A 144,179-nucleotide genomic window follows, 5' to 3' on the forward strand; every position below is an offset into this window, starting at 1 on the left:
CTTGTGTATTGTGATTTTAGCATGAAGCACCCTTTTCTTATTCTTATCTAAAGGCTGTTCCAATTCATATCTTCGAGATTTATTTATGTACTCTACAAAGACCACTGTAATTATTTGTGTATCATTTTCTGTGTGTGACTGTTCACTATGAGAATTTCATTTCTTTTAAAGGATGTCAAAATTTTATTCCCTACTTTTATAGGAGTATTTTAACGAATTCTAATCTATTAATATATACCAGTTTAGAGTAAACCGGGCATGTAGTTGCTGTTAGCACATTGTATCAAAATAATTCTAAAGCTGGGTTCTTTGGGAAAATGATCACATCTACGCATGACACGGGGTATTATTTCGAAGCTTGTGTTTTAAAAAATGCAAACTTCTGACATGTTGATAGGTCTACTAACAAGAATTGCATGGATATGCTTTGCAAGTGGGTGTTATTTATATGAATATTTATATTTTAACATTGTTTATAAAATTTAAATTAACAATATTTTATTTGTCTGCTTCCTGATCTAGTTGCACAAAAATAAAACAAAATAAATCACCATATTAAATAGTACTATAACTATTAGGAAAATGATACTTATTAGTTATTTAGCAAGGTATTTATAAAGAGAAAAATACAAAAATGTGACCAACAATGCAATAAAAAAAATTAGAGAAATAAAGAAGGGAACAAGATGTGTAGAAACCCTAGTCTGAAAAAACAGATGAAATTATCAAGCTTCTTTCCCTATGTTATTTTCTTTTGTATCTCATCGGTGAAGTACATTTTCAACCCAAAAGAACCACTGGATGAACTTCCATCCATTACTGATACCAAAAATATTAATTCAAGCAACTAGCAAACTATCTTATTCAGCAACACGACAAACTTCCTCGTACAAATCTCGAATTTCACTGCAGAGTTCTCTGCAATTAGAATTTTGTTTACCTTTCTGATATTGTTGTAGCATCTTCGCTTGTACTATTTTCACTTTCACTGTTAGTTGTAGGAGTACCGCGAACTGGGATACAAAACGCATCAACAAAGAGAGATCCAAAGTTTTTATTTTCCAAGGCCTTCAACGCATCTGCAAATCCACACACAGTCTGAATGAAAGTGAAGTAAAGTGCCAACAACGCGCCAATAGTCGAAACCCCCACCACCCAGCTAGTTAAATAATGATGCACCAAAGAAGCTCTTTTTCTCGCATAGAAGGAACCAAAGTACGAATTCGCTTTATTCACCACTTTGTACAAGTAGGACTCATTTTTGTCGCGAACGATTTCTTTGGTAATGTTGTTGATCAATTCAGACACGGTGTTGTCGTTGCCGAGAGAATGGTTAAGCACCCCTTTGTAGTGAAGAAGAGAGACGTCATCAGAAGAGTTAATTAGTCCATTGAAGAAGAACAAGTAGGTTGTTACATCCGGGTTGCAATCCTTGTGACAATTCTCGAACGCGACTATGTTACGAAACACGGTTCCTCTGTGATCATTGATGTACAAAGGAGGAATAGTGAGTTCCCTCATTAGAAAACCGTACTTTTTCCCAAAGCTTATGTCAAGCAATTGTTTACTCTCATCTGCTTTGATCTTCACACCAGCCTCCATAAGTTCTGTTACAGAGCGAATCATGTGATGTTGAGGTTTTCTCAGGTTTTCTCCTAGTTTCGGCCTAATGCTTGACCTAAGAAGATCGAGAAAGTGAAGCCCTCTTAGCTCCTCAACTTTCTCACATTCTGGAAAGTTGTTTGAATCTACTTGTAACAAAGGGTAAAAGAACCGAAGAGCGAGCTCTTTGAGACTCGAGGGAGGATCATCAGTACTAGTCAGCTCGAACAGCTTGCTCAATAAAAACATAGGAAGCTGGTTTTCAAGCATGATCATCTCACGCCGAATAATGGGAAGCATCCATGTGCTGCTGAGATGAGGGATGTGTCCGAATTTGAACGCGGATAGATCCCTCAAGAGCTGAACGACGAAAGAGGAATCGACTAACATCATTTGTAGAAACTCATCGCTGCTCAATTTGATGTCCTCCATGTAACATCCTCGTACCTCGGATTCTTGCTCCTCAAGGAACTTAAAAGCCTCATCTAGTTTGGCTCCATTTTCATCGTTGGTCGGATCAAAGAGGCGGCGATAAAACCTTTTCTTGAGATCTACCATGTTTTCTAAATGCGGTGCTCCGTGGTGACAAGGACCGATCGAGATGTTGTTGGGTCTGTAGGCTTTCGGTTCGACCTGGCGCATGTTTGATGGAACCCTGTATATGCAAACAGGGTGAGGGTGGTGGAGATGACTTTCTTCTCGTTTTGCACTGTTTCCACTTTGTAACTCTTTCTTCATAAGATGTCTCCAATTTGAGCTCATTCTGTTGGCAGTGTCATGAAATTTTCTTGTGATGAACCTTTGATAAGCAAATTTGATGAGTTTTGGCCACGCCATTGTGTTGATGGATAAGAGAATGACCTTGTTTTGTTGTCCTGAACTGAAGACTTGATCCTTTTTCACTTGCAACAGGTCAACTTTTTGTATTCAAGTCCACTTTTTAAATTAAATAAATAAGATTCTTGAGAACTGAGAAACAATTTAGCTTCAATAAATTATTGAGAGGATGGAAAACTCAATTAAAAAGAAAAGAGACAAGGCCATAGCATAAAGAATAAAAGAAAAGAGAAAATCAAGTGGAAACGTGTGGAAAGAAAATAAAGAAGGTCCTTGGCCCGTGAAACAAGCAACTAGAGAAAAAAGAGAGACAGATTGGAGAGAACATACAAAAAGTGACGGTAAGAAAGAAGGAGTTTTGAAAGATAATAAGCTTGTGAAGAGTAAGGGCGTGTTTGTTTAATGTTTTTAAAAACAGTTTTCTGTTTTCTAAAATTTAAAAAAAATAAACAAACTTGTTATGTTAGGTAAGCTTTTTTATAAAATCTGTTTCTACTGTTTTATAATTGTTTTTTTAAAAAAAAATTGAAAATAGGTTATAATTGTATTCATTCTCAATTTCTGTTTTCTGTGCTGAAAACGAAAATTGGATAAAATGTTGTAAATAAGCTAAACGTACCAAATACTACGTTTTGTTCCACTAATAGGTTCCCAATCGATGCTTCTAGCTTTTTTGTATAACCATTTGGGAGAGCTAAAATACGTTAGGAGGAGGGTGTTCTTTTGTTACTTTTGGATTAAAAGTAATTTTAGGAGTATTGAAATGGTGATCCAAATATAGGTTGTCATTAGAGAAGTCGGTGCTCCGTTTTTAGAGGAATCACTATCATACACTTGCACCCAGTGTTGTTAATTTATAACTACAATTTCTTATTTTTAAATAATACTACTGATGAATATTTAACATGTTTTCAATTTTTTATAAGTTTTAATTTATGTAAATATGTTTTAATCAAATGAAAACTGCAAATTATTATTATTATTATTTTTCTCCGCCTACTTTTTCAATCTATTTTTGGTTTTAAACTATTATATCATGTGTTATATATTATTGTAATAACATTATATATATATATATATATATATATATATATATATATATATATATATATATAACATTACTATTATAATTATCATAATAATATAATTGTCTAAATTATAATTAAATATTTTAAATATTTATATATTTTTAAGGCTTAAATATATTTTTATCCTTAATAAATATTTGATTTTTGTATTTTCTTCCTAATAAATTTTGGTTTTGTGTTAAATCCCTAATAAAACGACAATTTTATTTTTGATTTTTGACACTTTTCTTTAATCGTGATAAATTAGTGAACTTTGTATTGGTTCTTTGATAAATTTTTTTCATTTTAATTAATCGGGACTAAAACAAAATTCATAGGAACTAAAATAAAATTCGTTAATTTATGAGAAAAAAATATCAAGAACAAAAAATAAAATTATTATTTTATAAGAAACTCAACACAAAACAAAAATTTATTAAAGATCAAATATAAAAATTAAATATTTATTAAGAATAAAAACATACTTAAATGTATTTTTAATTATAACTATGTAAGCAATCTGTACTTTGTAAAGTGAAAGAGAAGAGAGAAAATAAAAGCAAAAAGGTCAAAATGAAGGGACAACATGTAGGGTCATTGTATTTTCTTAATTGGTTGTTTAAATGATTTAATTGAATTGTAAAAGTAATTAAATTTATATTTGAGTGTCTATATATAATTAATTAATGATTGATGTGATGGTGTTTTACTATTATTCGTATGTGTTTAGTAAGTTTTTGGTGAGTTTAGATCCCAAAAGAAATAGTTTTGTGATGGTTAGTGAAAAAAATGAGTTTAACAAATACTTAGGTGTGGGAAGGAAAAACTTTTTTTACTCATATCTGCATAAAACTCTCTTTTTGTGCTGAAACACTCTCCTCCTCACAATTGTCTTTTTTCCAAAAAAAAAAAAACAAATCACCATTGGATAACCTTGAACTTTAGAATTGTGCAAAACGGGAATGACTATTGGCCAATTATACGATAATTATTTAAATTTGTAATTCTACTTGCACACTTTAAAATCTTGACATTTATTTCATTAAACAAAATAATGTCTTTGTTACTTGAGGTAAATTAATGATTGTCATATTGAATTAGTATATAATAACTTCACTGCACTTTATGGGGCCTAAGACAATCGCCAACTTCACCTTCCGACTTTGGTGGAAGGGATGGTTTTATAGAACTTTTAGTCGAGTAGAGGTACAATACAGGATTAAATTTCTTATTGACACGGATAAATAAACTGATGTGATAATATATGATTTCGCATCTAAGATTTATTTATTATAAATAGATTAATGTGCATAATAGTAACATGAAATATTATTATAATGATCACACCCATGGGCGAAAGTGCACAATGATAGCAATTGATAAATTGAACAAAAACACAGATCGAAACTTGACCTAGTTTAGCTCACGAATGTATCCATTATTAAAATCAAAAGAACATACAATAATTAACAATCAGGTCCTAAATCATATAAAATTAAATCTGACATCAAATGTAAGATAAATTATTTATCAAGAATGACATAATTTATATGAATTTAAAATACCAATAAACTGATAAAATATATTTGTTAAAGACAATTGGATGTATAACAGTCATGCATAAAAGAGATCTAGTCTCTATTTATTAAACTTAGGCATCTTTCATCTAGTTATTAAACTCATTATTTTTCACACGAATCAGAATTAGATATCAAATCTCTTAAATAATTAATCACATTATTAGTTGACTTACGTATCATCAAATATATCATGATATTAGTTCATTTTTTGACGGAACAAAATATTATAATTAATTACCGCCCTCATAAATTCATAGGAAATAAGCCTCACGAAAAGGGTACTACACTACAAGAGTCATCATATTCCATAAGCAGTATGGATGGCTACAATTTGGTCTCTTTGGCTCCCTAGGAATGAAGTAATCTTCAAAGGGACAACCGTGACGGATGATGTGGTTTTAGATCCTGGTCCTGGATTCATGCCAAGGCTACTCATTCACATTATTAGTTTTTTGAATGACATCGAATCTGATGTCGTGCCTTCAAGCCTCATCGTGATTGGTTTCCAGTTGGGAAATAATTTGCTGGGCTATGGTCCTTGGGTGAGGGGTTTTGTACTGAAAGGCTATTTGCGTCATGTGTGATTTTAGCTTTCCTGCAGCAATACTTTGGTTGTAATACTTTCTATAAGGAGTTCGATTTGTAACAGTATCGACCTCTTTTATTGGTGTATTTTAGCTGTTTTCATCTCACTACTTGTGATTTGATTATCAACTGTTTTATATTAATATATTATCTTTGCCTTCCAAAAAAAAAATCCACAAGAACAAATCTCTTTACAAAACAAATATAGGAAATTAAAAAACTTGCTAAGGTTCTTTAAAAGATTCACAAAAAAATACAAGAGAAATCATAGTCAAAAACAAATCCAAAAAAATAACTCGCAAATATTAATTTAATAAAAAGATGTATGTCCAGCCTGTGTCTGGGCTGCATTACCACTGTGTCAATTTTTTTTTCTTTTAAAAAGTGGACATTGCAAATGTGTTGGACACCTCGACACATCCTTCAGCTGTTGTGTCCGTGCTTTATAGGTCCTTACACCTAAGTCATGCCGCGTTGGCATGTGTGTACAAGTTGGAGCAGTTTCAGCGAAATTGGTTTTTCATCGTCATTGTAAATTTGTGGTACTTTCAACGAAATTGCTTCTTAAACCTCACGGTAGTCAAGATAATGCTCCAATAGAAATGAGCAAGAATTGACTTAGAATTTAGCAACCAAAGTATCACTTAGCAATATAATTTTGGAGGCCAATCACCGCTTTGTTGTCATCTCTCCTTCCTTTATTTGTCTTTTTCTAAAGAAAACGAAGAAAAGCTATATAATATTGGATGCCAATCACGGCTTTATTGTCATCTCCGTAGTTTATTTGTATTTTGCCAAAGAAAAGGAAGAAAAGAAAGAAAAGAGGAACTGAGAGGCTTAATTTGCAAGCTTGCTAATCTGGGATTCAGGTATTTGTCATATGACATCCTCCCTCCTTCCTCAATTTGAACTTGTAGATATCCAGTTTCTGTTTTTTAAACTAGATGATTTTCCCACTTCATTTCTAACTTTCTTTTTCTTTCGACTTCAGGTGTGTAGAGACAAAGAAAGATCCAGTCTGCACTTGTTCCAACCTAACACCATACTTTGTCTCTGACATATTTTAGAAATCAAATATATTGTATTTCATTGTCTATTATTGTTTATTTCTTTGTGCGTTGTTTTCCTTGTCACTTGATTAATTCGATAACTAAAGGGGTTTAGAGGGAAAACCAATGTCAGACAACAACTCTCCTGAAACAAAGTATGATGTTTTTGTTAGCTTCAGGGGCAAGGACATCCGTGACGGGTTTCTTAGCCATTTGACTGACACTTTTCTAAGGAAGAAAATAAATGTCTTTGTAGATGAGACAAATCTTAAAAAGGGAGATGAAATATGGCCATCACTTGCCGTAGCAATTGAAGTATCATCCATTTCATTGATCATATTCTCACAAGACTATGCTTCTTCGCGTTGGTGTTTAGAAGAACTTGTGAAAATACTCGAATGCAGAGAGAAATATGGACGAATTGTAATACCTATTTTCTACCACGTACAACCCAAAAATGTACGACATCAGTTGGGGAGTTACGAAAATATATTTGCTCAGCGTGGAAGAAAATACAAGACCAAGGTGCAAATCTGGAAAGATGCGTTGAACATATCCGCTGATTTATCTGGAGTTGAATCATCAAGATTTCAGTAAGCTCTTTTTTCTCCATTGATATTCAGTATTTTCTAGCTGTTATATCTGGTTTATATGCATATTATCGTAACGTAGTTGGTTAAATTACAAAGTAAAATAATATTTGGTTTTAAATTGTTTTCAGCAGAATATATTTATTAATTAATACTTCTGCATGTATAATTTTAGTCAATTCCGGTGTCCTGAAATTCTGACGGGACCAAGCATGATTTGTTGGTCCATTGAATTTAGTGGTTAAATTAAAACCAAGTAGTGCATTTAAATATGTTTCAATTTCTAAATGACAATTGTTTTTAAAAGATTTCTTGATACATCTTGCAAAACCCCTGGCCTTAATTTATTTTTTAGTACTTGATCTTTTAAGGAATCCCCACCAAGAAGAAAGGAAAAAATGTAGGAAATTTTTCATCATGCATGCTGAACCCCCTTCCCCCAACAAACTTCCAAATTAATTTAGTTAATAACATTGATTTTAACACAAACTTTCTCCCTCTCTTTGTGTGTGTCATATAGAAATGATGCTGGTTAAATTACAAAGTAAAGTAATATTTGGTTTTAAATTGTTTTCAGCAGAATATATTTATTAATTAATACTTCTGCATGTATAATTTTAGTCAATTCCGGTGTCCTGAAATTCTGACGGGACCAAGCATGATTTGTTGGTCCATTGAATTTAGTGGTTAAATTAAAACCAAGTAATGCATTTAAATATGTTTCAATTTCTAAATGACAATTGTTTTTAAAAGATTTCTTGACACATCTTGCAAAACCCCTGGCCTTAATTTATTATTTAGTACTTGATCTTTTAAGGAATCCCCACCAAGAAGAAAGGAAAAAATGTAGGAAATTTTTCATCATGCATGTTGAACCCCCTTCCCCCAACAAACTTCCAAATTAATTGAGTTAATAACATTGATTTTAACACAAACTTTCTCCCTCTCTTTGTGTGTGTCATATAGAAATGATGCTGAGCTGATTCAAGAAATTGTCAATGTTGTGCTAAACAAGTTGGCGAAACCATCAGTTAATTCAAAAGGAATTGTGGGAATTGATGAAGAAATTGCAAATGTAGAATTATTGATAAGCAAAGAGCCAAAAAAAACCCGTCTTATTGGAATTTGGGGTATGGGCGGTATCGGGAAGTCAACCCTCGCAGAAAAAGTACTTAATAAATTACGGTCTGGATTCGAAGGCTGTTATTTTTTAGCCAATGAAAGAGAACAATCAAACAGGCATGGATTGATTTCTTTGAAGGAAAAAATATTTTCTGAACTATTAGGATATGATGTAAAAATTGACACTCTGTATTCGTTGCCTGAAGATATTGTCAGAAGAATTAGTTGTATGAAGGTTCTTCTTATTCTTGATGATGTAAATGATTTAGATCACCTTGAAAAATTACTAGGAACTCTTGACAATTTTGGCTCAGGGAGTAGAATAATTGTCACAACTAGAGATGAGCAGGTACTTAAAGCCAACAAAGTTGATGAGATTTACCGGCTTAGAGAATTCAATCATGATAAAGCACTGGAATTTTTCAACTTGAATACCTTTAACCAAAGTGATGATCAAAGGGAGTATAGTACACTATCAGAAAAGGTTGTTGATTATGCCCGAGGCATTCCATTAGTTCTTAAAGTTCTAGCTCATCTTCTGCGAGGGAGAAAAAAGGAAATATGGGAAAGTGAGCTAGACAAGCTTAGAAGGATGCCTCCTACCACTGTTTATGATGCAATGAAGCTGAGTTATGATGATCTAGATCGTAAAGAGCAACAACTTTTTCTAGATCTAGCATGTTTCTTTCTTAGATCACATATAATAGTAAACGTGAGCAATGTAAAATCTTTATTGAAAGATGGTGAAAGTGATAATTCAGTGGTTGTTGGGTTGGAAAGGTTGAAAGATAAAGCTCTTATAACTATCTCCGAGGATAATTGTATATCTATGCATGATTGTTTACAAGAAATGGCCTGGGAGATTGTTCGTCGCGAAGACCCTGAAAGTCGTAGTTGGTTGTGGGATCCAAATGATGACATTTATGAAGCATTGGAAAATGACAAGGTTAAATACCAGCTACATATAACAATTTTTGAATCACGTTAGAATTTGTTTTTTGCAAGAAATTTGGCTTTTGATGATTAATATTTTGCTTCTACATTGATGCAGTGTACTGAGGCCATTAGAAGCATACGAATTCACTTGCCAACATTTAAGAAGCATAAGTTATGCCGTCACATATTTGCAAAGATGAGAAGACTACAGTTTTTGGAAACTTCTGGGGAATATAGATATAATTTCGATTGCTTCGATCAACATGATATTCTTGCTGAAGGACTTCAATTTTTGGCAACTGAACTAAAATTTCTTTGTTGGTACTATTACCCTCTAAAATTGTTGCCAGAGAATTTTTCTCCCGAGAAACTTGTTATATTGAATATGCCAGGGGGCAGAATTGAAAAACTTTGGCATGGAGTTAAGGTAAATATATGTGTCTGGCTGTTATAATTTTCTATTAACTAATTTAGCTTGTGTGATGCCTTCATTTTGTTTCATTTTATAACAGAATTTGGTGAATTTAAAACAACTTGACCTCGGTTGGTCCCAGATGTTAAAGGAGCTGCCAGATTTATCAAAAGCCAGAAATCTTGAAGTACTGCTTCTGGGGGGTTGTTCTATGTTGAGTAGTGTGCATCCGTCTATTTTCTCTCTGCCCAAACTTGAGAAATTAGACCTTTGGAATTGCCGGTCCCTCACCAGACTTGCAAGTGATTGTCACTTATGCAGCCTCTGTTATCTCAACCTTGATTATTGCAAGAATCTTACAGAATTCTCTCTGATTTCAGAGAATATGAAAGAATTGGGATTACGATTTACAAAGGTCAAAGCACTTCCCTCAACCTTTGGATGTCAAAGCAAGCTTAAATCGCTACATCTAAAAGGAAGTGCCATTGAGAGATTACCTGCATCTATCAACAATCTTACACAACTGCTACATCTAGAGGTAAGTCGTTGCAGGAAGCTTCAAACAATAGCAGAGCTTCCCATGTTCCTTGAAACTCTAGATGTCTATTTTTGCACTTCACTTCGGACTCTACAAGAGCTTCCCCCTTTCCTTAAAACTCTAAATGTCAAAGATTGCAAATCACTTCAGACTCTAGCAGAGCTACCCCTTTCCCTTAAAACTCTAAATGTCAAAGAATGCAAATCACTTCAGACACTACCCAAGCTTCCCCCGCTCCTTGAAACTCTATATGTCCGAAAATGCACATCACTTCAGACTCTGCCAGAGCTTCCCTGTTTCGTTAAAACTTTATATGCCATATACTGCACATCATTGAAGACTGTATTGTTCCCTTCAACTGCTGTTGAACAATTAAAGGAAAACAGGACACGGGTTCTGTTCTTGAATTGCTTGAAGTTGGATGAACATTCTCTAGAGGCTATTGGGTTGACTGCGCAAATCAATGTGATGAAATTTGCAAACCAGCACCTATCTACACCAAATCACGATCATGTTGAAAATTACAATGATTACGATTATGGTGATAATCATCATTCTTATCAAGCTGTATACCTATATCCAGGAAGCAGTGTTCCAGAGTGGATGGAGTACAAGACAACCAAGGATTATATAAATATTGATCTCTCTTCTGCACCATATTCCCCCCTGCTCAGCTTCATTTTCTGCTTCGTCCTTGATAAGTACCGGGACACAGCACTGATTGAAAGATTTTATGTTAACATCACTGTAAATGATGGTGAGGGTGAACGTAAAAAGGACAGTGTCAGAATGCACATAGGTTATTTGGATTCAACAATTGAATCAAATCATGTGTGTGTGATGTATGACCAAAGATGTTCTCACTTCCTAAATAGCAGAGCCAAAAATCAAACAAGGCTTAGAATTGAGGTTTCAATGGGGGTACGAATCTTCTATTATGAAACTTATAAACCACTGCAGCGGGTGTTGAAAGGATTTGGGGTCAGTCTAATCAGCAGCTGAGCATATAACGGATTCATTCAACAAATTGAATTGTGAGACTCAATGTCTAAGTCTCATTAAACAAATGGAATTGGGCCGTGCTTTGTTTCATCCCAGGTATGTCCCTTCCAATCCTCTGTGTCTTGAAGGATTTCCTGTCTCTGAAGCAAGAAAACTATGTTTAGAAGTCTTTAAATAGTTACTCATACCAGCAACTAAACAAAACTTTGAGAATTTCTTACCCTGTCCTCCTATAAATAATTGAAAATGTCTTTTAAGTAAAAAGAATAATACCATTCTTAAGATGGTTTAAATCAAACGAAGGAAAAGCAAGTTGAAACAACAACAACAAGCATATTGAGCTGTTTATACGTTGAGATCAAATCATAAGAAAACAACTGACCCAGAAACTGCATCAGCCATATGTTCTTTTCAGAGTTTGCTGCTGAAGAAGCATATAGTTTTTAGTTCCTGGTTTTGTGTGGGTTTAGCACTGTGGTCTTAGTTTAGCTGTTTAATATGCAATTTGCTGACAATGTCATCGATAGAGGGACCAAGTAACAGCTCGACGAGCAGAAGGGTAATGTAATATCAAGGCTGCAATTTCTCTTTTTGTGGCTTTCTATCTATATTAAGCCCTAGGTAGAGAGTTCTTCCTCACACTCATTTGTAATGGCCGCAGCAGCACATCCTCTTGTCATCGTGCAGGATCTGGCACCACTGGCACAGGAAAATCAACGTGAACCAAAAGCTCTATGAATATTTAAAATTTTATAACTCAATCCCTAAAAACTAACTGTTTAATTTCGTTAAGTATTAGTTATATGGCATTTAATATATAAATAAATATTTACATTAGAGTTTAATAGCTTGAAAGTTAATTAATTATGATTGTTATTTAATTATTTTCAATGCTGCATAACTAATTCATGTAATGTATGCACTTTATCTAGGGAGAAGAAGGTTGTCTGGCCTTTTCATGTATTTTCTCGTAGTTAGTTATGCCAGATTGCCAGACAACCACAAGAATGAAAGAAAACATAGCAAATGCACCAAGGTGAAGCTGATTGAATTGTCAAACATGGTTTGGTTCTCTGACTCCCTCATCATATGGATGAACCTAAATCAAGGGAACGGTACTGCAGGTGCCACTAGATGCATTCATAATTAGAAATGTGGTTTAATGGCACGCAAATCTGAAATCTCACACCTCAATGTATTTCAATTTATGGCTTCTATTGTGGGTATTTTCACGCATTCTTGCAAGCTTCTAGCTATTATGTTGTGGCAGCCATACTGACGTGCATATGCATGTTGTTTTCTATATTTTGCTGATACTGATTCAAAATTCTGGATTTGTTAAGAGATTTAGATAAATTAATATTCCTTAGCAGAGTAAAAAGCAATAGGCTTGGTATGTCTTCCCGTAAAGTAATTCAATGTTTTTTCCTTGAGTTATTTGTTTGAATTTCTTAGAGAGAAAGGTTAAAAAATCTGAATGGTGTATTTCATATTTTCCACCTTGATATAAACTGAATACAAAAGGGAGCATTTATAGTAGCTGCCCTCATCAATACAGCTGGCAAAGGCTGAAAGCAAAAGAATATTCTGCTGTTGTAATAGAATGAAAAGAAAAAACAGAATGAAAAATGAAAAACAAATATTTTTTATAATGTATCCTAATACCCCCCCCCCCCCCCCCCCTCAAACTCAAGGTGGAGGGTTGCTAGAGAAATGCTGCACATTGAGTTTGCTTCTTAGCAACTCAAATCTAGCTGAGGAGAGAGGCTTGGTTAGTATATCAGTCCATTGATCCAAGGCTGGAATATGATAAATGAGAAGCTGTTTGGACATGGCCTTTTCTCTGACAAAGAAGACATCAATCTCCGTATGCTTAGTTTTACTATGAAAAACAGGATTGTGAGCAATAGCTACTGCACTCTAATTGTCATAGAGCAGTATAGGAGTAGAGAAGGAACTTGGAGTTCCTGTAACAGAGCTTGAACCCAAGTTAACTCAGCTGAGGTTTGAGCTATACTGCGATATTCAGCCTCAGTATTGGATCTGGCTGTAACTTGTTGTTTTCTTGACCACCAAGAGATCAAATTAGGACCTAAGAAAATAGCAGAGCCAAAGGTTGACCTTCTGTCATCAACATCAGGAGTCCAATCAGCATCGCACATGGCTGTAATTGATAAAGGTTTCCCAACAGCAGCAGGTTTCATGAGAAGACCATGGGAGAGGGTGCCCTTAAGATACCTTAGGATTCTCTTGACTGCCCCCCAATGAGTGTCTAAGGGATTTTCCATGAATTGGCAAACTTTATTAACAGCAAAGGCAATTTTTGGTCTTGTTAGAGTAGCATACTGCAAAGCACCAACTACAGATCTGTAGAGAGTAGGATCCTGAAATAAATCACCACCAGTTTTAGACAGTTTGCAAGAAGAGGTCATAGGAGAAGAAATAGAATGAGCTTCAGCCATGTGAGTCCTGTGAAGGAGGTCTCTAATGTACTTGCTTTGAGTCATGAGAAGAGACCTATCAAGTAGATACTTGATCTCAATACCCAAGAAATAGTCCAATTGACCTAGCTGTTTAAGAGAGAATGCAAAATGAAGTTGAGTTGTAATCTGTTGGATGAGAGAAGATGAGCTGTCGGTGAAGATAATATCATCCACATATACTAGAAGAAAAATAGTGTGAGCTTGACGCTTATATATGAACAAGGATGGATCACACTTGCTAGCTTGAAACCCAAACTGAATCAAAGTAATTTTTAGTCGGTCAAACCACTGCCTTGGTGCTTGTTTCAGCCTATAAAGGGCCTTGTTAAGCTTGCAAACAAGGGATTTGTCTTCAACTTCAAATCCTGGAGGTTGCACCATGTAAACTGTTTCATCTAAAAGGCCATTGAGGAAAGCATTATTCACATCCAACTAAAATAACTCCCAATTATTAGTAAGGGTAAGAGTAATGATAAGCCTAATAGTGATAGGTTTAACAACAGGAGAAAACGTCTCATGAAAGTCAAAACCATGGACTTGGTGAATGCCCTTGGCCACTAACCGAGCTTTGTACTTGTTGATGGACCCATCCGCATTTTCTTTGATCCGAAAAACCCATTCACACCCTACTGCCCTTCTATTAGAGGGCAAGGGAACTAAATCCCAGGTGTGATTCTTTAGTAAGGCAGCATATTCAAGTTGCATGGCAGAAAGCCAATTTGGATCAGTGAGAGCCTGTTTAACACCTTTTGGTTCACTATGAGCCAAAAATAATGAATGATGAATTCGAGGAGTATATATCCCTGATTTAGACCTGGTTTGCATAGGATGAGCATTGGTAGTTCTAGAAACAAGTTCACCATGTTCAAGGGATTCACTAGGGGATGAGGAATCAAATTTAGGCTGTGACACAAATGTAGGACTGGTTTCATTATTATGGAGACTGTTATTTGAGGACAAACTAGGTTGCTATGAGGGGACATCAACAGAGATGGGAGAGGAAATAGAAAGCTTATGTGTAGGGGTTGGAGAGTTCAAAGGGGAGTTATGACAAGGTGGAGACAAGTTAGGATTAAGTGAAAATATTGAGAGAAAGAGGTAGCCTGAGTAGGACTTTGCTTGAAAAGATCACAATATGGATATCACATTTCATTAAAAATGATATCTTTGGAAATGTAAATCTTGCTGGAAGCATATAAACATTTATAGCCTTTGTGGGAAGACGAATAGCCTAGAAATACACATTATTATGATTTGAAATCAAGTTTGTGAGTATTGTAAGGTCTCAAGAAAGGGAAACAAGCACATCCAAAAGTTCTTAGAAATTTGTAGTCTGGTGATATGTTAAACAGGACTATGAAAGGGATGTTAAAATTTAAAGATGTAGTAGGTAGTCTATTAATTAGATATACTGCAGTAGTGAAAGCAAAGTCCTAAAAAGCAAGAGGCAAAAAAGGATGATGAAGGAGTGTAAGACCAAGTTCAACAATGTGTCTATGCTTTCTTTCAACCACACCATTTTGATGGTGTGTGTGGGGGCAAATCAATCTATGAGTGATGCCATGATTAGACAAAAAAGTAGTGAAAGGTTTGTATTCTCCCCCCAATCAAATTGGACATTTTTTATTTTGTGGTTTAGTTGAAGTTCCACCATAGTCTTGAATTGTTGAAAAACAAAAAGCGTCTCAGATTTTGATTTCAAAGGATATATCCATGTAAATTTAGAATAAGCATCAATAAAGGAAACATAGTAAGCATAACCAGAGTGGGAGGTAATATGAGAGGGTCCCTACAAATCAATAAAAATTAATTCCAAGGGAGTAGAGTAAACAGTCTCAAAAAACAGATGAAGGAAGTTTATGTGACTTTCCTACACAACAAGAAGAACAAAACTCAGAGACATTTTTATTGAATGGAGCAATATTACAATGATTAAGGACAAGTTTAAGAACATGAGCATTAGGATGACCAAGCCTAGTGTGCCACAAAGTGTGAGAACTAGGGGTCAAAGAAACATTTGAAACTTTATTTACATCACTAGAATTAAAAACAACCCTAGATCTAGATGACAAATCAGCAGAACTTGAAGGTGATTTAGCTGCAGAGGACAACAACATAGATGACTCTTGAAGCTTTAGGTTGGGAAAGGAATACAGGGCATCAACACCAACAACACCTTGAAGCAAAGTTTCATGTGTCCCCTGAGATTTGACAAGACAATGATGAGGGTGAAACTCAAAGAAAACATAATTGTCCTTGGCAAATTTGCTCACACTTAACAAATTTTTGGTAATAGATGGGACATGAAGTAAGTTGTTTAGTCTAAAACAAACATGTGAGTTAATAGGAGACAAAAAGGAAGAAGAACCAGAACCATTAATATGCAAACCTTGACAGTTTCCAATGAAAATTTGGTTTGGACCCTCAAAGTGACCTAGCTTATGGATGTTCTAAGGCTCATCGGTGACATGAAATGATGCATCTGAGTCAGGGATCCATGCAGAATGGGCAGCACCTGTAGAAGAGACATTGACAAGCATGGCACTAGGAGTAGCTAAGGTGACATTAATATCCTGATTGGAGTTTTTCAAATTGGGATTCACCCAAGTGTTGGAAGTTCTGTTGTTGGATTGAGAAGGATTAATTTGCATAGGTTGTAGAGTCTGGGGATCATAGAGCACAAGAGACTAATGAGGATGATAATTTGAATCAGCCATGTAAAAACAAATGTTGGCAGTGTGACCATATGTCAAGCAAATTTGGCATTGGAAGTTCGCAAAACGTACTCCACGACCCTTCCCATTACCGATGCCACGACGACCACCATTGTTGCCACGACCTCCACCGTTGTGGCCATATCCACCACTAGAATTATTGTGAGTGCTAGTATCATTTGAGTTAGGGAGCACATACCCTTTAGTGTAATTGATAGAGGGAGAAAATGATTGTTTATGAAATCTGTTGGCTCGAGATTCATGTGCAAGAAGGAGAGCCTCAACTTCAACAACAGGAGGAGTCTCGAACTTGCTTTCAATAACAGAGATCACTGGTGCATAATCATGTGGTAGGCCTTCAAGAATGGCATCGACGTGTTCTTCATGAGGTACCGGATTGTCAACGCCTGTGAGTTTGTCAACAATTTTCTTGATCTGCGATAAGAACTCACGCATCGTCTTGCCGTCAAGGGAGGTGGAGCGAAGGTTAGTGCAAAGTTGGCGGGCACGCGCCTTCGTCTGCATATGGAAGTACTTATGAATTTTATCCCAGACTTGATACGAGTGAATCGAGCCAATGACTCGAGAGAGAACCGATTTCGACAATGTTGATTGAAGCCATGTGAGGAGCATTTGGTCTTGGACTTCCCAAGCCTCATACGCGGGATTCACTTTGTTCGCAACGCGATCTTCATCAATGAGATATCGCTGAGGAATTGAAGGGTTAATGGCAAATCGTTGAAGTTTGTGCGATTTGATGACAAGTTCAATTTGTTGTTTCCAGTGTAGATAATTAGAGTCATCAAGTTTCTCAGCTATTAAGTTAGGAAAAGATTGAGGCGCGAAAGGGGAAGGATTCGAGGTAGACAAACTTTAGCGATTTGTTGTTAACCCTTCAATTCCTCAACGATATCTCACTGATGAAGATCGCGTTGCGAACAAAGTGAATCCCGCGTATGAGGCTTGGGAAGTCCAAGACCAAACGCTCCTCACATGGCTTCAATCAACATTGTCGAAATCAGTTCTCTCTCGAGTCATTGGCTCGATTCACTCGCATCAAGTCTGGGATAAAATTCATGAGTACTTCCATGTGCAGAAGAAGGCGCGTGCCCAGTCATCATCCAATAAGAACGTGACACGTGACAGTCAACATCACTTGTTAACGGTCAATGTCAAATTGTGGCTTGGGGGACTAACATTGCACGATTTTAGAAAATAGGATAACCAAATTTATGAATTAAATTACTGGGGGACCAAATCCGAAATTGGAGATAAACTAGGAAACCAAAAATGCAATTTTGCCTTATATTTTTTTTCTAATGCACTTTACAAAACGGAAACATATTTTGTTGTTTAGCTGCACAATGAAAGTGTGTTTCCATTGTTATATTCTTTGTCTATCATAATTCACTTGTTAAAGACCTCATCAAATGATTTGCAACACAATATGCATGACTAACAACAATTAGCAAACTTTGTATTTCACACTAACTAAATAAAAACATTAGCTAGAAGAGTTAACTGAAACAAGTGTCAAATGAAACATATTGACACACCGAGTGTCAAATGAATACACATAACAATACTTAATACAAGATGAGTTAACTAAAATAATTAATCCTGAGTGATGTCGACTACATATTGATATCCTACAGTTGAATGGAACATCAATGAGTTGAATTCTTCTGAGTTACAGGTATGGTCGATCTCTGCCATGAACGAGTTTCACGAGTGTAGTATGTACTCCATTGTGGTGCAATAGGAGACAGGGGACAACCATCCTTCAAAAACATCCATATTATCATAAAAATCCAATTTTGGAGCATAGATAAGGAAACCAAGATAACATTATACCGACTAGCAATGATATAACTCATGTTAGGATGTTCATCCACTTGTCAATGAATGTTACTGGGTCGGGCTAGACATACAAAGAATCTAATAATTAAATCAGTTTGTATTGTATACCAAACAACTCAATATATTGACAATTCCATATTTGAAGTTCCCAAATCAAGTCTTATCGAACTGGATCCCATGATTCCTCACCCTAACTTAGTAAAGTTGTAAATGTCCTGTAACCGCATTTTTCATTGGGTCTCACATCAACAACTTTTATGATGAATTGTTGCAATAGGGTCCATATAAGGTGTTTTTTGTTTGTTTTTTGTTACTAACATCTTTGCGAGCCACACTTGGAGTTCTCGAAGTATCAATCATCATGTTCATTTCATCAACTCGCTCCCACATTAAAGGTGCACATTTAGTAGATTTCATAGACTTCAATGGACCCTTTGTTTTTACTTTCTATGGAGGGGGACACATTGAAGTGATATCCAAAAATGCAAGTTCATGGATCTTATTCTTTAATGTCATTTTCTTACCCATGTCAAGCTATGAAAATCTCTTTAACAATGCATCGACCTCATTTGTGAGAGTTAGTCACCCCAAGAAACACCTATGTCATCTATACCGCTAATGGATAACATCTTCCAACACATGAAGGGACAACAAGGGTATTGAGCCACTAATTTGGCTAAACCTAGCATGTTCACATGCACCCAATAAACCATGAGTAGTTCTAAGTGTTCAACCACAAGAAGAACTGTCAACACCAACGGTTGTAGAGTGCTTCAACTCATCAAAGATTAAACTTTATGCTTGTGTTGAAACAAATCCCCGTAGTCTCTTGTAAAACGGTGTATTGAACTTATGGTCAACCACATTGATGCTTTTCTGAAACGACACCTTAAATTCAGTATAAGCATGTTATTTATTGCATCCAAACAAGTACAATGCTATCACAAAACAATCTCTTTAGTCTTGCATGTGAACCTTCAACCATGTAAAGTAGTTTAGTGTAATGTCAACAAAAGATACATAACAAACAAAATGTGAAACAATTAGGTAATTACAAAAGTGCACTTATTAGTTTTTGTGTTTCCAAGATGCATAACACGATCGGTCCATGCTTGTACAAACATCTCCATATGAAGCAACAACCACGTATAATAAACATACTCTTGAAAAAGTCAGATAACGTGCACAAATGTTTGTAAAGCTTTTCAACTGTTGCTCATATATTTTCTCATTAGTAAAATTCATCAAGCCTTTCCAAGCATCCATTACAGCCTCACAATCTTTTGCCTTTGTCACGAGTATCTTGCATTTTGCTCTGACACTCTTAGAAATGTAAAACTCACATAAAAAGTTGGTTGCAAAAGGGAAGACAACCTCCAGTGCATTCATCAAGAAAAGATCTCTCTCAGTGAAAATCACCTGAGGTAGTACATCATCCTTCACAAACAATCCTTTGACCTTATTTAACGCGTGACACCCTTTACCCTCACAAATATAAATAAATAATAAAAGGAATTAAAATCATACAAAATTTATTTAAAAGTTTTTAAACACATAATAATAAAAGGAAAGAAAACCATGCGGAATTAATTATTTTTTTAAAAAAACACATTTAATTTAAATCAATTCAAAAGGGTAAAAGGTTCACATTCACTTAGTGAAATCATAGTAGAAATTGTTCGAATAAAGGATAAAGTTATCTCGGCTCAAAACAAGGCCGTCAATTTTGAATAAATATAAAAAAAACTAAAACAAAAAACATAACACAATTATATCATTCACGGAATTATAACATATGAAGTAAAATCCTATGCCCCGATGTCACACTTATCAGAGCATATTCCTATCACAGGCTAAGTTTCTCCATCTCCAGCATGGAGCTCATCATATGCTAACTCACCTGAAACAAAATGGCAATCTACCCAAATACAAACACACACCGGGAGTAAGTTATCACATTTCTAAATAAAATACGGATAAATAAAAGCATAAGCAAAAATACATTATACAACTATTTATAACGCAACTCAACTTAATTCAATTCACGTTGTTTCAACACTTTATCATTTAAATATCATATTTCAATCACCCATCTCATGACCCATGAATCACACACTCAATCAAGGCATAACAACACTCACCGATTTCATAATAAACAATTCACAGGCGTTATGCAACAATTATACTAAGACTCAAGCCTATATACAATGTGATACCATGTCAGTGAAAAATCACACTAGGGAGCTTAAGAGTACATAACAAGACACACCACACAATGGATATGTCAGGTCACTACTCTCACTAAGTAAAATCATAAGGTGACTAGTTAGGGTTACTCTATTTTGCGAGAATGCTCCAATCACATGGAATCAACATAGGCTTAAAAGAGCACTCAAACCGAGTTTCTTTACCCCTAAGCACTTAAAGAATCTGTTTGGGTCTCACCTTCTTGAATCATGTCCAACTCCCAAAACAATTTTTTTTGTATGCAGACACTGTTCATGAATTATACAATACTCACGACCTCACACTTATACTTCAAACATATTTAACAAGTTGCGCTACAGTTTAACCCTTCAAGATCCTAATTAGGATTCGTACACTTTTCCTTTAAAATTACGCATAAAAATTTTCTCGAGATAAACACTGGTCGGGTTATTGTATAACTCATAACTCACAAGACAAGTAATATCACTACAAGTATTAATCACACACTCATTCACAACCATGTCTTATGTCTACAATTTAACATTTCACAATTTAACTAATTACAAAGTATACTCAACAATTAGATAAAAATGTATAATAATAATAACATAACACATCTAACTTCAAGACTTATAAACAAATATATATGACATATCACTATACAATTACATGTAATACTATATATATATATATATATATATATATATATATATATATATATATATATATATATATATATATATATATATATATATATATATATATATATATATAAAAAAAAGTACATACAAAGGATTGAACATATTAAATATATATGGAAATAATTAAATGTATTACAAACATTAATATATATATATATATATATATATATATATATATGTGAGTAATTAATATACTAAAAACATTTACATAAATATATTAAAACATTCACATAAGCATTAAAAACATTAACATAATTATATTAAACATTGACATAAAACATTAAACATAATCATATTAAAACATATATATAAATATATTATATTCAATATATATTAATGTAAACATACGTTAACGTAAATATATTAAAATTTTAATATAAACTTTTTAATAATATATACATATATATATATATATATATTAATTTAAACATTAAGCTTATTATTATTATTATTATTATCATCATTATTATTATATATTAATTTAAACGTTGAACATATATATATATATATAATTATAAGCATAAGAACATGTTAAATATATTTATATTAAAAAAAATAACAATAAATATAAATATATCCTTAGATAAAAAAATATATGTATAATATATATATATATATATATATATATATATAACAACCAAAAGTTTATAAAAATTTATATGTATATCCTAAATGCATTATTTCAACAAAGTCATAGAAATCCAACAATGAGAAACAACACCTTGATTCTAAGTATTGCACCATCATCATGAAAAATTAATCACAATTTTCTTTTTAGAATTATTTCAGTAGTAAAATACAATCTAATAGAATTTATCATTGGCAAGGAGGGATAAAAGGTGATAAGCATCTAAAGAAAATCATACAGTAGAGGAATGAAAAGAACACACTTCTCTTATAGTAAATTCTTCCTTGCTTAATCATCAACTAGAAATGTACCCAATTTTTTAAGGATTTCTACTCAACATAGAAACACATAAATTTTATAAAACACAATCAATCCGTCAAACACCATCAATCTGTCAAACACCATCAATCCGCAATTTAAAACTTAAGAACATAATTATATTTCATAAAACAACCCAAAATGATCCAAAAATTGATTCTCTAGATATTCTTACACATGTTCATTCTAATCCCCAAGCGTGAGTAACTCATCTCTTACCTCAAGGTAGTCACTCAAGCGTTCTCCGTTAGTAATGATAGCATTTCTGGTGCTCTATAGAGCTCCTCCTTCGGTTACTCTATTAGGGTTTTTGTGCGTCAGAAGAAGAAGAAAAACAGAATGTGTTTTTGTAAAAGTTATTCTGGGTTAAAAGTTAATTTATATAGTGAGTGAATTGATGACCTAATCATATTTTATTTATTTATTTAAAGGAAGTAAAGGGACGTGTGTTACATAACATCCATTCCAAATTGTCCATCCTCTCATATTGTAAATAAGCAAATGCAAATGAAAAGTCATTTCTGTTGAAGTCATACCAACATCTCCAACAGTGGAAGACGAAATTTTTTCGTCTTATAAGTAGTATGACAAATCAACACTATTGGGAATGAATTTAATAGTTTGATGGAATCTGGATGAGACCACATTATATCTTTGACAACATCTTGAGTGTTCACTTTTCTGAACCAATATACATATTGATCACGTTCTATCAACTTTAGTATATGTTGTACCTCCGATCCTGGACCCCTTTATTCGAATCGATATCTTTGTCATTCAGTGTATACAGTCTTGATGGTGGTGATAATTTATTTTATCTTGATCTTTAGTTCAACAAAATTTGACTAGGCTTCACCATGTTTTTGGTCATTTGATTAAGCAAAATTTTTTCTTCACTGCATAAATGATCAGCATACACATGCCCGATCAATGCTTCATTAACTTAGTGGTTAGGAACCCGACAAATTACAAAATTTTGCAATCAACCTCTTTGACAAACTTTCCCTTTAATTTAAACAAACAATCACATTTTCTAGTTTCAGTACTCTTGCAGCTAACTAGTCCTTGTATTGTTTGTACATTCTTCCATTTTCAAAACCCACTACAACATAAATTTTCCTCCCCTTTTCTGACCAATGGATGACAATAACAAATCAAAGACTCTTCCCCAAATCTCGAACTCAGTGTAACAAATCATCTCGATTTTCAAAAACTTAAAAACAAAATATTTTTCTTCACTTAAGTAACATACACATTCACAAATATAAACTCAATTGCTAACTAATCAACATACCTCTTCAGTCGTGAAATGATTGGAAAAGTTAGGATAATCAAATTGATCTACAAAATCTTCAGACATTTTTTCTTTAGCTATTTTAGCTTATTGATTGGGGTGATAAAAATCATTTTGACTATTATCAAGCATGTTTCTAAAATCATGAGGCTTTGTAACTTCATCGGAAAAACAATATTTTTTAATCCTTGTATTCACTACAAAGAATCATTCATCAAAAATAAAAAATGACACAAAAATATTCCAGTAAGAAAAAAAAAAGAAACAATACATAACATAATAATCATGATTTTGTTGTTGTCTGGAATTTGACACAATGAAATTATGTTGTTGTGTGTCAAATTCCAAACAACAACGGAATCATGGTTCCGTTGTGTATCAAATTCCAGACACATAAGGGAATCATGATTTCGTTGTATGTTGAATTCCATACAACAATAGAATCATAATTTCATTGTATTCTAAAAATTTCCAATAAAATACAAAACCATGATTCTTCGCCGAATGATGATTCCCTTATGTAAAAAAAAAATCCGTAACAGATTGGGTGGTCTGAGGGAGACGAGAGAGAAGAGAAGAGGATGAGAAGCGATGGAGAGATGAGAGAGGAAGGGAGAAGGGTTGAGGTGTAGGGAAAAGGGAGAAGGATAAAAGTGTTGCAACTAGCATGCATGATGAAGCAGTGTTCTTCAGCCACTTCTCTCCTTTGGCTAAACCCTTGTGTTCCTCAGTAAATAACATTTGAGGTGTCCTACCTTCAGAATCCTTAATCTCCTTGAATAGAGGTTGTATGATCTTTTCCACCTCCTGCAAATTCAAGAAATAAAATGTGTCAAAACAACATTAGATACTCAATGAGAAAGTAAACTGAGAAAGCTGACAACAGAATAATAATTGAGCAATGACCTTGAACCACAATAATTCCCTTTGCATCTGCAGGGCTGCACCAGATACAACATGAAATTGATCTGAAGGGGCCAATTTTCCAGCCAAATGCAGTATGTTGTGATTGTTATTGTCTCTGTAAGAAGTTATAAGATCCTTATGCGCCTCTATGTCATAAATCAGGTTAAATATTTTTTCTCCTGACGATAAATGATTGCAATGTGAAAAGGACTCCTATTTTGGCTGTCAAAGTAGATCTGGATGAGTAAAGAAGCTCAATTACAATCTCAGGTATCCCAGATTCAGCAGCAATAAATAGGGGCCGTGACAAAGTGCTTTTAATTAAGTCTCCATGTTGTATTTCATCTGAAGACACTATTAGTTCCCGAAGACATTGCACTAACTTTAAAGCTTGTGCATTCAATGTCTTTTTCTTCTGAACTGCTTCAAATCCTGGCACTCTAAGTACATCAAGTTAGTCCAAGACACAATCAATGCTAGTGAGAACATTAAGTTGGCAGCATACCAAGATATTTTACAGCCTGACAGAGTTCGGAAACCAACAGGTTATCTGCAACTTCATCAATTCAATGCATTGTTAAATAATAAATCACATGACAAATATTCTGATTCATAGACATAATAGAGAAGCAATAGCTCATTTATGTTTAATATTCAAATCTGTTACTGACCTTGGAAAAGTGATTGTTAATGTTTTTTATATTGACCAGTATTAAGAGTTCGTGAATAGTTGTGTTGAGTTATCATTCTAATGATGTATCGTTAATGTGTGAAAGATTCATGAAGTCTAAAGCTTATAGTGAATGTAAAAGCTCATTTGTTTATGTATGTTGCTCCAAATATTTTCCAGCTGAAAAAATATAGCATACCTTGAAAAGTCGAAGGTACCTGGGATTGGGAGATGTTAGACTGGCATCTGTAGTCAGTTGCTAGTTTGACTCGGATCCCTTCAAAAATAAATTTCACCATGCCATTCCTTTTAGAGAACATAACTTCTATTTGTCTCATTTTCATTTATAGGTCTTGACACTTCAATTCAATGTATAGTGCTTGAATTATATATAGAGTGAGCTTAAAGCAAACAATCTATCTACATATGGACCTTATAAAGATGGCATTCAAAAGCATAACATAAGATATCATTAAAGTAACCATTTTACAATTCCGTGGTGTGTTACCCACATGGATAGATGCATCTTTCCCAGATTCCTAGATGAATGCCACTGGTGAATGATGAAGGTTTTTATGCCAACACGTGTAAAGCAGTCTCCCCATTCAAACCATGATAAGTTGCTAATTGTGGTTGACACTCAAGTACATGTAAGGCAAAATCTGAGAACAAAGTTCATGTATAAATTATTACAACTTCTAAGTCACTTAAATGGAGTTATAACTCATTTTCGAAAATTACCATATAAATCTGTAGATATAGCAGCAATCAATAGGCTAAAGTAGTCTTCTGTTTTTAGAACCTCATGATTGGTCACCCAATAGAGATACCAAACCATGTATGTCCCTTTGGCCCAGTAATGTAGCTATATAAAGTGGTGTCACCCCTTCACTACCTCGTATTCCAGGTAAGTTTATATTCCTTTCCACCATCAGCTTTGCTATTTTGGTAACCCCAAATGCAACACCAAAACAAAGTGCAGTATTGTTGTCTTTATTTTGAATTTCCAAGTCTGTTGTTTTCATTCTTTTGACCAACTCCTCCACAAATTTGGTGCATCGAGCCCCAGCTGAAATATGAAGAGCTGTTTCCCACCCTCTTGAAGTCCTGGCATTCTCCGCACCAGGATGCAAATTTAGGAACTCATTGGCCTTCTCCCAATCACCTCTCAATGCAACTCTATATAAGGGTAAATACATGTGAAGATTCATTGGTAATTTATCTCCTGTCATGCAAACATTGAATATCAACACACATTTTAACTACTAATTCCATACCACACCAGGCTGAGAGCTATACTATACTTAAAAATCTAGGGACCTATACTAGAAACAATGAGTGCCTAAGATGCTAAGGTAATGGATCATGGAGTAACAAAGTTTTAAATAATGTACAATCAGAACATTAGACTTACTGAAGGCCAGAAATGTACTTGAGGGGGGTTCAGAAGGATTAATGTGTTCAATATCCATTTGATCATTAACTTGAAGAGGTGAAATCGCAGAAGTACTTGGCCGATCAACTGGTTGATATATTGATACAGCATGTTCGATGGAATTGGAAGGAAAAGAAGATATGGAATTTCTGGGGTAGGAGTCCCATGTTCTAACATAAGTGGTTTTGAACTATAGCATTGATGGATTCTGCTTTCTGGTGTATCACATTGATGGTTGATGAACTGAGCAGAACATGTGTCACATCCGTTGCTTTCCTCAATATTTTTGGGCGGAAATAGCTGCCGAAAACTTGGTGCTCGATCAAATTTTTTACTTGAGATTTGCTTTGTCATGATCTCCTTCAATATCCAGGTAAGCTACAGAGCTAACACAAATATAAAATAATATCATAGTAAGATTGTATTTTCCTTGATTACAAACAATAGTATATTATTGCTTAACATGTGTGTGTGCTCCCATGCTAATTCTTGGGGAAAAGTGGGCTAGAAATAGTTGAAGTTGATGCAAAACTTAAGAACACAATTTCCAAAGAAGATATATGAATGGATAAGAAAATTATTTCATTTTCATACTTTTTACAGAACAACTCAAACATAACTCTAATATCAAAAGTTAAGAACACAATTGCAAAAGAAGATACATGAATGGATAAGAAAATTATTTAGTTTTCATACTTACAGAACAACTCAAACACAAGTCTAATATCAATTCACAAAAAGAAAATCAATTCTAAAACTTTGCAGTGCTAATATTCAGGAAATATGGAAATGATTAATAGCTAGTAATGAGGCTGGCTACACAGGACATTTTTGCTCCTTCTACTGCCATTTACCATGTGTTTGTGTTGGGAAGGTCAAAATGGAAGGAGTATTTTTTTTTTTGGTTGAATGTTAAGAGGGTTTTCCACTTGATGCTTAGTAGAGAAGGTGCTAAATTCTTTTGTTTAAACTATTTATAATGCAATTTCAATTGATTTTAATCTCAAATTAGACATGGAAACAGTAAGGATGGATTGAAATGTTGATGATTCCATTTTCATTCCTTGCTTTCTAACTTTCTTTATCTTTCTAATCAATTATTTGAATTTCTAATATTCAACCCATCCTGGCTTTCATTTCTACCAAGCACAACCCTTAGTTCACAGGAAGAAGCTATAATCTATTCCATGGTGGTTGTTCCAACAAAAACTGTGGGAAAAATTTTCAGTTGATCCAAAGGCGGAAAAGGGGTTGACAAGTCAAGGTAAAAATGTATAGTCTTTAGCTTCAAAAATACTTAAGGCCTCAAAATTGTTTGAACCGTTTGAATGAAAAGAAGACAACAATTTTCACCCTCAAATTGTGAGTTAACGAGGACTAGCATCAATTCTGTCTGATAAACAAGTTCCAATAGCAGTAGCAGAGTCCCATTGATTGGAATATGCTCATGAATACACTTAGTAAAGTTAGTTGATGTACTACTCTTCAAGGAAAACGAAAAGGTTAAGGTACTAATAGGCTGATAAGTCTTTCCAGTAATAGTTTTGTTCTCTTCATAATTGGTTAATGTACTAAAAAATATGAAAGCTAAGTTTCTAATTATGCTTATCCAATAATTCATAACTATTACTTTAATGCAAGCAATGAATCATATTTAAATAATAAAAATAAAAAGTAATTTTCCTGCAACAATGTAGAGTCGAACGAGATGTGTTCAAACATATGCAGAAAGGATTTAGGAAACTTACATGACCAAGTATCACAAAGAAAAATCTTGGGCCAGGGAGCAAACAAACTTGCCAAATTCTGAAGTGCAGATACCCTTCTTTCGTGATCCAAATTATGGCAAATGTTGCCAAAGATCGTTTGTAAGGACTCTGAGTTTCTAATTAAGTAGAAAATAAAAATATAGGATCTTTATTTCTAGCAAATGGGAAAATGAAAATTGCATTTGCAAGTAAGTTATGCTTCAGGTTGAAAAATATCCTAAGTCATCATGGTCTGAGGATGCTAATGATTTTAGTGAACAAACAGAAGATTCTAGGCGTTTCTGGAGAAACCTCTTGTAGGTATATAGGAACTTTTTTGATGTAGAAGTGGTAAAAGTAAATGAATGATTGGTCAACAAGTCCAAAAGTTAAATAATAGTATGACAAGGAAAGGGGAAACTGCCTGAGCAGGTTGCAAAAGTTAGACAAATTTGCATGTGGCCAAAAGCAGCAGTGTTGCGTATGCCTCTAATCTTAGTTTTCTTTTTTTTTAACAAAACTTAGATCTCATGTGATTTGTTCTCTAATTAAAAATGGAATTTCCTATCGATAATTCACATAATAAAAAATTATATTAAAGATCAACATAGAAATCAACAAGAATTTTGTTGGGAAATCAACGCTCTCACTAACAAAATTACTCACACCCACAAAGAATTGTGAGAACACAACAAAGATTACACCGTAGAAAAATAACAACAAATACAAGAATTTAACATGGTTCGACACATCTTGTCTACGTCCACGGAACTATCTCAAAAAGTATTTCAAAATAGTGTATCACTCTACAAACCTGAGTATCTCACTCAATGGTTACAATAAATGATAACACTCTCACACAAAGACACTTTTCTCTCAACAAAATGACTTTGTTTCACAATCTCTCTTGTCACACGTTCTTTCTTCATGTGTTGTGTTTCTCCACTAAATCTCTTCTTTATTTATAATGAAGATTGTCATCAACTATAATAAATAAGTTCTCTTGGAAGTTAAAACAAAAACAACTCTCAATGCATCCATTCAATTAAGGTTCATCTAGTAAAATGCAATCTTCCACTTTGCATTTAAACCATCTAAACCTTAGTGATAAAAATCTAATTCTCAATATGCATGCAGCTTATCTTTTGGCTTGGAACTCTACAAATTTAGATCTAGTAGAAGAGGTTAATTTCTAATAACACAGTGAATTAAGATTTGAATTTTTACTATCGGAAGTATCAACATTGACGTCCTATAATATCTCAAACAAAATTATCTCCATAACATTTGAGAAAAAAAAAAAAAGACCACCATAGATTACTGAAATAAAACTTCAAATACACATTTATTACTTATCCTTATATTGCCAAAAATCACCATTGACTTGAATATTAAAGTATCTTTTGTAATTACCCGACTCGTCTCTGTCATGTTTCAGCCATATCAGCCATATCAAAAGGAAGACCACTATCAGTTCATCTCTAACCTTGATCAAAATCAACCTTAGACCTCAGTTAGATTTAACATTCATACACCTCATACATCATGGCAAAACTTAAAAGCAATTTTTTGAAATATTTTTACTATTATCCAATCAAAATTAGAATTTTATCTCTATAACTTATCTTGGTTTAATATATAAATGATTATTGCATAACCTATGGAGATAAAACTAATTTTAATAGAAGAACAATAGTAGTAGCAAGTATAATTAAGTTTTTTCCTTCGTCGAGGTGGAAGATCGTTTACTCAGCCGGGTCGGATAAAAGGGCCTAATTGATCTAAAATCAACTTTTTTTTTAGGGTATTGCTATTGCCCATACCCACATGGATGACTTTTCGTGGTATTCTAGAATTTCCCCTTAGCATTCCATTTTGCAAATGGGGTGAAAAAAGTTTAACAATAGAATCATAGTAAATGTGTTTCCATTGCTAAATTCTTTTTCACCCCATTTGTATAATGGAAACATTTCAATTATACATTGATAGTTACATGACGGAAGCATGTTTCTGTTGTGCTATTTTTTTTGTCACTCCCATTTGCAAAATGCAAACATACTTTTGTTACATAACATGTTTCCGTTGTTATATTTTTTCTAATGCACTTTACAAAATGAAAACATGATTCCATTGTATATCTCCACAACATGTTTCTGTTTTTTAAATTTTTGTGAAAAAAAAAACCAACAACAAAAACATATTTTCATTGTTATTTTTTGTCTATCAACCATAATCCACTTGTTAAGGACCTCATTAAATGACTTGCAACACAATATGCATGACTTACAACAATTAGCAAACTTTATATTTCACACTAACCGAATAAAAACATTAGCTAGAGGTTTAGCAAGTGTCAAATGAATACACATAACAGTATTTAATATAAGAGGAGTTAACTAAAACAACTAACCCAAAGTGATGTCTACCTCATATTGGGATCCTACATTTGAATGAAATATCAATGAGTTGAATTTTTCTATGCATCACAAGTATGGCCTATGCTATGAACGAACTTCACTGTGCAGTATATACTCCATTGTAGTGTAATAGGAGGCAAGAGACAACCATCCTTCAAAAACATGTATATTGTCACAGAAAAATGATATAGTTGAGTTAGTTAATCAATGTCCTATGAATGACAAGAGCAAATCCACGACTCTTCCTCAAATGTCAAACCAAGTGCAACAAATCGTCTTAATTTTCAAAAACCTAAAAACAAAATATTTTTCTTCACTTAAGCAACATACACATATGCAAATATAAAATCAATCACAAACTAATTAACATATCTCATTAGTTGTGAAACAATTGAAAAAGTCAGGGTAATCAGGTTGATCTGCAGGATCTTCAGGCATTTTATCTAATTGATTTGCAAGCATTTCATCTTATTGATTGGATGATAAAATTCACTTTGGCTATTATCAAGCATGTTTTCAAAACCGTGAGGAATTGTAACTTTATTAGGAAAAAAATGTACTTCAATCCATGTATTTACTGCAAAAAACCATTCATCAAAAATGAAAATATATTTTGATACGGAAAAATAAAAAAAAATAATACACAATGGAATCGTGATTTTGTTGTGTTTTGAAAAATTAAAAAAAAAATTGGAAATCATGTAACACGGCAAAATCATGATTCCGTTATGTAAAAAAAATATACCAAGTTGGGTAGGCTAACAGAGAGAAGGAGAAGAGAAGAGATGGATAAGTAATGGAGAAATGAGAGAGGAAGGGAGAAGGATTCGGTATAATGTGAAAGAATAAGGGGAAAGTGAGAGAAGAAAGGAGAAGGGTTGGAGGTGTAGGAAAAAGAAAGAAGGATAAAATAGTCAAATTATTATGACTGATGTGTGAATAGCAATTTAGGTTTTGGGAATAGTTGGTCCCTTTTTTTACCACCAATCAAAATTCAAACACACACCATCCACATCTAGATAGGACTGTTCATCCGAGAGACACTCAAACCATTGGAGTCAAACATCCATCACTGAGTCAACGAAAATATGAAAAGTAAAGTCACTCAGCGCGTTAGATTTTAGTAGAATCAAATTTGACAAAATTAATGATAAAGAGTTGATTTTCCATAAGAGAAAAAAAAAAAAAAAGATGGCAGCTTGCTAGTGAAGTTATTCCAAGAATTGATTTTAATTTTTAATACTATTGATGTTGAAAGAATTGAAGTAAAAAAGATATTGCTTGGAAATGATATTTTAAATAGTAAATTGAGAATAATTAGTTTTATATTTTACTCTACATTATTTTTAAATTATATTTTTTTAGTTTTTTATATTTATTAATTTTGTATGGTTTTTAGAAATATGTAAATTTGGTCTTTATGTTAATTTTCTATTATTTAAACCCGTCAACTTTTATGTTTTTAATTTAAAATCTTTACAAATTAAATAAAATATTTTAAACGTTTTTTATACAGTTACGGATCAAAACATCAAATTACACACAAAAAGCATTTCACCCTTTCTATTTAATCATAGATAAGCTCCCAATGAATAATCATATAACCAAACTAAAGGATCAGTTGTTGCAAGATTATTTATATGTAGGTCTCAAAATTACAACTCTTGATGAAGAAATATCCATGAGAGATTCATCAGAAAATAGGCAGTTAAAATTTAAAAAGTAATAGTCAACCTTCAACCAGGTGGCCAATTCATCTGTCTGCCACCTAATACATGCAAGTGCAGATGATACACAGATTGACCTAATCAAAATAAAGAGTATAAGATAAAGTTTGTGGGTAGTGGCAGCACTATAAGCAAGTGAAAAAGATCCAGATAAATTGTTAACAAGAAACAGGGGCTTACAGGCACTGGGACCATTGTTGATGACGACACGGAATCCATCATCAATACCTTCTTTCTCAGCTACAATTTTGGCAGCATACAGAAGTTGACCCAATATTTCCCCATGCCTACTATCAGCCTGTGAAAGGAGATTTTATATATCTCAAAAATAACCCTTTTTATGTGATATAAACACTTCAAGATCTTTTAAACTATCAGATATAGAAACACCCCAGTGTAATGTTGCTATCCAATGAGACATCCAAATAACTCAAAGATCAAAGTTAACCAAAAATCTGATAACCGGATTGAAAATAATTATTAAATAAAGATTGACAATAAAACAAAAATAAAATAATTATTAAATAAAGATTGACAATAAAACAAAAATTAAAATCAGAAAGTACATTCAAAATTAGACTACCAGCAGACATATAGGAAAATAATGTAATCTGCAGATTGTGGATGAGAAACATCACAAATTCAAAACAAACATTAGAGTTTTAAAATTAAACATATTCAGAGTAGCTAAAAGTAACAATTTTTTCAATTTAAATTCATATTAGTTTTCCTCTTACAAGCATGTGAGATTCACTGAACTTCAATTCAATTCACCAAGACTTATCACCCTAGGGGCCTCACTTATAAGTTATAAATTATATATCAGTTATTTCCAATGATGCTTCTTATCTTCCATTTGCATGTCTTCACCTAACATCTTCATAGTCCATACTTACAATTTCAGTGAACTAATTTTCATGTAAAAATAGACTTTTTCCCAAAAATCACTTCCCTAAAATATTATACAGGAAGTTCTATATAAATCATTGTTCTTTTTCATGAACTCAGTAGCCAGTGTGGAGGTAAAAGCAAAAGAATCACTAAACAGAAAAATCATGTAAAACTTTTTGTCAGTGTACACATAGAAAAAGGGTGATGATTAGTGACCTTCCCAAGTTGTGTTAATCCATCTCTTAATTTTGGAATGACTAGGACATGAACCGGAGCCTGTGGATTAATGTCACGAAATGCAAGAACCTTTTCATCCTCATATACAATGCTCGAAGGGATTTCCTTATTTATGATCTTATCAAATCTGAAATGAAAACAGAAGTTACAAAATTACACAAATAAAGAAAAGAAACACAATAAAATGATTAAGCCATTATAAGTCTTCATGCATCTATGCATGTATGAGTCAGTTTGTTTTTTTTTTATCAGCAAAGTGAAAATATTGTATTTCTAAGGGTATAAGTGATACCCTCAATGTACATACCTCAAGTTAGAGAACCCGAAAGACAAATGGTCCAGTAACCCAAGACAGGTTCAAATTACATGAGGAAAAAATTTGGAACAGAGCCATGATACCCCAACATACATCTGTTCCCCCACCAATGTTCTAGACATCAAAAAAGACTAACCACCCCCCAGCAAAACAAGTATTATTCGTGCATGTATGAGTCAGTGTGTGTACAACTATCAAGAAATACAGATCTTGCTCACAGCATGGAGTCCAAAAGGGTTCAAGCCATAATTCTCCATAATTATATTTACCAGTCCCTGAAATTCAAATTAACTGTCACAGTCATCATTTGAGTGGGAAACCTAGCAGAACTGAGGTTTAAAATCTTCACATCCCAGTGAACCCTTTAAATTTAAAATCAATGCTATCTTTAACATCATTCTTAGAGGGAGATGGAAGCAGAGAAGTTAAATATTGGTGGAATCTTTTGGAAAATTGGTATCATGCAAAGAGATTTGCACTCCCTTGTATTTGAGTAATTGAGGTTAATCAATAATCATGACACAATAACTATACTTCCATGAATAAGAAGAAAACCATGATAAAATAAATTAAAAAAAATGATGCTAGAAGTGAAAGGGCTGCTACATTGTTGGAGCTTCACTATCAAAATTAACAGCTGCTGTTTTTGCTGCAGCCTCTTCATTGTTCACAGCACAGGTACTAGAGACCAACCTGTAAAAAGTAAGCAAAATAACCATAAGCAGAGCATAGTTAAAACTTATTCCAAAAAAAGGGGGAATAATGAAAATATGACAATCTAAACAAACAGTATATGGCTTCAAAACAAATGTTTGTGTGGTCAAGTTAGAACAGAAGTTCACATAAGATAAAAATCAAACATGTATAATCCAAATCAACAGAAACACTCAGTTTACGATGAATCACCCGCATTCGTATCAATGCCAATCAAAATTCAAATACATCCTTTGAAGTAACAGTAGGCAAGTCAATTTATAAAAACACTTAGTGCTAGTGCGTATTTGGTTTAAAGTTGGAAGGCCCCCAAACGACAGTTGAATCGAAAGCTCTGAATTCCTACTTCTCACAAAACATGCACGGGAATGTGTGCTCGTTAATCCTTCTATTATAGGTTTAGTTTGAAAAAAAACATTTTTTCATTTCCTATTTTCAGAAATAATTACAAAATCAAAAGTTCTTCACTGCTAAAATTTCACTGTCAGTCCAAAAAATTAACACAAATTGCTCAAACGAAGAAAAGGGCGAGGAAAAAAAATAGAAACCTGCGTGGTTGAAGAGGGAGAAGAAGATTAAAGTTGGAGGCTTTGCGAGCGAAAGGTGTTGCTAGTTTCAATGGCGCGCAGTTCCTGCAATCCAATTCGAAGCGAAACCATAGAGATTACACGAAAGTGAGAGAAGCGAGTGATTGAGAGGAAACGAAAGCCAAAAAGGGTGCGCACCTAAGCAGAGAGAAAGGAATGGTTGCTGCCATGGTTGGGTGGGTATTTTCCTCCAACCAAAATCTAATTAATCCATTTTCACCAGCAGAGATATTATAAACAACTCTCTGTCAACCTTTTTTTTTTAATGTAGGAATGCAAGAAAGGGATTAATAAATAATTTTAAGTATTTATTTTTATTTTGATCTAATTAACTTAAAATATTTATTTAAGGTGTCGTCAATAAAGGATTTAACTAATTAAAATAAAAATAATGTATATGATGAGTGAGAGAGTTTCGAGTCTTTATACAATGTGAGTTTGGAGAGGCTGGGTTTAACTTGCAACTATTAATTTTATAGTAATTTTAAATTAAACTTATACATTACACTTAATGCTTAATTTTTCATCTTTGCGGATATGTTACTTTTTTATTTTTTGTCATGGTAAAAAAAATCAATTTTAGTTTTTATAAATTCTTTTTTTTCCTTTTTAGTCCTTTTATTGTAACAATGATGTAGGTGATACTATTATTATGGTCACACTAAATTTATTATAGTGGGAACAAGAACTAGTTTATAATATTTTCACAAAAGAAAAATATTCAAGTTTTTACAAAATACTTAAGCTTCTAGAAATTATAATTATTTTCTACATATTTTTATCCTTTGAAAATGTTTAAGGATTTATTTGTTGTCATCAATACTATAATCGACACATTTTGGGTTTAAGAATAAAACCTAAGAATTATCTCAATTAATTCAATGCACACCAGAAAACCACTCAAGAATATGTATTTGAAGATAAATCAAGTACATAACAACTCAAATGGACCATACATCACACATAACAACAATATCAAGCTTAAAACTTATTTTAGTGGCTATTCTCAAAGGAAGTGTTCATCTAGGGATTTTTGCTAATATGTTGCCTCCATGGAGAAATCTTATAGAGAAGTGGTGAGTTCAAAAACATTTTAAAAAAAAAAACTAGAGAGACTCTACACAAAATAAATTCCTAAACATAAATAGAAAATCAATACAAAGTCAAAAACAGAAAATCAGATAGAGATCATCAACAAAAATGTCACAATAACATCAAGTTATGAGTGAAATGATATAACATGAACCCCCTCCCTATACTTAAGAGTTGTAGTGTCCCTAATGCATCATCAAAGCAGAGATGAAAAACAAAAATAGACAAGAAGAGAAAAAGTACTAAAAGAAACTAAACCTAGAAAAAATGAACTACAAAAAGTAAAGGATTCAAAAACACAAAACCTTCTTAAGATGGAGGTGGATCTATGAAGAAGCAGTCCTATGACTACTTTATGCTCCTATTGAAGGAACTGTAGAACTTCTTAAAAAAATATTTTGTGGGCATCAGAACCCATTGAATCCACAAGTTGTCTCCTGGGAAGCATTTATTTAACGTCTTAAGTTGGACGAGTCATAAGGGCTAAGTCAACCACCCTCGAAGAGGGTGATGTTCTCTTTTTACAGCAAACTCTCATAATGTCCATTTACCCTATAGCTTATAGCTTGAACAGGGGTATTGTCTCATTTTTTCTTATCTCTCATGCCCTTTCCCAGATCTTTTCTTAGAAGGTCTTTCCACCACACACTTGGGTGAGTCCTAGCTTGCACAAAATTGTAGAAGGAGGAAGAACTCTATAAAGAACCAAGTATTATGAACACTTCCTCCTTATCACCTATCCTCCAAGTCAATTTCCCTTCTCTAACATCAATTAGGTCTTCTCTAGTGTTGATGAATGGTCATCCTAAAATGATTAGGAATTCATCGTCTTCCTCTATGTCCAGGATTACAAAGTCAGCAGGAAAGATGAACTTTCCGACTTTCACCAACAAATTCTTTACCATTCCCCTAGGGTAAGTAAGGGTTCTATCTGCAAGTTGAACGAAAATGTTAGTAGGTTAGGGTTCTTGAAACCTCAATTTATTATAAACAGAATAAGGCATCAAATTAATGATAACACCAAAATCACACAATGCTCTATCAAAGGACAAGTTGCCAATGACACGAGGGATTGAAAAACTCCCTGGATCTATAAGCTTAGGAGCCAACTCCTTTAAATTCACAACAGAGCACTCTTTGTTAAGGCCAATTGTCACAAAGTTCGCCAATTTTCCTTTGTTTGAAATGATCTTTTTTATATGTTTGTTGTACTTTGGCATTTGAGCAATTACCTTTGCGAAAGGAATATTAATGTGTAAAATTTTCAACATTTTCACAAATTTAGCCAATAATGTCTTATCCTCACTCTTGTTTGTTAGTCTCTGAGGGAAGAGAACACTTACCTAAGGAGGTGTCAATACCTCTTTTTTCTTCCCCTTTTCTTTTCTTGAGCTCTCTTCAATAAGAGCTTCCTTCTCAAGTGACGAGTCCACTTTCTCTTTCTTCTTTAGCTCAGTTATGAGTCTCATACTACTTGTAGTCACAACATTCACATCCTCCTTAGGATTTGCTTCAGTTGAGAAGACAATGTGCCCTGAGCTCTTTGAGACATAAAAGTTACAAGGTTTGACATTGTTGATTTAAAGGACCTAATCATTTCATCACTCTTGGTCATATGCTTCATCATCACCTCCTGCATAGTTAGTTTCCTCTCATCGTGCATAGGCCTTTGATTTTAATTTTGATTTTGTAGGTCAGGATGTCTATAGTATTTTGGTTCTTCTATTCTCCCTAAGAAAGGTTAGGATGATCCTTCCATACTGAATTGGAAGTGTTGGAGTAGGGATCATAATTGTTTATGTTGGAGTGACCTACATAATGCACTTCCTCTATTGCCTTGGCAAATGGGAAATCTCCTCTTGTATGATCTATCTCCCCACACTAATTGCAAACAATGGGTGGGGAGTAGGTGTCATCATTTGAATTTTCCTTCATCAAGGTCTTCATATGCTTGGCTAGAACATCTAACTTTTAACGAATATCTATGCTAGATGAATTGACTTCCACTTGGTGCGCACCAGTCGACTTCTTTAGAATCCTCCTATCTTTAGTACCATTATAGGCATTTGAAGCCATGGCCTTAATAATTTCCATTACCGCATTAGTCATCTTATGCATGAGGTTTCCCTTTGCAGTAATATCTAGATAGGACTTATTGTGTTGTGATAGTCCCCCAAAAAGATGTGGACTAGCCTTTGTGGTTAGTACCCATGGTGTGGAAAACTCTTATGCAGTCCTTTGAATAACTCCAAGGCTTTAGATAAGGATTCTTCCTCATATTGAGCAAAATTCCCAATTTCTCTTATTAGCTTGGAAGAATTTTCTACATGAACTATGTTGAACACTGGTCTTAGATGGTAATGCTCTGGTTTGGTAGGTCATAGAGCTAGTCTTCAACCTTTCCTACTAGTGAGAACTGAAAGGAAGCCAATTTGACGTTGTTCGGAGCTATAGTTGGGATCTTCATTGTGTCTGTGAGCCTTAGGAATTTCTCCAGAGGAAGAACATAATCTTGAAAGGCCACGAAACTGCATTCTCTCAATCATATTGATTAGTCCATGCCTCAACTCACAATTTTGGTCCCCTACGTCAAGGAGCACTACCTACATTCTCACTATTTTCTCCATTTGCTTCAGCCATCCTTGTTCTCCTTGTGTTAGCATTGTTCTTGCGACAAGTTCTTTCGATCTCAAGATTATGCTCAGGAATTTCTACAATTTGAGATCGAGTTAGTGTAAATTATCCACACAAAAAGAAGGATTAAAACACAACCGGCAGAAAAAATAAAAATTCAAATTAAATTGCAATAAAAATTCAAAATTTAAACTAAGATAAAATAGAACAAAATAAATAAAAACAAATAAAAAATATGAACAAAAATTGTTTAATACACACAAAACAAATTATTTGGGAACTCTATAACCAGTCATTTGCAACGACACTAGAAACTTGATGCGTAAAATAATGTTGCACAAGGGCAAGTGTACCCTATGCAGTAGTATCATGAACTCGAAAGTCCATATATCATACCCTAGAAACTAATTATGTTCCTAAATAATTCAAATTACATGAACTAAATAATTTTAGGGATTTTATCTTGAGTTTGGGAATTGTTTATCAATTATGTCAAATAAATAACAATTAAGCCAAACAACAGTTTCTAAGAGAGAAATGTATGAGTAGATATAAACTCGAATTATGAGTTTGCATGTACCTGTTTTCCTCTAATTCTTGTTATAGTTAAGAATCCTTAGTTATCAATTGATTGTTGAATACTTCTTAATTTAATTGTTAGCCTATGGTCAAGGTCTGAAAATACCCTTCCCCCTAAATTAATCCCCAATTGGTGATTTAGGACTTAATTTAGAGTTAAGGATGAATTACAAAGGTTTGTAAAAAGGGATTCATGCCACCAGATTGGTCATGCAAGTTTTATGAACCCTGTCATTCTACAGGTCAATTAATTATAAGTAGATGGTCACCAACACACGATTAATTATGAAAGTGATCGATTACAATGTAAAATAGTAGATGATAGAACAACACAATTAACTGAATAACATAAAAAAAAACTTAATTAAAATAAGGAATTAGAGTACATGGGTACAACTACATCATAATCCAAACTCTAAGGGTATAGTCAATTATGGTCACACTATATCCAAACAACATACAAAATAGCAATGAGAATAAAAGAGATAAAAAAAAACCCTTACAAATTAGTACTCCAGTTGTTCTTAATACAGTTCTCTCACTTAGAAACTCTTGCTGTTCGAAAATATGAAAAAACTCCTCTAAAAATTCCTCATTTTCTATTTATACTAATGACAATTAAATAGTAGTGCAGAGGTCAACACAGGTCGTGTTGAGTTAGCAAAGGTTGTGTTGAGTCAACATGTGTCGTGCTAAAGATAGCATGGCTGTGCTCGGATGCGTGACACTAATTTTGATTTTTGGCTTTGGAACAACATGGGTCATGTCATTAGTAGCACGACTGTGCTTAAATGAGTAACGTTGATGAGGAGTTTTCTTGAAAAATTAGCATGACCATGTTGGAATGACATGGCCTACAAGTAAAACAGAGGCTGTGCTCTTTGAAGATTCTCAAAACTTCCTATTTTCCCCTCTCTTTTGACTCTTTTCTCAATTTACTAGCTCACTTGCTCAATTGTTCACACTTAACACATACCCATATAAGCTTTGATAACAAAATGAAGTCAAAACAAGATAAAATGGGATAAAAATTGAGGTTCAAACACAATCAAATAAGGGTTTATTGGAAGTACTCACTACCATTTGAATATTTTACATAAAAAGTTTCTTATAGTATATTAGTTGTGCTCTTTAGTTCCCAAAAATGAAGTTTTTGAAACATAACTTTGTATAAGTGCGAACATTTTTGTTCACAGAAAACATACAATAATATTTGTTTTGTGTAGTGTGTTGCAAAGATCCTTTAAGCTTTTGATGTCTTGGTCATTGACATTTTTCCACATACATTTTTAATTTGCCCCTAATAACTTATTAGTACCATTATTGGTTTGATTTGCAACCATATTCACTAGCATATGAATGGTACATAAGAAAAATCAAGGAAATTAATAGGATAAAGGATTTGAGAAAATAAAAAAGTTATTCATTAATTAAGATTTAATTATTACAATCATGCATTTTTTCTTCTAACAATTTTTTTCTTGAACTTTTTCTAACAAATTATTCTTTGTTCTAGCACTCTTGGAAGCAAGAATCCACGACATAGGTTGCAAGATCACGAACATTTGACATGTAAAATCAATTATCAAGAACATGCAAACTCATAATTAACTCGATTATAAAGAATACTTAAAAAGAGGTTAATGTTGTAAGAAAATAAATACCATTTTTGACGTCAATGGACTTGGTCAAGCTACAATGAGAAATAAAATTGTAGACAACATTGATGAACTTCTTCTTACAGTTACCTCGAAAACAAGTAGCAAAACATCCTATACCAGTGTCAGTTATGAATAATGGTAAACATTTTGGTTAACATTTGTGGTAATAGTCAATTTTACTAGGTGAACTATTTGTTCCATTTTGCACAAATGAAGGATTGTAAACAACTTGTGTGAAATCCAACATAATTATGATCATAATGACCACTGCATTAGTTTTCATCTCATTCTTTGTCATAACTTTTCTCTAAATCTTTACCATCTAAGTCTCAATTTTGTATATATCAAATTCTTGTTGTGATGTTTTGAGAAAAATAAGCATCAATTTATACACAAAAAAAGTAATATTTGTGTGATAGATTAAACTCATCAACAAAATTAATTATGCATGAAGCTCTCCTACAATTGTGTCATGTCAAGTTGACTTGTACATAATTATAAATGTAAAATCAACGACAGCTTAAAGACATAGTGTAAAATCATAGTATGATTTAACATTAAATTGACTAAAAATTAATAAAAAAAAAAGGTAAGTATATCAAGCAAATGTAAAAAAAATAAAATAATGTAATGTGATTTCTCAAAGATATGAATTGCATTAATTTAAAATTTCAATAATATAAAGAATATTCAAACTAATTAATGTATAGGTCAAAATGAATTGTGGAGAATATAATATTTATATTAATTGCATTAACTAATTTTTAATTTTTGTTATAAAACATTCTTTACTTATACGTAATAATAAATGTAAAGTCAATGACTTAAAGGCATAGTGTAAAATCATAATATGGTTTAACTTGTTAATAAATTGACTAAAACTTAATTGAAAAAGGTAAATATATCAAGCAAATATAAAAAATATATAAACGACGTAACGTGATTTGTCAAAGATATGAATTGTATTAATTTAAAATTTTAATAATATAAAGAATATTCAAACTAATTAATGTATAAGTCAAAAGGAATTGTGGAGAATGTAATATTTATATTAATTATGTAACATCATGGTTTTCTTAATTCCATGATAAAGTGTTTGATTTAAAATGAAAAAGGAAACTAAATTTAAATTATGTTATTGATATAATAATGATTTATTAAATACATGTTTTTCATTTTGCTTTAGGTCCCTTCTAGTTGATTCTTTACCATAATTGGAGGAAGGATCACTCAAAAGCCCAAACTTCTTTCCTTTAGTTTCTTCTACAAGGTTTTGGGTTAATTCATAGGGTAAGGGATATTTTACTTTGATTGAATGCTTTGTTTGAGTATTTCATGCTTGAAATGTTGATTTTGGGTTTGGAATGATTTGTTTATATAGTATAAGATGTGAAATTTGTTTTGGAAAAGATTTGGAAGCCATTTGAAATTGTTTTGTAGAAGTTTAAAGAAATTGGAGAATTGTGTTGGGGCTTAGACGTCATTTTGCTAGGACTTACACACTAGATCATGAAAAGGAGAAATTGTCTTGGAATTTTTTTATGCTTCAACGTGGATTAACAGACACTTAAGCGTGGAAACTTGTTGAAAATTCCATTTAAATGGTTTCCAATGGAGTTTAGAACTATGTTAGAAAATTCAAATTTTTTTAGGAAATTCATGTTTTCACATAGCTTATGGAATTTCTAGATGGGTTCCTAAGTGTATTGTTAAGAAAAAAACAATCTTATAACATATATAGATGAAACTTGTGGTATTCAAGTTGATTGAATGTATACATGACATTGCATGTGGATAAACACTAAGTTGATGGACTCTCAACCTAGAATTGAAGGTTTTTGTGATGACTAACAAGAATAAGTTTATAGAATAGATGAATGGGTGAATTCCTATATATGTAAGATCTTGCAAATCTTATATTGGTAAGTCAATACTTACACTTATATGTATTTGACATGTTTTTGTATTAATGTGGATCTTTTTTGGTAATGTATGCACATGTGTGTGTGTGTGATAATGAAGGTGGGTCATTACAAATTCCATTAACTAATTTTTTTAAATTTTTGTTATATTACGTTCTTTATTTGTACATAATTATAAATGCAAGATCAATGACTTAAAGACATAGTGTGAAATCATGGTATGATTTAACTTATTAAATTGATTAGAAATTATTTGAAAAAAGTAAATATATCAAATTAATATAAAAAAATAAACAATGTAATGTGATTTGTCAAAGATATGAATAGCATTAACTTAAAATTTCAATAATATAAAAATATAAAAATAATTTAATGTATAGGTCAAAAGGGATTATGAAAAAATGTTAAGATAACATTTTTTACTATTTCTTTTGACCTATACATGAATTAGTTTGAATACTCCTTATATTATTAAAATCCTAAATTAATGCAATTCATTTCCTTGATACATTACATTATATAATTTATTTTTCTATACTTTTTTGATATCTTTACCTTTTCAATTAATTTTTATTCAATTTAATAAGTTAAATCATACTATATATGATTTCACTCTACCTTTTTCACCTGGTGATTTTACATTTATAATAGATGCACATGTTTTATTGCTAAAAGAAAACAAGTCAACTTGCTTCGTGCATAATTAATTTTGTTGATTAGCTCAATCTATTTTGCAAACATTACATTTGATATTAAACATAAACTATGTTAATAAAAAAATGCATTTGATATAAATTATAATTCATACTAACATTTTATATTAACAAAAAAACATCAAATGTAATATAATTTGTTTATGTTAATATATTATGGTGGGGGGTGAGTAGGGATTGCAGAAAAATTATAGTTGCAGATAAAATCCGTCACAGATATTAAATGGATAGCTGTAACGAGTATCCACAGGTTGCCGGTCCTTTGCTCCATTGCTATCCTTTGCTCTACTTGCTCTGGATCTTTCCCAAATGCTTTCAATCTAGGTGTCATTCATTTTTCAAAACCTCGCTATCTCAATGGAGTTTGTGTAGTGAAAGAAAATCAAGTTTGATGACCCAAAGAAATATCAACACACTCCTTTTAAAAATGGATGTCACAAAACTTAATTGGATGTGCAACAAATTGTGAGATTTAGAATATTCGCATATCATAGTTACTCGTAATTAAAATGTTTGCATATCACAATTACTTGACAGTTGCAAATCTCAATTACTTAATGATGGGAATATTTGATTAAAAATGGACCATATTAGAAAAAAATTTCCCATAAAATAGCAAGTAATTTCAATGTCATCAACTCCGACAAATTTACAATTGTAATTATAACATGCAATTTTGAATTTGTCATAGTTTATGATTGTTGTTTATTATCAGAATAATTTTCTTTTCAGTGATTGTTTTTATTTAGAAAGAGGAAGTAGAGGGAGAAAATTACATTTCTTAACGATTTATAGCTGTTAATATGTTTATATGATCAATGATGCTATTTTAGATTGACAAAAAAATTACTTTGAATCTAATTAAAAAAAATACTTGATTAAAATGAATTTAAAAGATAACTAATTAAACTGAAAAAAATAAAAGACTAAACAAGTCATTTGGTTGTTTTATAACATAGAAGTTTTAGTAACTCTTTCAGTCTAATACCAATCAACCGTAACCGCTGGTTTCTGCCAGCAAAATCTTTACACATGTGGGGTCAAGATTGCACCATTTGCTAGTGGCAACACAACCACAACCAATGCCCTGTGTTATACATCGCAGATATTCTACCTAATAAAATATTGGTTTCATGGCTCAATGTGACTAACTGACTATACACGACCCATTCAATTTAGTTCACTCACTCATTCGGTGGAAGCACTTATTTTCCCTTTCGAGTATTAAGCATGCAAGTCTCCTCAATCTGTTTACCAGCTAAGGTTCCAGTTCGCGTGAAGTCACTGCACACGAACCCAGCAACCGTAAACGACCCCACTTCCACGGCCAAGGTGGCTGCTCCTAAGTGGGCCCAGAAGACAATAACTTTGCCTCCCCTTAAACGTGGTTGTCATTTAATCACTTCTAAGGTGTGTGAGTTATTGAACTTATACCTCAATCATTTTTTTTCCCTCGCTTCTTTGTAAATCCCATGTTTGTTAATTTCAAGTGTGTGAATCAACTTGTACGGGCTGTTCTTGTTTAACAATTGAGTATTTGAGTTCGAGCAGTTATATGTAACAATTTATTAATAATAATTTTATCTGACTCAGATATGATTTTCTCTACATGTTCAAGTAGGATTGTCTCCCATAAAGGATTCCATTGGTTTATAAAAAAAATAATAAGAATTCCATATATTTTCAGGACAACTATTTCTCTTATTATATGCTTGCTGATCATTTAAACACTATTTTTTTGTAATAGAAGATGATTATTGAAGCTACAGGGGTGAGTAATTGAAGATAGGAAAGAGGACATCAACTGTTAAAAGTTGTTTTCAGTACACGTTATTCTTTTAATGGCGTTTGCAATTAATACTTGAAAATTCTGTAATTTTTTTTCTTTTTCTTTTTACTAATTCTAATATTGTGCATCAATAGTCTGTTATGCTTTAATCTGTATTGCATATGAACCATGTATAATATTGCTTCAGATAGTGAAAGAAGTTCGGCAAGAATTGTCTGAATACCAGTGTGGCCTGGCCCATCTCTTCTGTAAGTATATTTATTTTATTAATTGGGTCCTCTTTATTGTTAGTTTTGTTATGTCAATTCAATTTGGGCTTCATAGAATGAACTTCTAATGAGAAATATAGTGCATCACACAAGTGCTTCTCTTACCATCAATGAGAATTATGACTATGATGTTCGGGATGATACAGAAACCTTCCTCAATGGGATAGTTCCAGAGGTTAATTTTTTTATTTAGTTCTTACATTAATATTTATGGAAAGGTTTAAATATGTTTAAGGTTACTGATAAATTATTGAATTCTATTTTGGATCTCTAATAAATTTGCGTGTTATGTTAACTCTCTTATATATTAAAATTTTTGTTTTGAGTCTTTATCTTCAATTAAGTGATAATATGTTATCTTACAAACTAATATTTTCAACATTATGAATGGTTGTGATATTATATATTATCTTACAAACTGATCTTCTCAATATTATGAACAATTGTGATAATGTCGTGTCATCACTTAACTGAATACAAATAAGATTCAAAATAAATATTTTAATATATCATGAATTCAAAACAACAAAATTTTTTTATGAGGGATCTCAAATAAAATTTAATCATTTATAAGAGACCTTAAACATATTTAATTCTTATAAAAATTTATATTTTGATGTACAGTCTTACCACAAAAGGCCTTGAAATGAAATTTCCATATATATGTTTACAGGGACCATCTGCGCCTTGGAAGCATACTCTAGAGGGTTAGTTTTTTTATTTTAACCAAACCAAGGGATAGCAAATTCCATGATATGTAACGCCTTTCTCAAATATTCCTTATGTTATATATTTATTTATTGATATGGCGATCTAATAATGATATAATGGGAGGAACTTGGATTAAGAAAATATTTGGTAACTCGTCAAAACTAGTCTTTGGTAACATAAACTTTCTACACTTACACTACTCACTCCTTTTATTCTGTCTCTACATTCTAATTTCTATCCATAACCATAAGAGAAATGTAAAATATGGCATAGAAAATGAGGTATAGGAGCAACCTTTTTGTTCAAGAGACGCACACTTATAATATTATACCATAATCTGTTGGCTTTCTACATTTCTGATTCTTTTTCAACTGTGTTGGCTTGTACATTCTTGCAAAAATGTCAACTATCTTGGATTTGATTGATGACATGCCAGCTCATTTAATTTCTACATATGTATAATTTCAGGGCCAGATGACATGCCGGCACATATTAAATCGTCGATGTTTGGTTGTGCACTCATGTGAGTTATTTGTTCAAATTGATTTATTATGCGAGGAATATATTATCATCAATCCACTGATAGATATATTGTGTTTTTAATTTAGGATACCCATTTCAAATGGAAAGCTTAATATGGGGACATGGCAGGTAACAGCTAAATCAACGTTTTGCAATGATATCTTGGTCAAGATTAATACTGATAAGTGATTCTTTTTTTTTTTCTTCTTTCTTCCGACTTTTTTTCCACCGAAATTTTTAATTTGACCAAATATTTTAATAATTCTTATAAAGATTCTGTTTGTTGCTAGTGGTTAGGTTAAGTTTTTATTACTTAATTAAAGGTTCTGTTATAACCTAATTTGCAACGAATGATCCCACAAATTTGGACTCAAGATAAGAAGGATGCATGGAGGAGCGACACATTTGATCTACATAAAATAAAAAAATCTTAAGAGTGTGTTTGGATAAAGAAATTTAAAATTCTAAAGAATTTTAAATTCTGAGAAATTCAAATGCTTCAATTTAAATTCTTTCATTTCTAAAATTTTGTGTTTGTTCCCTTGAAATTCAGGAAAATGCATTGATATTTCCAAAAGGAAATTTTCAACTTTTATCCAAAATCTTTCATATGTTCCTATAGAATATAGGAGAGAACAAACAAAATCACTAACTCCTTCCTTCAATTTCGGAAACTACTTGGCAGCATATCTACAAAACTCACTTGACAGTCGTTATAACTATATACCATGAAACGCAAATAGCAAAGGTACCACAAGAGTGACAGTTCCATCAAAGAGTAAGCAATACTCACCGATAAGCCACAGCCGCAGAGGCTGAGCGCAGCAAGACTAGTCCAGTGGTGGCCGGAATCGGCAACGGCGGCATCTCCAACATTTGGCGGCGTCGAGGACGACAAATCGGAGCGCAACAAGCGTATCAAAATACCAGTGTTGTTGCTCTGCTGACCGGAGGCAACAGCCTTGGCCATTGTGACCGCCCTGAGAGTCTCCCTTCGCTTAACAACCTTCATTCCCAAGTCCACCACGCTCTCATCATCGTCCCTCGGCCTCAACTCAACCACGACTGTGTCCTGCAGCATCGGCAGCGCCATCATCAGCTTCTTTTTCTTCTTCCTTTCCGATGTAGTCACCAGAAACCACCGTCGGCAGCTGAACAAGCGCAGAGGTTTTCGGGAGAAGCTGTTGCAAGAGAGAGAATAGTGAGAGAATGAAGGAGCCAGAGAAAGTGTGGTATCCTACCGCACAAAAGAATTTCAAATTCTTTCATAAAATAAAAGAATTTGAAATGTTAATATTTAAGTTAACTAAAATCCCTGATCAAAATACTCAAATTTCAATTTCTTTTCAAATTTTTATCCAAAAATCTTATTTAATTGAAAAGTAATTAAAATCCTTTAAAAAATTGAATTACCCTATTAAATTTCTTCATCCAAACACACTCTAAATTCATAACTAACTAGTTTAATATTGGCTAAATTCTCATTTTGATGTTTTATCTTTTTTTCTTCTTCAATTTAATCCTCTTTCAAAGAGTTTATTTTAATACTTTATTTTATTAAACTGATTCAAAATGACCATTCCATCCATTTGAAGTTGCCGCTAATAAGATAAGGATATCAATGACTAAAAATCGTTCCAAAATATAAGCTTCTTCCTCCTCTTCTTCTCCTTATGCTCCCTCTACTTCCTCCTCCTTTCTCCTCTCTCTTTTCAATCCACCCAACAAATGTATTCTTAAATGAGACCCAAACAAGAGGATATTTAACATTACGTGAATGACGTAGAACTCCCCCACCTCTTCATTCATCACCGATGTTGAATCCTCATCACACGCCTTCCTCTAACCTTGAATCATCGCCGAAGCAAGATTTACTATAGCGGTGGGTCGCTAGTGGAGGCATAGAGGTCTGGGGATCCTCCCATGAATATATGCATCGCCTGCCATGTGCTTCATGCTGGAAAGGAACTCCTTAACTTCACCCCACACATTGCCGCCCTCTGCAACAACATCACCACCCTTTCCTCGAAAACAAGAAAAAAATGAGATATTGATTTTGAGAGGGGGTGTATGACGACAAATATGTGGTGGCTGATGATAGTGTTGACAAAGGGTGAGAAGAAGAGGAGAATAAGGGGAAGAAAAGAGAATCCATGACACGAAGGGAGAAGGGAGAAGAGGCAGATTGAAAAGACATAAGAGGAAGGAGTATGTTGAGAGAGCTAAAGGATAAAAAAGAGGGAGAAAAAAAGCTTACATTTTGTGGCAATTTTTAATAGCCAATATTTCTAACAAAACCATCTATAGTGTGCTAATTCTAAAGGAGAGTGTTGAATAATATAAATTTGATTTAGTTCATTAATCAAGTGTTAGACCCATTAAGTTTGTGCTACTACTCCAAAGAAAATGTTAGAGAAGTGTAAAAATAAGTAAAATTAATATTTAATTGGAGGAAGTGTGTAGAAGTAAGTAGTTGGGAGAAGTGTGTAGAACCCTACCTTGAAGTGTGTGAAATCTTTCTTAATTTATTTAGAACTCTCCCTTGAAACCTATAAAAGGAGGAAAAGTTATCATTTGTAAGTAAACTCAAAAAAGCCAAAAGAAGCCAAAACAAAAGCATTTCTCTCATCATAAAAACTAGTCTTCTTTCAAATATTTTTTCCTCCATTTCTCTCAAATACTTCTTATAACCTTCTCCTTTCCAAGAGAGAGGATGACAAAAGTTTGGAATCCTCTCAGAGGTGTAGTGATCCAGGAAATCAATATTCCTCTTCCAACTTGAGCTATGTCGTAACAACCATGATCCAACATCTATCTCTCACTTCCTAGAGTTGCAAAACCAGATGAATAATCTCTTGGATCACGAGGAACAATTTTGGAAGCAAAGGTCCAAATCCTTTTGGCTTCGTGATAAGGACTCAAATTCTAGTTTTTTTCATGTAGCTACGAGTGCGAGGAAGAAGCATAACATTGTAGCACATTTAAATGATCTGGAAGTGGGGTTAGAGAATCATGACACTATTTGTGGTATTGCCTCCAAATCATGACACTATTAATCATGTGGACATCAAGATCACTAAAGAAGACAATAATGTTCTCATATCTCCTTTCAGCAAAGGCCAGTTTTGCCAAGCTCTCTTCCAAATGCACTATGACAAGTCCCCCGGGCCCGATGGCTTCAATCCAACTTTTTATAAACATTTTTGGGATTTAATTGGAGATGGCATCTTTATGGCAACAACTTCTTTCCTTAATATAGGTGAATTCCCTCCTCTCTTGAAAAACAATGATATTGTTCTCATAACGATAAAGGAGAATCCTTTATCTATGCTTGATCTGAGACCTAAATCTTTATGCAATGTTTTGTATATAATTATATCAAAAGTCCTTGCAAATAGGCTAAAAAACTTTGCACCCTAAATGCATTTCTAGTGAGCATCATCATTTGTTGATAGGTGGTCCATCTTAGATAATGTACTCGTTGCTATAGAAACTATCCACATGAAGCGCAAGGTAAAAGGTAAGGTTGGTGAATTTGCTCTAAAGGTCAACATAAGCAAGGCTTTTGATAAAGTTGAAAGGGAATATTTATTTGCTTTATTGCTGGAAATGGGTTTTGACACCAAGTTGATAAGTTGGATAAGATTGTGCATAGAGACTATTGATTTTAATGTTATGATTAATGAAGACATTGTTGGTCCTATTCTCCCTAGAAAAGGTCTGAGACAATGAGATCCATTATCATTTTATCTCTTTATTATATACATGGAGGGTCTCATAGTGCTCTTGAAGAAAGTAGAAGGAAAATGAGGCATCCATGATATCAAAGGAGCTCCCATCCTCTCACACTTTCTATTTGTTGATAATTGTTTCCTTTTTTATAGGGCTACTGATAAGCATACTGAAGTCCTTTAAAACATTCTGACCTCTTTTGAGAAATCCTCTGGCCTTGTGATCAACTTCCAGAAGTCTGAGATCTTCTTTAATAAGAACACCCCTAGCAATGTCAAGGATAATATTTCCAGTCTCTTATGTGTTTCTGAATGCTTGGGACTTGGCAACTATCTGGGTATGCCCTCCATGATTGGGAAGAAAAAGAAAGCTATATTCAACTATATGAGAGACAAAATTTGGAAGAAGATAAATCATTGGTCAGGCAAACATCTTTCTAAGGTGAGAAGGGAGATGCTCATTATGTCTATGGCTCAAGCTATTCCATCCTATTGCAGGAGTACTTTCCTTTTACCCTCCACTCTAGAGGAAGAGACTCAAAGGATGTTAAACTCTTTTTGATGGGGTTCAAACAATAACTTAGGAATATGTAATAATTAAAATATAAAGGGTCAATTAGTTAGTAATCAGATAAGATTAGTAGTTAGTTATAATTAGTATTTTATTTTAAAGATAAGATTAGTAGTTAGTTATGATTAGTATTTTATTTTAAAAAGTCAATTAGATAAGGTTAGGAAGTTATGATTAGGATTTTATCTTAAACAATTAGATAAGATTGGGAAGTGAGAGTATAAATATCAGTATGTACTCATAGAAGGCATGCAGAAAATAAAAGTTATTTAGTTTGTTTCCTCTTTCATTGTGTGAGTAAAGCGTGAGTGAAGTTACATCAAAAATTTATTTCTAATTGTAACAATTGGTATCAGATTGCTAGGTGACGATGTTGACAACAAAAGAGCTTGAGACACGCATGGATTCTTATGAGAAGATCGTCTCTGATCTTCAAGAATCAATGCAAAATTCATTCGAGATGATGCAGAAATCTATCGAGGGACTAATGGTTTCGCTTGCAACCCAACATAAGGGACCTAAAATCACAACTGAGGATGGAAATCATAGTGGGACTCATGAACCCATTGTCTCGGTGGTGGATAGGGCGCAAATCCCTTTTCCCTCTTTTGATGGTTCTAATTATCGAGAATGGAAGGCAAAATCCGAATATTTTTTTGAATTGGAAGGAACATCGGAAGAACAACAAATTTGTTTGTTGCTATTGTCCATGGATGGTAAGGCTTTTGCTTGGCAAAGGCATTACATGCAGAATGTGAATAACAAACACAAGACGTGGCAGCAGATTTTGCAAGACGCAGACAGTTGATTTGACACTGGTGCATCCGATGACCCGGTGGCAGAACTTGCGAGATTGAAGCAAGAAGATTCCCTGATTGAGTATCTTGAGAGGTTTGACACACTTTTGGCTCGTATTGCTATACCAGAAGAGTTAGCATTAAGTTTCTTTCTCTCTGGTTTGACTGTCAAATTGGAGAAATCTGTCAGGGTTCATAAACCTTCTTCAATTTAGGAAGTGGTCAGAATAGCCAGACTTCAAGATGAGGTTCTTCACGAGATGACCAAGAAGTTCTCTCCAACGAAACTGATTCAAGCATATTCATAGGCCAAGTATTCAAGAAACTGGTCTGTTACATCACAACATCATAGAACGATTCCAATTACAACTTTGCATCAGCAACAGACTCAAAACCCAACACAACCAACATATCCAACCGATTCTAAGGTATCTACTGCCAATAATAATTCCAGGAAGTAGGTTAGTGACAGGATTGCTAGAGGGTTGTGTCGATTCTGTGGTGACAAATGGGATCGAGATCATAAGCAAAAATGTAAGATATGGGGTAAGTTAAATGCTATTATTTCCTCACAAGATCAAAAGATTGTTGACATACAATCCGAATCTGATGAGGATCACGACAATGATCTCATAAAGCGCAGTTTAGATATGGTCAAGGATGCAGATGTTTGTATTTCCCTTAATGCTCTACAAGGTGTGGCTGGTGGTAGTACATTGCAACTGCAAGGCATGATTAAGAAACAAGTTGTGCCATTCTTGATGGAAACTGGAAGCACACACAATTTTATCAGTGCGAATTGGGTAAAAACATTAGGTCTCAAATCTCAAAATATTCAAGGTTTTCCGGTCACGGTTGCATCAGATAAGCAACTTGTGATAACCAAGAAGTGTAGTCGGGTGCAATGGAAATTTCATGATCTTGTATTTGTCGTTGACTTCCTGGTTTTGCCAAGTAGTACTTTTGGTGTGATCCTAGGAATGCAGTGGTTTAGGACACTAGGGGAAATAAGTTGGAATTGTGCTCAGCTAACCATGAAATTTGAACATCAAGGGAAGATGTTTTGTTTACAGGGTAAGCAAGCGTCAACATATATGAGTGAACTTACAGGCAAGCTGAAGACAACACAATGTCAAGCTATGTTGCTTGCTATAAGAGGACCATATTGCTACAGTGATTCTTCAGTTGCTGATTTTCAACACCTAACTCAAAGTCAGCAATCTGAGTTGGATGCTCTATTAGCAACTTATCAACAATTGTTCAAAGAACCTACCACTTTACCTCCCAAAAGAAGATATGATCATACGATTTCATTGCTCAATGATAAACCATTTTGCTTGAAACCTTATCCATACTCGCATGCACAAAAGGAAGAAATTGAGAGGCAGGTGAAATCATTACTTAGCACTGGATTTATTAGAGAAAGTGCTAGTTGCTATGCATCTCCACTAATACTGGTTAAGAAGAAAGATGGTTCTTGGAGGTGTTGCACAGATTTTTGAAAATTGAATGTTGTAACAGTCAAAAATAAGTTTCCCATTCCATTAATTGAAGACTTATTAGATGAACTTCATGATGCATGTTACTTTTCCAAGTTGGACCTCCAAAGTGGTTATAACCAAGTTCGGATGGTAGAAGAGGACATTCACAAGACAGCATTCCGAACGCATAACGGTCACTATGAATGGGTGGTTTTGCCTTTTGGGCTGACCAATGCGCCAGCCACATTCCAGAACTTGATGAATGACATTTTTAATGATTATCTCAGGAAGTTTATCCTTGTATTTTTTTATGATATTCTGGTATATGCAAAAACCTGACTAGAGCACATTCAATGCTTGAGTACAACATTACAACTTCTCCAAGACAATAACCTAGTTCTCAATCACAAAAAATGTAGTTTTGGGAAGACAAAAATAGATTATTTAGGCCATTTGATCTCAAAAAATGGGGTGTAGCCAGATGAAGATAAAATAGTTGCCATAAAACGATGGCCTAGGCCAACAACAGTTAAAGAACTCAGGGGCTTCCTTGGGTTATTAGGATATTACAAGAGATTTATCAGAAATTATGGGAAGATAGATCAACCTTTGACACAGTTGTTGTAGAAAGATACTGACTTCAAGTGGAATGGGGACACATAAAAGGCATTTTCTACACTAAAGGAAGCCTTGATCTCAGCTCCTGTACTGGCCTTACCAGATTTTGGTCAACCCTTTACTGTGGAGACAAATGTTTCTGGAATTGGCATTGGGGCTGTCTTAATTTAGCGAGGTCATCCAATAGCTTATATCAGCAAAGCAATGGGGCCAAAATACCAGCTTTTGTCTGCATATGAAAAGGAGTTCTATGCCATTTTGTTTGCAGTCAAGAAATGGCAACATTACTTTCTTGGGCAACACTTTATCATCAAAACTTATCAAAAGGCACTCAAACACTTGCTAGAAAAACCTCCAACAACTTTAATGCAGAATTAGGGACTTGAAAAGCTGATGGGACTGAACTTTAGCATTGAGTACAAGCAAGGAAAAGAGAATGTGGTAGCTGATACATTGTCGCGACAACAACCAGTAGGAAGCTTAGCAGCAATCTTCCAGGTAATATCCCAATTGATGATGGAGGCTAAAGACTCATGGAAGCAAGATCATATGTTATAGAAGATAGTGGATAAAATAAGATTGTGTCAACAACCTTATAAGCAGTACACATTTGATGACCAATTCTTGAGACGTAAAGGTAAGGTAGTCATTGGAGCAAACTCAGCACTCAGAACGAAAATACTACATTTTCATAATTCTGTGATTGGAGGGCATTCTGGAGATGATCTAACTTATAGACGAATTAAAGACCAATTCTATTGGAAAGGGTTGCAGAAAGCAATAAAAAAATGGGTGCAGGAGTGTATCACTTGTCAACAGAACAAACCATTATTAAGGATGCCAGCTGGATTACTTCAACCATTATCCATTCCTGATAGGGCTTGGAAGTCTATTTCAATGAACTTTATAGTCGGTCTTCCTAAGTCGAATGACATGACTTTCATCTTTGTTGTTTGTGATAGACTTACAAAGTATGCACATTTCCTACCATTAGCTCACCCTTTTGGAGCTGCTAAGGTGGCACTGTTGTTCATGGATAACATCGTGAGGTTACATGGATGGCCAAGTAAAATAATTTCAGATAGAGATAATATATTTATGAGTGCATTTTGGACGAAACTAATGAAGAAGCACGCAGTCAAACTTCTGCGATCAACTGCATTTCATCCCCAGACAGATGGGCAAATCGAGGCCCTCAACAAAGCACTCGAAGTTTATTTAAGATGTGTCACTGGTGACCTGCCGAAGAAATGGTCAGAGTATCTTTCTTCTGTAGATCTTCGGTATAATACAAAGTTTCATAGTGCAACTCAGTTGACCCCCTTTGAAGCTTTATACGGCTATCCTCCACCAATGCCAAATAGTACTCTAATAGGAGATTCTTTGGTGGAAGCAGTGGATTATAACATCAAGACAAGAGAACAGATAACAAAGTTACTTCACCATAACTTGCTTCGCGCCCAGGAAAGAATGAAACATTATGTTGACCTCAAACGAGTGGACAAGGAGTTCAAATGTGGAGACCTAGTCTATTTAAAAATTCAGCCGTACAAGTAGCTTACTTTGGCAAACCATGCTTTCCACAAATTGGCAGCTAGGTACTATGGGCCTTTCAAGGTGTTGGAGCGAATAAGGAAGGTTGCGTACAAACTTGAGTTACCCACTAGAACAAAAATATGTGACGTGTTTCATGTATCTTTGTTAAAGAAACATCATGGTGCCCATACGGTTTCAACTGATTTGCCGGTGTATAATGAGGAAGGGGAAGTTCAATTGCAGCCACTAGCGGTCTTGGATAGGAGAATGAAGAAGAAGGGAAACCGAGCTGTATACGGAAGTACTTATCCAATGGCGACATACCAATCCTGAAGATGCTATTTGAATTTTATGCAGTACAACAATAATTTCCAAATTTTGATTAGAATTCTAATCGACCTTGAGGACAAGTCCGTTTCAGTGGGAGGGATAATTGTAATAAGTCAAAAATAAAGGGTCAATTAGTTAGTAATTAGACAAGATTAGTAATTAGTTATGATTAGTATTTTATTTTTAAGATAAGATTAGTAGTTAGTTACAAATAGTATTTTATTTTAAAAAGTCAATTAGTTAAGATTAGGAAGTTATGATTAGGATTTTATCTTAAACAATTAGATAAGATTAGGAAGTGAGTGTATAAATACCAGTATGTACTCATAGAAGACATAGAAAATAAAAGTTATTTAATTTATTTTCTTTGTAAAGAGTGAGTGAAATTACATTAGAAATTTATTTCTAATTGTAACATAAGAACAATTAATTGGCTTAGTTGGGACAAACTAACTATGGGAAAGGAGCATGGTGGCTCGGGATTATGCCATCTTTACGGCTTTAACTATGGAAGCCATCTGGGTTCACAATCTGCACCTTCAAAATGTTAATTTCGAACTTGACTGCAAGCAAGTTTTGGATAACATGAAATGCCTTTCAACACATTTCACTGAGTTTGGTTGTATTTTATCTTTATGTAAACATAAACTGTCTTATCAACAACTCTTCATTGAGTTTAGTCTGTAGACAAGCCAACCTAGCCAGTCGCTCACTCGTTAGCTCGGACATCTAGATTCTTTGCTAGTCCATATTTCTTTCATATACTTCTTCTATATTTGTCACGTCATTGTTCAATGTAAAAAGTCTTCATTAACAGTTTAATTTAATGTTAAATTAATTTTTAGTGTAGTCTTTCATTTATCTAACAAAAAATAAATTATTTATATAATTTTGCAGATTTATATTAATGGATAAGCAACAATTTTTGTAAAATTTAATTACAGCTGGACTTGTATTAATAGTAATAAACTTGAGTCTAGATTATTATAGCTTCAAAATTGTTAATAAATTTTAAATTTCCATTTTGCTTAGGGTATATGGCTTTGTGAGCATCGGGATTATCCTACACCGCGTACAGTTGTTGTCACTCTTAATGGAATATGATGAGTAGCTCACGGCTATTTGCTTTACTTCATCTTCATATTATCAATAACACTTTTGCTCGAGAATATATGGATATAGTCTGTAAACTATTGTATTTTTTAGTTGAAGTTTGAATACCTTGCTGGGAACGCAACTCTAAAATCTTTTGATCATTTAAGTATTCGAAATAATGGTTTTTCATTTGACCTGATTATAGAAGATGTTTCATATAATTTTTTCCAAAAATTGAAATGCATAAGTTAATTTTAACTTTAGAATAAGCTTGTTAATTGTTTTTCTAATGTAAGTACTTGTAAAGAATTTTATTCAACATAAATTTAATTATCTCAAGAAAAGAAATGATCTTGTATAGCTATTCATTGAATACATGTTTTCATATGAAGGACTAAGGTTTCGAAGTAGTTAGGAATGCTATTAGCATCTTCCATTTTGAAGATAAAATATGCTCTCGAATCTTCTTTGAGAAGGAGCTTCAAGGCACCAAACCTTCTATTGTGCCGTTGGAGTAGAACGACAAACTCATCTTTGCCCAAGGTCCTTTGCTTGATTTTTTTGGTAATAGACATCTAGTGGGCCAACTAATCAACCTCCTTATACTAGGCCAAATTATTTTGTATTCATTCTCTCTCATGCACAATTCATGCCCCAGTGGACAAAGGATCATTGGGACTTGGGAGGGTGCCTTTAAGAGTAATTCGTTAATTGAAAAATAATCCCAGCCAAGAGTAATTTGTTACTTAGAAACACTTCTAAGGGAAGAAAATAAGAAAAAAAATTAAATGAATTTCTTTATAAGTTAAAATTAACTTATAAGTAATTTTAATTTATGAAGAATTTTATTTAATTTTTTTTCTTATTTTTTTATTCTAATAGTGTTTCCGGATAAAATTATGCAAACAGGTCCTTAGTATGCTGACATAGCAACTTGCAACTGTCCCGTTGGTGTGATTTAGATTGAGTTTTTTACCCTTTGACCAGAGGTTCTTTATCTGGGTGATTGGTGTTCTTTGGTAGCTCTTCTGTTTCTTTGAGGACTCAAATGTATCACACAGTGTCTAAATCCTCAACAACTGAAGTGGACTACTGTCCTATGGCAGTCACAATAACTTATTGTGAAGTAAAATGATTGAAAGGTATTTTATCCAAATCCAACCTTGGCATCAACCCATGTATAGTTGTATGTGACACTTGGGATGCCCTTACACATGGCCAAAATCCTTGTTTTTCATAAATGAACAATAAATCACATTAAAGTGGATTGCCACACAGATATACCATTAAACTAGTCTGTGTCTCTATTTGCACACAGACATCTTTACAAAGGCATTAGGCAAGCCACAATTTGATTACTTCCTAAATAAGTTAGGCATTAGAAATATCCATAAATCAACTTAAAAAGGGTTATTAAGCTTTGTTAAGTTAACTTGTAATCAAGTATGATAGCTGTCATGTTATCACTATAATATTAGAACTGATAGGACAATTATCAGATTGTTTATATAATTGAACGTACACATTGTAGAATAGTTATTCTCAGAATATTATTAGGCATACATTTAGGAGTAATTGAAGGAAGTAACAAAGTGTGTTCTTCTGTATATATGCTGTTGAAACCAATGAAAAAAACATATGAGCAGATATCTGTTTATAGATTGACCCAAATGCCCCTTAAGTGAGGTTCTTTTGGTGTACAATGCTCCTATAATGATTAGAGTATATTAACATATTCCTTTGTATAAACTGATAATGTACCCCTTTGGCTTGAGGCAACAAAAGCCCACCATAGACAGTAACATCCCAAAAAATAAATATAGATATTTATTATAAAAAATATATATTTAACAAGAAAACATATATATAGTTTAGATAAGACAAGATAAGATAGAATATTTGTTTTATCTTCTACTTTAAACATATTAGTTTTATCTATGTGCGTGAGAGAGAGTAAAATATGTCGTGGGAATGTCTAGAGGCTTATGAGAGTCTTCAATTAAGACATAAGTAAAACACTTTGTTTTCTTTTAAAACCTCCATGGTATATTTCTTAAGAAATTTTTTTTGGGATTCTTAATCTTAATAAAAGAAATTTGGGAATTATTATTAGGTGCAAGAAGTTAGATAATTTAATTATTAATTGTTTGGCATGCAATATTATGTTGATCATGAGTTACAGTTAGTATCATTATTATTATTATTAAAAATAAATTTATTATTATTATTATTCATTTGATGAAGTTTATGATTTATAATTACATGATTGAGATTGAGGTAACTTCTTTGAGGAAGGAGTATATCTCTACATGAGATTGAGTTGGTACTCCACACAATTGAGATTGAGGTAATTTCTTCTAAGAAAGAGTATATCTTCACATAAGATTGAACTAGTGCTTCACATGATTAAGACTGAGGTAACTTTCGAGGAAGAAGTATATCTTCACATGATATTGAGCTAGTCCTCCACATGATTGAGATTGAGGTATAATAACTTCTTCGAGGAAGTAATATATCTCCACATGAGATTGAGCGGGTGTCCCATATGATTGAGATTGAGGTAATTTCTTTGAGGAATGAGTATATCTCCGCATGAGATTGAGGTGGTGCTTCATATGATTGAGATTAAGGTAACTATTTCAAGAAAAGAGTATATCTCCACATGATTGATATTGGGGTAATTTCTTCGAAGAAGAAATATATCTCCATATAAGATTGAGCTAGTGCTCAACATGATTGGAATAGAAATAACTTCTTCAAGGAAGGAATATATCTTTACATGAGATTGAGTTTACAATGCTTCACATGATTGATATTGAGGTAACTTTTTCGAGGAATAAGTATATCTCCACATGAGATTAAGCTAGTTTTCAACGTGATTGAGATTGAGGTAACTTCTTCAAGGAAGAAGTATACCTCCACATGAGATTAAGCTGATGCTTCACATAATTGAGTCTGAGGTAACTTTTTCGATGAAGGAATATATCTCCATATGAGATTGAGCTAATGCTTCACATGATTGAGATTGAAGTAACTTCTTTGAGAAAGGAGTTATATTGTATGGCTCGAGAAGCTTGGCATATACTCGGATTGTGGTGGCCTTCGGCTCCCCACGACAATTGAAGCAGTTAGTTGGCACAACCGACGTGGTCCCTTGAGAAGTTAGTCAGTATGGCCTAACATGGCCCCTTGAAAAGTGCAACTCCTTTAGATTTGAATGTGTATATATAGACCTAAAGTCAAGACTATAAGGTACGTTTTAATCATTCCACACATAGATATATAAACACCTCAGAGCACCAATGACTTGCTCGTAGAGTCCTTCTTGCAGGTACCTCGCTAGAACTCAATAAGAGGTCGAATTTGAACCTCAACTTTTTCAAACAAACAAAGGGTCAAATCCGAACCTTGGTTTTTTCAAGCAAACAAAGGGTCAAATCCGAACCTTGGTTTTTTCAAGCAAACAAAGGGTCAAATTTGAAATGTGGCTTTTTCAAGCCAACGAGAGGTCGAATCCGAACCTCAGCTTCTTCAAGAAAACAACAGGTCGAATTCGAACCTTGGCCTTTTCAAGCCAATGGGAGGTCGCATCCAAATCTCAGCTTTTTTCGAAAAATAAAAATAGTTGCAATTGAATCTCGGCCTTTTTCCAAACCAAATGAGGTCGAATCCAAACCTTGGCCTTTTATGGAAAATAACACAAAACGAATCCGTAGAAAACTTGACTCTTCCATTAAAATTTTGTCCAGTAAAAGAGTTTCATACAAACAACTCAACTTCGACACATAAAACATTTTCATTCATTTTAACTTTGATTCTTACAAAAAAAAACATTTACATCACTTGAAATTCTTACACAACTTACAAAACTTAAAAACTCCTACATTAACAATTACTTCGACTCTACCTCCTTCTCCTCCTCCCCCTCAGACTCGGAGCAGATTTGTAACTCCCTGATGATCTCGCCATCCACGACATCAAAGTTTACATCAAGTTGTGCAGGGTCGAAAGACAAAAGCAACACCTTAACCTGACGTTGAGTCTTCTTAAAGCCTTCTCAATGGTTTTAGACGATTAACCTCTTGACCTCGTCCAACTCGACCGTCACTGCACACTTCGCTTCCTCTTTCTTTTGTAACTTGCTCCTCAGCTTCTCAATCCTCTTCTTCAGATCTGCAACTTTGTCTTCTGTAGTTTCCAAATTCCCCTCAACCCTAGTGCCAATATCTTTCACTTGCTACTCAAGACCTTATTCTCCTCAGACTTGCTCGACAGATTGCCAATGTACTTGTTGAGGTCCTTGTTCGCTGAAAACTTGTTCGCGATGCTATTCGACAAGTGTACCGAGTCGCACAAGTAATATATAAAACGGTAAGACCGAGTGTCAAGTCCACAAGGAATTTGTTTCACTCAGAAAATGTATATTCAGTGAGCAGACATTTGTATAAACCGAAAGCAAGTAAATATCGAGTTGGGTTTTTGTGTGAAAATCTTATTAACTATAAACTAAATATCTATGGTTTGAGAAGTAAAACAGTCAAGTAAAAAATATCTATGGTTTGAGAAGTAAAACAATCAAGTAAAACGTGTTGGGTCATTCCACTGAATTTTCTTGATGTTGTTATGTGTTTTTCTCTATTTAATGTTATCCTAGTGTTCTTATGCTGATAAATTACACAAACCAATATCCCTCGAGTTAATGGGTCTAACTCTCTTTAAACCTCATCTTTGATCCCTCAACAAACTCAGTCTAAAAGAGTTGCATTAAGTCTACAATATAATATGGACTAAATCGCTGCACTTCATTCCTAGACATACAGTTTTCTAGCTTGCTCTATCAAGTTCTAAGGCTTTAAAGCACTTTCCAATGCTAAAAATCCTAACTATACATATAAATGGGTGATCAAGCCACAAGCATGTAAAAATAAGCATGGATAGAAGCAATGAACACATAAAAATAACATTAAATAGATAGTAAAAGAATTTTACATCAAAGGTTCAACAGAACTTCCCAACCAAGAGGTTTAGCCTTCCATTACAAGTAATAGGCTTTCAATACAGAGAAGAACAGATTTTGAGTGAAGGAAAATGGCTAAGAAGGGTCGAGGATGTCTCATTCAACCTCTAGAATCCTAATCTCACTCCTCTAACCTAAAATCTCTTGGTGGCTTTGTTTTTGTCTCTCTAGCTTCTCTCTTGACTCTGTTTTTTGACTCCTCCTTTAGTTTCCGCCAACTTCAATGTTTTAAAGGCTACTTGGACGTTTCAGCTTCTGAAGACTCTCTTAGCGAGATTGACTCGCTAAGTGAGAGTAAGTGAATTTTGGCTTATCGAGCTGGGCACGCTGAGCGCGAGAAGAGACAAACGACTCGCTGAGCGAGCTTGCGGTGCGCTGGGCGAGCACATATTTGACCGATCCTCTTCTAGGGTTTCCCAACACGCTAAGCGAGCTGGATGCCTTGCTTAGTGGATGTCACTCGCTAAGCGCATATGCCTCGCTTAGTGAGACATCAACTGCTTGAACCTTCTTTTTTTTTTAGCCTGAAACTGAAGTGGTTTCAACATTAATTCACAAAATGGGAGTATCTACTATATAAAATCAAACTAAACATGAAAATATGTACAGTTCCTACAAAAAAAAACCATAAATTGGAGGAAAGATGCTAGTTTCATGTAACTATTCAATACAAAAGTTAGTCATAAATAATGACTAACAATCCTCTTCCAGTTTCCTCACTAATCCCCTACTCTTAGCCAATTCCACAACAAGTTGTTTGGTTTTGCTCACCTGAACCTTCATGGCCTTCACTCGTGCAACCATCGCCTTAGTCTTCTTGTCCACCTTTAAAACCATCTCTTTCCAATGACGCACAACAATAATAAACTAACCAAGGAAGATCTCGATGGTGTCCAAACACTCTCCACTGGCCCCACATAGTCCATCTTATCACATTCGCTTTGACTTAGAAAAGTAGTTGATTGGACAAATTGTGGACCAGTCAAGTTGGCATTCCATAAAGAAACAATGTGAGGCAGACACATGATCCAATTGGCGCAACTTGCCTTCATGGTAGCAGAGGATAGCCTTGTTCATACTCGACCCTCCGGTACTTGGATTATCCCTGGATGCCATCGACACCGATTTCTAAACCTCAAGGCCCTTCTCCATCTCGGTCACGAGTGACCTCTGAACCACCTCTTCCTCTAGCTCTTTCTCCTTATCCATCACACCAACGGATCCCTTGTCGGTATTATTCTCTTCCGCTCCCTTGTCCGCCACATTCTGTCCATCCAAATGGACGATCTCCACTTTGACATTGCCCCCCTTGACTCCTTCCTCCATAACCTTCACAGATTTCTTTGTTGGGTCAGATTTTGAAGGTTCCTTCATACAAATTCTTGTAATCATAGCCCTTCATAACTTCTATAAAAAGCACAAGATAAACCAATCAATACTTCCCCAATTTTATAAAAAAAGATGGAAGCATAACAATACTCATTACTTAGAACGTGATCGGGAAAATGCGAGTTCGGAATAGCCATAATGAATTTACACGACATCTTGTGTGGCCATTCCCTTATAATCTCAATGTCTTTGACTTCTTGGGTCGATAATAGTTGGAGAGGACAAGATTTGAATTTAAAAAGAAAATGATTCCAATAAAAGGAAACATAGGATTCTTCTTATCCTTCTTAAAGAACAACTCTTTCGAGTCCCCACAAACAAGATTAGAATGAACTTGGAAAAAACCCAACTTGAACTTTTTCCAAGATTAGGTATACAACTAGAACATTTTTCCAAACTTAAACGCATTCAAGGAGGACCAACCGATCTTGACACCTATCTTTAACTAATAAAAGTACATGAACTTATTAATAGTGAGCTCAATTTTCAAACTCTTACAAAGAATTTGAAAGGAATGCAAAAAGGCCCAACTGTTAGGATAAAGTTGCACAGGGAAAACATTCATCAAACTCAACATCTCGCATTCAAAATTCAAAAAAGGAAATTGAATGTTCAACTTTTTTAGTATATCCTCATACATGTACACAAAGTTGGTCTCGTCCTTTGACGCCCTCATAAACACGTGCTCCTTGGTGCTACAAGGCTCCACGATCAACAACTCGATGTCATCCAAGGCCATTATGTTGATCTTCCTTTTCAACTCCTCTATAGACTTGCGAGTTTGGAATCGAGTAGGGTACGAGTTGACTTCCACGGAAACCCACTTGTACCAAGGGATGGTGAGAAGGGAAAATGTGTTCCCCTACTCTTCTTAGCCCCTTTACCACTCTCCACAACGTAGTCATCCCTTTAATGGATCTCCCCCCATCTCTGCCGTCTCCTCACGAACCCCCACCCCTCACTAACACTCACTAAGAAATCCCATGTTCTCTCTAAATCATAATTGGATGAAGGAGACTAAACAGATAAGTCTTTCTCACTCCTAGACTTCCCTATGCCCCTAACCTTCCTGGCCACAAGGAACCTACCTTGAACGGGAGACCCATCCTTCATAGCAAAGGAAGACATAACACATGAAGCAAAGAACAAAGGACTAAAGAAAAAGGGAACAAGACCAAGGAGCATATCTAGCAAGAAGCGCAAGGAAATCAAGAGCAAGGGATGCAGAACGAAGAACACTTCCATTGTAGGAAAGCGAGAGCAAAGGTAGGAGTAGGAAGGATGTAAGAACAAGAGAAAGGTGCAAGGAAGAAAGATGTGTGGCTGGTCCACACACAACAACCCCTTTTAAAAGGACTCGAGACCTTTCACTCTACCACCAACGTAGCTCTTTGCGCCCAACCCTAATGACCCGCAGTGTGAGTGCTTCATTCCCCATCAGGCACCTCATGAGCAGTCATGTCTATTGACAAACGGCATGTGAAACGAAATGATAAAACTCCATGAAGAGTCGCATCATTACACGTGCCCCATTAAGCTTCCTGAAATGACTAGACACCCAAGGATCATCGCGATCGACCACATAGATCAAGACATGTGTCACACAATGTTTAATATTTTGTAGAAAATCCTACATCCACGTGGCAGTTCTATTTCTATTTATGTAACTCGACTATGCTCACCACGACAACCTCAACTTGTGTACGCTTGAGCATTCCTACACTCTAAACAGAGCTCAAACACCGACGTCCTCGGCTCGATCATTCTATGCATATCCCAATCTATCATCCACACATGAATTTAGAACTTGGCGGCTTATGAATTGTGTGGCCCAAGAAGCTTGACCTATATTCAAATCGTGGTGGCCCTTGGCTCCCCACAATAACTGATGTAGTTAGTCGGCACGACCGACATGGTCCCTTGAGCAGTTAGTTGGTATGGCTTAATGTGACCCCTTGAAAAGCATAACTCCCTCAGAGTCAAACATGTATATATAGACCTAAAGGAAAGACTATCAGTACGTTTTAATCATTCCACAAATAGATACATAAACACTTCAAAGTACCACTAACTTGCTCATCAGAGTCCCTTTTGCAGGTACGTCCCTCCGCTTCAATGTAGAAGATTGGAGATTCTGCTAAGAATGAGGAGAACCATACAACTCGTTAGGAGCTTGTCGGAACTCAGCAGGAGCATGAGTATATCTCTACATGAGATTGAGTTGATGCTCCATATGATTGGTTTTATGTCCACAAGAGATTGAGGTAACTTCTTCTAAGAAGGAGTATATCGCCACATAACGATGAATGCCATAAAATTTGATTTATTTAGTGTTGTGTACATTGGTTGTGATATTATCATTGTTATATGAAAAACATGTGAGATGACATTAAAATATCTTGTTATGAGGAAATTATTATTTTCAAATATTCATGTTATCACTAGTGTTATTATTGAAGAATGTGGATACCATGATTGATTTTTCAATTTGTTGTGTTGGTTGAGAATAGTCCTGTTTGCGAAACTATTTTTATAATCATGTATTTTATTCACTAGGATTATATATCTCATTAGTTAATGTTGTTTTTAGATCATAAAGACAAAATTGAGACTAAGGAGACTTAAAGAATTATTATTTCATTCATTTAGTTTGATTTTAGATTGACTAGGATTTATTGAAATAAATAATTGTTTGTGGTTGAATAGATTTTATTGTTATTTAGAATCGTTAGCAGGTATTCGAGTTTTGGATTCATGATAACCAATGAATTATATTGAATATTTTAATGTCTAAAGTGTTTTTGAAACTTTTTTAACTTTTCAAATTTAATCTTTAACCAATTTTATAAATAATTTATTATTGTAACGTGAGTTACGTTACATAGAAATCCACACATACTTTTATTGTTGTTCTAAACTCCCACAACCTGTCGAAATATATACCTAATATCAGTGTCATTGGATGCTTATATTGTCCATTTTCCGGGTTTCTAAACTAATTTTAGTTAATTCAGTTTTAAATAATTAAGAAAAAGAAGTAGAAAAAAATAGCATGCATGGTATGTAGAACAGTTTCAATATTTATGGAAGATACTGTTCATGTTTTCCCAGCTAATTAAGGAACTTTAGTTGGCTTGATAGTGACTTTCTTTACAAATTTCCAAGACTATATTGTCTTGTCTAATTGTCTAATTAATATGCCTCATGGATGCTCACACACGCCATAAGAAAGTCTTGCGCTGTATTTCAAAAAGCAGTATATGTTTCAGCTCGTACACATTGAATTCAAATCATATATGACTGATTGATAATTTGATACGCAAATCATTTCCTATAAGTTGATTGCAAATATTTTATTCTATTAATTATCGTGTCTATCAAGTACGAGGATAGAAATGCTTGAAACTATGAGAATCAGAATAACATCTTAAACATTTATGAATAAACTCTTGGACATTTAAAATTGTAAAAGAAAAAGGGTGGGATTTGATTAGAAGAAAAAGTTTTGATTTCCTCACCGCTTTAGAAAATTAAGTTTCATCTTATTCAACAACTTTCTTTACCTCGAACTGATAGATTTTATGATCAGCACCTCGAACTGATAGATACTTAGCTTCTTATCATAAGCTCTCAAAATCTTTGTAACAAGATTGTTATTATTTTCGTCTAATTGGATTATTTTTTTTAAAAAGCTAAAGCCTCAATAATAATGCGGTTTTAGATATATGAAAAAAGTATTAAGTATTACACCACATTTGAAAGACATAACTTCATTTCTGCCATCATTATAAGCAGGCCAATCATTTACGTACCCACCAATGTTCCAAGGCAAGGAGGATGGGATTAATGTATTATATGATGATTAATGATGTTAGAACTTTTAGCCTTTGAGCATGTTCATGCCTTTTGGTGCTTCCACTTGTCTCTATGTGGCATGCTTAGAACTGCATCGTGACCAAAGATTTTGGTTTCGTGGTTTTATAAAAATATTAACAAAAGATGTCTTTGTTGTTTTTTTTTTTTTTTTTGTTACATATAACTAAAAGATGTGTTTATTGATACACTGTATACCAAAACCACCAAATCATTATCAAGCATCAAAAGTAATCATTGATTCTCCATCCGTCTATTATACATAAAGAATTTTAACTCTGAGAAGTTCAAGTTCGAACTATTAATTTTTGTAGTTTTATAATTATATAAGAACGTGGGATATCACATAAGGAGAAAGATTATCCCTGCGGATGAGATAAACTATTTTGTTTAATGTTTATCATCACAAGACTTTTCTTAGTGCTAATGATAAACAGATGATAACATCTGTCTAAGTGCTTGCAGTGAATAAATTATATAGATCATAGAGTACTGTACCAAATATATAACAAATAATTTATTACATTGAACATAATAATTAGTATAGTATGAGCCATATTTATGCTAAAACTTCAATTTCTATTAAATAAAAATTACACTAACGAATATTATTGTAATGCCTAATATGTTTTTTTTATTATATTAAATGTTTAAATATATTTTTCATCCCTATAATTTAACTTTTTTTTTTGTTTTTTTTTATAATTTTTTTTTCATTTTAGTCCTTGCAAAATGTATTTATTTTATTTTTCATTCTTAAATCACTTTAGATTAGGGGTGCTCATGTGTTGGGTCAGCTTTGACTAAATTCATTATTCAATTTAATCAAAATTTCACGGGATGGGTTGGCTTGGATTTGTGCAATTTTTTTTTAAATCCAACCCGATCATAAATGAGTTTGGTTGGGTTGGATTAATTGGGTCTGAATATTTTTAAAATATTTTTTATATTGTAAAAAAATATTTTTTTTAAAACAATAATTTACTTTTATCTAAAATTTTATAAGTATATAATGATTAAATATATTAAAAAAAAATAAAATTATGATAATATTTGACTAATAGAGTTAATGATTTTAATGTTAATATAATATTTTATTTTAGAGTAGAAAGTATTAGTGCAAGATAAAGATAAAATTAATAACTTAAAAGAGAAAAAATAATGAGTGATTTAATTTAATAAATCATGTGAGCTAAAAAATAATATGTTTTTATTTAATAATTAATTTATAAATAATAATAAATTTAATAATATAGTATGTGTGTGGGTCGGGTTAAGAAAATAAAGCTTGTTACCTAACCCACCTATAATCAAATCTCTAGTTAAGTTAGATCAGATTCAATCCAAACACTTAAAAAAAAAATCTCAATACAATTAAATTGGATTGGATAATAGACAAAGCTGTAAATACTCTTATTTTAGATAACGTTATTTTTATTATTTAAAATATTATTTTATTGTTTAAAATATTATTTATAATGTTTGAGGATGAAAAATAAAATAAAATATTTTACAATAACTAAAATATTTTTTTAAGAAACAAAAATAAAAAAATTGCTAAATCATAAAAACTAAAATTATATTTAAACATAAATAAAATACTACTAACATTTTGTGTTATATTATAAGAATGAAACACATGTTACTTTGATCTTTTGTTATAAAACTAGGACTTAAAATGATGATGCTATTCCAAAAATTGGCATTTAATCATGGTATTTTTTTTTTGGAGAGATAATCATGGTGTCTTTCAAAAGTTGACAAGCGTGTAGATTTGGCTTTTCAGGAAACTTTGACTTTTCGAGGCTGGAAGACTCGAATGCCGAGCATGAAAACGGTTCCATGTGCCTCAGTCCTGATCTAGTTGGAACTTTAAACACATATGACAAACAGAAAACCAAACTAATAATGTTGAATGAATAAATTGTACCATATTTATTGTAGTGAAAACCAAACAGAAACTATTTATACTAACGCCATGGAGTGAAAGATTATTTTTTTGTCTTTATAAAAATAACAATATTTAAAATTTGTGCCGGTAAAATTTTGACTATATTTTTTAATTTCATAAAATTAAAATATCATTTTTTTATTCTAAACATAAATTTGAGTAACCTATGATAATAATTTTTTATATTAATTATATACATAACAGATAAAATATGACATTTTTTACATACATATGACCAATATAAAAAAATAATACACATAAATTCGAATATCTAAATCTTACTTTGCAATAAAACAGAAACATTTCAATTTACTGAAGATGGAAAATATATTAAAATTTTTATAGATATAAATTTTGAATAATTTCATATTATCATATTTACCGAAAGATATATTTTAACCTATAATATATATTAAAAGGGAAAACCGTTTAAAAGAAGCATAAAATAGTACAGCCAGAAGAAACTAATCCATCGCGTGTGTTTGAAACGGTGGATGAACTTGAAGTTTATTTTAGTACAAAAACCTTTCATAAAAGTAGTTAACAAAAACACACTGCTTTGAGGGGACAAAATAAAATCCACTGTTATATATATAAAAAAAAAAATCGAAGTTAATCTCACGTATAATTGAAAGAACTATAAGAGTGAATGCTAACTCTCGTATTTTAATTAATTTATAATAAAAGAGTAGATATTTCCAGCGTAACCTAATAAAACACTAAAAACTTTTTATACTTTCACCATTGCAAGTACTTTATAATAAGGGTTTTTATAAGTATTATCCTATTTTTAGAGTAGACACGGAGAGAATAGTCATCATCAAATTTGAGTGAATTAGGATTGTAATATATATACACTTTAACAAGAAAACATATATTTACTTAGTCTATGTTAAAATTATACATAGGATGTATTTCTTTAAAGGTATCATGTATTAGAAATCAGATTTAATATTATAACTAAGAATGCTATTCCCAAATGTATTTGTTTACATTTTAACATTATTGAGAATATCTTTCAAAATTTAAATAATTTAAATAAAAAATAAACAAAAACGAAAGTTATTGACATTTTAAAAAACAACTTCTCTAGCTTATTCCATGAAAATATCACTTTTCCTCCCTCCTCTTGGAAACAAAAGTGTAAGAAAATATATTAAAAAATAAAGTTACAACTTTTCTAAAAATCAACCGTATATGAAAATAATTTTTCAAAGTTTGTAATAAATATGAAGATATTACATTCCCATATTTACAATTATGGGAATCTAACTTTCAATCTGTAAAACAAATGTACTCATAAGAAACTATTATCATAATAAGTATATGAATTTTTCTTTTCACTTCTGTGTAATATAAAGGTATATTCAGAAAATTTTCCTAAAATGGGTGCCTTAGCAATATATTTTTGTTCACAAAAAAAAAATGTTTTAAGATTGTAGTTATTCTTTCGTCTGAAAATAATTGAGGGATAATAGAAAACCAACTTTTCTCAGTTGAGCTTGTTTCTCATCATAAATATAAAATAGTTCACCAAAGCCACACTCTTAACTGGGCATAGCTAATTATACCTACTAATATATATACTAGCTTGTTCGTTTTTTTCTTTATCTGTAGCTAGATCAGAATTTGATACGTAAATGAAGTTTCCCTCCAAATTAAAGTTCCTTTTTCATTCTAGAAAACATGGGTATGAAATTTTAAAATTTGAATTAATACGCACAAAAGAGGGAAAAAAAAAAAGAAGGAAAAGATGTAAAGAGCCAAGTATTAAAGGTAAGCAAATTACACCACTAATTGAAGATCTAATGAATAAGAACTTCTCACCTTTTAGTGGGTACTCAGATTACTATTTGACATAGTTCAATCGACAATTCGACATAGTTAACAACTTTATTACTATATTTGTCATAGCTCCCTAATAATATTTTTACCTAATTCAAATCCTCTTAAGTTGGAGAAATTTGTTTATATTCTTTTTTTAGGGATAATTTGTTTATATTCTTAAATCATTATAGTAAGCCTTGTCAAACAAAATAAAATTATAGTAACCCTGCAACCATAAATTATGAGACAAAATTTTAGTTTGCACTGTTTGATTAATTTTAAATTAATTGGATTTCTGATAAAAATAATTTTTTATTAGACTTTATCTATTATTTGGTCAAATTTCTGATTAATAATTTTTTTATAAATGAATTAAGAGAAAAAAAAATTAACTTTAAATCATTACGCAATAAATGAAGTAGGCTCATCATTATTTCCTAATGGAATCTGAAGCCTGAACAAGTGCAACCGACTGCTGAGAAATTTTATGATACGGGCACAGGAATCACAGAGGGAGTAGAAGAAGGTACTGAGAAAGAAGATCCGAAGATGGCGGAAGAAGGGAAAAGAGAGGTGCAAGGAGAAGAAAGGCCCAAGAGGAGGATCCTCAAGCCCAATTACTTAAAGGATTTCGTTTAGAAGAAGAGACACAGCAGTATACTTAGCCTTAAGCGTAAATAGGAATATTAAGAATATATACTCTTCCAGAAGATATTCATAACCAATTCTGTTATATGCATATTCTAGAATGATTCCATAGCTAGACAACTCAGCATATTTCTGTTATCAAACCATCTATATAAGAGCATGTAAATAACGAGCTTAAGGCAAGGAATATACATTTTACCTAAATTCCCTCTTCTTTAAGCTTCTTCTTCTCTGAGGAGGGTCTGGACCTCGAAATCCAGAAGCTATCACTGGTGCTTTCATTGTCCTTCTGCTCCCATGGCTGATTCCGGTGCTGATCGGGTTGAGGCTGCATTAGACCGCCTCACCTCTCGCATTGAAGATCTCCTACAGCATGTAACACCTTCCCCTTCACCCTCTGGTCCTCCTCGCAGCCCTGTTCCTGCACATACACCACGAATGAAGTTAGACGTCCCCAGATTCGATGGCACTGATCCTATGGGATAGATTTTTAAAATTACACAGTTCTTTGAGTACCACGGTACTCCACCTCAGGATCGCATCACCATTGCTGCGTTTTATATGGAGGGAAGGGCCCTTGCTTGGTTCCAATGGATGTCAAGCAACGGCCAATTCACCTCTTGGCCTGTATTCCTACAGGCCTTGCAGACAAGGTTTGCCCCATCTACCTATGAGGATCCTTCCGGCTCTCTATTCAAGCTTACACAGACAACCACAGTGACGGACTACTTATCTGAATTCGAAGCGCTTGCTAACAGGGTCGTCGGCCTCCCAGCCCCATTTCTCCTTAGCTGCTTCGTTTCCGGTCTTGCGCCAGAAATTCGCCGCGAAGTCATGATCAACCAGCCTCTTACGGTGGCCCAAGCAGCGGGCCTAGCGCGCCTCCACGAGGAGAAATTGCGCGACCTCCGCTTCGATTTCCGCCATCCTTACCGCTCTCAAAGTCCCCAACCACCTGCGGTTCCCCCGCAACCACCACCACTTTCCACGGTGCCCTCTCCACGCACCTCCTCCCTTCCTCCTTTACTGCCTTTACCCCCGCGTCCCACTCCACCACCACCCACCTTTCGCCGCCTGACCCCGGAGGAACTGGCTTCACGTCGGGAACGGGGCCTCTGCTTCTCTTGCGACGAGAAGTTTCACAAAGGCCATAGGTGCACCGCTAGGGTTCACCTTCTGATTGCAGACGCAGATGACCCTGTGGAGCACTTGGGTTCTAATATAGACCCATCAGATCCAATTGACCCGGACCCCGGCCCAATTGACAGACCCGACTCCCCAGCCCATATCCGCCTCAATTCATTAGCGGGCCACTTAGCCCCCGAGACCATGCGTATCATCGGCGACATCTCCGGCCACCCTGTGCTGGTCCTCGTTGACGGTGGGAGCACCCACAATTTCCTCCAAGAGCAGCTCGTGACCCAATTGGGCCTTCCATCCCGCTCCACCACGCCATTGAAAGTCATGGTCGGAAATGGACAGCACCTCCAGTGTCACACGATCTGTGACTCCGTCACTCTTGTCCTTCAACAGCACTCATTCACCGTGGATTTTTACGTGCTTCCGATTGCCGGCGCTAATGTCATCCTTGGCGTCCAATGGTTGCAATCCTTGGGCCCTGTTTTAACTGATTATACTCACCTTCGTATGCAATTTTTTCATGATGGCAGGTTGGTCAACTTGCAAGGGGATCCTGAGGCCCATCGTGGCCTGTTATCGTCTCCACAGTTCCGACGCGTTTGCCGCAGCCACAATCAGAGCCTCTGCTTCCATATCACCGTGCTTCCAAATGATTTAGAGTCAACGTTGACCAAGCCGGTGGACCCTCAAGTACAACATCTTCTTCAACAATTCTCGATTCTCTTTCAGGAGCCCAACACCCTTCCGCCGGCCAGGGAAACGGACCACCAAATTCATTTAAAACCTCACGCCGCTCCCGTCAATGTCAGGCCATATAAATACCCCTATTACCAGAAACGCGAGATCGAAACTCAGGTGGAGACCATGCTTCAACGGGGAATCATTCAACCCAGCAAGAGTCCCTTTTCTTCCCCGGTCTTACTGGTCAAGAAGTCCGACAACACATGGAGGTTCTGCGTCGATTACCGTGCGCTGAATGCTCTAACAGTCAAAGATCGTTTTCCGATTCCGACGATCGATGAGCTGTTGGACGAGCTCGGCGGCGCTAGTTGCTTCTCCAAGTTGGATTTGTTGCAGGGGTATCATCAGATACGTATGCAACCAGATGACATCCCCAAAACAGCCTTTCGAACACATCACGGGCACTTTGAATTCAAAGTGATGCCCTTCGGCTTGTGCAACGCACCTTCATCTTTCCAGGCAACGATGAATTCCCTTTTCCGACCATACCTCCGGCGCTTTATCATCGTATTTTTCGATGATATTCTTATATACAGCGTCTCTCTCAGTGAACACCTGCGTCACCTACAGACCACATTTCAAATCCTTTATGAGCATCATTTTGTGCTTAAGCTTTCCAAATGCCTCTTTGCTCAACCTGAAGTCGAGTACTTAGGTCACTTAGTCTCCTACAAAGGCGTCCAACCAGTCACTTCCAAACTCGATGCCATTGCTCAGTGGCCCCAACCGCGTTCTGTTCGTGCTCTTCGTGGTTTCCTGGGTCTTGCCGGCTTTTACCGCCGATTCATTCGAGGATACGCCACCATTGCCGCGCCACTCGTGAAGGCCACCACTAGTGAACCCCTTCAATGGACTTCATCCACTCAGACCGCTTTTGATACCCTCAAACACGCCCTCACTTCCGCCCCGGTTCTCACTCTTCCCAACTTTCAATTACCCTTTACCATTGAGACTGATGCCTCCACGATTGGGATGGGGGCCGTTTTATCACAGCAGGGTCACCCAATTGCTTACTTCAGTAAGCCTTTTAGCCAGAAAATGCTCCGCGCCTCTACTTATGTTCGAGAGCTATTTGCCATAACCGCCACCGTGAAGAAGTGGCGGCAATACCTTCTCGGCCACTCCTTCACCATTTTAACGGACCACCGCAACTTGAAAGAACTGATGACTCAGGTGGTGCAAACACCCGAATAGCATACCTATCTCGCTAGATTGATGGGCTACGACTACCAGATTCAGTATCGCTCCGGTAGCCATAATCAGGCCGCAGACGCACTATCCCGCTTGCCGGAAAATACTCCTCAGGCCTTACTCATTCTCTTGGTTCCATGCCTCACTTTCTTAGAGGAACTTCATGCTCAACTTGATGCTAGTTCTTCCTTCCAGAACCTGTTGCAGGAAGTTCAGAACCATCCCGACACCCACCTTGATTTCTCTATAGCCAACAAGTTATTGCTCTATAAAGGACGCATATGGCTACCGCCAGATTTACCCATCATCAAAACCTTGTTGATAGAGTATCATGCCACGCCTACGGGGGGCCACGCCGGGGTCGCCAAAACGGTGGCCCGCCTCACCACCAATTTCTTCTGGAGTGGTCTTAAGGATGACGTCGCGCGATTCGTTGCTAACTGCGTTGACTGCCAAGTCACAAATACGAGACTAAAAAGACAGCTGGTCTTCTTTGCCCCCTTCCTATCCCTAGTCAACCTTGGTTCGACTTATCCATGGACTTTATTTGCGGTCTACCACCATATCGGGGCAACACGACGATCCTTGTGGTAGTCGATCGTTTTTCCAAGGGCCTTCACTTGGGAATGCTACCTCAGAGCCACTCAGCTCTCGCGGTGGCGCGACTCTTCTTGGATTTGGTGGTTAAAATCCATGGCCTTCCCCGGAGCATCGTCTCCGATCGGGACCCACTTTTTGTTAGCCATCTGTGGCAGGAGTTATTCAAATCAAGCGGCACTCAACTCCGGATGAGTTTGGCCTATCATCCACAGAGCGACGGACAGACCGAGGTCTTCAACCGGGTCGTTGAGCAGTACTTGCGTGCTTTTGTACATCGGAAACCGGCGAGCTGGGGCAGATTACTTCCATGGGTCGAATGGTCTCACAATACCTCATGGATGGCGCACACCGGCACCACACCGTACGAAATCACATTCGGCCGGAAGCCCTTTAATTTCCCTGATTATATTGCAGGGACCTCCAGAGTCGATGCAGTGGAGGAGCTTTTAACTGATCGAGAAACCACTTTCCAACTGATTCGCAACAAGCTCCTCAAAGCCCAGAACAGGATGAAACAAACTGCTGATCAACACCGTAGAGATGTCCAATTTGCTGTTGGAGATTGGGTTTTGGTCCGTCTTCGACCTTACCGCCAATATTCAGCCAAGGAGCAGCACCGTGCCGGAGAGAAGCTGGCTCGCCGTTATTATGGTCCTTTTAAAGTCTCTGCCAAGCTCGACCCTGTTGCTTATCGATTGGAACTTCCAGAAGGGACACGTTTACACCCTGTGTTTCATTGCTCGAAGCTGAAGGCATTTCGCGGGGAACCCGAATTATCGTCACCCCCTTCCCTGCCACCATCCATCCATGACAACCAACCTCTTATTTCCCCATTAGCTATCCTGGGCTATCGTCGTGCGACCTCTGATCCTCACAGCCCATGGCAGGTTTTGGTCCAGTGGCAGGGCCTGTCACCAGAGGAGACTTCATGGGAAGACTGGCAACAGCTTTGCCAGGACTATCACCTTGAGGACAAGGTGCTCCTGCAAGGACCGAGGGATGATACGGGCACAGGAATCACAGAGGGAGTAGAAGAAGGTGCTGAGAAAGAAGATCCGAAGATGGCGGAAGAAGGGAAAAGAGAGGTGCAAGGAGAAGAAAGGCCCAAGAGGAGGATCCTCAAGCCCAATTACTTAAAGGATTTCGTTTAGAAGAAGAGACACAGCAGTATACTTAGCCTTAAGCGTAAATAGGAATATTAAGAATATATACTCTTCCAGAAGATATTCATAACCAATTCTGTTATATGCATATTCTAGAATGATTCCATAGCTAGACAACTCAGCATATTTCTGTTATCAAACCATCTATATAAGAGCATGTAAATAACGAGCTTAAGGCAAGGAATATACATTTTATCTAAATTCCCTCTTCTTTAAGCTTCTTCTTCTCTGAGGAGGGTCTGGACCTCGAAATCCAGAAGCTATCATTTTAACATAGAAACTTAATTAAGAGGCGCGACACAATTCAACAGATGTAACATGTTTAGACCCCTCGTATATTAAAAGTTGCAGATAAAATATATTAAAATTCATGATAAAAGTACATTAATATATAGCAGTGTTTTCTATATTTTTGTTATATAAAAAACATCGCTATACTTTTACTTAAACCTGATCAAAGTTCCTATATTTTCATATTCATGAGTTTAATCACTAACTTAAAGAAAATATGTGAATCTGATCCTTATTTTAGGTGCTATTATTTTCATGAATCCACACATTTTTTAGTGTTTGAAGTCTAAATTCATGAATCATATTTCACTAAAAATATATGAACTAAAAACACATTTATCTCAATTCTTTTATTTCTGAGTTTTTAAGAATACTCAATAGCAATTGTTTTTGTTGGGGGATAGAAATATTTTGTCTTGTTCTTTAATGTGTCAGATCTGTTAGCTTCTGTTTCCATATATGTCTTCAAAAAAGGCACGGTCATTCCTTGTTTATACGAGACAGAGCATTCAATCGTAGCTAACAGACCCCAAAGTACACATAACACATGCAATGCAGTTATTATTTTATCTTATACGAATATTTTCATTTTCATTCTCTCTCCCAATCTCACAAACAAACATCCCCTTTGATTCTCTCTTCCCTCTTCAAACCTTGCGTGTCTCTGTGTCCTTTTGCATGTCTCTGCGTGTACAAGCCAAACACACTGTGAGAGAGAACATAACAACACACATCACTCTCTTGTTTTCTTTCAAGTCAGCAAAAAAAATATAGGAAAAAAAGTTCTTTTCTCTGTTTCTGCTCTGCATTAAAACAGAGTCCCCTGTTTTTGGTATTTATTGCAATGAAGTATATTAGGAGCAACAGCTTGAAGAGGCTCTTTTCGTTTGGGAGACACGGGTTTGGGGAAGAAAACGACGTGGGGTTGGTGGTTTTTCCTTGTGAAGAGCACCCTCCAAGACCCTCTTGGAAATGCTTCTCTTATGAAGAGTTGTTTGATGCCACCAATGGCTTTAGCTCAGGTACTTACAGTTAGTCTCATCACTGAAGGTTTTAAATTGCCGTTAAATATTGCGGGGAATTGTGAACATTTAAGACCATGTTACGGTCTCAGAAACTCCAAAAACCTTGTCATTGCAGCTAATTAGAACAGTTTTCAGTCTTTCTTTTGGTTTATTTTGTTGGATATTTTGTATTGACAAATATTAGTTGTTAATTGAAGTTTTTGTTAGCGGGGAATCAAACCCTCGACCTTCCCTCCCTCCTTTCTCCTTTTACCATCAAATCAATCTTATAACTCCTGTATTATTTTGTTTGATATAGTACTAAGTTTCTTTGTTTTTGACTTTTTTAATTTTGTGTAGAGAATGTGATTGGTAAAGGAGGGTATGCGGAGGTTTATAAGGGAATATTGAATGGTGGTGAGGAAGTTGCGGTGAAGAGGCTCACAAGAACTTCAAGGGATGAGAGAAAGGAGAAGGAGTTTCTGTTAGAGATTGGCACAATTGGTCACGTGCGTCATTCCAACGTGTTGCCTCTTCTGGGGTGTTGCATTGATAATGGACTTTACCTCGTTTTTGAGCTATCCAACGTTGGTTCTGTTGCTTCTCTTATTCATGGTACATAAATAAAACCCATCAAAAATAAAAAAAGAAGTCTTTTCTAAAATTGTATTTGGGCTGCAAAATTTGTTACTACATGGTATTGGTTTGCAGAAAAGAGAAGAAGAAAATAAAAGGGTCTTAGTAATTTGTGTGTGAATGTTCCTTGTAGATGAGCACTTGCCTCATTTGGATTGGAAAACAAGGTATAAGATAGCTCTTGGGACTGCACGTGGCCTTCACTACTTGCACAAAGGCTGCAAGAGGAGGATCATTCATAGGGACATCAAGGCCTCAAACATTTTGTTGACAGCAGATTTTGAACCGAAGGTTCTTAAAATTTGTACTCTACTTTTGTGTTTTAGTTGAATCTGTTTATCAACAAAAGGGATTTTGATGGGTTTATTTTATTTTATTGTGGCAGATATCTGATTTTGGACTAGCAAGGTGGCTTCCATCTCAGTGGACTCACCATTCAATAGCTCCAATAGAAGGGACATTTGGGTACCCTCTTTTTCCAGTTTCCTTCTGTGGTTTCTAATTTACCATGATATCATTACTAGCTCATTCTCAACGAGTTTCCAAACACATTAGTAGTAGTATATTGGAGTATAAACTTCGTTTTTAAATGGAAAAGTGTTATATTTTTTGGGTCCTGATACACAAATATTTCATTATTTTAAACACTCCACTATCATCTCTCATTTATCTTTGTCTCTCTCTTCTTATCACATGATATACCCTACCATACTTATATATTTTACTCTCTTTGGTGTTTCAAGGGGTCTCGGATGTCCATTGAACTTTTTTCATGTTTTTTTGAAGGCATTTAGCACCTGAGTACTACTTGCATGGAGTTGTGGATGAGAAGACTGATGTATTTGCCTTTGGCGTATTCTTGCTTGAAGTCATCTCTGGGAGGAAACCAGTGGATGGGTCTCACCAAAGCTTGCACAACTGGGTAGGGGCACCATTGACGTTGAAACTTTTGTTATTTTAACTGCTTAATTCTAATTGCCTTGTTTCGTGGGAAATCCTATATTAGGTTTGGTCTAGAATCTAGAATTAGGCTAGACTAATGGTGACTTTAGGGTTACATTGATTAGTTTATTTTATGGTTTTTGGGGCAAATTATATGTGTTATTTATGACTTCACAGGCTAAACCAATACTAAACAAAGGGGAGATAGAAAAGCTGGTAGATCCAAGGCTTGGAGGGGCTTATGATGTGACACAGTTTAATAGAGTAGCCTTTGCTGCCTCCCTGTGCATTCGGGCATCTGCAACTTGCAGACCTACCATGAGTGAGGTAGCTCAAATACATTTGTTGTTCAACTTTGGTGTTACTTTCCTACCTCTGTATATTTGTATGAGTTTAGTTTTGATATATTGTGATATAAGATTCTTATAGTGTCAATTAATTAGAATGATTTTTAAAATAATTATTAAAAAAAAAGCAAATAATTTTTAATGGGCTAAATCCTCTTCTTTATTCCTCATTTACGGAAATGTATTATTAGTTGTGATCTTAGACTTTCACAAAAATAAAATAAAATGTCCTATGTCTTTTTAGTTCCTCATTTATGGATATAAAGATCACATGACTCATTTTCTTAAATGAAAGATCAAAACAAGATAATTTGTTTTTCACAGGACTGCAAACACATTTTAATGATTTTTTAACTATACGATAATTTATGATTAAATATATAAAAGACGTTTACATTGTTTGTGTATTATAATTTATTTATTTGGTTAGAATTGGATTATTTGTCTTTAAGCATAGGGAATAGCCCAAGAAAATAGAGAGGTTTAGCCCTGATTCTCAGGTTCAACATTACTAATGTGACAATTGCTAGTGGCTAAGGCAGATTACATTTTAATATTGATTTCTTTTATTAGTCACTCTTATGTACGAGAGAATAATATATGACCAAGTGGTAATTGTTGTTTATTACTTTTGTGTTCTGTTGAAACTAATCACTTTGTTTTGGTCATCCGATTAGTATAATAACGGGTGTAACCACCACGGCACCTGCTATGCTGGTCCCCCGTCCTTTTTTTAATCCCGTTTGTACAGCGAAATTTATCTATGCTAGACCCCTAAAGAGTAAAGCCCCACTCTGCAAAACTTTGAAGTTTTAATACTTAGAAGCAAAAAACAACAGATATAGCTGCTATATAGCAGCTTACTATCTTACATATACATTAATTTCGGGGAAATAATTTTGTGACTACAACTGTGAATTATTTTTGGATGGAAAGCATTGCAAATTCTAAATGAGATTTTTTTGGCAGTAAGGAATCTTTGTAAAAAAATGCTTCTTTGGATGACCATTCTCTAAGTCAGATATGTGATGTAAGAACTTGGATTCATTCCAATTTTTCAATTGCTACTGGCAGCCTATTGTTATTTCTGCTTTTCTTGATCCATGCAAATTGACTACTCAGTTGATGTTCTTCTGTCCTATCAAACATTAACCATTATGCTAATCAGACAGTAGAGATAATATGACAATCTTAAATTTGACCAAGGTATCAAATAAAAAATAAATTATACAATGTGGTTACAGTTATGGAAATTCTAAGAAACCAACATTAATAGGTCATTACTTATTTGTGATCTTGACTTGAAAGTTAGAAAAGGCCAACATGTGGTTTCTTGTTATGTAAAATGTCTTAGGTACCTATTTTGTGACTATCCCTAAGATTGTAGAAAATTACAAATAAACGTGGCTAATGCGGTCGCAACTGTGGTTATAATGACATCGCAATTGCAGTTGTGGATTTAAAACCTGTCCTGATTGTGATTTATACCTTTATTCAACATAGAACTCATTATATACCTTGTGCCACATTGTATGTATAGTATATATGCATACAGTTTCTCCTAGATAATCTTCATATTTTGATGATCTAATTAATTTCTTTTTTGTGACAGGTATTGGAGGTAATGGAGGAGTGGGAGATGGATAAAGGGAAGTGGGAAATGCCAGAGGAAGAAGAGCAAGAGGAGGAATTATGGGGTTTTGAGGATCTAGAATATGAATATGACAGTTCCTTTTCAATGTCACTACCTGACTCTGTGGGAAGTACTTAGGGTTAAGGAGTTAGGTACAACTTTCAACTACATGTACATATGCATATTGTTACATAAATATTAAAGGTGCAGATAAGCCTCTTGTGGCTGTTCTGTTTAATCAAACTATATAACTTAGTGTTTCCTTTTGTAATTTTGTGGATCTAAAATATTTAGTAAAGTTGAACTCAGTTACTTCGGCAAATTACATGGCTTAATTTTGACCCTACACGTTTTGCCTCGTTAGTACTTTACTACTTTATATAATGTTAATACAATTATACAAAGAAATTAAAGAAAGTTCAGATGCAGACGAACATGACATAGCAAGGTCGTTTTCATGCAGTGATAATTCACTGAAAAATCAGCATAGTAACGTACGTGAAATAAAGCAGAGATAATTGGGTTCGTTGATATATTTTAGTTTGCGTGGATAAGGGCACTGAATACTTGGACGAATTGGTATTGAGTGCCAGATAAAATTAAAGTATGATTACAATAATTAAGTGATTAAACCAAAAGATAACAATATTGAATACGTATTCAAAAGTTATACTATTATTTATGCAATATATCTTTAAATTCTTTCTTGTAATTTCTTTTTGTCAAATCTATTTTATCCTATAATTATACAAACATGATATAAAAATATAATTTCTCTACATCCAACATTTATCCTCTGGTGAGTTCCATTCAATAAATTAAGATGGTGAAGAAGAGGCCAATTCCATAATATACAACTCAACCTGCAAGTTTTGATATATAGTGTATGTGGAGCAATCCATTAGCTGACTGGCCCAGCCACACCAGCAATTCCTAACGTATTTATGTTTTACTATTTTTTAATAAAAAAACAAGTTTATTTTGGGAGTGGGAGGAAGAGGTTGACCTTTTCTACAACAGTAACAAAAGTCAAACCTATTTTATTTTAATTTTTTTGTTTATTTTATTTCTACATATTGTTTTCAATGTTGTTCGATGTTAACATGTGATTTTTTAATCCATAAAAATTAAATACCTATGTAAGGAGTTTTACAATATATACATTCAGCTCAATAACTAAGCTAGACTGTTGGATATTAAAATTATGAAATTAATATTTAGTATGGCTTAGTACAACAACACATCCCAGTGAAACCCACAAAAGATAATAAATATTATGCAATAAATTAAACTGGTCCAATGACAGAATGCATACAAGGTATATAAATTATATCACACTCAGGAACAAAGATTTTGTTCTAAAATTATATTGCTTCGGTATATTTATCTCTGCAACTAATCCTTACAAAAAAATATCAATTAATTAATAGCTTCAATATTTTTCAATAGCTTATAAATATAAATTATTTCATATTATTTTTCTTATAAAACATAAGTACATTCTCTTCTACTTTAAGTCAGATTAAGATCGAATTCGTTTGTTTCAGTTTTTCATGAAACAATATTTTATTTTAAACTTATTTTTTTTAAAAAAATTATTATATTTATTTAGACTTTTGAAAAAAAGTAGAATTAGAAAAATATTCCTTCTTAATGTTTTGAGTAACACCTAAAGAATAATTATAATTATAATTAACTCTAAAATGTAAATTATATTTTACATGTTATATATTTTAAAATACTTTTGTAAAAAACTTTAAAAAAATATTGAAGTGTGTGCTACTGTTGCTTAAAATATTGAAGTGTGTCCTCTATCTTCCTTCTACAGATAGTTAATATATAAATAGGACCTATTTTATGTTAATATTTGACATTTTAAGTCTGTAGTTGAGGCATTAGTTGCAATGTCCTCTCTAACTAGCATGACTCCTCAAAAAGCCGTTATTGCTGAAACTGGGGAACGTGTTGATGTCAATGATGTTAAGATCAACACCATACTCGCGGTCAAGGCTGGTGACGCTATTCCTCTTGATGGAATCGTGGTGGAAGGAAAGTGTGAAGTTGATGAAAAGATGTTAACAGGAGAATCATTACCTGTGATCAAAGAGTTAGATTCAGTATTATGGGCTGGAACTATTAATGTGAATGATTAAGTATCTAGCTATTCTTTATCTCTCAACAATTTTTTTACCAAAACAATTCTTCTAAAATAATTCTGGTTTATATCATCCCAGGATACATAAGTGTAAAAACTACTGTGTAGGCAAAAGACACATGGTGGCTAGAATGTCAAAACATGTTGAAGAGGCTTCTAGCAGAAAATCTCAAACACAAAGATTCATTGATAATTTTGCACAAAGTACTATATTCCTGCAGGTAAGTATCAAGTACAAACTACACCAACTATTTTCTTTTTCTGGAAGTAAAGGAATAAAAACATTTACTAATGTTACTTTCACTTTGAAAGTTTAATATTGTGATTGACAAATATGCGGTAGACCTACATTATCACAGTAAATACTGACATTTGTATTGATTTATGTTATATGTAGCTGTTGGCTTGATTTCAGCTGGCATTGCTGTGGTACCGGCTGCATTAAAAGTTCATGATATTAAGCCTTGGTTTCATCTGGTAATTGTGGTTTTATTAATTGCATGCCCTTGTGCTCTCATCCTCTCCACGCCTATTGCAATCTTTTGTGCTCTCACAAAAGCTGCAATAAGTGGATTACTACTAAAAGGTGGAGATTATATAGAAACACTTTCTGGAATTAAGACTGTGGCTTTTGATAAAACAGGTACAATAACACGAGGAGAGTTCACTGTGACAGATTTTTCAGTTGTAGATGACATTAGCATTAAAACTTTATTGTACTGGTAAATTATATTAATTAAACATAATTAAATACACTCTGTTTGGACTTTGGAGAGTTTATAATTGTTTTAAAACTACTTTTCTTTGGTTAATGGAAACTTTGTAGGGTTTCAAGTATTCAGAGTAAATCAAGTCATCCTATGGCAGCTGCACTAGTGGAATATGGAATGTCGAATTCTATCAAGCCAATCCCTAAAAATGTGGAGAATTTTGAAAATCTTCCTGGGGAAGGAGTTTTGGGTACAATTGATGGGAAGGATATCTGTATAGGAAATAGAAGAATTGGTACTAGAGATGGCTCTAAAAGAGATGATTATAAAACCGCAACCTTAGTTTCAAAATGAATTCCTGTAGGCTTTCTAATCTTGAATATCTGAATGTGTGTATGGCTTTCCTTTTTTACTAATGTTTCTTTGTTATGTTGTCAACCTTCACCAAAAACAAGAACTTGAATATTTTTCCATATATTTCCAAGATTTTCTTGTAGTTTTTTATTATCTGGCACTTAGACAGTACCCATTAGCCTTTAGTTCATAGCCTGTTTTCAGTATTTTATCACTTCAATTAGTAACTCAATAGTACATTCGAAGTCATGTTTGTGCAACAATTTAGTTTATTTCAATACTATTTGTGCTTCATTGCTCGTAATTATATTCTTATCACTTCACTTGTGATAGTTTATACACTGAAATAAATATTATCATATTTTTAGTTGATTGTCACATGCAATTTCAAAGCCATGAAATTTCTACCCAAAACAATACTGTGGACCAACTCTGGCTGGAGTCTTCAGTTTAGTTGATACTTGCAGAGCAGGTGCTTTGGAGGCAATAGAAGAGCCAAAGTTGTTAGGCGTGAGGTCAGTCATGCTAACAGGAGATAGGTCTCAGGATGCTATGTATGTTCAGAGCCAGGTATGCTCATTGTAACCTATACTCTATTTAACCAACAATCATATGACAAATATGTTGATTTGATAGACTTTGTTATTAACAATGTGTCAATATCAATTGTCTTTTTCTTGACTGAAAAGATCACCCCTCTTCACTTTTGGTAAACAATGCTGCTTATTATAAACAATATCAAAATATGGAATAATTATTGACTTATTCTCTGCAGTTGAACCATGCTCTAGACATTGTTCATGCAGAGCTTCACCTTCAGAAAAGGCAGTGATCATTGAGAATTTCAAGAAAGATGGGCTAATAGCCATGATTGGAGATGGCATAAATGATGCTCCTGCCTTAGTAAAAAAGGCATTGAGTTTGAGTGGTGAAGTTACTAAGATTAACGTTACTCAGCTTCCCAAAACAAATAAACTGTAAACTGCACTTTTTTTCTCACTATCTACTGTAGGGTTTTGAATAGTCCAATGTCCACTACCACCATAATTGTGGCTTCCATGTCTTTGTTAAAAGCAGTTGCAGGAATTGTAATTGTCATCCTCATAGGTGGGATTTAAACTCTGTCATAGTTGTTTTATTTTCATCTTCTGTTCAGTGTTGTTTTATTTGAATGATTCTCTTCTTACTGTGCTTTGATGATCTTAAAGCAGTTGTCCTTCTTGTGAACTAATGTCTTTTGTTTTGGAGGACGGTACCCAAAAGCGTAAATCAGGTTGATGGTGGTCGTAGACCATTATTTAGACCAGATAAACAATTTGTGACATTAACTAGTATGGATAGATTTCTGAATGAGATGGAAAGGGAGAAGCCAATCGGGTTCACTGTTGAGCAGTTAAGGATTGCAACTGATAATTACTCTTTGTTGGGGTCAGGAGGTTCCGGAGCAGTTTATAAAGGAAGTTTTAGTGATGGAACCAGCATAGCTGTGAAGGTTCTACGTGGGAGTTCTGAGAAGAGAATTATTGAGCAGTTTATGGCAGAAGTAGCTACTATTGGTAAAGTTCATCATTTCAATCTAGTTCGTCTACATGGATTTTGCTTTGAAAGTCACTTCAGAGGACTGGTTTATGAGTACATGGCGAATGACACACTTGAGAAGTACTTGTTTTGTAAAAGCATGTTCTTATCATTTGAAAAGCGTCATGAGATTGCAGTTGGCACACCAAGAGGCATCGCTTATTTACATGAAGAGTGCCAACAAAGAATAATCTATTATGACATCAAACCAGGAAATATTCTCTTGGACTGGAACTTCTGTCCTAAAGTTGCTGATTTTGGTTTGGCCAAGCTTTGCAATAGGGACAATGCTCATATAACCCTGACCCGGGTAGGGGGATGTTATGGAGGGAGTAACACGGCAACCACCATCAGATACAATACAACCAGGCACGATAGGAACAATCACTAGCATACATCAGAGGCCCACTAGAAAGATCACCAAACCTCAGCACCTAAGGGATTTTGTGTAATCCATTATGTTAAGGGAATGCTGAGGTGGCAGGACAAGGAATATTACTGTCTGATACTTGTCTAAATTTCTGTTATTGCTGTCTAAATTCTGTTATTGCTAGAATTCGCTGGAATTCGCTAGAATCCTGTTATCTTCTTTTCAAATCACAGCATCATTGATGCATATATATAGGAGTAAACATGAATGTATTGGACAGCAGAAAAATAATACGAGTTTCTTCCTTATCTTTCTCTCTTATGGAGGTTCCTAGCCCTTGAAGCTAGGTTGTTCTTTCCCCCTTGTTCTTGCATTCATAACAGGGGACTCCTGGTTTTGCTGCACCTGAACTTTGGATGCCTAATTTTCCTGTAACTCACAAGTATGATGTTTACAGCTTTGGCATGCTGTTATTTGAAATCATTGGCAGGAGAAGAAACCATAACATTAACCTTCCAGAAAGTCAGGTATGGTTTCCAATGTGGGTTTGGAAAAGATTTGATGCTGAACAAGTGAGGGATTTGATAACAGCCTGTGGGATAGAGGATCAAAATTGCGAGATTGCAGAAAGATTTGTTAGGGTAGCTCTGTCATGTGTTCAGTATAGGCTAGAATCAAGACCTATAATGAGTGTTGTGGTGAAAATGTTGGGAGGTTTTATTGAAGTTCCAAAGCCTATGAACCCATTTCCGCACCTGGTTGATTGGTCTTCCCCCACTCATCTTGTCCAAGCGTCGCAGATCAATGCTGATAAAAGTATTTGTTTCGACTCTTCAGTAATGTTAACCAAATCTGTCCATGTAATTACCACTCCTATTTTGACCAAGTACGAGATCTACCTAAAAAAGTTTCAATGACTTTTAAAAGATCCATCAATAATGGCTGTGATGACTGGTCTATTGATATTTCAGAGTTGTTTGGGACAAGTGGGATTTCTGAGTGCTGTAAGAACTCAAGCTATAAAAATAGCATTGTTAACTATATCAGTAGCCTTAGGCCTTAGCTATCCAGAAAATATTATCGAGTGATTATGAATGGGATAATGAGTAAAAAAAAGTTATTTATGTGTTTATTTTAACTCAAAAAGACAAGAGACTTAAAACCCAAGGATGCGGTATGGATCCAAGATTATTACTGATATTTGAAAAGCTAATTTTAGGAAGTCCCAAGAATGGTATTGCAGAATAAATTCAAACAACATTTTTTTTACTTAAATATGTTATTGGTCCCTGATAAATATACGTTTTTTGTGTTTGGTCTCTAATAAATTTTTCTTTGGGATTAGATCTCTAATATTTCAAAAAATTTGTCTTAGGTCTCTATCGTTAGTCCGTAATCGTTAATTGCTTACGTGGCCATTAACTGGACACATAAGAGTGTGATGTGTTGTGTCACGTGTAACCTTTGATATCACTGTTTATACACATTGGAATTTTTAAAAAAAAGAAAAACAAAGAAAACAATGTTGTTTTAAAGTAGGCACTGTAGGTTAAAAAAATGACAACGTTTGTGTCATATAGAAAAGGGTGTACAGACATTGCTTTAGAACACAAACACATTTCTCTGTTGCTCGCTAGGTTTCCGTCAAAGTTCTCCACAAAAGGTGATTAGGGTTAATGATTTGGTCTGTTGTTGTTATCGTCGAGGGTTTGTTTAGACGACGCGTGGGTGAGACATTTGGTCTTCATCTTTTTCGTTGTGGTCCACGCGTTTTCGGAGTTAAGGTTTGGTGCTATTGGAGGAAGATTATGGTGTTACAGCTTGTGGTTCCAAAAGTGAAGATCATGGTCAAGAAAGGTACATCATTAAGTTTTGTTTATTGCATTTGTATTGTTTATTATGTCTTTTTTGTTTTTTTTTGTCAGTATGTGGTGGGGTGCACAAGATGCCTTTTTCATGTTTTTTATTGATTAGAATAATGTTTTTTTGGGGTTAATTTTTTTCTATGCTTTGGCAAAGATGCATTTTTCTATGAAGGTTAATTATGGGGGTAATTTCATTCGTAACCCCATTTTGAAGTATGCTGGTGGAGACAAAACGTTGTTGCTTGACATAGATGAGGACAAGTGGTCCTTCTTCGAATTGGTTGGCATTCTGAAGGATGATGTGAACTGCACAAGTGACTTTAACCTGTGGTGGACAGGGGTTCATGATGTTGATCTAAAAGAGTTGGCCCTTGATAGTGATGCTATTGAGTTGGCAAATTTTGCATTGAGTAACAACACTGAAGTGTTATTTTATGTTGAGAAAATCAATGATGGGAGGGTTGTTGTTAGTAAGGGTGATGTTGTAGCACTTGATGATGGGGATGAAGGTGTTGGGAATGAAGTTGTTGGGGTTGAAGCTGTTGTTAATGAGTTTGATTCTAGTGATACTGAGTCTAATAAAGGTGGTTCTAAAAGTGTGTCAGAGAATGATAATGAAGGTGTTGTTTTGAAGATAGTGAAGAGGAGAGAGCAACTGGGGTTAATGATGGTTTTGATAGTAAGGATGAACACCTAGTTAACCTCATTTAAAAAAAATACAGAAAAGCTTCTCATGTTGGATCTAGTAGTGGTCATTAGAATGTTGAAGAAGGAAATAGTGAATTGAGTGATGGATATGAAGCTGAAGAGATTTATAGTGCTGGTTCAGAATCTGATGAAGAAGACAAACATAAGTTTGTCAGATACAGGATATAGGAATTAAGTAGAGATTTTGAGTTCAAGATTGGCATGGATTTTTGTAGCCTACAGGAGTTCAAAGAAGCAATTTTTGACCATTCTATAATGAATGGGAGAGAGGTTGTGTTTCAACCAAATGAAAAAGTCAGGGCAACGGCCAAGTGCAAAGAGAAATGTGGATGTGAGATTTTTTGCAACAAGGTAGGGAGGAGTCACACATACATGATTAAGACATGCAGACCATAACATCACTGTGGAACAGTTATTAGTAACAAGAAGGCTAACTCTAAATGGGTGTTGAAAATTGCTACAAAAAATTTAAGGTCCAGTGATGATGTCAAATTGACACAGATAATGGATGTTGTGAGGTTGAAATATGGTAATGGTATAACTTTGACTGTTGCTTGGAAAGTCAGGATGATTACTAAAGCAATAGTGGATGGGGATGCTGTTAGACGATACCGTTATCTAGAGGCTTATGGTGAAGAGCTGAAACATGTATATGTAAGGAACAACTATAAACTTATTTTAGAAAGACCGTCAGGGTTGTTGCTTCCTAGGTTTGGGAGCTTTTATATGTGTCTAGAAGCCAGTAAATTAGCCTTTAAACATGCTTGGATACCCATAATAGGACTTGATGGGTGTCACTTGAAGAATAAGTTTGATGGGTAATTATTGATTGCTATTGGTAGGGATCCTAATGATCAATATCTCCCTATAGCATTTGCTGTGGTGGAGAATGAAACAAAGGACACATGGAAATGGTTATTGGAGTTACTTACAAATGATATTGGAGACATAGAAGCCAATAAATGGATATTCGTCCGTGATCAACAAAAGGTTAGTAAATTGTTTTGTTCATACTAAACACCCTTCCATTAGATTATATTGTTCTGGGAAATGGATATTTACAAGTATTTTGTTATTTGTCTATATTTTAGGGATTGGTACAAACTCTACAAGCAATGGGAGTTGGTGAGGAGAACCAATTTTGCTTGAGACTTTTGTAACAAATTTCAAGAAAAAATTTGGAGGAGGCACACTTCTTAAAGATTTAATGATGGGTGCAGTAAAGGCAACATAAGAGGAGGCTTGTGAAGACAAGATGGGCCACATTAAAGAGGTCAGAGAAGAAGCATATTGTAACATCCCATTTTTCGTAAAATAAGTTAAAAAGGATTTTATTTAAAAATAAATAGAGTTTTAGGAAAATAATAAGATTTTTGTAATTAAATAAATAAGGAGAAATATTTTTATTAATTAAAATAATGATTTGAAGGTAAATAAAATAAATATATGTTCTTAGAAAATAAAAATGATGTTTTATTTATTCATTTGATAGAAAGTAAAATAGAATTCCTTTTTATAAAATAATAAAATAAAGAAAAACAGAGTAAATAATACGCTGAGAATACCCTAACTATAAATAGAGACATATTAGGCCAGTTTTTATATTTACGATACGTCTCTATGCTCTTTCTTCTCTCGAATTCGTTTTCCTTTCCTCCTCTCCTAAAACCCTCTCTTTTTTCAGCATACACTCAAACTTGTCCTAGTAAAATCATGATCTTGAACACGTTAACCGTTGGATCATCATGAAATTTTGATACCACCTTTCAGAACTCATTTGCACACATTCTCACCGTTAGAATTTATGAAGTAATATCTGTGGTGAGAGAAATGTCCCTCGCACGGAGACAGTGAAATAGAGGTTCCAATCCCTTCTCTTTCTCTCTAACGCTTGGAAACCCTAGCAGAGCAACCAGAGGAAAAGCTTTAGGAATCTTAGGGAACTGGTAGAGATGCCTCTGTCACTACCGAACTACACACGTGAGTCTGCTTAGAGGTAAGGGATGTGTTTATTGCAATTGGAGTTTGAATGAACATGTGTAGAGATCCTTAGAAGATCAAATTAGAATTTATTTTGGGATGTTCACTATATTGTGATTCTTCCTTTATGATTACAATTATGAGATTGTTGTGTTTGACGGGCCAATTGATGCCCATATGCAATTTGGTTGATAAAATTGAGTGCTCTTGGTGTTTTCATGTTTTTGACCTATGATTTTGATTCCTTTGATTTTGATATGATTATGTGAAATTGTTTGAGGGGTTTAATCATATGAACATAATATATTAATATTATTATTGTGTGACATGTATATAATTCATGAGGCGTGATAACGTGTTGTCTTGGGATTATGGAAGTGTGATGAACTATGTATAAATAACAAGTTGAGTATGTGTTAAATTGTGATATCACACATGTGTATTGAGATGTTGTGTGCATTGAGTTGTGAGTTATGAACTGTACAATCACACGACTGTAAGACCCTTTAAGGATGATGAGTATTGTGATGAGATCCACTGTGGAAACTCAACCAGTTTAATCACTTTGAGGCGCGACAAGTTAAAATTATTTTGAGAACAATTGAGGAGTCGTGTGTTCTGTACCGTTCATAGATAGAGTCTGCGTGCTAAAATTTTTTCTGGGTTGGACCTAAATCAGGAGGAAGAGGCCCCGACGGACTCTTCACAATGTACGCCTTGGGGGTAAATACATTCAGTTTGAATGTTCCTTGAAGCCTATGCTAATCCCATATGGTTAGAGCGTTCTCACAAGATAGAGTGATCGTGACTGGTCTCTCTATGATTTTACCTAGTGAGAGTGACTTGACTTACCAGTGTGTGGTCTGTCTTGTCATGCACTCCTGGTCGCCCGACGAGATTTTTCACTAACATGGTGCCACATTGCATATAGGATTGAGTCTTAGTATATTTGGTGCATAACACTTGTGTATTAATCAATATTGATTAGTTGAGTGATATTGTGTTTTGATCCTTTAGTACGTGAATGATGTGAAAATGTGTGAGACGTATAGTATTGAGATGTGATGTTACACGATAAGTAGTGGAATGAGATGAGCTGTGCTAAAGTAAGTTGTATTTCATTTATATCATATGTATATCTATGTTGTCCTGTTTCTCTTTATTAGTTAGGAATGTGATAACTTACTCCCTGTGTGCTATTTGTGTTTGGATCCTCTGATGATCTCAAATTTTGTGTTCGTGGGAGCAAATTGTTAGGTGGATGGCTATAGAGAATCTCATGCTAGAGGACGCTGGAATACAATGCTCTGATAGGATGTGACATTGAGACATGGGGTTCTTTATTAATTGCATGAAGTTCTAGACATGTAATTTTTTATCATTTTGTTTCACATACTGAGACTTTAGTTCATTCTTTGGAGTTTTGGATGACCTTGTTTTGAGCCAGAGATGTTTTTAATAAGTTTTATTTGGTAACAGTGAAGTGAATGTGACCTTTTTACCCACATAAATTTGTTTAAGTAATTTGAATAAAATTGATTTAATTAAATTTTGAATTTTTATATATTTTTCTTAAGTATATGTATGTCGAGGTAGATGGTGTTACATATATGATTGGCTGATGACTACTGTTCTAAAAAAATGCATGGTGTAAGCATGCATTTTATCATTATCCTAAATGTGATTTGCTGTTGAATAATTTGAGTGAGTCTTTCAATAGCACCATCTTGGTGGCTAGAGACAAACCAATAATTACAATGTTTAAGTGGATTAGGTCATACCTAATGGATAGGTTTATCACACAAAAGGCAAAGTTAGAAAGATATAAGGGTGAAATTATGCCTAAACTATGAAGAGACTGAATTGGAAATAGTTTAGTGTTGAACTTTGTTTTAATTACTGTTAATGTTGAAATTTTTATGTTAATTATTATTTTTTATTATTTAACTAGTCATTTTAAGAGTAGAAGTTGTGCTACTAGTTGTTATAAAATTAACTGTTAGAAAATTAATCGTTGTGAAATTAGGTGTTATGTACTTTTCGTCAGTTTAATAACTTTTACTCTTACTAAAAATTTAGATTATTTTTTTATTTGTTAATATTAGTAAATTAAATTTATTCTTAGTTGTTTAATAATTACAATTTATATAATTAATTACTAAATTTATTTCAAAAAATTTAAATAAAATATTAAAAAGTGTGACCTACTAAAAGTGATCTAAGATTTCAAAATGAAATCTACCACAAAAGAAAAAATTTAAAGAGACCTTCAAAATGATGTGGTACTATGAGACTCATGAAAAAGTAGCTTAAGATTCCAAAATAGAATTGACCAGTAAACATACTCTAGGTCAATGGATATTTCAAAGTAATATGAGACAAGTGTGATTCCCAACTATTGCAAGAACCCGTGTTGTAATCATAGTGTTAACAATATTGGTAACCTTAGCCTTAGCCAGACAAAAATTATTATAGAGTGATTCTCGCACTAGTGGAAAAATACTATACAACAATGGTTTTAAGACATATTCAAAGATGATTTTGAATAATCTGAATCCAACATCGTGGAAAGTCAAGACTTTTCATGACGGTTCCATAAATATCGCCTTAGAAAAAGGTATTCTTCTAAAACGAATCTTAACTATAAACCGTCTTAGAATAATGCTCTTTTAAGATGGTTCTAAAGTGAAAACCGTCTTAGAAAGACATTATTCTAAGATAGTTTTTAGTTGATAATTGTCTTAGAAAAATACCTTTCAAAGATATTTTGAACAATCTCTGAATAAAATGTTGTGAAAAGTCAAGACTTTCCACAACGATTCCATAAAAATTATCTTAGAAAAAGATACTCTTCTAAGACGAATCTTAACTAAAAACTGTCTTAGAATAATGTCATTCTAAGACGGTATTTAGCTTAGAAGAAATTTGAACCAAGTACAAAAAAGGAAAAAGAAAGTTAAGCTATAGGTAGATGAATCAATGTCAGCTTGTCTTCACCTATTAAAAGCCAAAAAAAAGGAGAGAAAGTAGACAACATGTTGTAAATGTAAAAGAAAAATAAATCAACAAACTTACCCACAACCTTCTCAAAGTTATTGGATCGTCCATACCAATTCGCTTTGCACTAATTTACCACTAAATTTGTTGAAGTTATGAACCCAGGAAAAATGTAGAGAAGGAAGAAGAAGATGAAACTAGAGAATGTATGTTAGAAACAAAGATGAAAATTGCAGTATCCTTTTGAGATGAAAGAACAATTTTTTTTATAAGAGTTGGTTTTTAATAAGACCAACATGTATTTATGTGTATCAATTAAAAAGTAAAATGGTCTATTTCTTTTCTCGGTAACATAAGAGTTTCCTTGATAAGAGCAACAATTACATTTTTTAGAAGAAGACCAAGAGTTACATAGAAACTAAATAATTGAATTATAAAATTAATAAAATAGTTATATATTTTTAATAGAAAGTTAAAGAACAACTGGGTTGTAGCCACTAAGGACTTTCCACGGGAAGAGAATAACTAAGAAGAAAAGGGGAAACAACTTTTTCTCTAAAACTTTTTTAAATCAACTTTACATTAGTCTTTGTTTTTCTTAAAAAAAATAATCCAAAACACCTTTATATTTCTCTTGTTTTGTCCATTTTCCAAATTTTATTAACTTCTTGAATATGAGCTATTTTCAATAAAAATGCTATGTCTTCCTAACAAATATTCCTAATTATTCAAAGCAGTAAGTATTCAACAACAATGTAATAGCATTCACTTTCTTCAAAACTTCAAATGCACCCGATCATTAATATTTTCTTTTAATGAATTAGGAGAATTTTGTTAGGAAAAAGATAGAATTATTCCTTTAAAATTACAAGGTCTATATTCTTGAAGAATGAAAAAGTGTGGAAATAAACTTGCTTAGATACTTGACCCTTCAAAGAAGTCATAATCTCAGTTACACACTGCTCAGTCATAGGTTTCCTATTCACAAAACTCCTGTCATGAAATATCAAAATAAAAGTTCATAAACTTCTATTCAAGACAACACATATATGCTTTGCTTGAGGTGAAGGTACAACTTTTGAAATGCCTTTGGCATACCCTTAAAAGCAACAAGGAACAAAAAGTGAAAATAAAAATAGATTAAGTGACAGACAACCTAATTATAGCTAATCCACAATATGATGACACATTGACACCATGCATAATATGGGCCAGATTTGCATAGATTTACAGAACTACAGTTACAATGCCATTTCATTTAAACCATGACTTCAACATACTTTGAAAACATCAATGTTGTACCACTACCACATCCAGAAAATCAGGCAATGAAATTCCCAAAATCTAGATTAGAATTCAAAACAACTATTACAAAACCATGATAGCATGCTTAGAGTTCAAATACTTTAACGCCCTTTTCATCTCCCCATTTCTTACAGGAATGAGGGTGGTAGCAATTATGAGTCCAAAATCAAAATAGATCATTTATACATGTAAGGAACACAAAACGTTGGAAATTAATAAATATATTTATATGTCATGCACAGGAGTGAGAAGATATTATTACTACCTTAGAGTTGGATTTAGACTTGCTACCACTGTGGTTTGAAACTGAAGACTTCTCCTTAACTTGCTTATTTGTTGAACCAGTAACAACTTTAAATATTGTTGGCAATTCATTGATCATGTTGAAAATCCATTTCCTACATTACATATTCAAATCATGAGTGAATGAGACACGTGAAGAAAAGAACTAAACCACTGAGATAGATAAATCAAACAAGCAGGATTCAAATGCTTTGTGATTTTCCACCAACTTAAGTTAACTTCAAATAAAAAGTATGGTCAGAGTATGAAATACCTGTCAACTTTGTCAAACCCAAATCTGGCTCCAAAATAGAATGCAATAACAAGTAACCATGCATCACTATGAACATCAACTAAAGATAGCCAGTCTAAAGTCTTTTTCTTGCATGCCATCCCTAGCAAAGTTAATGCCCAACACAGGCTCAGGATGCTCTGGTGGTACTTCTTCAGCAGGTAAATTTACTTCCCACTGCTCATTGAGAAAGCCATACAAGCACAAATTCTCTTTCTCTGAAAGAATGAAGGGAATTGATTTATAAAACACAAGCACCAAATATAATATCTAAAACAAACACGAAGCCTTTCAATCCCTAAAAAAATTCTTAATCCTTTCTCTATAGTATTTTTCTTCACAGTTAAAAGAGCTAAAAAATAATATATTTGTTTCCAAGGAAAAATTTACCACTAAGAGACTGAGAAGCACAAGGAATTCAACTTAATTTAAACCTAACTCTGCATACAAGAATGTTTATAAGAGAATGACATTGACAGTGATATGAGCATGACAAGTTGACAATGTAAATGTATTTCCCTTAAGTTCAGTCAACAATCAGATTTGATTACCACATTTCAATAATGAAAACACCACTCACGGACTTTATAGGAAAAACATTGCATCATGTCAATCCCTATTGTCATTCTGTCATTGCATTTTGTACACTATATCCAAACTTTAGAACATGCTTGAAAACTATTTGCAATTACATTAAATCATGGAAGGCAACAAGTACTGAAATGCTATTTGCAATTATATGCCATTCCTTGGATTGCTTCTATAACTCTAGAAGAACTATTGCAACATAGAATCAATTTGCAATAAGCACTATATTTCTCCATGGTTCTACGGAGAGAATGTTGGGCTTCTTTAGAGAGTTTGTGAACATCATTGAGCACAAGTATTGATACAGAATACAAAATCAAACATTGAGAACTTTTTTAAGAAAAAATATAAAGATGAATAATGCTTGTAAGCTTCACATTTATTATATAGGACAAGATGGAGAGGTTGCTTATTTGACAATTGACATGGATAGAAAAAACAAACAAAAAAAGGAAGAAGAAGAAAAAGGACTACAATACATCAATAAATTAGACACTACAAGACTAAACCACACAGTATACAATCAAGGAGAAAATTGAAAGATAGCACTTACGTTTGCGCCTCCACATGCCATTTCAGCTCCTTGTTCTCCTCGTAGATTCGCTTCATCTTCTCTTCCTTTGCCTCCATATGCTTCTCCTTCTCCTCCAGAACCATCTCCGCCTGCTCGATCCATGACGATAACGCCTCCTCCTCCAGTACCTCCTTCTCCTTCTCTAGCGTCTCTTTCAGCAAGGGCAGGGACCAGAGCCGCTTGGGCTCCACCTCGAGTTCAACCTCTGATAACTGCTAAATAATTGTATTTTGATAGTAGAAAATTAGTCAAATATTGGCCTGAAATTAAATTATTTAACAGTTATTTGTGATTAAAAGTTAAAAAATTAATTAAATTGAATTTTTGGGTGCAGATATAAAAATTGGAGGTGTAACAAGCAAAAAGGGTAGAAAAATTGAAGAAAAGAATAAAATTTGAAGAAGGCCCAACCCAATACGCGCGCTGAGCGCGCGTCACGGGCTAAGCGGGCCAGGAAGTACACGCGCTAAGCGCAGGGTGTCGCGCTAAGCGCGCCTACGAAGGCCCAAAGCCCACTTCAGCAGCTATAAATAGAGAACCAGTCCAAGGGACAGGACACACCACCATAGAACCCCCTCTCCTAGGGGTTTCATTTACTCCCTTTCTTTCTTCCACCCCCCTTCTCATTGTAAAGCCCTCATGACTATGAGAGGCTAAACCCCCTAGCTAGGGCCTGCCAGGCCTAAAAAGCCATTGATCTATGGAGCATTTCAAGAGTTATCAATAAAAAGAGGAATTCCCTCCAGGTTCTTTTATTTATTTACCGTTCTTTCTTTTTACATCCTGTATCTCGGAACTTACTTTCTGTTAGGGTTTAATCCACTCGGAAGAGGGTAATTAAAGCCTAATTAGGGGTAAGGAATGAATACTTGAATCTGTTTTAAGGGTTAGGCCACTCGGGAGAAGGTAACGCTTAAGAGAACACTAAAAGGAAGAAATTATCGGGTTATCCTTTAGAGGGGTTTCCTTCGAGGTTCTTTTATCTGCTTTTCTTTCTTGCTTATTCTGCATCTCGGACTTTGTTTTCTGTTAGTCTTTAGGCCACTCAGGAGAGGGTAAAACCTAATTAGGGATAAAAAATGAATGCGTGAATCTGTTTTAAGGGTTAGGCCACTCGGGAGAGGGTAACGCTTAATAGAACAATACAAGAAAGAAATTATTGGGTTAGCATGACTTAATGCCCCAATGCCCATGCTTTAGCAAACATCTAGAATGTAATCCTAATGCATCTTAGTTATTGAGTCTTCGCAAAGGACATTTGGAAGATAAGTAATTAAGGTAGGCTTGTCATCATGAGGCATCAGGGGCAAGTAGATGGATAGATGTGGGGCAGAATTAGTTCACTGGTATTGATAACAGACAAATCCTGAACCCATATATCCAGGCTGATTAGACTTGTTAGGTTTTATCGATTCTAATACATAGATTTTATTCCCTATTTTTATTGTTGGTTTTCTTAGAAGTAGTTATTCCTTATTTTACTGTTGGGTTTTAGGAGTAAGTATTTAGATTTAGTAGATTTAGATTTTATTTTCGTAGAGGTAGTTATCTTTATCGCAATTTAAATATTTTATTTTGATCTTTCAATCTTTTATCTCTTTCTTTTATCTTCGAAGTTTATCTTTAAATATCTTATCTTTTATTTACCTTATCTTCTATCTTTCTTTATCTTTCATTTTAAATTCTTATCTCTTGCTTTTAAATTGGGTTTGCATTAATCTAAGTACAAACAAAGTCCCTGTGGATTCGACACTCGGACTTCCGATAACTTTACTACTTGTAACGATTTGGTACACTTGTCAAAGAGTTAACAACCTCGCCGATGGCCTTTTATGTGGTGGAGCTTCTCCTTGATGTTGTAGGCGAGGTCCTCGATGGTGTCGTCCTCGTTGTGGATGAAGTTCATGTAGCTGTTGAGAGGGGAAGGGAAGTCGATGAGTGTGAGAGGGGAAGGGAAGTCGGGGAGTTTGGGGGAAGGGAGATTGTCTTAGGGTTTCGAATAGGCGCATTAGTGTTGAGTGAGACGGGAAATCGAACAAGCACACTTGTTTTTATTTAATTAAAATATTCTAAGATGGTTTTGTAAAAATCATCTTAAAAAGATTGACTTCTAAGATGATTTTCGCAAACCGTCGTAAAGATGTTGTATTTATTTATAAAAATATCACTATGTTTCTTTCTAAGTTGGTCTTTTATCAACAGACGTAAAATCAACGTTGTAAAAAGTGATTTTTTAGTAGTGTCGTTTCTGCATGGGGTAATGAAAAAAGATTGCTTTGTTCATAGATTTATTTTAAATTAAAAAGGCATGATTATTACTGATCTAATTTGAAAACTTAAATAAGTCCAAAGAATGGGGTTGGAGAATAAATCAAACTATAATCACTTTTTGTTAGTAATTTAGTAGTGAATACGAGAGTGAAAAAGAAAAAGAAGACATAACCAGATACACAAAGTTCAATTGATGAAGTGCCACTTCTATTTATCACTGTAGTTGAAACTTCTTCTGATAGATTTCTCGTAGCTTAAGTGTCTTTTTGGTGAAATTTCTATGAAATTTAGCAATTCCGCGTGTTTGGGTCAATATCTTCATGCAACAATCAAACGGGTGGGGTAAGAGTACGGAAAGATTTAATTTGTCCTCGCTATGAAACATGAAAAAAAACATTTTGCTACTCCCACAATTTCAACTATCTTTTGCTAATATTTTTCCCAAAAAAATAACTTAAATTTAAGGGACTAAAAATATATTTAATTTTGTATATAATGTTATAGTTAAAGTGTAACAATTTTTTTTTGGTTTCGCATAGGCCTCATTTTTGTGACACACTTCTATTTAAAACACGGTTGAAAACTAAATATAATCATCTCTCCTAATGAAAATTCAAACTTTGATAACACATCAGGCAAAAGTAACACCTTTTACTAGACCCAACTCCCATTGGTGATGTCTAACAATTTCAACAAGAATTATACACGACAAAATATTTTTTTTTATCCAACAAGATGGTATAAATTATTACTGAGCAAAAGTAACACCTTTTACTAGACCCAACTCCCATTGGTGATGTCTAACAATTTCAACAAGAATTATACACGACAAAATATTTTTTTTTATCCAACAAGATGGTATAAATTATTACTGATATTTGAAAACCTAAATCCAAGAATGGTGTTGTAGAATAAATTCAAACTGTAATTTTTTATAGTAGTGGATACGAGAGTATAAAAAAGGAAGACATAACCCAATACACAAAATTCAATCAATAGAGTGCCACTATAATTTATCACTCTAGTTGAAACTATCTTCTGATCGATTTCTCCTAGTCTTCGTATCATTTTTGTGAAATTTCTATAAAGTTGAACAAAAACGCGTGTTAAGGTGAAGTTTCTATGGGTAGAATTAGAGGACAGAGAGGTCTAATAGTCTATCCACACACTATGAAAAGACAAAAAGGGAAGACTTCACTACTGCCATAACTTTAACAATCATTTAATTTAGTGAGCACATAATTTTCAAACCTTTTGTATGGGAAATTAATTTCTGAAATAACTATGAAATTCGCCATAAAACAAAAACGCGTTCTGAGGCACATTGTGGTCTTGTGAGTAACACAATAAATAAACTGCAAACTACATAATTGCAGTTTGTTCCTAACTATCAATTGCAGTGTTTTGAATTCCAATATATAGTCCAATGTCCACCACCACCTACAGCGGGATAGGTGACCGTTCCGGGTCTGGCAATTCCAACAATTCTGGGTCTGAAGGAATTGTAATTGCTGTTGTCATAGGTGGAATTTAAACTTTTATATTCTTTGTTTTTATTTGTTTGTTATGTGTTGATTTGTTGGTTATATTTTTGTTCTGACTGAATGTTCTAATGATCTTAATGCAGTTGTGATTCTTGTGAAGATAGGTCTTTTCATTTGGTTAGTGCCCAAATGCATGAAAAGATTTCAGGTTATTCATTATTCAAAATCGTCGCTTAAAGAAGCAACAGACAAACAATTTATGACACTCACAATGGATAAATTTCTGAATGACATGGAAAGGGAGAAGCCAATAAGGTTCACTGATCAGCAGCTAAGGATTGCTACTGATAACTACTCTTTTCTTTTGGGGTCAGGAGGTTTTGGAGTTGTTTATAAAGGAAGTTTCAGCAACGGAACCATCGTAGCCGTGAAAGTTCTACGTGGGAGTTCTGACAAGAGAATTGATGAGCAGTTTATGGCAGAAGTGGGTACCATTGGAAAAGTCCATCATTTTAATCTAGTTCGTCTATATGGGTTTTGCTTCGAAAGACACTTGAGAGCACTGGTTTACGAGTACATGGTGAATGGTGCACTCGAGAAGTACCTGTTTCACGAAAACACAACCTTATCATTCGAAAAGCTTCATGAGATCGCAGTTGGTACTGCGAGAGGCATTGCTTACTTACATGAAGAGTGCCAACAGAGAATAATCCACTACGACATTAAACCGGGAAATATTCTCTTGGACAGAAACTTCTGTCCTAAAGTTGCTGATTTTGGTTTGGCCAAGCTTTGCAACAGGGACAATACTCATATAAGCATGACTGGGGGCAGGGGGACTCCTGGTTATGCCGCACCTGAGCTTTGGTTGCCATTTCCTGTAACTCACAAGTGTGACGTTTACAGCTTCGGCATGCTGCTATTTGAAATCATTGGCAGGAGAAGAAACCATAACATTAACCTTCCAGAAAGTCAGGTGTGGTTTCCAATGTGGGTTTGGGAAAGATTTGATGCCGAAAATGTGGAGGATTTGATAAGTGCCTGTGGGATAGAGGATCAAAATAGGGAGATTGCAGAAAGAATTGTTAAGGTAGCTCTGTCATGTGTTCAGTATAAGCCAGAAGCAAGACCTATAATGAGTGTTGTGGTGAAAATGTTGGAAGGTTCTGTTGAAGTTCCAAAACCTCTGAACCCATTTCAACACCTGATTGATTGGACTCCTCCTCCCACTGATCCGGTCCAAGCATCGCAGACCAATACCGATACAAGTATTTGTTCCGACTCTTCGGAGTTGGTAGCCAAATCTGTCCACGTAGTTGCCACGCCTGTTATGACCAAGTACGAGATTGAATTAGCCTCTGCCTAAACTTTATTCAATGATTGAAAAAAAGATCAATCACTATAAGTTGTAGAAAATGTGGCAACCTTGTACTTTTTATTTTTCATTTGATTTCTCATGGGGTCATCTATGATATGTCTACCAAGTGAATTGCATCTTTATATTTCAAATAAGTCACTGAAAATTTATTTCCCTTTAGTTTTTGGGTTAGTGTTAATATACATGGTTGAACCAAGAGAGGAGGGAGTGAGGAAAATCAGTCAACTGAGTTTGATTGAAATCAGAAGCATGGTTACATCAAGCGATCTACTCAGCTTATATATAATGTTAAAAGAAATTAACAATACAATACATCAAAGCAAAGCAATGCAATGCCAATTTGAGGTTACAACCCAACCACCAAGCAAAAGCTACACTATAAGCTTAACTACTTGGCAGAAGCAAGAAAAACAATGATCAACGCATTAATCGCCATGTCAGTCAGAAGCAACAAATGCTTAAATATCAAGAGAAAAAGCTACACATGAGGCTTAACCTCTCAAAACAGAAGCAAAACAAGTCAACTTCAATTCTTAACCACCAAAACCAGAAGCTCACGTCATCAATTCTTAAGCACAAAAGGCAGAAGCAAATATTGGATCATCATCAACAACAAAAAAAGAGACCGAAACCATTGTAGCAGGAAGCAAACAAAAGAAAGAACAGGCCAACAAAAGTCATTCTAATGATAATTGCTTCCAAAAACATGGAATGCAATATCCATGTCTACTAGATTCTGTACCAACACAAAATCCTCCATTCACAGAAGCACCATCACCACCACACAACTACCCACTATTGACAGAATCCACGTGCCAACAATAACAATGAGGAACTTCATCACATATGTTCAAAAACCAATCCATCCAAGCAGAGCACTTCAGAAGTCTGATTCTCAAACCAATCACTACCACTCGAAATGGTTCAAACAGAACTCAACAATGTCGTATCCCAGTAACAGAAAAACTAGCAGCAACAAGCAAAGCCCTCTCCTCCAGCAAGAAGCCAACAAAGGGTACCAAACCCAAAACACAATACTAAAATCTTCATATGTGGAATCATTGATACAGAGATTGAAGCTTTTCCCTTTCGGCTGGTGCTGAGAGCTTCAAGACTCAACACCGCAATGACATCTTTAAGGTCTCTAAGCTCCTAATACTCATGAACATCAGAGATAACGAGACGATTCGCCACCAAAAGTAGAGCATTTGGAAGCTCCTGTGATACGAGGGGAAGGAATTTCTTGGAGATGACGCCACCACCGAGGACAACCACTTGGGAATCCATCACCACAACTCAAACCAGCACCCAAATGAGATCCAAACAAACAGGCATATAATCAGGCTCATGCTCAGGCAACAACATGGAGGGAACACAAAGCTGAGAAAGAAAAAGGAACTAATTGTCAGCAAACTGCTTGAGAGAGCTTTTACATGAAAAGTGATGTAATTAAGGTGCACATTTATATACATGAGAAGTAATTAAGGTTATGTAAACTTTTGTATCAAAAGAAAAGCTTATTTAAGGTGAAGTAATTATACTGACATAATGGCATGCAAAAATTAGAGAAATAATTTACAAAGTATTGGTAGCAGGATTTGAACTAGGGATGATAGAAGGTGATTTTGTCTCTTCGTTTCCATCTTTGCAAAAGGAAGGGCAGTTTGTCTCACCTTACATTTCATCCTTCCAAAATCTAGAATCACTATTTTTATGCTTTTATAGATGATAAATCATTGCATTCTTCTAATCCTTTATTCATTTTTAATTTCTTTTTGTTAGTAAGATTTATGTTTATATATATCAATTGCTTATTATGGTCTATGTTGGCTTGTAATTTTCAAGTCTCACTGACCATATTTTCTAATTAACTGTCCCATGTAGCATGCAATGATTGAAAGATGGATTATATATATAGTCTTATTATCCAATAAATGTTTAATTTATATATATAACATTTTATTATCTGATCTGCAACGATCATCATCAACTAAATACATGTATCCCAAAAAGGTTTTCCCTTTTGGAGGCAAAAACTTAGACTAACAATTGTACCTACAATAACAATTAATATAGTTGGTCTCTGGTATGCTAAAACAATATCCAGTTGCTCCTTTGCCTGGGAACTTGATTGCACAATCAGAATTGCATTGAGTCTCATTGCAGTCTCCTAAACCATTCAAACCTACTTGACATATTTCGCAATCATGATAACACAAACAATGATTCTTGGCCGAACCATTGTTCTCACAAATCCCTTGTCCACCTCGATGAATTTTAGTGCACTTTGCCTTACAAGCATGTTCGGCATGGCAAACCCCCAAATCTTCATTACACCTGTCACCAACCACCATAGCCATCAGAGCTCCTGTGACAATAACCATGATGCAAATTTTATAGTACTATCATATATATATATATAGGTCTAAATAGTTTATAATTTCTAATAAATATTTGAATTTTATATATTTTTTTCTAATAAGTTTTTTTTGGTTTTGACTCCATGATAAAATAAAATTTTTGTTTTTTATCATTAACTTTTTTTAGACCATGATAAATTAATAAATTTTTTGTTTTGTGTTATGATAAAATCTTTTATTTATTATTAGTCTTTTTAAACATAAAATTCGTCAATTTATCATGGACTAAAAAAAGTATTAATGATTAAAAACAAAAAAAAATTGTTTTATCTTGGAACCAAAATAAAAAAATAAATTATTAAAAAGTAAATATAAAATTTGAATATTTATTATAAATCACAAGCATATTTTATCCTATAAATAAGTACGGAGTTTGTTGTGCGTACGTTTAAATCTTTTGCGTGGTGTTAAAGTTTTATGACCGTCGGATTTGCATTTTGCAAGGAAAGAATACCATCCATACATTTTTGTAATAGTAAATCCCACTGTCGATAAAACTTTGCACGATGAAAAAAAAAAAGTTTAACTTACGCATGATAGACTCCGTAATCAATAAGTACTGACTAGTTCTGCATATGCACAATGTTGTTATAACTTATAAGCACTACTGTAGATTGGTACTAGTGTGTTACAAAATTACCTAATGTGAATAAGAGGAAGAGAATGGTATATAATGAGCAACCTCCCTTGGCCATGGTTGCTGCTATTGCTTTGGTTATATATGATTTTTTTGTAGGAGGTTGGCAAATGATGGAGAAGATTTTCAGTTGAGGTTGATGGTGATGGTTTGTTACAGTATTTTATATCGTGAAATTAAAGTATGTATAAAAGGGGAAGTTATAAATTGAAGATTGGTTTGATTCTATTTGTTACAATTTTGATTATGTTCATTAAAAGCCTGTTTGGAACCGTAATGTGTGTTTAAAATGGAAAGTTATAAATTAATGAACTGAGTTAATTTAATATATTGTTACAATTTGCATCATGAGTCAGTTTCGAACCGCCTTCATTATCCTTTAAACGCATTGCTTCTTTGTCTTTTTTTCTTCGTCTAAGTTCTTTAAATTCTAAAGTTATTTCATTATGCATTTATGATTATAATTGATTCTCAGTTATAGTTTTACTTTACAGTTTAATGGTGAATTACTGTAAAATAATTTTATATAATTATTGTTATTAGTATGATTTGAAGATAATTATTATAAAAATCAATAAATATGATAGATTATAATTAAATAACATAGTGTAAAATAAATAACTTTTTTCTCTCTTTTACTTTATATATATATATACACACGAGATCAAATGATCTGTTTGTAGGTTAGTAGTGATAGAGAAGCTTCTTCTTTAATTGATAATTATGAAATATGATAATTGTAAAAAAAAATTATAGAATATTAGAAGACAAGTTTTGTATTATAAGTGACTCTATTGTAAATAATGTCAAAGTAGGTAGTCATTGTGATGAGGTTCCTACGTATTGTTAGGATTATAAATTTATTTTCTTAAGTAATTTTACAATGAACAAAGGTGACTCTATTTAAGGGCAAAACAATTCATTAAGAGGTTCATATATCTATTGTTAGGAAGCTAAATCAACAAGAAACTATACCTCAAAGTTTAATCACTTGACAGAAGCAACAATGTTTAATCATCAAGAGCAGAAGTTAAATCAATACTTACCCACTCAAGATAGAAGCAAAAAAACAATTTAATGTTTAACCATCCATGACAAAAGCTTAAACAATGCTTAATCACCATAGACATAAGCTTACATCAACAAATAGAAGAATTACAAAATTTGTCTTCAATGAAAACTTTTCACAAACACTTTGTGAACCAACAACAACCAATACTTAACCATTCATGACAGAAGCTAAAAGAATGTTTAACCACCATGGAAAGAAGCTTAAAATCATCAAATCAAGCCTAAAAGGCTGAAACAATGAGCCAAAATCTTCAGAAACATTTAATCAAACACCTTGTAGAAAAAAAATTGGACATTGTTAGACATGGAGAAACTTACTCTGGCTATGCAAATTGTTGGTATTACAGTAAGGTTATCATCCTTGTTGTTATGGATTCCATCTCTTCAACCGGGTTTCCTAACTCGTTTCCGTTCGAATTTCCAGGGACGTGGCCACCCAACAATCCCTTGGTTACGACTACGTCAATTTCAGCAACTCTCATGATGCTGCGAAAGCAATTGATATGCTGAATTTCACTCCGTTGAATGGCAAAATCATTAGGATAATGTGCTCAGAAGAGTGGCGCAACTAATGTTTTCATAAAGAATTTGGACAAGACGATCGATCATAAGGCTTTGTACGATACATTTTTGGCTTTTGGGAATATTCTATCTTGCACGATTGCCACAGATGCTTTTGGCCAGTCTAAAGGCCATGATTTTGTACAGTTTAAGAGTGAAGAATTTGTAGGATTCAATGACTGAGGTTGACTTGAAGAGATTTTTTTTTTGAAGAATACGGAGCTATTACTAGTGTTGTAGTGATGAGAGAAATCATAAATTTGATATTGAAGTTTCACTTTGACAAAGAGGAAAAAGATAAGTGCATTAGAGAAGAAAGAAAAAATTAGAATGAATTCATAGCTCTGGTACTATGATAAAAGTAGAGAGATAAAAAGGAAGATAAAAGAGGAACTAAGTATTACTTTGTATAATGCTCAAAATGAGCAAATCAAATTTTACATGAATACATCAAGTCTTAATAATTAACTTGTAATCAACTAAACTAATCTATATCTCTAATAATTTTAATCAAAGAACTCTTCTAGTTTGAATTCATCTTCCGTTCTAATTTGGTTCAGTGATCAAGATTCAAGTTCTTACTAAATAGTGCTAACATATTGCATGTTTCCTTTTTTGTGTTATTATGTATTTTGATAATACCCAGGAATACTTGGTAATGCTAGTCTAGATTCAGAATTTATGGCTCTCACTGCATGGGTAAATTTCTGAACGAGATGGGAAAGGAGAAGCCAATAAGGCTTACTGATCAACATCTAAGAATTGCAACAGATAACTATTCGTACTTGTTAGGGTCAAGAAGTGTTGGAAATGTCTATTAAGGGAATATTCAGTGATGGAACCATTCTAGCTGTGAAGTTTCTACATGAGCTCTTCCTGACAAGAAAATTGAGGATGGAGCACTTTATGGCTGAAGTGGGAACAATTTTAGCTTATAGTACAAATTGAACCCATTAACTAATTAACTAATGCAGTAAAGAGGATATAACAACAGGTGAAATGTGACAAGCATGTCGTGTAAGCAAAAAAAGATGACATGGAAAAATTTGTTGAGCTTTCTTAAAATTTGAGGTGACGACGTGATGATAATTTAAATAGAAATTGAACCCATTAACTAATTAACTAATGCAATAGAGAATATAACAAGTGGTGAAGTGTGAGGAGTATGGCACCTAACCAAAAAAAATGAGATGAAAGAATTTGAACTTTCTTAAAATATGAGGTGACGACGTTATAGTGCATGTTTCAGCTTTTATAAATTATAAATGGATAGATGGATGGATTTGATTTTTATTTTTCCTTTAACATAGCGGAGTCTCTTCCTTTAGCGAACGGATTTTATATTTATAATTCAAATTTGTAAATGAAAATTCCAAATCCATATCTCCATGGTAAAACAAAGTCGGCGCTGCTAGATTTTTTTTATATGGATTTTAAGACATGTGATTCTTAATAAAAACTTAAATTTTATAATTTTTTAATAATCTATTAATATTTTTTTATTACTTCCTTTAAAAAAGATTAATAATAAATATTTTTTATCAAAGAAATAAACATAAAATTTATTAATTTTTAAATACTAAAAAGAAAATGATACCAAAAAAAAATTATTTTATTAAGCACTTATAATGTAAAAAAAAATATCTAACAACCAACAAAAAGAGAGATATTTATTATGAAATAAAAATATATTTTAGTCAATAATTAAATCACTTTTGCAACAGGCTATTAGAATTTGTGATCATGAATGAGATAGAAGAGAATAGAGTGATTTCATTGATTCAATGAATGATTACAAGAGTGGTATTCATACACTGTAATGATAAGGAATTGTACTACAACAAACTTAACAAGAGGTAAAACTGTAATAACAGAATCGTAACAACAATAACTAATAGTTTTCCTTTACACCCCCCTTCAAACTCATGGTGGAAGCGGATGAAACCTTGAGTTTGGATCTGAATATTGTAAATTGAGGATTTGAAACAGCTTTAGTGAGAATATCAGCAACCTGAAATTCAGCAGGCAGATGAACAACAACAAGCTCGTGCGATAAGACTTTATCGTGAACAAAATGCAAATCAAACTCAAAATGCTTTGTGCGAGAGTGCATGACAGGATTCACAGCAAGGTGGACAACACCTAAATTATCACAATAAATTCTTGGCAATGCAACTGGAACACGCAACTCTTTGCGCAAATTCTGCAGCCATAAAATATCTGCAGCGACAACAACAAGTCCTCTATACTCAGTCTCAATGCTACTTCGAGAAACAACAGTTTGCTTCCTAAAAGACCATGATACAAGATTTGGTCCAAGATATACACAGTAACCTGTGGTAGTCTTTCTATCATCAGGGTCTGAACCTCAATCTGAGTCACAAAAACCCATGATATGCAACTGTTGTGAAGGTTTGATGTGCAAACCATATGTAATTGAACCTTGGAGATATCTTCAAATCCATTTCACTGCCTTCCAATAATGTTCTTGTGGTCTATGCATAAACTGGCAGACCTTATTAACAGAGAATGAAATTTTAGGCCTTGTCAAAGTGATGTATTGAAGAGCTCCGACAATGCTTCGATGGTAAGTAGGATCCTGAACTGAAAAAAAAAACCATCAGCAGTAAGCTTTAAACCAGAAACCATGGGAGTTGGCTGAGATTTAGAGTCTAACATATTGGTTTTATGAAGTAGATCTCTTATGTATTTTGATTGAGACAATAGAATACCACCATCAGAATAATGCTTAACCTCAATGCCAAGAAAATAATGAAGAGGACCTAAGTCCTTCAAAGAAAACTTGTTGTTAAGATGAGCAATAAGAGAGGTGATTTCAAAAGAAGAAGAGTTGGTGATGATTATATCATCAACATACACCAGCACAGAGGTTTTAGAGGTAGGTGTAAATCGCATGAAAAGAGAAGTATCACTCTTGGCTGAATTAAATCCCAAGGACCTCAAAGTCAAACTGAGTTTGTGAAACCAAGACTTAGGGGTCTGTTTCAAGCTATAAAGAGCCTGGAGCAATTTGCATACTTTATGTTTGTCGGATGAAACAAAGCTTGGTGGTTAAGTCATATATACAATTTCTTGAAGGACTCCATGCAAAAAAGCATTGTTGATATCCATTTGATGAATAGGCCAGTGCTGAGAAACCACAAGGGACAGAACAATTCTAATCGTTCCTGGCTTAATCACTGGACTAAAGGTTTCTTTAAAATCAAACCCCTCTCTTTGATGATACCTTTTTGCTACCAGCCTGGCCTTGTGCCTTTGAAAACTTCCATTAGCATTAAATTTTCTTTTAAACACCCATTTGCAGCCTATAGGCTTACAACCAAGAGGTGGATCCACTAAGGACCATGTATCATTTCAGATAAATGCATCATGTTCCTCTTTCATAGCTTTGAGCATTCAGGCTTGGCCATTGATTCCTTTACAGTATGTGGCTCAACAGTGTGATCATAACTTCCTTCCTTGTAAGAAGCATAAGTTTTTGGTTTAAAAACACCAGCTTTGGCTCTAGTTGTCATGGGATGAGTATTTTGAGGAATAGAACCTGCAATGGGAGATGAAACAGCTACGACAGAAGAATCAGTAGTATCACACTGTAAAGAAGCGTTAGGTAATAAATCAGTTGTATCATTAGCATTTTGGAAATTCTGAGCAGTAGGAGATAAAACGAGTAAAGGATTAGAGGAGGTAGAATTGGAAGAAGGAGGGGAAGAGGCAGAAACAAAAGGGCTGCCAGGAAGTTTATAAGGAAAAAACTGACTCATGAAAGATGACATGTCTAGAAATGTAGCATTTGCCAGAAGGTGAGAGACATTTATAACCCTTGTGCTGAGAACTATAACCAATGAATAGGCACATGTGTGACCGAAAGTCAAGTTTGTGTTTATTATAAGGTCGTAACAGGGGATAACAAGCACATCCAAACACTCTCAAGAACTTATAATCTGGCTTTTTATGAAACAATTTTTCAAAAGGACTTATATTGTTAAGGGCAGGTGAAGGAAGATAATTTATTATAGTAGCTATAGTGCTGAATGACTCTCCCCAAAAGTTGAAGGAAGAGAAGATGAAGCCAACAGAGTGAGACCAGTTTCTATCAAATGTCTATGCTTTCTTTCAGGTGTACCATTTTGTTCATGTGTATATGGACAAGTCAATCTATGATGAATCCCTTGTTCAGTAAGATAAGGGGTAAAGGTGAAATACTCTTTTGCATTATCAGATTGTAAAGCTTTTAAAGTTGTGCCAAGTTGTTTTTCAGCAAGAGATTTAAATTGAAGGAAAGCAGTAAATGCTTGAGATTTATTTTGAAGCAAATACATCCAAGTATATCTAGAGAATGCATCAACAAATATTATGTAATATCTTGATCCATTAGAAGAATTTAATGGAGCTGGACCCCAAATATCTATGAAAACAAGATCAAGAGGACTAGCGTAAACATATTGAGAGGTAAAGAAAGGAAGCTGACGTGCCTTCCCCATACAGCATGATTAACAAAGCAAAGAAGTAGCTGAATAATTACATGGTATACTACAATGACTAAGTACTTATCTAACAGCTTTAAGAGAGGCATGAGCAAGTCTTGAATGCCAAAGCTCCAAGACTATGAATGAAGAATCTGTTGTAGAATGGAAAGTAGAAATGTGGTTTTGATGCTAAAGGTTGGGAAAAACATAAAGACCCTTGCTAAACTTGCCTTGAAGAAGAGTCTCCTTGGTATGTTCCTATTTGACATTACAACTATTAGCATGAAATTCAAAAAATACTTGATTATCTCGACAAAATTGTGACACACTGAGAAGATTCTTTGTAATAGATGGAACATGTAATAACTGATTCATAACAAAGTGATTGTGTGACTCAGAATCATAGAATTTAGAATTTCCAATATGCTTAATGATCAAACCTGAACCATTACCAATTTTTACTCGATCATTCCCTGTGTAATCAGTCTTAACAGAAAAGTTGCTCTCATCATTGCTGATGTGATGGCTTGCTCCGCTGTCTGGATACCAGAGTGAATCCATAACAGTTGTTGGTGTTGACATGAATGCTTGATCAGATTGAGAGACATGTTGATACTGACTATGATTTTCTTGAGGAGGACCTTGAAAATTCTGATTGAACCTATTCCAGCAATCAATTGCTAAGTGTCCAAGCTTACCACAAATTTGACATTGTGGTCTATTGTTCTGATTCCAAGAATTATTTGAATTATGTCCCCAGTTCGATCTGTCGTTGCCTCTTCTATTGTTGTATCTTCCTCCTCGATTGGAATTGTAACCACCATGAAAGTTGGATCTACCACCACGATTGTTATATTCTCCTCTAGAATTTGACTTATCTCCACTTCCTCTACCAGAAGTATAACTAGGTCCAGAAACAGTATTAGCCAGAATCAGATTTGAATCAGCTTTCTTGTGTTTCTCAAAATGCTCTTCTAGAGCCAATAGAAGTGCCTCAATGTAGTCAACAGTGTCTGGATCTAAACACGATGTAACAGAAGTAACAAAAGAATCATAATCTTCAGGAAAGCCATCTAAAATCGCTTCTATATGATCATCATCAGAAATCGTAGAACCAATTGCAACTAGTGAATCTACGATTTTCTTGATTGTAAGCAAATATTCCGAAATTGACTTATCTTTCTTAATCATACGCAATTGTACCTTCAATTTTCTTACCTTCACATGAGTCTGAGACGCATAATAGACTTCTAATCTTTTCCAAATCTACCATGATTGCTCCAAACCAACCATCTTTGTGAGGATTGGTACTGACATCGATACAAGGAGCCAGGCAACGAGTAACTGATCCTGTTGTTCAAAATTGAGAAAAGCTTCACTGATCGTACCAGCTTCTTCATATTCTTTGGACTCAAATTTCTTTGGAACGTGTTCTTCATGAAGATATTTATTGAGCTTCAAACCTCGAATTGTGGCAAGAACCTGTTGCTGCCACACTAGAAAATTCTCATAATCAAGTTGGATCGAGATCGGAGTTTGAAACGTTTAAGGATTGAAGAAAGTTTTGGAAGCCATGGTTAGAAGGCTCTGGATACCATATTAGAATTTGTGATCATGAATGAGATAGAAGAGAATAGAGTGATTTCATTGATTCAATGAATGATTACAAGAGGGGTATTTATACATTGCAATAATAAGGAATTGAACTGCAACAAACTGCAACAAACTTAACAAGAGGTAAAACTGCAATAACAGAATTGTAACAGCAATAACTAACAGTTTTCCTTTACACAAGCTAATCCGGTCAACACTCCTTCAGAAACATGCATGATGCATTGATTGAAGGACACATGCATTGATTTTAAGAAACAGACACGAAGCATTGATATATACATAGAACGCTATGAGAAGTGACAACTTTTACATACTGAATTGAGTCCACTTTATATCACAAGACAGAAGGGAAGACTTCGCTAGCAAAGTCTCCCATAATATGAGAGCATTTATTTGTTTAACGCTTGTGATGATGCCCCATGAATACTATATACATTATTAAATGTTTCTCAGCTTCACAAAGCAAATAAATTGGGAATCATAGAATTCCACTATGTTGCTATTTGGTACCTCTTTCTTCCCCACTATATGTGACACCTTTTACCTGGATGTACATATAAATAAATAAAACATATAAAAAGATTGATCAACAAATTCACGTGACTAAAAGATTTACATTCACTTCACTATTACCAAATAAGACTTATTAAAAAAATATTCGACTCAAAACAAGGCCGTCAAGTTAACAAAAAAAATGTTTTGTTAAATCAGTGAGGTAAAATAAAATAAAATAACATCATGCAATTAAAATAAAAACTTAACCCCAATGTCACATCCTAACAGAGGATTATGTCCCAACGTTCTCTGACACGAGGTTCTTTAAAGTCATCCGCCTATTCATATGCTCCCATAAACACAAGGTTCAAGATCATCACAAGATCCGAACACAAATAGCACACAGTGGGTGAGTTATCACACAAAAAAAATAACAAAACAAATAAACAAGACGTAATCAAAATAAATTATGGAAATATTTATAACATAACTCGACTTAATACATCCCATATCACTTCACCACTTTATCTTTAAAATTCATTTTTCAATCGCTAATCACATTACACATGAATCACACACACTGTAATACCCTGAAATAATATTAATTATAAATCAATGTTTAATTGTACTTATCATATTATTTGACTATATGGTTGACTTGAATGAGTTGAGGTATGACTTGAATTATTCATGTGAGAATTTCTTGATGTGGATGTTCAGTTATGTGGAGTTTTGTTGAGTTAAGTTGAAATTATGAGATTTTAAATTTTACCTAAACCTATTTCAATAAAATCAAAATCTCGGATTCTTTAACCGTTGGATCATCTTCAAATTTTGTCTGGTGGTTCCTAAGAAACTTATCCACAGTCTGACCATTGGTATTTTGAAAGTAACAACTTTTCGTGTCTCGTTAAGCATGAGGGGTGCACTAAGCGCAATTTCAACCTGAGAGGGAATTGCGCTGAGAGAGAATTAGCGTGGTAAGCGAGCTTTAGTGCAGAGGGAGCTGCGCTCAGCGTGAATTGTCGAGCTAAGTGCGAAAAGTGGACTCCTTCTTAGCGAGACGAGCTCGCTAAGCGAGATCTGTAGATTATAAATACGTCCTTCAGCATGAAAAACACGATTTTTCACTTTCCTCCTCTCTAAACGCCCACCCAAACCCTAACACATTCTTCTCCACCACCCACAACCACCGGTGGCCATCACGAGCTGCCGTTGCTTGCCGCCAAACCTCCACACCAAGAAGAACCCTGTAATTGGAGCAAAATCCTCAGAATCCTCCTCAAGGATTCAGTGGAGAAAATTCCCAGAATTCTTAATTTCGTAGTTTCTTTGAGGTAATCTTGACTTCTAAGCCTTTCTCCTAGTTAGTTTGAGTTTCTTTTAATGTCTCTTGTATTTTGGATACTGTAGTAGGGTGTTTTTACACTTCCTTTGAAAAGCCCTTGAGAATGAGATATTGTAAAAGCCATCTTTTTATAACATTGATGTTGTTGATAATGTCATTGAAATGAGATGAGGCAATGTTGATGTAGATAATGATATTGAGGTGAGATGTTGATGATGTTGAAAATGTCATTGTGATGATATATGTTGTGTATGTACATGGGGGGTGCAGTGACCTTGTTGGATATCCCTGGTGGGGAAAATAGAGTGGTTAAAGAGTTTTAAGCATCTTCGGAGGGGGATAGCTTAGAATCTTTAATTATCCACGGTTAGTGCATTGATTGTGCCCATGTTTCATACGTTGTATGTTGTGTATGTACATGGGGGGTGCAGTGACCTTGTTGGATATTCCCGGTGGGGGAAATAGAGTGGTTAAAGAGTTTTAGGCATCTCTGGAGGGGAATGGCTTTGTTAACTCATTGGCAAGTGCATCAAATTGCCACAAGTAGTAAAGTACTTGGAAATCCGAATGTCGAATCCACAAGGACTTTTTTGTACTTAGATTAATGCAAACCCAATTTACAAGCAAGAGATAATAAATTTAAAATAAAGATAGAAGATAAGGTAAAGGTTTAAAAGAAAAGATAAAAGATTTAAAGATAAAAATAGAAGATAAAAAAAGATAAGATAAGAAAAGTGAAAGATAAAAGATTAAGATAAAATAAAATAAAAAGATAAGATATAATAATGTTGGGACCCAGCCTGTCTTATTTGCCTAAGATGTATTATTTTAGATTTTTCTTTATCAATTCAGATGATTTTACCCTACCCACATCTATTCATTTACTTACCCCTAATTCCTCATAATGACATGCCTATTTTATTTATATATCTCCCAAATCCCTTTGAAAAGATTCAACAAATAAAATGCATGAAGTATGAATTCTAGATGTTTGCAAAAATGCATGGGCATAAAATTATCATTCTTTGTCTAGCAATGACTTTCTTATGAAATTCTTTCTTTTTGTTCTATTAGAAGTTATCCTCTCCCGAGCGTCTAACCCCTAAAACTGATGCATGCATACTTTCTTTAAATCTTATTTAGAAGTTATCCTCTCCCAAAAGTCTAACCCCTAACAAAATATAAAGATGGATAATGCATGAAAAGATAAACAAAAAAGATAATAGGAAAGAAAACACTTGGTATTGCATTGATAAATAGTGAGTACATCATACATCGCTTGGCTTTTAGGTCTGTCAGGCCCTAACTAAGGGGGTTAGCCTCTCATTGTCATGAGATACTTTTACACTTTAGGGGGTTGAGGTGAATGGAAGAAGGTGATAGATGACTAATAACAAGGAAAGAAGGTTTCCCCTAAGGGATGGTGTGGCGTCCCTAAATTAATGACTGGTTTAATAGTAATAATTTAAATAACAAAAACCATGGTAAATTTTTTTTTTCTTTTTCTTTTTCATTTCTTTCTCTTTTCACCATAACTAGGTTTAGAAGGAAAATCCTCACTATAGAGTCCTGAATGGCCAGTTCACAACTCTATTCGGAGTCAATTCTTTCTTACCGTTCATAATCTCTAAAACTAATTTGTTGTTTCAAAAGGAAGAATGTACCAGTCATTACTTTAGGTCGTCACGTGAAAATAAAAGAATAAAATACGGTCGATAAACTCTTTTACAAATAAAGTTGCTAATGCTTTCTTTTCAAATAACAAGATCGATCATAAATGCATTCATCATTTAAAGCTGTCCAAGATATGGGAGTTTTACAAAATATATAGTGTCATCCAGAGCAAAGGTGTCCATAGTGGTGGCTTCAACCACATGTATACAATCATCAAATTCCTATACATCAGGTCTACCCATACAAAAACAAAAGAGTAAACCTAACGGCCAGTCCTAGATACACCCACCCTCAAAAAGTATATAAACTAGTCCGAAGAGCTGTCCACTATGATGAAGAGCCTCCGCTGATCGCCATCTCCCCCGGGCCACTATCCTCCATAGAGTCTGCCTCAGATGACGACATGACTTCCTCGGGAGAATCCACCTCAAGAAGTGGATCCTCATCACCCTCTAGAAAGTCAAGGGCATCCATAGCAGGCTCAGGAGGTAGCTCCTCCAGATCCTCCTTAGGGTCTTCCTCGGATGACGTTACCTCGATCACTTGGACGGGCTCCACTAGACGATATGGTGTAGGTGTGGGTAGTATCCACTCCACCGTGCGCTGAAGCGTCCGTGCAGGTTCATCTGGATGGTGCCCCGAAATCGGCACCTCGTGTTGCCTTCGAGGGTCTCCCAAGCTCCCTCTAGGCACTCCATCTCTACCCGATCACGGATTAGCTGCGCCGCCATCACGATCTACAAGAAAGAAAAGAAAGGGGTAGACTCTTTCACAAGGATCTAACTATGCCGCCGCACAATTTGTCTCATAACCACTACATGCAAGTAAAAGGGGTATTTTAAGGCTTTTCATCTCTGGTAATCAATTACACAGCCTTGGTAATCGATTACCAGAGGCTAAACTCGAATTACACAGCCTCAGGACATGAAATATGCAAAAATGCACTGTGTAATCGATTACCCATACCTGGTAATCGATTACCAGTGACCCATTCCTCTGTGTAATCGATTACACAGGCTGGTAATCGATTACCAGAGGCCTCCACAATGTTCCAGTCCCCTTTCTAAGCCTGGTAATCGATTACACCCCCTTGGTAATCGATTACCAGAAGCCCTCATGGCTTCTTGACCTCGTTTTCAAGCCTGGTAATCGATTACCAGAGACCATCTTAGCCTCCTATCTTCATTTTTAAGCCTTGTAATCGATTACCCACCCTTGGTAATCGATTACCAGAGGCTACAACCCACATATCACACAAAATTCACAGCTGGCCAGCCACCACAAGCCTCCTTGCTTTGTGGTCTTTGTTCCTTTTATCTGTTGATTGCCAGGAGCTCGCCTGTTTAGGTACATCACAGGTTCTCACTGACCGACTATGCCCGGGTTGGGTCGGGATTGATCAAGCTTGGTTTTGGGCAATAGCACCCCACCTGACGTCCCCAAGGTCTCCTGACCCCCGCGACATATCTCCAGGTACCACTCTGTGGTCAACGAATAAAAGCAGGAAGTTTCACCCTTCTACACTTCCTCATCTCAAGCTTGTAGGATTATGGGGTACCCATCACATGTGGTACTAGGTGGCGGTCGGGCGATGGCGCACAACAAGTTTTCCACATCCACAAAGCGCGCATAAACCCACCATCCCCTGTTGCCCACCTCCAACTGAGCTCACGTACTCCCACGTAGCCCATATCCTGGTTTCTCTCAACACCGGGTCCCCATCAATCCTCCCAAGCTTTCCCAACATCAAAGTAATACAACACTCAAACAGCACAAGCTATCACAGCCAAGCAAAACAGGGCAAAGGCAGAAAACTCTGCCCAAAACACCAACCAAAATCACAGCTTTTCTCACTTAAAGACCCCAGTAACAATTCCTTCGATCCAATTCGTTAACCGTTGGATCGACTCCAAAATTTTACTGGAAGTCTATAGTACATAAGCCTACATTTTGACCGTTGGGATCTACTAGCAAAAATCCAGAACTCATTCTGTACTACTCTTTCCACAGCCAACCACACACAAGCATTTTTCTGCACAAAGCCAAAATCCTGCTGCACCTATTTTGACAGCAAAATTCTGCATAAGTGCAGATTTCGAAAATCACACTTCCCCTCATCCAATCTTGCCCAAATCAAATCCTACAAGTCCCAAATCATGTATCAATCATGTCTAAACCAAAGCCAAGCTTCAAACCACTGCAACACAAAATCTAGGTGTCCAAAACCCCTCAATTTAATGGATTTTCTAGGCTTTAGAAGTGAAATTGAGAATGGGACAAATTTGAAGCAAACTCTCACCTCACACAAGTCTATAACATCAATTTAGACTTGTTCAAACTGGATTTACACCTAAAATTCCACCAAATCAAAATTTGACTCTTCAACACCCAATTTTGCCCTAGAAATGGCTCTTGGTTCACTTTGGTCATTTGTTTTTCTCTCGAGCACAGCCTAACCTTTCTCATAAGTCCTAAATGGCATTTCAAGCTAGGATTAACTCACTCTAACCTCTAAATACTACAGAGTCCAGATTTGGCCTTCCAGCCCTAAAAAATTCACTCTTTTTCCACTCACAACACCACATTCTCACTTTCTAACCCTAGGTTAATTCTACCCTTCACCTCTAACAGTTTTCCATAAGCAATTTCAGCACATGAACATCACAAGCATCATCATAAAAACCCTAAAACAGAATGGGTATGTTTAACTCATCCAAACATGGCAATTTCAACAAGCTTTCAACAAGAGTCTTCACAAATAACTATCATGAAGCAGAAAACTAACAAAGCTACCCATCATATCTCCGAAAACCCCATACCCACGAAAATCAAGGGAGAAAGAAGTCCACCCAAACCTTAAATTTCGAAGTCCCACTCATAGACACGCACTTCACGACTCCGAAAATGCCCTCATTTCGCGATTTGGGGCAGAAATGATGGCCAAAGGTTGAAGCTTTGTTGGGCAACAATGGTGGATGAAGAAGAGAGAAAGCTACGTGAGAGAAGGAGAGAAAAGGCTTCTGAATTTCTTTCTTTTGGCTGAGTGAGGAGAGAGAACAGCTTTTTGGTTTTAAAATAAAATGGTTTTCTCTTTTTCTATTATTTTATTCGAGCTCTGCCACATGTCCCCATTTGAGTGGAGCAAAAAGGGTCCGCTTTCCCTTTTTACTGTGACCCACACTCAGCCACGAAAGTGAGAAAAATCTGACCTTTGAAACGCTAAAATTCTGCCTCGGTTTGCGTGCCGTTTCTCTGGTTCCAGTTCTTCGCGTTTCTCTGCGTCCGTCGGGGCCAGTTTTCGAAAGCAAGCAATATATATATCAAAACGCTCAGAATAAAACCCCGAGTGTGGTTCAGAGGTTGGTTTTGTTAAATTTTAAGTCGCACACAAAACGATGATTTTTAAACTAATTAATTAAGAATCAACCCATAACCTCCCAGTTATGGACTTCTCTTCCTTAATTAACCTAACCCGCGTATCTTGCCCCCACTATTCCTACTTCTACCAAGAACATATATGCATATACACTGAATAATACTTATATATATAATCATTCAAAATACATCGTTTTCAAAAATTCCGGGTAGAAATTTCCAGGATGTCACAATACTCCCACCCTTTTAGGAATTTCGTCCCCGAAATTAACTACTCTAAGAACAAACTTGGGTACAATTCTCTCATCCTATCCTCCAATTCCCATGTAGAATCACCCTCATCGGTTCCCCACTGCACCTTCACCAACGCGATCTCCTTTCCTCTCAACGACTTCATTCTTCTGTCAGTGATCTTCTGAGGTTGTGCTCTATAGGTGAGGTTATCCTTCACCTGTACCTCGTCCACTGCAAGTATATGTGATGGATCCGGGTTGTACCGTCTTAGTTGAGAGACATGAAACACAGGATGCAAATACGATAAACTCGGAGGTAAGGCGATATGATAAGCTACAGGCCCAATCTTCTTCAAAATCTGGTACGGACCTAGATACTTGGGTGTCAACTTCCTAGCCTTGAGAGCTCTTCCGACTTCGGTTACGGGAGAAACCTTCAAAAACACATGTTCTCCTTCCTGAAAATCTAGTGGCTTCCTCCTTCTATCATAATAGCTCTTCTGCCTATCCTGAGATGCTTTTATCTTCTCTCGAATCAATTTCACTTGTTCGTTAATCTGTTGTAGCATTTCAGGTCCAAGAAGTACTGCTTCTCCATCATCGTACCAACAAATAGGAGTTTTACACTTTCGTCCATATAAAGCTTCAAAAGGAGCCATACCAATACTGGCTTGGTAGCTATTGTTGTAAGTAAACTCAATCAATGGCAAACAATCCATCCAGCTACCTTGTTGCTCTATAATACACGCCCGAAGTAGATCCTCTAGAGTCTGAATGGTTCGTTCAGTCTGACCATCTGTTTGAGGATGATAAGCTGAACTAAGCTTCAACTTTGTCCCCAAGGCCTCATGTAGACTCGTCCAAAATCGTGAAGTGAACCTCGGATCCCTGTCGGATACAATACTGGAAGGAATTCCATGCAACCTTATTACTTCCTTGATGTACAACTCCACTAGCTTCTCCATTCTATACTTCATATTCACTGGGATAAAATGAGCAGATTTGGTGAGTCGATCTACTATAACCCACACAGCGTCATGCCCACGACTAGTCCTGGGTAAACTACATACAAAATCCATAGATATGCTCTCCCATTTCCATTCCGGAATTTCCAATGGCTTCAATTCCCCTGATGGTGCTGGTGCTCAGCCTTAGCCTTTTGACATGTTAAACATCTTGCTACATATTCAGCCACATCTTTCTTCATGCCATGCCACCAAAAACTTCTCTTCAAATCTTGGTACATCTTAGTCATTCCTGGATGGAAACTAAGACGACTTTTATGCGCTTCTTCCAAGATCTTAACTTTCCAATCATCTAAAGATGGTACACATATCCTCCCCTTGAATCTAATTAACCCGGTTGTGTCCTTCTCAAACTCCACATCCTTATCCCCCATTACATCTAACACCTTGCCTTGCAAAAACGGGTCATCCTCTTGAGCCTCGCGTATGTGATCTACGAATTCATTGGTGATCTGCAATGCTCCCACAAATAAGCTCTTGGGTCGTACCTCGATTGCTAGATTCAAATCTCGGAATTCTTCTATCAATCTCTGCTCCAAACTCATCATAGTCGCAACATGCAAGGACTTCCGACTTAGCGCGTCGGCTACTACATTAGCCTTTCCGGGATGGTAGGAAAGACCAAAATCATAATCCTTGAGGAACTCCATCCATCTTCGTTGCCTCATATTGAGCTCCTTCTGATAGAACAAGTATTTGAGACTCTTGTGATCACTGAAAACTTCAAAACGAGTACCGTACAAATAATGCCTCCAAATCTTTAAGGCAAAGACCACCGCTGCTAGTTCCAAGTCATGAGTCGGATAGTTAACTTCATGAGGACGTAATTGACGTGAAGCATATGCCACTACTCTTCCCTCTTGCATCAACACACACCCCAAACCTTGCCCGCTTGCATCACAATACACTTCAAATGTCCTCTTAGGGTCGGGCAAAATTAACATTGGAGCTGTCATCAACCGCCTCTTCAACTCTTGGAAACTTTGATCACACTTCTCATTCCAGACAAACTTCTCATTCTTACGAGTCAATTTAGTTAGGGGCAATGCCAATTTAGAAAATCCCTCAATGAATTTTCTATAATAGCCAGCTAACCCCAAGAAACTTCGAACCTCCGTTGGAGTTGTCGGCTGTTGCCACTCCATAACCGACTCCACCTTGTTCGGATCCACCGCAACCCCGTCCTTAGAAATCACGTGCCCCAAGAATTGCACTTTCTCCAACCAAAAGTCACATTTCGACAGTTTGGCGAACAACTTCCTATCCCTCAGGATATGCAACACAATCCTCAAGTGCTTCTCATGCTCCTCCTTATTCCTCGAATACACTAGGATATCATCAATGAATACAACCACGAACTGATCCAAGTAATCATGGAATATACGGTTCATATAATCCATGAAAATAGCCGGAGCATTAGTCACTCCTAATGGCATGACTAAATACTCGTAGTGCCCATACCGAGTCCGAAACGCAATCTTTGGGATATCTTCCTTCTTAACTCGGATTTGATGATACCCCGATCGCAAATCTATCTTTGAAAATACCGTCGCTCCCCTCAATTGGTCAATCAGATCATCTATCCTTGGTAGAGGATATTTGTTCTTGATGGTGACCTTGTTTAACTGCCGGTAGTCTACACACATCCTCATACTTCCATCCTTCTTTTTAACCAACAAGACCGGTGCTCCCCACGGTGATGCACTTGGGCGAACAAATTGTTTGCTCAAAAGATCTTGCACTTGTGCCTTCACCTCTGCTAGTTCCACCGGAGACATTCTATAAGGTGCGATCGACACTGGATTCGCCCCAGGCACCAAGTCAATAATGAACTCCACTTCTATCTCAGGTGGTAATTCACAGATATCATCAGGAAAAACTTCTGGAAATTCTGCCACCATCGGTATACTACTAACTTCAGCGTCCTCTTCCACATTCATGGAGAACAACACCATGTAAGTTCGAACATCCTCCATTCCTTCGTGGGTCGCATCCCTTTTCAATGGTTCATTTGGAACTACATCTCCACCAAACACTAGCATCTTCTCCTTGCAGTCTAGGAAGATATGATTAGTAGATAACCAATCCATCCCCAAGATCACATCTAGGTGAGCTAAAGGTAGGCAAATCAAATCCGCCATAAAAGATCGACCCTCAACAATTATGGGACACTTCAAACACACCCGAGAGGTGGTTACAGGCTCGCTCATCGGAGTAAACACCACCATATCATATGGTAACTCCGTCACACATAACCCCAACCTCTCCACACATGCATGAGATATGAAAGAATGCGTGGCACCTGAATCATAAAGTACATCTAGTAGTTTATCAGCAATCAAACACTTACCCCATATCAAATCGTTGGAGGCAGCCGCTTCTGAACCACTCATAGCAAACACTCGAGAGGGCACTTTTGGTCTTCCACCACTAGTGTTGTTGTTGCTAACATTACCGCTCCTTGTGGAATTAGTGGGTCCACGATTGACGGTGTTGGAATTGGCAGTCACCGTCGGTCTCCCGGTCACCCTACATTCTCAAGCATAATGGCCCACCTTGCCACACACATAACAACGGTTCTCCTGTGTCTGCTGGAGCTGTGGGCAATTCCTCTTAAGATGTGGTCCCCCACACTGAAAGCACTGTACCCCAGTCCCCCTTGACTGGCTCATATTGGAGGTAGCCATAGGTTGCTTCCCCTTGTTGCTAGCATACGGCTTCATCCTCTTGTTACCATTTCCTCTAAAAGGATGGTTTCTCTGTGGTCCTCCAACGCCTCTAGCTTGCCTCTCCTTCATCTTATCTTCAAAAATCCTACACTTTGTCACCAGCTGGTTAAAATCCGTGATCTGCATGTAGCTAACCGCCTGTTGGATCTCCAACCGAAGCCCATTCTCAAACTGAACACACAAATCTTCCTCATTCTGAGCATCTTGGTATTGAGGCCAATACTGCAGAAGCTCATTAAACTTATCCGTGTACTCCCCAACAGACATGTTTCCCTGCTTCAAGTCCAGAAATTCCCTCGCCTTCCGCTTCCTGAGATCTCGCGGAAAGTAATTCTCCAGGAATTTGTCCTTGAAGGCATTCCAAGGAATCACGCCTCCAGGTGCAACAAATGAAGGCTTCACGAACTTCCACCAATTCTTGGCCTCCCCTTGGAGCATAAATGTCGCATAAAGAACCTTATGCTCCTCAAGGCAACCCATCGCCTCGAAAATATTCTCCGTCTCAACTAACCACAACCTAGCACCTTCTGGATCATAGTCTCCACTGAACTTTGGCGGGTGGTTCTTACGGAAAGCCATGAGTCCCCGATACTCCGCCGGCTCCACATCACGTTCCTGCACTAGAGTTTCCAGCACAGCTGTGATGCGGTCGAGGACATCACGGTTCTGATCCCTACCACGTCCTGCCATACCTATCCTGTAGGGAAACTATTAGCACCCAAGAAATCCTAAAGAGAGAGTGTACCACACAGGCTATGACAGTTATAACAACATCCTTCTCTTTATACATACTTATACACACAACAATCCTATGAATCAGTCACACATCCATGCCCAAGACAAGAAGGCAGAAATACACACAATGTGTGACTTAACGTCACTCCCCGAAACCTACTCCCAAGTTTCAGAGATACACAACATTCACACAGCAAGACCATAACAGGTTCACTAGAATCCAACTTTTGCTCTGATACCACCAATTGTGGCGTCCCTAAATTAATGACTGGTTTAATAGTAATAATTTAAATAACAAAAACCATGGTAAATTTTTTTTTCTTCTTTTTCTTTTTCATTTCTTTCTCTTTTCACCATAACTAGGTCTAGAAGGAAAATCCTCACTATAGAGTCCTGAATGGCCAGTTCACAACTCTATTCGGAGTCAATTCTTTCTTACCGTTCATAATCTCTAAAACTAATTTGTTGTTTCAAAAGGAAGAATGTACCAGTCATTACTTTAGGTCGTCACGTGAAAATAAAAGAATAAAATACGGTCGATAAACTTTTTTACAAATAAAGTTGCTAATGCTTTCTTTTCAAATAACAAGATCGATCATAAATGCATTCATCATTTAAAGCTGTCCAAGATATGGGAGTTTTACAAAATATATAGTGTCATCCAGAGCAAAGGTGTCCATAGTGGTGGCTTCAACCACATGTATACAATCATCAAATTCCTATACATCAGGTCTACCCATACAAAAACAAAAGAGTAAACCTAACAGTCAGTCCTAGATACACCCACCCTCAAAAAGTATATAAACTAGTCCGAAGAGCTGTCCACTATGATGAAGAGCCTCTGCTGATCGCCATCTCCCTCGGGCCACTATCCTCCGTAGAGTCTGCCTCAGATGCCGACATGACTTCCTCGGGAGAATCCACCTCAAGAAGTGGATCCTCATCACCCTCTAGAAAGTCAAGGGCATCCACAGCAGGCTCAGGAGGTAGCTCCTCCAGATCCTCCAGAGCAAAGGTGTCTATAGTGAGGATTTTCCTTCTAAACCTAGTTATGGTGAAAAGAGAAAGAAATGAAAAAGAAAAAGAAGAAAAAAAAAATTTACCATGGTTTTTGTTATTTAAATTATTACTATTAAACCAGTCATTAATTTAGGGACGCCACAATTGGAATCTTGCCCAAATCAAATCCTACAAGTCCCAAATCATGTATCAATCATGTCTAAACCAAAGCCAAGCTTCAAACCACTGCAACTCAAAATCTAGGTGTCCAAAACCCCTCAATTTAATGGATTTTCTAGGCTTTAGAAGTGAAATTGAGAATGGGACAAATTTGAAGCAAACTCTCACCTCACACAAGTCTATAACATCAATTTAGACTTGTTCAAACTGGATTTACACCTAAAATTCCACCAAATCAAAATTTGACTCTTCAACACCCAATTTTGCCCTAGAAATGGCTCTTGGTTCACTTTGGTCATTTGTTTTTCTCTCAAGCACAGCCTAACCTTTCTCATAAGTCCTAAATGGCATTTCAAGCTAGGATTAACTCACTCTAACCTCTAAATACTACAGAATCCAGATTTGGCCTTCCAGCCCTAAAAAATTCACTCTTTTTCCACTCACAACACCACATTCTCACTTTCTAACCCTAGGTTAATTCTACCCTTCACCTCTAACAGTTTTCCATAAGCAATTTCAGCACATGAACATCACAAGCATCATCATAAAAACCCTAAAACAGAATGGGTATGTTTAACTCATCCAAACATGGCAATTTCAACAAGCTTTCAACAAGAGTCTTCACAAATAACTATCATGAAGCAGAAAACTAACAAAGCTACCCATCATATCTCCCAAAACCCCATACCCACGAAAATCAAGGGAGAAAGAAGTCCACCCAAACCTGAAATTTCGAAGTCCCACTCGTAGACACGCACTTCACGACTCCGAAAATGCCCTCCTTTCGCGATTTGGGGCAGAAATAATGGCCAAAGGTTGAAGCTTTGTTGGGCAACAATGGTGGATGAAGAAGAGAGAAAGCTACGTGAGAGAAGGAGAGAAAAGGCTTCTGAATTTCTTTCTTTTGGCTGAGTGAGGAGAGAGAACAGCTTTTTGGTTTTAAAATAAAATGGTTTTCTCTTTTTCTATTATTTTATTCGAGCTCTGCCACATGTCCCCATTTGAGTGGAGCAAAAAGGGCCCACTTTCCCTTTTTACTATGACCCACACTCAGCCACAAAAGTGAGAAAAATCTGACCTTTGAAACGCTAAAATCCTACCTCGGTTTGCGTGCCGTTTCTCTGGTTCCAGTTCCTCGCGTTTCTCTGCGTCCGTCGGGGCCAGTTTTCGAAAGCAAGCAATATATATATATCAAAACGCTCAGAATAAAACCCCGAGCGTGGTTCAGAGGTTGGTTTTGTTAAATTTTAAGTCGCACACAAAACGATGATTTTTAAACTAATTAATTAAGAATCAACCCATAACCTCCCAGTTATGGACTTCTCTTCCTTAATTAACCTAACCCGCGTATCTTGCCCCCACTATTCCTACTTCTACCAAGAACATATATGCATATACACTGAATAATACTTATATATATAATCATTCAAAATACATCGTTTTCAAAAATTCCGGGTAGAAATTTCCAGGATGTCACAGATGGACCCAGTGTGTGTTGTGAGACTCCTTCTTGGCTTGACTCCTTTTTTATAATTGTTGGAGTAGACTTGAGTCTAATGCTAAAAATCTTTCTTATTGATATTTTTTATATTTTCTCGATCTTTTTCTCTTTTAATCCCTCCTTTTCATATTTGCAAGCCATAAATAAGAAAAATATCAAATCTTAATATTTAAGCAAAAAATAACTATTAAATAGATATTTGTAAAGATATTTTCAATATATTTTTATTATAAAAAATAACTCATATTTAGCCGTTACGAGGCTTAGAATCTTTAACTATCCACAATTAGTGCATTGATGATGTCTATGTTTCATACTTCATATGACATAGAAATAGTATAAACTTTGTCAGTGAGTACTTGTAGTTTCTCAAGAGGAGGAATACTTATACTTGAGGGTATGTCACTTGGTTTTGAACTCCCTTGAGACTCAGGCTGATCACCGTGGGGGGGGGGGGGGGAGTTGCCTGTGCACAATAGGATGACCTTGACACTTACTACCTAATTTTTCCTAAGTGGGACTGTCGTGTAGACACGCTTAGGCTATTTCCTTGGGGATGGTACCACATTGCATTTGAGAGTTGAGATTAGAAGCATGCATCATACTGAGCATGATTTTTTGGAACTATGGACAGATGATGACTATTTGTTGAGTGTGTGTTAGACTAATGAATGATTGTGTAAGCTTATGACATTTGTTAATGTTTTCTTACTAATTGTGATTATTCGATTTTTTTTATTAATTTCTTTTATAATACACTTACCCCTCGCAATTTTTGTACCGTGTGGTAGGTACTTATGATGATCGCGAACCTTTGTTCGTGGGAGCAGAATGACAGCAGTAGAGTATGAGAAGTGAGATTCTTTTGTGGAGCTGTCGAGCCGACGTGATGACATTGAAATTATTTTGGGTGAGAGTTATGTTTTGTTAATCAACTCCTCCATAGCGGGTTCCATTATTCTTTTTGTTGAATTGAGGATGTAAATCACAAATTTAATTATATGTATGAACAGACTTACTTTCCATTATGTGAATTATGTGTACTGAGTTACTATACCTATATGCATGCATGCATACATACATACATACATATATATATATATATATATATATATATATATATATATATATATATATATATATATGTATTGACTTAAGTAATTGTGCGTTGTTTAGTGAATGTATATCGAAAAAAAATTACTTTTATTTTTCATAAGCAAATTAATAGAGTTTTCATTTAAAAATTAAAATTCTTGCAGTTTAGAGTGGTGATATCATAGCGACGAGGCGGGTCTTTATACACTCGAGTGAAGATGCAATAACACTCATCAATTTCATAATAAACAATTAGCAAACATTATACAATAATTATACTAGAGACTCAAGCCTACATGTAATGTGGTACCATGTCAGTGAAAAACTACCCTGGGGCACTTAGGAGTACATAACAAGACACACCACACAATGGGTATGTCATGTCACTCTTACTAAGTAAAATCATAAGGTGACCAGTCAGGGTCACTCCGTTTTGCGAGAATACTCCAACCATATGTGATCAACATAGGCTTAAAGGAGCACTCAAACCGAGTGTCTTTACCTCCAAGGCCTGGATTCTAAAGAATTCGTTGGGGCCTCCTCTTCCTGACTCAAGTCCAACCCCTAAAACAATTTTTGCAAGCAACCACTACTCATGAACTATACAATACCCATGACCTCACACTCGTGTTTCAAACACGTTTAAGACATTGTGCTACAATTTAACATTGGTTTCTAACTAGGAACCTACACTTTCTCTTTAACACTGCACATAAACACTTTTCTCAATATAAACACTGGTTAGGTTATTGTATAATTCACAACTCACAACACAATTATTGTCACATCAAGTATTAAACACACACACTTATTCACAACCAAATATCATGCCCACAATTTAACATCTCATAATGTTACAATCCACCATCGCAGGCTTACATGCATCTTACAAATTAACACATGTTCAACTTTGTAATTATACTCGATTTCAACAATAATATTATAAGCAGACATTGCTCATGAATTATACAATACCCATGATCTCACACTCATGTTTCAAACATATTTAGCATATTGCGCTACAATTTAACACTGGTTCCTAACTAGGAAACCTACATTTTCCCTTTAACACTACACATCAACATTTTTCTCAAGATAAACACTGGCCAGGTTATTGTATAATTTACCGCTCACAACACAAGTAATGTCACATCAAGTGTTAACCACACACACTTATTCACAACTAAAACTCATGTTCACAACTTCACATCTCATTATGTCACAATCAACCATCTTATGTTTACATGTATCTCGCAATTTAACACATTCAACTTTGCACTTATACTCAATCTCCATAACAATATTATAATCTCAAAGTAATATTTTATTCTACAATCCATCATATATTAAATTTATCACTTATATACAATTTCAATCATAATTTCATAATCTCAATATAGCTATTTATTACACTAATCTTATTCAAAGCACAAACAAATTATACAAAAATATTTCTCAATCCACAGGGAGTAAAACCCCTCAAACAATTTCACATAATCATACAAGAAGAATTTCAATACAATAAACATCCCAAAATAAATCCCAATTTGATCGTTTAAGAATCGCTACACATGTTTATTCTAAGCCAATTGTGATAAACTCATTCCTTACCTCTAAGTGGGCACACCGTGTGTATTCTGAAAGTGATAGCGACATCTCTAACAGTTTCTTGAGATTCCTCAAGTTTTTCCTCTGATTTTTCTAATACGATTTCCAAACGTTAGAGAGAAGAGATTGAAGCCTTCATTCTACTATCTACGTGCGATGCATATTTCTCCATCCATAGAAATTATTTGGCAAATCCCAATGGTGAAGATGTGCGGAAATGAATCACAAACGACATATGAAAATTTCACAGCAATACAACGGTTAACGAGTTCGGGATCATAGTTTTATTAAGACAATTTTGGGTTTCTGTGAAAAAAGAAAAAGCTACAATGCAAAGGGTATTTCTCTCAACTCCGACATATTTTCGTAATTCCCAATGGTGAGAATGTTCAGAAATGAATTCCAAATCTAGTGCTCAAATTTCACGACGATCCAACACTGAATGAGTCTGAAATCGTCATTTTTCTGAGACGGGTTTGGTTGTATGCGGGAAAGAGAGAGGGTTTTGGGAGGAGAAGAAGGGAAAACGAAATTAAAAGGAAAAGGAGATGTAGGAAGTATCATCAATCTAAAAACTGACCTAAGATGCCTTTATTTATAGTTAGGGTACTCACAACCTATTATTTACTCTATTTTTCTTTGTTTATTATTTTATAAACAAATACTCTATTTTATTTTCTATCAAATGAATAAATAAAATATTAATTTTATTTTCCTTCAAATTATTATTTTAATAAAGTTATTTATTTTTATTTATTTATAAAAATTTCAATATTTTTCTAAAACTTTATTTATTTTTAAATGAAAATTATTTTAATTTATATACCAAAAAAATGGATGTTACATTTAGGGCTTGTTATGATAGTTGCTCTATTGCCTCTAAACACGTCTTCCAGACAAGAAACTGAAAATTATACAGCTTCCTCTTGACCCATGCTTTTTATAATAATAATCAAGAAATGGTAGCTAGGAAATTATTTTAAAAGTGTGATTAACCATACAGGAGAAAACTTAAATTTCTTCTCTCTTTTCCTCCCATACCATGTGAATCCTCCACCGTATGAGACACTTGAATCGAGGAAAGTGGGGTAGCTAGGAAACACAATACATGAAATAAAATTTTCCTAGAGATAATGATATAAAAGACAAAAAAAAAATAATTCTCTTTATTAGTCATTGAATTGTCATCTCTTTGTTTTCTCAGTCATGGTCATGGAGTTCCTTGTCAGTCACTCAATTGAATAACTTGGAAAATGTGGCTTACTCTTGATATGTCGTTAGTTTGTACTAAAGTACGAAAAGAATTCATGAACTTCCTCTGCCTTTGACATTCCATATTTAATTATCAACAGCCTTGGTGGATGGTGCTAGGAAACTGGAAATCTAAAACTTGGTATTTGTCGTTATTTTGTTCAAATAATTGTTTTTGCCGTCTTGTGAGTTTGCTAGCCAGCTCATTCAATCAAGAATAGCCATGCTCATACTAATAATGGGGGCCCTGTAATATAGAATGATCACTATACACACGTTCAATTCTTATATCTTGCATTCTTGCCTAATGTCAACCGTATTTTACATCATCTTGGGTATGATTTCACCCTATGAAATATTTTGGTTTGAATTCATCTTCTGTTCTGGTTTGGTTTTTTGATGGTTTAGGGATTAACATTTGAGTTCTGAATAATGTTTTTGAATTCCAGGTATCCTTTTTGTGCTATTCTTTACTTTTGTATGGTTACAGCTCGAATTTACATTATGGACCACACTACTAAAACTGCTTATATATCCTGCTCAAACTTGTAGGAGAAATACAGCTACTCCTTCAAGTATTTAATATTATTATATATTCAAGAGTCAAACTCAAGACTATTAATTATAGAAGAACAATTAATCTCATATTAGTTGATTCATTCATTTGATCATGATATTTGGATATTGCGCCCAATATCACATTGGTTTGTAATAACCTTTTTATAACTCATAAGGTGTTTTTCCTATTTTCCTATGTGAGCTCCTATTTTGCAAAAGTAAGTCGTCAAAAGGGTTTTTACCCAAAGGTTATCATGTGCGGAGGAACTTATAAGCAAAGCATTCATCTTCCCCTTAAGGGTTTTATTTTTTCTTTCGGCTATTTCATTTGACCTAAGTGAATATGGTGGGGTTATGTCATGGATTATACCTCCAATTCCTTTTCAAAAAAGTCATTAAACTGTGGAAGCAATGTTTTCCAAGTTTATTTTGATGATGCCAAAGACTCAAGTCAAGAATCAAGAGTCAAGCAAGTTTCAAGAATCAAGGAGTCGTTCAATCAAAAATCAAGATTCAAGTAAAGAATCAAGAAAAGACTCAATTAAGATAAGTATTAAAAGAGTTTTTTCAAAATATTGAATAACACAATTTTATTCAAAATAATTTTTCAAAGAAAAATCTTTTACCAAGAGTTTTACTCTCTTGTAATCGATTACCAGAAGGCAGTAATCGATTACCAGTAGCCAACATTCTTTTCAAATTGATTTACAAAGCTGTAATCGATTACCAATGTTTTAAAACGTTAGATTTCAAATTTCAAAAATCACAACTTATGATAAAACATTTTCAAACTTGTGTAATCGATTACACAATACTTGTAATCGATTACCAGTGTTTCTAAACGTTTTGATTTTTAAATTTAAACATGAAGAGTCACATCTGTTGATGTGTAATCGATTACACTATGATGGTAATCGATTACCAGTGACTTATTTTGAAATTAAAATTACCAAAAGTCACAATTCTTAAAGTGACTAGTTTCTGAAGATTTTTTCAAATGTCACAACTTTTAAAGTGATTAGTTTTTAAAAGAGTCACAACTTTTAAAGTGACTAGTTTTCAAAAGAGTCACAACTTTTAAAGTGACTAGTTTTGAAGAAATTACCAAGAGTCACAAACTTTAACTTGAGTCATCAAATGATTATAAATATGTGACTATGGCACGAATTTTAAAAATTGATTCCTTTCATTCAAAAACATATTTCTTTCATTCATTAAATTGACATTATGATTCATTCTCAACTTTCTTCTAAGGGTTTTTTGTTCAATACTTTCTTTGTCAAAGAAAAGTTCATTGGCCAAAAACTTGTGTTATTCTCTTTCTTCATTCCTTCTCCTTCTCGCCAAAAGAATTCAAAGAACTAACCGCCTGAGAATTCTTTTGATTCATTCCTTCTCCCTCTTTCCAAAAGAATTCAAAGAACTAACCGTCTGAGAATTCTGTGTAAGAAGCGAGTAGCTTCTTGGTTGCAATAGTGAACCCAAGGGAGGGTACATCCTTTGTGGTTCGCTTCAAGTAGAGGGTACATCTACTTGGTTGTTCAAAGAGAACAAAGGAGGGTACATCCTTTGTGGATCTTTGCTTGTAAAGGATTGTATAAGGTTATTGGAAATCTCAAGAACCGTGGGTTGCTTGAGGACTGGACGTAGGCACGGGTTGTGGCTGAACCAGTATAAATCTTGTGTTTGTTTTCTTCTTCCCTACACTCTTTACTTTTTCGTTGTATGTGTACTTTTTATTTCCGCTTTATTTTTGTCTAAGTTATTGTTTCTGTTCTTTACTTTTTCATAACTTAGTAATAAAACCTAATTGAATCTAGTAACATTAAGAATGATAATTTTTTAATTAGTCAAGACACGTTCATAATTAATTCAACCCCCCTTTCTTAATTATTTCGAGGCCACTTGATCCTACATAAACAACAATGTGTACCCATCACCCTCATCAGATCTTATTCTTTTTATTATTTTGCATGTTTAGTGGATTTTGAAATTTAGCTAAAAACATGTTAAACGCTTCATCTTTATGTCTAATCAAGTAAACTCTATCACATCAAGAGAAGTCATATATAAAAGTTACAAAATAAATGTTACCTGTTCTAGATATAGTTTGTTATAAATCAACAAGATTAGAATGAATTAAACCAAGCAATTCAATTTCACCTTGATCAAATAGAAGGACAAGAAGTTTTAGATAATTTTGATTGAACACATACATCACATTTTTTTAGTTTGATGATCATGCAAGTTGATTAAGCCTAACCATTGCAGCTTAAAAACATAAGTGATTCATATGTCCTAATTTAGGATGCCACATATAATAGGAATTAATCATACATGCAGAAGTAAATGCATTTCCATTATATTATTCACTTCATAAACATTTAATACAAAGAGTCCCAAATCACAATATTCCTTTTCCACAAACACATTATTCTTAGTCATAACAATTTTGTAGAATTCAAAGGGCACTTTAACCCCCTAACCTTCCCCAACAATGCTACAGAGACCATGTTGGCTCTGATGGTGAGAACATGTAGCACATCACTCAAAATCAGTGTCTTCCTCTATGTGAGATTGAGAATAACCTTTCATTTTCCTAGAACTAGAATAGTCCTAGAATCACCAAGTTAGACTTGTTTTTCTCCATCCCCCACAACAGCGCAAGAGGTAAATACATTTATATTAGCACAGATGTGGCAGGTAGCCTTAGTCTACCACCCATTTGCTCACATTTGTCACAACATTGACTTGAGAAATGACTACAACAATTATGTCATCTCTTTCAGCCAAGTTAGTACTAGGCTTGGACGAATTTCCATTTCTTATCACTCAATTCTTGCATTATGGTGCATAATGTCCTAGATCTCCACATATAAAACAATTTCCCTTTTTTCTTGAAGGTGGGGTTAGAAGCAAGATCACGTGGGAAATCATTTTTTATTCTTATTGTGATCATTTTTGTGACTGTACCTTTTCTGAGTGGTTTTGTTTTGCACCATATTTGACTTGGCAGATAAAGCTTTGGCTCTTGCAGCAACACATTCCTTTCTGTTGGTATCCTCAATGATAATGTGAGTGATGAGGTCTAACTAATAGTACTTTTTCAAATGCACATGTATTGATTTGTCGAGCCTAGCTCAGTTGATTAAGTAAAATGTGCGAGTCATTGTAAATTTTTTTATACTTATCTTTGATTCTTCCTCATAAAAAATATGTATTAGTTTTAAGATGCAAACACAACATTGATTTTAAGATACAAAAACATAGCATTGATTTTCAAATAGACACAAAACCCTATTGAGAAAGAGAAAGGATAAAAGATCATTTTTGTTCCTATATGTGTAAACTTGTGATAATTTAATCCATGAAAGAATAAAATTTTGATTTTTTCCTTGAATGAGTAAAAAGTGTGACAATTTTTTACCACCTTACAACTTAATGACAAATTAGTTATAAACTTAATAATTTAATGTTAAATTAATCAATGAATATTCCAATTTAGTGACAAAATGATTCTATAAATAAAGTAGTCGTACTTTTCACACATCTAGAACTAAATAAATTTTTTTCTCATTCTTTGAAAGACTAAATTGTTACTAGTTTACCCCTTCAGGAACAAAAATGTACATTTACATAAAGAGAAATGACAACTTTTACGGAATTAAATTGACTCCACTTAAAATCAAAAGACAGAAGCTGAAGACTTTACTGTCGTCTATCGAAGTCTCCCGTGACAAGAGAAAGCATTTAACCCAATTCCAACACTAACATACTATTAATTAATTTAGTCTTTTGGTGCGAAACTTCTGTGTTTAAAAATCTTCAAAATCCACCAAAAACGCGTTTTGTTCGATTGTGATGCTCCCTGACTAATATATACTAAATATTGCTCAGCTTCACAAAGCAAATAAACTGGGAGTAAGTACATTCAATTCTTATCTCTTGCCTAATGTCTCCCGTAACTCTCATAATCGTGGGTACGATTTTAATTAACCTATGAATCTCTAAGTTTGATTTCATCTTCTGTTCTGGTTTGGTGATCAAGATTTGAGTTCTGACCTAATATTGTTAACATATTGCAGGCTTTGCAGGTATCTTATTTGTGATATTTTGTATTTTGGTATGGCTCCAGCCCAACTGCAAATCAATACCTGCTGGAATACTTACTCCAGACTCAAAGTTTATGTCACTTACTATGGATAAATTTCTGAACGAGATGGAAAGGATGAAGCCTATCCGATTTACAAATCAGCATCTAAGAATTGCAACTGATAACTTCACTTACTTGTTGGGGTCAGGAGGTTTTGGAGCAGTCTATAAGGGAGTTTTTAGCGACGGAACAATTGTAGCTGTGAAGGTTCTACATGGGAATTCTGACAAGATAATTGAGGAGCAGTTTATGGCAGAAGTGGGGACAGTTGGCAATGTTCACCATTTCAATCTGGTTCGGCTCTATGGATTTTGCTTTGGCAGAAACATGAGAGCTCTGGTTTATGAGTACATGGGGAATGGCTCTCTTGACAAGTATCTGTTTGATGAAAATAGGACCATAGAATTTGAAAAGCTTCATGAGATTGCAATTGGGACAGCCAAAGGCCTTGCTTACTTGCATGAAGAATGCCAACAAAGAATAATCCACTATGACATCAAACCAGGAAATATTCTCTTGGACAGGAACCTCAATCCTAAAGTAGCTGATTTTGGTTTAGCCAAAGTTTGCAACAGGAAAAATACTCATATAACCCTGACTAGGGGTAGGGGAACTCCTGGTTATGCTGCCCCTGAGCTTTGGATGCCAAATTTTCCTATAACTCATAAATGTGATGTTTATAGCTTTGGCATGCTAGTATTTGAAATCCTAGGCAGGAGAAGAAACCTTGACATAGACCATGCTGAAAGCCAGGAATGGTTTCCTGTATGGGTTTGGAAAAGATTTGAGGCTGAAGAAGCAAAGGAATTAATTGTAGCGTGTGGGATAGAGGATCAAAACAGAGAGATTGCTGAAAGAATGGTTAAGGTTGCTCTATTATGTGTTCAGTATAGGCAAGAATCAAGACCTATAATGAGTGTTGTGGTGAAAATGTTGGAGGGTTCAATTGAAATTCCAAAACCTCTAAACCCATTTCAGCACATGATTGATGGGACTGTTCCACTCCCAGCATCACAGACCAACACTGATACAAGTGCTGGTTCAGTTTCTTCTGTGATGGTAACTGAATCCAGCCTTCAATCTGCTCCTCCTATTGTGACGAAGCTCGAGATTGAATCAGCTTCTACCTAAAATTTATTCAATGACGCAAAAGATCCATCAATGCAAGTTGTTGGTATTGTGGCAAAATTGACTTTATTTTAATTTTGTGGAAAGGTAAGTGTTCGCAATCAAGGTTCAGTTTGTTAGTTTACTGTTCGTAGTCATGTATTTGATGGTTTTTTTGTGTGCTGAGATATATTTGTAAATGAAATAAGATATATTGTTAAGGAGCTTCGTTGATATTGTGTTCATGGTCATTTTAAGTTTTCCTCCCTTCACATGACTCCTCTCTTGTCTTTGGTGGTTCTTTTCATGTGAAAAGAATTTATTTATAGATCTTGCCTCTTATCTTAAAAGAGAAAATAAATTTATAATTTATAGGTAATAACAATCTAAACTATATCCTAAAATAAGATAAATATAAATTTAAACAACATTTTAGAGATTTAAAATTAAAAATTAAAAATTTGAATTGTTTCAATTAAAATTTCTAAACTTCATCTTTTCAAAAACATGCTTATGCTATGCAAACTTTGATATGCTTCTCCCAAATGTTTCGTAAATACTATCATTGAAACATGTCATTTGACTTTAACATCTCCAAGAAGACAACTTCATCAATCTTCAATACTCTTATATTATTTGGTCATCAGGCCTGGTAAGAACTATGAACTCTAATGTATTATTTTTGTAAGCTCTGATATCACTAACGGAGTTTTTCTTATTTTTATTTTTGTGTAGAGAGCTTCTCAAATGCCTTACTCATCTTTATTATAAGTTTTTATGGAAAACTTGCAAACTCTTTTATCTTTGTTACATGTTTTCAAGGAAAACTTACAAACCCTTTCTTCATTACACGTTTTTTTGTGAAACTTGCAAACCCTTTTTTCATATGATCCTCTCGTCAAGTTGGGTGTGGTTGGGGTGGTTCTTTTCATCTCAAGAGCATCCATTTATGGACCTTGCATCATATATATATCTTAACAGAGGTAAAAAAAAAAAAAAACCCATAATTTATAGATAATATCAATCTAAAGTACTATATTCTAAAACAAGATAATATCAAATAAATCTGAATAATATCCTAGAAATTTGAATTTTAAAGTAATAGAATTTGAATCTTCAATATATATTTCTTGAGAATATATACTTTTACAATTTATTATAGAATTTTACAAAAATAGCTCCACAACCAATGCATATTTTGCTCTTATCTATCTAACCTAGGGCACATTCAAAATGAAGGAGTAAGTAGGTTTTGCATACTTATAAGTGGGCCGAATTGGATCGAGTCACAACTGAAGATTAGACTTTTAATATCGAGTATTAAGAACTTTCAACATCTACCAACAATAATTTATCAATATTAACATCGGTTATTTAAAAACCAATTTATTGTAGCAAAAAACAACATCATTTTTTTAATAACCGATGTTGTTTTATGATTTATTTTTAAATATCGTATTTGTTTTTTTAATTAGCAACCTGTAGTAATTAATTCATATCACAACTTATCATTTAAAGTTGTATAAAAACGCATAAAATTAGTCATGCACCAAAAGTTATAAACAAAGTATATCAATATATCATGCACCAAAGGTAGTTATAAACATTTCTAAACAAAATAACATATTATAAACAAAAATTTACAAATTGATAATATATTAGAGTAGTAATGTACTTTAATTACAAATAAAGTCAAAATAAAACAAAGTTCGAAGTTGCATCTGGCTAGAAAGCAAATTGTGTGTTTGTGCAAAAGTTCTCCCTCCATTTTTAATTTTTGCGATCTTTCTATGATGATTATAAACTATTCTGCACTCCATTCCTTCCAAGTTCAAGTGAGTGAATCTTGCAACTTTCATAAATGAGTACATGATACTCGACACATCCTAAAATGTAAAAGAGGAATATTTAATTACTCACCAAACTACTGCAAGTTACTTTGTACTTAGTGAGAAGGACTTTAAAAGTGGTTGAGTTAGGAACTTGATGGTACAAGGAGTGTCATTTATGGAAAGCTTTTGGTCCAGAGCTGCTTTTGAAGATGGTGAGGAGGAAAACACTCTTTTCATAGTGAGTCAAGGTGACCTGATTATTTCAATGATCCCACAAAACTCTCTAAGTTTGGTCGATTCAGCAAGTAGAGTTGGGCTCACCAGATCTTAGTTATATATGACAAAAGTGCATGTTTCCACTAAAGTGTGTAGTAAATGTCAAGTAGGCTCTAGTTCATCCTTCTATCTTATAGCACATGACCTACTCACTTCACCGTAAAACTACATTTAATAAACAAATTAATATAAGCAAAAATATTGTTATACATCAAATCATGTTTATTTTAGGTTAGTCTTAAAATAATTTCTAATCTGATCAATAACATGATTAGTGTTGAACATTTCATCTGATTCTTTATTAATCTTCATCATTATGTTAGCCATTTCCTTCCAGTTTTGTTGATGTTCATCCATGGTTTCTAAACTCTATTTATAATATAAACATGACATTAATATGCATGATACATTTGACATACAAATATAATACCAATATGATATTCCTATTTTGGGGGCCTAAGGTTGTGACAAATTCTCACACCAGCACAAAGTCCCATTAACAAGCACATACACACAGAACCATGCAAACCAGAAACAAAATTGTGCAATCAAAGCCTATTTTCTAGTAGTGTGTACATGAAGCTACTACCATATACATAACCTAGAAGGTCACAATTATATACAGCAGGATGCACTACCATAACTTAAAAACACATGTATAATTTAACTTCCTTGGTAATCACCGCAAACCAAGCACAAATAAAAAAACAAATAGCAACACTACCATATAGCTTACAAACACAAGCTTTATTAGAGAATCGCAATAACAACAACACTAGCATTTACCACCATTATCAATTTCAAAGAGCACATTTTTATACATAAAGCAAAGGCGTTGTGATGCTGCCACCACCTCACTCACGTTTCGTCTTCTCGAAACCAAATGGGGCTTATTTGTCACGAGGTATGGAGAAGATGAAACACGACTAAGGAGGTGACAGCGGAATGTTGGAACGCAAGGAAGAGTGTGACACCCTTTACCCCGACATATATATAAATAAATAAAAGAAATAAGAGATCAAATTTAATTAAAATTTTTTAAAATACATTTAAATACAAGTCTTTCAAAAGGGTAAAAGACTCGCATTCACTTTTCTAACACTATAATAAAACTTGTTCATATAATTAATAAATCATTTCGGCTCAAAACAAGGTTGTCCAAGACCTCATATAATTAATATAGCAACTTATACCCTAATGTCAAAATTCTATCAGAGCATTGTGTCCCGACGTCCTTTAGCACAAGGTTCCTTAAAACAATTCACCTAGTTATCTGCTCCCCCGAACACAAAGTTCAAGATCATCACAGGATCCAAACACAAACAACACACAGGGAGTGAATTATCACATTCCTAACTAATAGAGAAAAATAAGACAACATATAGGTATACATATTATATAACAAAATAAAACTTATTTAAACATAGCTCAAATCATTTCACCACTTTGTCACCCAACATCACATCATAACACAACACGTCTCATTTATTTTCACAACATCCACGTACTCAAGGATCAACACACAATATCACCAAGTCAATCAATACCGATCAATACACAAGTGTTATGTAACATATACACTAAGACTCAATCCTATATACAATGTGATATCATGTCAGTGAAAAACCTCATCGGGCGCCTAGGAGTACATGGCAAGACAAACCATACACTAGCAAGTCAGGTCACTCTCACTAGGTAAGATCATAGGGAGACCAATCAGGGTCACAGTATTTTACAAAAATGCTTCAATCATATGGGATCAACATAGGTTTAAAGGAGCACTCAAACCGGGTGACCACCAAGGCTTACACTCTGAAAAGTTCGTTAGGGCCTCTGCCTCCTGATTCAGGTCCAACCCAAAAAATATTTTAGCACACAGAGTCTATCTATGAACTGTACAAAACACACGACTCCTCAATTGTTCTCAAAATAGTTTATCTCGTCGCCCTTAAAGGGTCTTAGCATTAACTCGTCGCCCTTAAAGGGACTTAACATTAACTCGTCGTCCTTAAAGGGACTTAGCATTAACTCGTCGCCCTTAAAGGGTCTTATGGTCGTGTGATTGTACAATTCATAGTTCATAACTCAATGCATACATCTCAATGCACATATATATCTCAATCATATGCATACTCAATTTATCACTTACACTCGATCTCAATCACAATGGTATAATCTCAATTTAACACGTTATCAAACCTCATGAATCATATACACTTTACCTATGAACTATGCAATACACACAACTACTGAATTATTTTTCAAAATCATTTTATCTCGTCGGATTTCCACAATGGATCTCATCACAATACTCGTCACCCTTAAAGGGTCTTGCAATTGTGTGATTGCACAGTTCATAGCTCACAACACAATACACATCTCAATATACATGTATTCCATCATTCATCACATGTTCAATTCATCACATACTCACAATTTGAATCATCATTTCATATCCTCAATATAACAATTTATACAAAAGACTATCACAACCTGGGGAGTAAAACCCATCAAATAATATCACATAATTATATCAAAATCATAGGTCAAAATATACAAATATCAAGAGCACAATTTATCAAGCAATTCTCATTGGAACATTAATATTTTATTTATAATCATAAAGGAAAATTTGCAATTTAATAAACATCCCAAAATAAAATCTCAATTTAATCCTCTAAGGATCCCTACACATGTTATCACTACCCCTCAATTGTAAATAACTCATCCCTTACCTCTAAGCGGGCTCACGTGTCTTCATACAGCGATAGCAGCATCTATAGCAATTTACTGAGATTCCTCAATTTTTCTCTGATTGTTCTGATTGGGTTCCCAAACATTAGAGAGAAGGAGAAGGGATTGAAATCTCCATTTGTACTGTCTTCGTGCGATTCCGTTATCTCTCTCCATGAATATTATCTCCGAAATCTCAACGGTGAAGGTGTGTAGAATTGAATCTCGAACAACATATCAAAACTTCATGAAAATCCAACGGTTAAAGAAATCGAGATCATAATTTTACCGAGACAGCTCTGGGTTTCTATGGGAAAAGAAAAAGTCATGATGAGAACAATATCTCTCTCAACTCCGACATCTTTTCATAATTCCCATCAGTGAGAATGCTCAGAATTGAGTTACAAACCTGATGCTTAAATTTCATGACGATCCAACGGTGAATAAATCCGAGATCATCATTTTTCTGAGACAGGTTTGGTGGTCTGTGGGAAAAAGAGAGAGCGTTGGAAGGAGAAGAGAGAAAAACGAAAATGGAGGGAAGAGGAGACATTGTCAGTCCGAGAACAGACGTCTCTACTTATACCCAACTTATTATTTACTTTATTTATTTATTTTTATTATTTTATGAAAAAACTCAATTTTATTCTCTATCAAATGAATAAATAAAATATTTTTTTTATTTTCTCTTAAACCATTATTTTATTATAACTATTTTTCTTTATTTATTTAATTATAAAACATCATTATTCTCTAAAAAAAATTTTATGAAAAAATGGGATGTTACAAAGAGGAGGTGCGAGGAGTTACTTGCTCACGGACTTACCTACTTAAGGAGCAAATGCGACAGAGAGGCGAGGAGGCAATTTGTCGAGGAGGCAAACAAACAAGAATGCGAGGAAGAGTGCACACGAGTGAAAATAGAGCTCATAGAGACAATTCATATATTACTAAAAACTGATGTTAACTAAGTGATGTTAACTTATATTTATTAACATCGGTTTTTCAAAAAATTGATGTTATCATTACTTCGTTAACATTGATTTTTCAACAAACCGATGTTAATTCAGTCATGTTAACATTGATTTTTCAGAAAATCGATGTTAACGAAGTCACGCTATATACAATTGTACCACCACTTTTTTTGTTAACATCGATTTTATCAAAAACCGATGTTAAGATAACAATGTTAAATCTTTATTTTCTAGTAGTGAGTTTTATGTGCTTTTCAATCCAATCCAATTAAGATTAATTGGATTAATTGAGATGGGTTGGATTTTTATTTTTTTTGCAATTCAATTCAACTTTAATTGGATTGGATTATGTTTGTTATTTATTGGGTTGAACCATTAAAAAATAATCGTCTCTTTAAGTGTTATGAAAAAAATTTAGAAAATTCCAAAACTTTAAAAAAAGTAAGGGATAATTTGTATTTAATAGTATAATAATTGAATATAGCTATAATAGAAAGAATAATAAAATAACATCTATCACGTAATAGAATAATACTGATTTAAATTAAATAATATTATTTAATATTTTTAAAAGAAATAAATATGAAATTATAATGTATATTAGAACATAGAATCAAACCTTCTTTTATTAATTTATTTTATTTATGTAACCGCGCATTACGCGGGTCGCAATCTAGTTGAAAAGAAATTGTATTCCATCTCAATCTTATGTCTCCCCCTCTTTTTGTCATTGTACTTCGAAAGTTCGTGGAGATTTCTCGGACTCACGATCATTATTATAGTGGAACATAATATGGTTCACAATTACGTACCGGTATTAAGTTTGACCTTGTTTACATTTATTGATTGGAAAATGCTTCGTTTTGCGAATTCGATCGTTCATCACAGATGACATTATGCATAAGACCATTCAAAGACACCTATGATTTCCATCAAACTTGACACTTTCTTACAATTTCTTCTTTTAGCTTCTGTTCAATAAAACAGAGACAAGTGGGT

General features: G+C 34.7%; 9 protein-coding genes and 3 pseudogenes across 10 annotated transcripts; 8 read left to right on the forward strand and 4 right to left on the reverse strand.

Annotated features, from left to right (window-relative positions):
• Window positions 1–627: 627 nt before the first annotated feature.
• LOC114387292 (UPF0481 protein At3g47200-like) lies at window positions 628–2,539 on the reverse strand. The gene has a single exon (XM_028347448.1). The coding sequence runs from the start codon at window positions 2,437–2,439 to the stop codon at window positions 937–939; it is 1,503 nt and encodes a 500-aa protein (XP_028203249.1). The 5' UTR covers window positions 2,440–2,539; the 3' UTR covers window positions 628–936.
• A 3,770-nt stretch (window positions 2,540–6,309) lies between these two features.
• Window positions 6,310–12,680, forward strand: LOC114388259 (disease resistance-like protein DSC1). The gene is made up of 6 exons (XM_028348664.1): window positions 6,310–6,540; window positions 6,663–7,313; window positions 8,277–9,378; window positions 9,484–9,795; window positions 9,881–11,416; window positions 12,253–12,680. Exons 2-5 carry the CDS (start codon window positions 6,847–6,849, stop codon window positions 11,318–11,320), a joined length of 3,321 nt encoding a protein of 1,106 aa, XP_028204465.1. The 5' UTR covers window positions 6,310–6,540; window positions 6,663–6,846; the 3' UTR covers window positions 11,321–11,416; window positions 12,253–12,680.
• An 11,100-nt stretch (window positions 12,681–23,780) lies between these two features.
• LOC114388265 lies at window positions 23,781–28,570 on the reverse strand (annotated as a pseudogene).
• A 3,698-nt stretch (window positions 28,571–32,268) lies between these two features.
• On the reverse strand, window positions 32,269–35,459 carry LOC114388263 (14 kDa zinc-binding protein-like). Its single transcript, XM_028348669.1, has 6 exons — window positions 35,313–35,459; window positions 35,136–35,219; window positions 34,480–34,566; window positions 33,537–33,684; window positions 32,610–32,727; window positions 32,269–32,506 (listed from the first exon to the last, which is right to left on the reverse strand). Exons 1-6 carry the CDS (start codon window positions 35,342–35,344, stop codon window positions 32,439–32,441), a joined length of 537 nt encoding a protein of 178 aa, XP_028204470.1. The 5' UTR covers window positions 35,345–35,459; the 3' UTR covers window positions 32,269–32,438.
• A 9,420-nt stretch (window positions 35,460–44,879) lies between these two features.
• Window positions 44,880–66,069, forward strand: LOC114388262 (UPF0047 protein YjbQ-like). Of its 2 annotated transcripts, none has more exons than XM_028348668.1 (7): window positions 44,880–45,185; window positions 45,752–45,812; window positions 45,914–46,008; window positions 46,507–46,540; window positions 47,013–47,067; window positions 47,153–47,195; window positions 65,729–66,069. In XM_028348668.1, the coding sequence occupies exons 1-7, from the start codon at window positions 45,006–45,008 to the stop codon at window positions 65,750–65,752; spliced, it is 492 nt and encodes a 163-aa protein (XP_028204469.1). In that variant the 5' UTR covers window positions 44,880–45,005; the 3' UTR covers window positions 65,753–66,069. The 2 variants fall into 2 exon arrangements, with proteins under 2 accessions (XP_028204469.1, XP_028204468.1); XM_028348667.1 differs by lacking the exon at window positions 65,729–66,069 and adding an exon at window positions 57,163–57,429 and having other exon boundaries at window positions 44,884–45,185.
• Window positions 66,070–72,227: 6,158 nt separating this feature from the next.
• Window positions 72,228–75,005, forward strand: LOC114385845. The gene is made up of 2 exons (XM_028345905.1): window positions 72,228–72,347; window positions 72,435–75,005. Exons 1-2 carry the CDS (start codon window positions 72,228–72,230, stop codon window positions 75,003–75,005), a joined length of 2,691 nt encoding a protein of 896 aa, XP_028201706.1.
• Window positions 75,006–77,563: 2,558 nt separating this feature from the next.
• Window positions 77,564–81,954, forward strand: LOC114388261 (probable receptor-like serine/threonine-protein kinase At5g57670). The gene is made up of 7 exons (XM_028348666.1): window positions 77,564–78,078; window positions 78,421–78,675; window positions 78,830–78,987; window positions 79,082–79,161; window positions 79,483–79,618; window positions 79,816–79,965; window positions 81,598–81,954. Exons 1-7 carry the CDS (start codon window positions 77,901–77,903, stop codon window positions 81,754–81,756), a joined length of 1,116 nt encoding a protein of 371 aa, XP_028204467.1. The 5' UTR covers window positions 77,564–77,900; the 3' UTR covers window positions 81,757–81,954.
• Window positions 81,955–82,917: 963 nt separating this feature from the next.
• LOC114385846 lies at window positions 82,918–85,818 on the forward strand (annotated as a pseudogene).
• A 328-nt stretch (window positions 85,819–86,146) lies between these two features.
• On the forward strand, window positions 86,147–87,702 carry LOC114385847 (G-type lectin S-receptor-like serine/threonine-protein kinase SD2-5). The gene is made up of 2 exons (XM_028345906.1): window positions 86,147–86,725; window positions 87,169–87,702. The coding sequence occupies exons 1-2, from the start codon at window positions 86,171–86,173 to the stop codon at window positions 87,700–87,702; spliced, it is 1,089 nt and encodes a 362-aa protein (XP_028201707.1). The 5' UTR covers window positions 86,147–86,170.
• Window positions 87,703–95,625: 7,923 nt separating this feature from the next.
• Window positions 95,626–97,478, reverse strand: LOC114385848 (annotated as a pseudogene).
• Window positions 97,479–100,935: 3,457 nt separating this feature from the next.
• Window positions 100,936–102,668, forward strand: LOC114388260 (G-type lectin S-receptor-like serine/threonine-protein kinase At1g34300). Its single transcript, XM_028348665.1, has 2 exons — window positions 100,936–101,170; window positions 101,275–102,668. The coding sequence occupies exons 1-2, from the start codon at window positions 101,074–101,076 to the stop codon at window positions 102,495–102,497; spliced, it is 1,320 nt and encodes a 439-aa protein (XP_028204466.1). The 5' UTR covers window positions 100,936–101,073; the 3' UTR covers window positions 102,498–102,668.
• A 33,294-nt stretch (window positions 102,669–135,962) lies between these two features.
• On the forward strand, window positions 135,963–137,616 carry LOC114387393 (G-type lectin S-receptor-like serine/threonine-protein kinase At1g34300). The gene is made up of 2 exons (XM_028347575.1): window positions 135,963–136,085; window positions 136,191–137,616. The coding sequence occupies exons 1-2, from the start codon at window positions 136,058–136,060 to the stop codon at window positions 137,387–137,389; spliced, it is 1,227 nt and encodes a 408-aa protein (XP_028203376.1). The 5' UTR covers window positions 135,963–136,057; the 3' UTR covers window positions 137,390–137,616.
• The last annotated feature ends 6,563 nt before the right edge of the window (window positions 137,617–144,179 follow it).

Source organism: Glycine soja, chromosome 15 (genome assembly GCF_004193775.1).
Source record: "Glycine soja cultivar W05 chromosome 15, ASM419377v2, whole genome shotgun sequence".
Classification (NCBI taxonomy): Eukaryota; Viridiplantae; Streptophyta; class Magnoliopsida; order Fabales; family Fabaceae; genus Glycine; species Glycine soja.

What these genes read in the sequence shown, in the direction of transcription:
- LOC114387292 (XM_028347448.1), bottom strand. Translation starts at nt 2,439, where the DNA reads ATGGCGTGGCCAAAACTCATCAAATTTGCTTATCAAAGGTTCATCACA.
- LOC114385845 (XM_028345905.1), top strand. Translation starts at nt 72,228, where the DNA reads ATGGCTGATTCCGGTGCTGATCGGGTTGAGGCTGCATTAGACCGCCTC. An exon ending in CTGGTCCTCCTCGCAGCCCT is followed by an intron (nt 72,348 to 72,434) that starts GTTCCTGCACAT and finishes AAAATTACACAG; the next exon opens with TTCTTTGAGTACCACGGTAC.
- LOC114385847 (XM_028345906.1), top strand. Translation starts at nt 86,171, where the DNA reads ATGGATAGATTTCTGAATGAGATGGAAAGGGAGAAGCCAATCGGGTTC. An exon ending in CTCATATAACCCTGACCCGG is followed by an intron (nt 86,726 to 87,168) that starts GTAGGGGGATGT and finishes CATTCATAACAG; the next exon opens with GGGACTCCTGGTTTTGCTGC.
- LOC114388263 (XM_028348669.1), bottom strand. Translation starts at nt 35,344, where the DNA reads ATGGCAGCAACCATTCCTTTCTCTCTGCTTAG. An exon ending in CTCCCTCTTCAACCACGCAG is followed by an intron (nt 34,567 to 35,135) that starts GTTTCTATTTTT and finishes TACTTTTTACAG; the next exon opens with GTTGGTCTCTAGTACCTGTG. An exon ending in GATTAACACAACTTGGGAAG is followed by an intron (nt 32,728 to 33,536) that starts GTCACTAATCAT and finishes CTCCTTTCACAG; the next exon opens with GCTGATAGTAGGCATGGGGA.
- LOC114388260 (XM_028348665.1), top strand. Translation starts at nt 101,074, where the DNA reads ATGTCCACCACCACCTACAGCGGGATAGGTGACCGTTCCGGGTCTGGC. An exon ending in TGTAATTGCTGTTGTCATAG is followed by an intron (nt 101,171 to 101,274) that starts GTGGAATTTAAA and finishes ATCTTAATGCAG; the next exon opens with TTGTGATTCTTGTGAAGATA.
- LOC114387393 (XM_028347575.1), top strand. Translation starts at nt 136,058, where the DNA reads ATGTCTCCCGTAACTCTCATAATCGTGG. An exon ending in CGTAACTCTCATAATCGTGG is followed by an intron (nt 136,086 to 136,190) that starts GTACGATTTTAA and finishes AACATATTGCAG; the next exon opens with GCTTTGCAGGTATCTTATTT.
- LOC114388261 (XM_028348666.1), top strand. Translation starts at nt 77,901, where the DNA reads ATGAAGTATATTAGGAGCAACAGCTTGAAGAGGCTCTTTTCGTTTGGG. An exon ending in TGTTGCTTCTCTTATTCATG is followed by an intron (nt 78,676 to 78,829) that starts GTACATAAATAA and finishes TGTTCCTTGTAG; the next exon opens with ATGAGCACTTGCCTCATTTG. An exon ending in ACCAAAGCTTGCACAACTGG is followed by an intron (nt 79,619 to 79,815) that starts GTAGGGGCACCA and finishes ATGACTTCACAG; the next exon opens with GCTAAACCAATACTAAACAA.
- LOC114388262 (XM_028348667.1), top strand. Translation starts at nt 45,006, where the DNA reads ATGCAAGTCTCCTCAATCTGTTTACCAGCTAAGGTTCCAGTTCGCGTG. An exon ending in GTCATTTAATCACTTCTAAG is followed by an intron (nt 45,186 to 45,751) that starts GTGTGTGAGTTA and finishes ATATTGCTTCAG; the next exon opens with ATAGTGAAAGAAGTTCGGCA. An exon ending in ATGTTTGGTTGTGCACTCAT is followed by an intron (nt 47,068 to 47,152) that starts GTGAGTTATTTG and finishes TTTTTAATTTAG; the next exon opens with GATACCCATTTCAAATGGAA.
- LOC114388259 (XM_028348664.1), top strand. Translation starts at nt 6,847, where the DNA reads ATGTCAGACAACAACTCTCCTGAAACAAAGTATGATGTTTTTGTTAGC. An exon ending in GTTGAATCATCAAGATTTCA is followed by an intron (nt 7,314 to 8,276) that starts GTAAGCTCTTTT and finishes TGTGTCATATAG; the next exon opens with AAATGATGCTGAGCTGATTC. An exon ending in AACTTTGGCATGGAGTTAAG is followed by an intron (nt 9,796 to 9,880) that starts GTAAATATATGT and finishes ATTTTATAACAG; the next exon opens with AATTTGGTGAATTTAAAACA.